Below are 144179 nucleotides of genomic sequence, written 5' to 3' on the forward strand. Positions count from 1 at the left end.
TGCTCGCTTTGTAGCTTTGGGTGAATTGGTAGTGTAAAGCTCTCTATACATCCATTTCAAAACTTTTTAATTCTGGCTGTATCAGGTCCGAAGAGCTACACACATTGCTATAAGGAATCTAATATTTTTGCATGATGTAGGAGGCCAAAGTCTAAACGCACCGCTTGATGAGATGTCATTAATGAAATAAAAAAAGGAGTCATCAGTTTTACGTACGTGGAAGGAGGATACTGATGTAGCTTGGGCACGATCAGAACATGTGTATATTTATGTTGTCCTGCCGCAAAACAGAAAACGGGATCATTCAAAACAGGAGCGAAAATAAAAAAGAGAGAGAATAAAAATAGGGTGTTTTCGTGGAAACTATAAAGACATTTAAAAATTCACCAAAGTAATGGTTTGAACGAGTTGTAAATGCTGCCATTCAAACTAAAAGTCCGATATTAGTCTTTACCTGACCTGGCTAATATCGCCGCTTCTGGCAACACTTCGCGCTCCGATTCTGTGGCGTCTTAAAACACCCAAAGATCTGAGCAACAGTATGGACAATAACATAACACTCCGGGAATAAAACGTGCCAAACCCGAACGAACTGTGTTTTATATATTTATTGGGCGTAACTATATATGTGACCCCTTAGTACATCACCTTTTGGCATCAATGCGTCACTGGTCATTTAAAAATATTTAATCGATGTTCGTTAATTGCGGTATCAGACGAAAGCTGATCTCCCGCTGATGTGATGCTGCACTCATCAATTAGTTTGTTTTATGCATTCATTGAAATATTGCCATATGTGGTGTTCATAATGTATACGTGTGGCTTGTGAGGGGTGTTTGAGTGTCGACACCCAGGGGCCAGTAGAGGTCTTAATACGGTCTTGCTGGTGGTGTAAGTCAGTAATTCTAACCACAATGTCACCATGCCGTTGTAAATTGTGTTTAAAATGTAATCGAATTAAGGTTAACTGCACTGCGCAAAATATCATTTTACTGCAAGGCAAGCACTTGATTGGTAACGTGAAAAAGCTCACATTTCATGCCTCCAGATGAGACAGATAAGTGAAAAATAATCCATCCATCCATTTTCAAAACCCGCATAAACATATTAGAGGGGCGCGGAGACCGGAGCTTATATAAATAAAAGCGACCTAAATATCTTATTGTATACCTTTTTTTCTAATTTTCTGAATCAGTTTTACCAAGACAAGACCGCGACCATTCGAAACATATCGGCCAGTCAGAAATGCAACTTCTCACTGATAAACCGCCTCCTGCACACACTCGCACTCCTTGCCAATTTGAAGCAGCGTGCTTACACCCATCCACCTATCCATCCATTACTGAACCTGCTTAATTTATGTGGGGTGTGCAGGAACGCATCTCGGTGGTGTCGAGCGCAAATCAATCGCAAGGCTCGCACTCTGCTACGTGGCCAGCTTAGAGTAGCTTTAACACACACACGTCCGAATAAAGTGAGAAGAAGGCTGCTGAGAAATTAACGTACAAACACCACATTGATAGTGCCCGGGTCAGGATTCGCAAATGAGGCACCACCACTGCGCAACCATACCGGAATAAGGCTTTATTTAACAAGCAGATATGAATGAATTTCAGTAACATTGTCAAAACGAACAATTAAGAAAACGAAATGCCTTTGTAATGTAAAACATCGATCTATCCTGTTACTCGGTCTTTTGTCCTGAGGACGTGTATATGGCATTCTGAATTACTTAAAAGGTATATTTGTTCCATTTCATCGCCTTACTTCAATAACCAATTCTATTAATCTATCCCGAAAGCTTCAATAGATATGACAGATATTTTTAAGTATTTATTCATCCCTATAAACGCTATTTAGAGAAAGTGTTAAATATGTGTAAATCAGAAGTTAATTAGCATCATTTAAAGAATCAGCAGGAATAAAAGGCAGAAGAGGCAGTTGTTTCTCGAGGGCTCGCTAGTAATCGCACAGTTTATTGTTTTACTGAAGCACCCTTAACGACAACCCCATCTTCACAGCGAGATCCCGATGGCTGAGAGAATTAATTAAAAGCCCGACACCCTGCCGTGCGGAAGTGTTGCATTTTCTTTTGGAAAATTTGGCCGACACGCCACAGTAAATGCGAGGGATAAACAAACTCATCAGCTGCGACAAACAAAGAAAACAGAAATACTCCTCATTTACAATGCGAATCCCGGAAAATGTAGCTCTCTTAATTTTGCCCGACGCAAGTTTGTGACTGTAGGTTCACTGAAGCGTTAATTCAATGGGTACCGCTGTGCCTTTATATTGGAAGGGTGACATTTAAAAAAAGGAGAAAAAAAAAAGACTGCAGGGATTTTTTGAAAGTTTAAAATCTAATGCATCACATTAACTTGAAGAAAGTTACCGTGCTCTTCGAATTTGGGTATAAAGAAGTGTGGCAGCTGCGCATTTCGAAAATAAAGTAACGCTTTCGCATCCGGAAGGGCTTTTTGTTTTCTTTGAAGAATCCCGGGGATAAGTAGTTTGGGAAATGGGCAAATAATGTCTCATGGCTTCATGCCCAGCTGTAGGCACCATTTGGAGTGAAACATAAATTTGCGAGGTTTTACTTCTCCGCGCCCTAGTTTAAAAAAAAAAAAAACGTGCATTGCACCTATTGCCTGATGTTAACTGAAGCTTAACGGCTGGGCGCTGTAGCACTGTCAACAAGAACAAAACTATCAGGAAATGCCGTTAACGCAGTGCCAGCATACAGACGCGATTTTTCCAATCAACTTTTGATGCCAGGAATGGAATCAGGTCGATGAACGCTGATGCTGGGATATGAACGATAAAAATCACGTATCCCTGATCAGATGGGCGAAGAAGCAATTCGCTTAAGTGCGAAAACAGTTTAAAACTATTGTTTGCAGTTCAAGCAAAAGAAAAAAGCAATGCAGCTTAAGTAAAGATTCAGTCTCTCTTCGGGGAGCCAGGTAATTCATTTGGCCAGATTGAGGTGGAGGCAGGGTGGGCGGGCCTATGAACCAGTGCCCCGCCCTCCTCCACTGCGATTGGTGTTGGGGGTGGCGATTGGCATGCAAGTTGTAAAAGGGGAGAGAAGCGATGTGATTGGATGCAGCTCTGCTCCACATTCCTCTTTCAGAGTAAGAGAGGGCATTCTCAGAAATGCTACCTACAGAGATGGTGTTGAGATCTTTGAGAAAGTAGAAGCTGCAGCGGTGCCTTTGAAAGAGTGGAAGTTTAAAGGCAGACGTCTCAAGACCAGAGTGGACACAGGATCACTGCAACATACGCACACAGCTGCACAGGCTCACCTCAACTTGTTCTTTAACTGGTTACAACAGAACCCTAGTTTAATTTATTTTTTTATTTTTCCAATTTTTCTGTAAGCAGAATGAAGAGCATATATTACTTTACTTCAAACCTTCTGTGGAGCTGCATGTCATCACTTCTGGTGCTCTCCTTTACCGTCCTATCCTTCTCCAGGGCATCTGAATATGAGTATCTCAGCTGGCCAGCAGATTTTTCCCCTTCATCCCCGGGCCATGGTAGGCGGTATCAGTGTATGGAAATTCCAGATGACCTAAAGCTCTGCCAAGGGGTAGGATACAAGGTGATGGTCCTACCTAACTTGTTGGATCACGAGACTATGTCTGAGACCAAGCAGCAGGCCAGCAGCTGGGTCCCACTGGTCCACAAGAACTGCCACCCGGGCACACAAGTTTTTCTCTGCTCCCTGTTTGCACCCGTCTGCCTTGAGCGACCGATCTACCCTTGCCGTTGGCTGTGTGAAGCTGTCCGGGATGGCTGCACACCCATCATGCAGGCATTTGGTTTCCCATGGCCTGAGATGCTGGCTTGTGATCAGTTCCCTCAAGATGATGTCTGCATTGCCATGAGTCCCACAAATTCCACTGAGAATACAAAGGTGCAAGGTAATCAAGTTTCTTTCTTTTTGTCTTAATAGGACATCCCAGAAGGGTTGACACAGGATATTATTTCTTGCATTGAGGTAAAATGAATATGTATAATGAGAGAGGAGATGTAAGATATGGCTTGAATTTGAACAACTGAGAAGGATCAAGATTATTCTGTGTAAATTCTACTTAGTCTAAAGTTTTTAAGTGCCTTTTTATGTCTATGAAAATGAATCATTTCTTGCTTTATCTTGCAAGTTAAAGAGCAGGGTGTTAATTTCTACATTTTCTTCATCAAGCAAGCAGTAAAAATTAAATTCCTCTAGAGCAGGAAAACTTGCCACATTCTTTTGCAGAAAAAAAATGGAATGCATTACAGAGCTGGATTACCTAGCAGAAATATGAAGTTGGTTTATCTCCAGTACAAACAACAAAATATGGAGATGTAGTTACCAGCAATCAGCCTGGCTGCTGCAAGTTTAAACCTGATTAGGGTGATGAGACTTTCAGGTCCAGAGACAAGCTGATGGTATACAAGTGATGCAGCAGTGTTCAAGCCCTCTGTCCCCTAACTGACATTTGGTGGGGACTGACACTGAATTGATAATTGACACTGAAAAGCTTTATTTGGCAGGAGTATTCATATCAGTATATATAAAAAAGGCTAAGACCACCAACAGTGAGCCATTAGATGATAAATGGGGCCTAAATTTGGTTTATGATGCAAAGACTCTTCTTGCTAGTGATGCTCCTTTGAGTACCCACACAAGTAGGCAACGACATTGGACCATCTGCTAAAAGGGGCCTGGAAAGCTGGTTATTTGTGAGAGTCACTCACTGGGGGGCTCAAGTAGGATGTAGTTTGAATTAAAGTTATGCCTTTTGCCACCTATTCAGTCCTTTTCCTTTTAAACACCTTGAGGTACATCTTCTTTTTGGCTACTCCTGGTACGGGTTGCCACAGCGGATCATCTTTTTCCATATCTTACTGTCCTTAGTATCTTGCTCTGTCACCTTGAGCTACATAAATGTATTATTGTTATTATTAAGGAGAGTTATGAGTAAACTTTTTCAGGCTTTTAGATCTGCCTTGTCTAAATCCAGAGTTGTATTTGCCCTTTGGCCACAGCTTATACATGTGATATTACTTTACTTATTTGATACGGGTATTTGACCCATTGCTTTATTCTTTTATAGGGTAATGTTGTTTTGGTGTGTGGGTGGCATGATGGCACAATGGTTAGTGATGCTGCCTCACAGTATTAAGGATCTGGGTTCAGTTCCTGCTTCTGTCATATTCTGTCTGAAGTCCGCATTATCTGCACTTCTAGGATATTCTAGGCTCCTTTCAAAACTGCACAAAGTTGCGTATTAGAGCAGTTAACATAGCATTCTTTAGCCTGCTTAATCAAATTCAGGATGGTGAGCTGCAGGAGCCTAACCCTATAGGTTTGGGTGCAAGGGTGCAACCAGTCTATCACAGATGCTAGATTAGTTATCAACTCTGAATTAGCCTGGTGTAAATAAGTGTGTATTGGATTTAAGTGGCTCCCTGCTTTGGTGTCTGAAGCTGATACTTAAGATTCTGGCTTTCTTTGATTATGTGATGGAAAAAGTGGATTCATAAAGTACTATTATTGTCTACATTTCATTTGCCGTCTGTGAAAGGTGCAATATCAAAACAATTCTAAATGGTAAGAAAAATAAAAAAAGTAACAGACCACAAGCCCTAACATCATGTTACAGCCTAACAGCAAAATCTAACCAAATATTCAGAAATAGCTGAAATGAACTTGCTATTCAAATCGAAATCTTTTCTTGTTTTTGACCTTTGTCTGCACATCACTTAGTGAATCGGTCTGTGCTTTTCATTGTCTCTGAAGTCTGGTCTGTGCCTCGTCCACTATCATGATGCTAGTTCAGTCTGTTGGGTGACCTTTTGGAGTGTCCTCAGAAATGATGAAACAAGGCGTTTCACTGTTTGACACAAGTTGAGATGTGTCTTATAAAGCCAGAGGCCATTAGCAAGTGGCAACACAATGCAAAGCCTTCAAAAAATGTTCCACCAGCAGGTTTGTTGTAAAGCAATTTGTTACCTTTCAAAAGAGTATTCAAAATAGTATAATGTAAGGGTGCAGAGTTTCAATGTCATATTAACCCTGCTAAATTAAGAAGTCTACATGTTGGAGCCAGTAACTGCTTCCATTTTTCTTGTATACAAATTAGCAAATTAAAAAATCAAATAACAGGTGTGTAATTAAAAATATTTAAAATGTATAGTTTTTGGATTCTTTCAAAATGATGACCACTTTTTGCACTTGGGTGCATTTGTAAGTAACAGGGACAATGAAAATAATGCCAGTTTTTATCAAATGGCCACCACTAACCACCCTGTAAGCAATTTATTGTGCCTAAAACCTGTCAGATTATTACTTTATCAGAGCATTTGGGCAGTACAGTTGAATCTGTGGTGCCTTTCAACAGAGTAAAGAATCTCAGGATTCTTTATGGTATAAGAAAAGTAACAATCTCTGGTTACATGATTAGCTCAGAGTGACTGGTGTTCACTGGCAATATTTTGTGGCTGTGCTGCATGAACGGTTGAGTTTTACATCATCGGTCCATTTTCTGAATATGATCATCTGGTTAGTTTCACTGATTGACTGTGCAGCATCAGGCACAAGGTAGGTGTCAGTATTGTAAAAGGCCCAGTAGGGGCTGAGTGTCTTGGTGCCTTTTTAAATTATAACTAGCTGTAGACCTCCCCACAGATATTTATGTTCTCCAATAATACTGTTGAATGGAGTTTTCTTTTTTCTTCCTCTCTTCCATTGACAACTGGCTGTATCATTTACTTACTCAATATTTTTAAAAATTTTAAAGTGATATCGTTTATTTCCATTAATCATTAAAATCTGGCAGATTTCAGGGTAATGTGTGTGTCTGTGTGTCTAAATTTTATGATAGTTTAGCAAATTGCTATTGATACATTATACTTTAATGCATATGTTTAATGCAGCACTCGCCTGGATTGCAGATCTATTAATAATATAGTCACTCACCCATAACACATTAATTTACAGTTACCAGTCAACCCAAGAATGACTTTGGATTGTCTGGGAAAACTTGTGTCCTTAGAGGAAACCCACGATCACAGTTAAATCGTGGCAATTCCCACCAGAAAGGGTATGGACTTTGTGAGATGTTAAGGCTATTTTCTGCATGGCTGTGCCCCTCCGATCTAATTCTAACTGGCTCTTATTATTTCCTTTATCTTATGTTTGACCCAATTTATTATCAAGGATGGGGGGATTCCACCCAGATAAGAATAAGGGATATTAGTGTATTGCTGGGCACAATAAGACAACATATTGATAATGTCTGAGCCAACGCCATGACTGAATTCAAATAAATGAAAGGAGATCATTAGTGGGAAGTAACATCCTTCACATCTTCTATAACTCTGTGATAGCCAGTGTGATTTTCTATCCTGTGGTGTGCTGGGCTGGTAACATCATTTCAAGAGGGGCCCACCGAATCAACAAGCTAATTAGAAGGGCAGGATCAGTTTAAGGATGCACTCTGGACCCCCAGGAGGTAGAGGAGATAATTAAAACAAAACTGAGTGCCATTATGAAGAATGCTGCACATCCTCTTCATGACACACTAATGCTTAGGACTTTCATTCAACAAATCATTCAGCAGAAGTTTGTCAATTAACGCTACTTGGGCTCCTTTATACCAACAGCAATATAACGTAACAGTTATCTGCATAATGCCTCACTGTGACTGTGACAGTCAAGTCAGAACTTTTTCTTGCTTTATAGTCATTCTGGTGTGTGTTCAGACCAAAGTGTGTGTGTATATTTATTTATAGACTTTATGTTAGTACATATTTACTTATCTAATTATTTATGTATCTATTTATTTAAAAAGCCTCTGTGAAAAGTCACATTTCCCCCAGGGAACAAGTAAAGTTCTATCAATTAATCAAAAGACATTGAAACCAAACTTAGAGCACAAGGTTTATGAGGTGATAATAATTATATTTGTGTTGCCACAAAGCAGCAAATCTTAAATCTATACACAGAGTTAGTAGTTTGTTGGGCACAACCCACCATTACACATATTCTCCATTCCAACATATCTTATGTCATTTGATACCAGTGTGTGGTATGAATCAGGCAGAACGGAGTTTCTAGAGATAGAAGTTCAATTAATCAAACACTGAAATAGATAAAAGGGGCCACCTTAGTGACTTTGAATGTGACATAATAACTAGTGCTTGGTGTCCCAATGCAGATGTTATCATGGGCTTTTTACATACAACTGTTTCAAAGATTTTCTGAGATTGTGGTGAAAAGTAAAAAACAAAACAACTGCTGGTGATGGACAATCTTGGGTATGAAAACAGCTAACGGATCAGAAGAGCCAAAGAAGAATGGCGAAAATCGTAGAAGCAGGAAAATCACAACTGAATTCAACGGTGGTGTGCAGAATATTTTCCCGGAATGCAAAACTTATTGGACTTTGTAATAAGTGGGTTATTCAAGAGCTGCTATTGTCAGCAATAAACAAGAAAGTGTCTCTAGTGAACACAGGAGCAAACTGGATTGTTAATTAGTGCAAAATGTTGCTTGATTGGACAAATTCAGGTCCATTTTGCATTATGTTGATTAAATAATTAGAATGTGGCACAGGTAACATGAGTCCATGGTGACACCCTGTTTGGTGTCAACAGTAAAGGCCAGATGTGGCAGTGTAACAGTATGAGGAATGTTTAGATGGCACACATTAGGGTCTTGATGACCATTTAAGAATGTCTGAACAGTAATGTGTATCTGAACATCTTTGCTAACCAAGTTTATCTGTTTGTGGCAATGCACTTGGATGGACACTCCTAGCATGATAAATGTGCCATGTCACTCGTATACATCATCAATAAACGAGTCTATAAACATAATAATAGGTTTCTGTTATTTCAGAGACCTACATAGTCCCCATATCTCAACCCCATCAGTCATCTTTGGTTTGAGATGAAAAAGGTCTGTTCATACGAGGACGGGAGGAGATAGTCAGTTTGAAGAAACTGTGCAATGAAGTTATCTTCACAATGTAGAACATTCCAAAAACAATGCATTTGGCATCTTCTAGAATACAAGCCCTGAAAAATGTCTGCTATTCTAAAGATCATAGGAGACACAACACAAATCTAGATAGGTGTATGTAATAAACTGTATGCAACTGTTTTAATGGCAAACACGGTCACAAGACATTGAACAAGACACCTTTTAGAGATACATATTGAAGAAAAATTAGTGCCTTACTTCTTCAGTTTAGTCTTGTGACTAAGCTGATAATGCAACCATTTTGTTATTTTTTTACTTCATTTGTAAAATTGTGAAAAAGTGTTCCATACAGCACACTCTATAAAAAGATTGTCAGCATAATTTTTCATTTATTTTTCCTGGTGAGGGCTGCAGTAGGAGCACAATTATTTCTATACCACATTTTCATCCACAGAATATAGCGTAAAGAGCTTTACCATATGTCACAGACACAGTTACAAGAACAGAAAAATAAATTAGGTAAAAATAATAATGAACAAGTAATAAAAAATCAATACAAGCTTAATAACAAAGATATATATTTTTTTTTAGCAAAGTCCAGTCTAATATATAATATTGTATTTCAAGTCTTCTAAGATGAGACCAATCTATGCTCAAATGATTGGAGGTCAGAAAAAAACAAAAAATCACAAAAAAAACTCCAGTTAATCTGGAGAGGAAAAAACAATCTGCAGGGATGCCAAGGGCAAAAGACCACCCAGCCTCCACTGGGAATTCTACGTAACATAGATGTGATTAAGTAATTTCTCATTGTTTCCAGGCTTTATCCCAGAGCATTCACTGCAGTGGACAGCTCAGGGATCTGCCTTCATTTGAGCATTACAGGTGACTGCACAGTGCTTCGATCAGGTAGGGGCGGTTGAAAACGCCACCGCAGAGAAAAGTAGTGATTAATAATGATTGCAAATCCCTGAAAAATATGATAATTCTATGAATGCATATATTCTGAGTAAAACTAAAATATAGCTACTGTATGCAAAACCCAACCTAAAAAATAAATACTTGCTCCAGGACTTCCTGAGGAATACCAAGATGATCCCAGGACAATCAAGTGACATGATCTCTTCCAAGTATCCTGGGTCTGCCTCTCTGTATTTTCCCAATAGCCTTTGCCTTGTACACCTCCTGTGTAAAGTGCTTGGGGAGCATCCTAACTACGTGTCCACACCACCTCCACTAGCTCCTCTCGGGAGAAGTAGCAGTTGTACTCTGAGGTTTTTCCATATAGGCAGGTGCTTTATGAATTCCATCCATTATCCATCCCGCTATATCATTACAGGGTCACAGGGGTCTGCTGGAGTCAATCCCAGCCAACACAGGGCACAAGACAGGAAACAAACCCTGGGCAGGCCACCAGCCCACCGCAGGCTATATGAAATATTTTTTTTTTAAATCAAGAAAAAATGTAAACTTTGATCAGAGGATTATGTATCTGGATTCTATCATTTTTAGGCTAAATTCTCACAAATAAGAGGCTGATAGGTTCACTGTAGGGCTGGTATGGTGGTACATTGATTAGCACTGCTACACCACTAAAAGCCTGCTTTGTAATCCCTGATTTACCCCAATTGAGAATTACTGGGAACTGCAAAGGAGGTCTCATGGCCTGCAAGGCTAGAAACATCCCTTTATGGGTTGCACATTTAACCAAATTCACTCATATCTGAAGGAAAACCTTCAAGCAAAACACAACCAGGGGCAGCTGCGGTCTTACTCATTGTCAAAATGAACATTGTTATTCATGATAATACTTTTCTACTGTTGCATGGCCAGTGCAATTTGTGACAACTCACAGAGAAGCATCGCGGAAAAATAAAGGTTTGTATATGGTGTTATTGATTTGGAGAAAACTTATGATTGAATGCCATGCCTGGTGGTGCATGAGAGAGAAAGAAGTACTAGAGAATTATGGAAGGATTGTCCAGGATATATATAATTGAGTGAGTACTCGGGTTGAAAACAGTGTTGGGGTAACAGATAAGATCCCAGTTACAGTAGGTCTGCCCCAGGGACCTTCTTTAAGTCCTTACCTCTTTGATATTATCAAGGATGTGCTGAATCACGTGATAAAAGAGCAATTCCCCCTGGTACCAGCTTTTTGCTGATGACATTGTGTTGTGTAGCACCAGAAAAGAGAATCTGGAGTTAGAAATTGGAAGAATGGAAAAGAGCTTTGGAAGATAGAGGACTGAAGATAAATAGGAAGAATACCAAATATATGAGGTTTAATGATGATCAGGACTCGAAACTTAGCCTGAAGGGAGAGCTACTGAAAAGAATAGATACATTTAAATTTTTAGGACCAGTGGTAGCCCAAGGTGGAAAATTAGATGCAGAGATAACCCATAGAGTCCAATGAGAATAGAATAATTGGAAGAAGGTATTAGGAGTATTGTGTGATAGGAGAATTAAGGCGAAAGTTTAAGGCATGTTTTTTAAGAAAGTGGTAATGATGTATGAGCTGAGACAGGGGCAGTAAATGGAGTGTAGGACAAGAAGTTAGGCATGGCAGAAATGAGAATATTGAGATGAATGTGTGGAGTTACAAAAAAGTTCAGAATTGGAAACAAAAACAACGGTACAAAAAAAGTGGGAGAGCTATCTAAGAAAGTATAGGAAAGCAGGTTGAAATGGTATGGACATGTCATGAGGAGAGACAATGAATATGTGGGCAAAAGAGTGTTGGTAAGTGGGGAAGAGAAAGCGAGGGAGGCCAAAGAGGAGGTGGATTGATAAAATAAAGGAAGATCTGAAGGAAAAGTGCAGGACCAAGCCGTATGGAAAAGGTTGATCAAGCACGTTGATCCCACATAGAAGTGAGAAAAGATGAAGAGGAAGAAGTAAAGGTTGTATGGTCAGTACAATGAGATTTAATATCTTAGCTATTTGGAGTATAAATCAGACGACTGCTGGTTCAGCTTCACTGTGACTGATCTCTGGTAGTCACATTTTCTGTCACTCTTCAGAATGTAGAAATATGCAAAATGCAAAATGTGCCATATAAATAATGGACTAATAGTAACTCACTACTTAATTCAAGGTAAAATATGATGTTACAGGGGAATCTTTTGAATTGAAGCAAAATGCCAAAGTAAGGAAATGTTAGTGTCCAAGTGACCTACTCTGTGCAAGAACATGAGTTAAGTTATTTTGTTTTCTATATCCCTATAGTAGGGTATGGCAACCTTTGGATATATTGATATGTATTCCTAATTTTTACATAAATAATATTGGCATTTATTAATATTACCCAAAATACAAAAGGTTTACAAAAAATACTTTTATATGATGTGTACATTTTCACCTAAAAATGAAGACAATAGTCTCCATTTTTACCTTTTGTCCACTCTATTTTTTAGACTTTTGAAAACCTTCTCCAGAGTCATATACTTCTTTAAAATAAAAAATAAAAAAAGCCTCAACATTGTAATGTGGATGGGAGAAAACGCAGACTCTAATCATGTTCTGATTGGCTTGTGCTTATATCATAGCCCTTCCCTGATTGGATCCTGCTAATTACTAATGGTAACGCTTCACGGAAGAAATCCATATTCCAACAGAGCAGGCGCAGAACAGTTTCTTTCCATGGCACTTGATTTGTTGTTTACTTGTATGCATTTAAATTCTGTTTTGTACAGTATGAATGCAGCATACATGCACAAAAAGACAAACAATTTACCGGTCACTGCAATTTTGTGATAAATTTCATGGCCGGTGGTGTCACACCCTTTCAAGAATTTTTATAATGATGCATGCACGCCCAGTGTAGGTAAACATCTACAGTATGTCATATGCATTTTCAGTCGTGTTAGTATGGGCAGTGACACTTTTGTAAATGGGGATGATGATCATTTGTTTATAAAACAAACACAATCTGCCAGCTTAGGTAAAGTTTGGAGTTTGCATTGCTCTATGTGTTGTACTTGTGTCAATGTAAATAATCAAATCAAATAATCAAATTAACTTTCAGTGAGTGCATAGTCTGAGCTATTTCTGAAAAATAATTTATCCATTTCTTAATTTCCCTAATTCTTCCATTACTCATCTTGGGTCATATCTGTGTTCACTGTAAAGAGAAATCCTTGCAGGGTTTGTGTGGAGAAGGCACAATTTTACATGACCAAGGATGTGAGTTGTAAGTGCGACCGCCTTGTGGCCTTTTGTAAGTCTGGGTCACTGGGTAAGCCCTGATTTAGTTGGTGGCCTTGAGCCACTCACTGAATCTGCTAGTGTTCCACTTGTATACATGGGAAAATAATTTTAGTTGTATTTTTTTTTCTATGAGCATGAATAAAAGTATTGGCTAAACATAAAATGGGTCTTGATCTCCATGAGCACACCCAAATGTCTAAGTGTGCAGACACATAATTTGAAATAGTGCACTGCTAAAGTGGGTCACATTAAGTGCAAGATGTTTCACTTTACTTGCAAACCTTTCTGTAGTTTATAGTAAACTTTCCCAGTGTGGTAGCATTATTTTCAAGTTTGTTTTTTTTTTCTTCAAAAAGGATGGGTAACTGACTTGCTCAAGGACTCACAGTGAAAAAGTGGTGGAGACTGAAACGGAAACCTTGTGGTTTGGAGTCCAACACCTCAGCCACTAGGCCACACTGTCTGCAGTTTAAACAGCAGACTGGCTGAATTTAAAGAGGAGCTTTCTAGAGGATTTACTCACAGGGCTTGCGTTGTTAAGTAGTTTTATTTTTTTTTTTCCTCTTCAAAACAAGATGCAACACAGATTACATGCCCTGCCTATCAAATGCTAACGAGCCGTTTTCAATTTGCTGCAGCACCGAGAGCCAAGTATACAACATCTCCTTTGTAACATGTGAGTGAGCTGGTTTGGTATAAATTCAGATGATTACATTACGCTGCCAACTCCTTTCAGATGCTCGGGGCTGCAGTAATTGTATCTGCTCTTCTGTCTGAAATAATATCTCAGATTCTGCTGACCTAATTAACCTCTTGTGAACCTAGCGGTAATAATGCATTCTCTTCAGAATTAAGATCTTGGTTTTAATTTTGGCTCTATTCTCACAGGTGGGTTTTGGGATTGAAATCGGAGTCCTATTTGAATGTATTCCAGTGTGGCATTACATTCCACATTCAGAACTCTAGAATTATTTCAGAAGGCTTCTAATTTAATGAGTGTTCATCTTAGTAAGCTGCCTAGGCCACAAGAAGAGACACACAATTTTTTGTGCAAGCAGCTCATTGTCTATGCTAAATGTGCATGGGATATAATTGTACCTTGTGTGTTGTGTGTGCAAGTACAAAGAACAGCCAATGATTCCCAATTGATGCTTTGAAGATGCTGGTTTACCAAGTTTACACTGGTAGGGTGTTTAGACCAGATATGCTGGCATGTCACAGTTTTCAACAATAGAGTACATTTTCAAGGTTTTGTAGTGTGCCTTCATTTTGAATCAGACCTGAGCCAGTTTAAAACATTTTGTGAACCACCGGGGGCGCATACAGCTGCCCTAACCCCGACACAGAGAGGCAGGACACTTATTGGCACATAGCACACACTTTTATTCTTCTGTGGGGAAGTGCATTTTAATTTTGCTCCCCACTTCTCAGCACAATACAAATAATGCAAAGAGCTATAGCACAGTTCTTCTGCCTCCAGTCTTCCACACAGGCTTTGTCCTTCTTCCTCCCAACTCTGGCCGATGAATACCGGCAGCTAGCCCCCTTTAATAGGACACCTGAAAGGAGTCCAGGTGTCCAACAACCTTATTCCGGCAGCACTTCCTGATGTGCCAAGCCAAGGGAGCTGCCTTCTATCGGTCCAGGGGAGAAAATGTCCTGAAAAAGCTCTCTTCTCCGGTCCTTTCATTGTCAGGGTGTCCCAGCTGAGTAAGGGGTTCAGGCCGTCCGGCACAATGTTCAGGCTTTCATTGTAGGGTTTGAAGACCGAATGAATTCAAACATGTTCAGTGTTTTCACTGGAGGTTGAAAAGTGAGATATTTAGAGGTTTGTATGTTTAGGTTCAAAGGCTTAACATGTGATAAGACCTTCTAGACTTCTGCAATGGAAGCTATAAATCAGACACAGGATGACCATCAAATGTGAGAACATTAGACTATAGGTTGTGTAGATCAGAACCACACTTACACGTTAAGGTCCAGTATAATACAAGGTTCCTTATTTGGGGTTTGTACAAATACACAGTGTTGAGATGTTCCAGATTGCTGCTTGGGGTTTGAACACCAAATCTTGAAGAACCATCTAATGTTTTGAATTCTCAATAATGGTTTATAAACTAGGCCTATAGTTTACCTTACAGTACAGCTACAGCATAGCTTCTGAGCATCTCACTATGGAGTTTTCAGAACAGAATAACAGAATATTAAGAGTTGCTATTGAGGGGCTGTATCAGATGTGTAGACCTGGCCTATCCTGAGAGATGTTTACAGCTACAATTATGCATTCAACATAAGAAGTCCAACATAAGCTAATAATGAAGCTGCTTTAGCATCCCACTGTAGGTTATGTAGACATTTCTACTGTGGCAAGTTCAGTGTTCCAATTAAGCTGAAAGAATTCTGTTCTGGTATTTGTTGACTTGAACTGTATTGAGCTATTTTGGGTTTCTGTTGTGAGGTCTGTACACCACACCTGGGCCAATAGACTCCCTTTATGCATTCAACTGATAACCCATTATTGAGTTTAAAGAACAGAACCATATTGATAAGTTCTACTATGAGTCCAGTTTTGAGATGTTTAAGGTTACCATTTTGTATTTACTGGAATGAAGCCCAGCATAAAATGGTTACGGGAATATTCTACAGTCAATCAGAGCCATTTTGAGATTTTCTGGGTATCTTTTTTTACTGTTTCAATAAGTTGTCTTAGATAAAGGAGTCCACAAAATAATACTAATAATAATAATAATAATAATAATAATAATGATGATGCAGACTCAGGCCAACTGAAATTTGTGTAAAGGCAGTATAATGAGGTTCACAGAGCAGAACAGTTATGAGTTGTTCATGACTTGCCCTCTGATTGTTTGTGAACCACTCATAAAGAAATATTTCAAGCTTGAAACTCATAGTGACATATTTAAGGTTTTCCTTTTTGATTTGAACACCATAACTTTATCTTGACTGTATAATAAATATATTTACTTACAGTATATAGTCCATGTTTAGTGCAAAGAAAATGTCCAAAATTATTGGAATCTTTAGAGCAGATAACTCTGCCTATGTGGAGCTTAGTACTTCATGACTGACCATTTATGTAATGAACCATGTAAAGACTGCAGAAGATGTCATTCAGCCTGGTGTGCTGAAACTCCAGTGTTCTGTGGTTGGAGAAGCCTCAATTCACAATATGTTCAGAAAATGTTTCAAATATGGAAGTACTAGCAATTCCCTACTTCAAGATTTTTCACTCATCTCTTGGTTCATTAGTTGCCTAAAGACCAAATCAAGTTTTATGTGCGGATGGTGGGGGGGGCTTTAAAAGCTTCTGATCCCATTTTTATGTTTTGTTTTTGAATCACTGGTGGCAGGGTGATGGCTAAATTTAAATCTGAGGCTGAAGAATAGGCTATAAAGATAAACAATATGTAACATTAGAGGTTAAGGTGTAAATATTAAAAAGTGTTGTCTGGGCAGAAGATGTAATGATGAATGTTCCTGCAAAATGTTACACTTTGAAATGCCACAAACTGAAAAGTTTTGTTTGCGTTGTTTGATCATAGTTTCAACCACCCTTATATAAAGCATATTCTTTTCAGGGTTCAGTTAAAGGGAGACGTTTTCAGGTAAAGGGTTTTTTTTTTTCCCTTCTGGACAGCATTATTTCAGGCGGTGTGCTTTAATTGAATGATTTGCTTGTTTAAAGCCAAAAATGCCATTACGGCTGGAATTGACCCTCAGGTCTCAAAGGACAGCATGATGTGCAATTTGGCTATTTCTCACATAACAGTAAAGGTAATTCAACCACCACCACCACCACCCCCCACGCCCACCCCGAAAAAAAGAAGAATAAAAGTAACATTGAGAGGGTTAAGTGTGCAGGGTCATGATGTGGAATGTTGGGTTCTGGACGGAAATCAACAACATTTTTAATTTTTAATGCAGTGTGGTTAGTAATGAACAGAAGAAGATAAGACAAGCTACTTTGTCCTTTTGGTTTTGTCATTCTGATGTAAATTGGTCTCACTCTGGTGGCTGGTTGTCTGTCTTTAGAATATGTGTGCATTTGCTAAGGATGTCGGACAAATCCTAGTATAGGTTATGTTTCTAAGCTTAGCTGGAGATTTCAGTCTGTCTGAGCACGGCTCATTCTTTTCGGTTTCTCTAAACTTAGACAGCCTTCATTTTAAGCTTGGCAAAATCTTCCACCAGTCTGTGTATTCCCAGACTATGCATACCTGCTGAAGGTTTCTGTCTGGCTGGCTATCAGTTGTGTTTTTCTTTTATCCCTTAGTCTCTTTATGTTTACCTCTTCTCTGAGGTCTTTTTAATGGTGTGATTGTGTGGTTTTTGTTTTGCCCAGCCCATGTGTATCTGTGCCAGTCTGTCTCTCTGTGCCTGCTTGACTTGTTAAGGGCGTTTCACTTTTTTGCTACTTGCAGTGTTCATGGTATTGTTGCTTTTCCCGAGTGCCATTCCAAGTATGATGATAGTGAAGTGGTGTTTAAAGAACATGTAATGGCCAGTTGGGCAGCAGCTTCCTCACTGCTATAGCCAGATTTCACAAGAATGCACTGAAAGAAAAGTAAATGGTGAAGAAAGCACATGGATGCAACTGATCAGGCTGCATCTTCAGTAAGAATTTTCTTTAAACTATCATACTCTGGGGTTAGACAGCTATCTGAAATTCAGCAGTGGAGCTGATTATATTCCTTTGGGTTTTCTCAAAACAACAAGACTGACATGTTGATCTGCTGAGACTGAAGGCTGGAAGCTAGAAAAACTTCCTTTGCGGCTCAGGGACAGTTCACACCTATGACTCAAACTGCCACTTCCAGGTGTGCCTTGCCAAAATGCATTGTGCATGTGTGAAGTTATCATGTCAGCTATGAAAATCTCAGGAACCACCAAAATCTCAAGTGAGATGATTTTCAAAGCAGACAAGTGCTGTTTGGATCTTATTACACCTGCTAAGACATCTGAAAACAGAAGCCCCATGCTAGTTTTGGTGGGTGGTTGGTGTGACTTTAATGCCTGTAAAAGGAAAGGTTAGGCCACTGATGTAGAATATCTAACTTATCTTAAAATATAGCAGCCAAATAAATTGTTACTTTTTAAACAGTGGCATGTTTTTAATTTCACAGGATGTAAAGATTTATGGAGTGGCAATATATCTAAAAGTTTATTGCTTGTGCTCTTTGAAAAGGTGGATTAATGACGAGAAATCAAGGCTGTTATGTCCATTCAGGTCAAATATATGAATATTGTGAAGTCCATTCAATTTCTATTTCTGTCTTCATAGTATCTGCCAGAATCGCTTCATAAGAAAGTTGGCAAACAAGAGACCAGTCAGTCCATCAAGCCCTTTTGTTTAGCTAATTGCTAAGATGTACCAATAGTTCATCCAAATTTTTCTTAAAGGTTGTCAAGGTTTCTGCTTCAACTAAATGACTCAAATGTTCCATGTTGCATGTCCCAGATTCCCACAAGTCTTTGTGTAAAAAAAAAAAAACCAAAATGTGCTTCCTGGCTTCAGTTTTAAATGCACTTCACCTTAATTTCCACTGATGCCTTTGAGTACATGATTCACCGTTAAGATGAAAGAATTTTGCTCAATCTACTTTATCATTGCCTCTGAGGATTTTAAATACCTGGATTAGGTCCCCACACAGTCTCCTCTGCTCGAGACTAAACAGGTTTAATTTTCTGAATCTGTCAGAGTAGGACATGTTTTGAAGTCTTGGCATGCACTTGATAGAAGCCCTTGAAGCTGTGAAGAGGAGAGCAATGTCTTGCTTATACTGTGGTGACCAGAACTGCACACAATACTCCAGATGCATTCTTATTAGTGCATTATATAGTTTGAGCATAGCCTCCCCTGACTTAAAGTCAACAGTTTTTATGATGAAACAAAATTTTAATTGCTTCTGTTCATTGATTAGTCAATGAAAATGTGTTGCATCAACATATACCTCTAAATCTTTTTCTGAGGTTGCTTTCTGTATGATGGTGTCTGCCATTTTCCAGGTGTTTGTCCAGGTCTTTTTGCTGCCTCCTCAGTGCCTTCAATCCCTCCAATTTTAGAGTCAACTGTGAATTTGACAAGTTTTAACTATACCAGAATGAATGTCAATATAATAAATAAGAAAAAGTAATGGACCAAGGACAGACCCCTGAAGGACTCCACTGATGACCTTGCTCCATGTGGTGCATTCTCGTCTTATCTGTACTCTCTGTCTCCTGCCAGTCAACCAATTTGAGATCTTGGTAGCAGGTTTGACACCCAGAAGGGGTACCTCCTGTGTGGAATGTGTGTGCTCCCCCTGTGTTTGGGTGACATTCCAATAACAGTCTAAAGACATGCTGCCAATTAGGCTGGTGAAGTGGAAGTAAATAATGTGGACCACCATACCCTTCAACTTTACACCTACTACTGGCAGGATTGACTTTAGCCTTTATGTATCTCTGGACTGGATAAATTAGATTTAAACAATGAATTGGTAATATTTTAAACTAATTCAAGTGGAAGGTGAGAGTGGGATGCTTTATATTTCTGGATTAAATCTATTGCTTTTGTGCTCACAGTTACTCTCACATGATTCATTTTAGAGAATTTATTAGTAAGGTATATATTAAAACGTCATATAAAATTAAAATAAAAAGAGCATAAGCAGCTATAGTCATGGACATTTCCATAAGAGCACTGTAAACTTTGAGTATAATAATTAAACAGCAACCATAACCATAAGGATTATAAAAAACAATGAGGGCTGTCAGCTCATCCAACAAACTTGTGTGCTAAGACCATGTTGAATTAGAAAGTTCTGTCTTGCCTTTTTTTTTCTGAAGTTGAACAACATTTCATTGCCATTAGCATTATATGTGCACTATTGAAAATTATGTTTATAGTTGTGAATGACCAGTATTTTCTCTTTTACAAACATCTTACTTAGTGTCTTCTCTCTGAAGTTCTCACACACGATCGTGAACAGTCCTCTTTGTCAGGGATTATCTGTTATTTATGAAAAACATGTAGTTATTCTGCAGGGCACATATTCTTTTTCATTCTTATAGCAACATTTGACATAAGTAAGAGATCTGAGCAGGTCCTGAACTTGCCTGCTAATGCTGTTGAAGGACATCTGATGGAGACATGGTAATACACATATGTAAGAACGTAAGAAATTTGACAAACAAGAAGAGACCATTCAGTCCATCAAGCCAGTTTATTTAGCTAATTGCTAATATTTCATCCAGATTTTTCTTAAAGTTTGTCATGGTTTCTTCTTCAACTACATGTCTTGGTAGTTTGTTCCAGAGTTGTACAACCCTTTACGTAAAGAAGTTCTAACCGGCTTCAGTCTTCTGATGTCCTCCGATAGTTGATTCACCCTTTAGCTGAAAGAATGCTGCTAGACCTGCTTTATCAATTACTTTGATCATTTTTAAATACCTGGATTCAGTCCTCATGCAGTCTCCAGACTAAACAGGTTAAAAGCAGAAGAAATTGCATGAGGACCAAATCCAGGTATTTCAGATCCTGGTGATACAGTAGGTGTTCAGCCTGACAGATGAGGTAGACTATTGGAACATTGTTGTAGGTCACGTGGAGCAGGCCAAGGTGATCAGAATGCTGCACTTTCTTGATGCTTAAAGATTCTTCTCAGAGGCTTGTGAGAGCTCACTGGTCACTGGAAGTTAGCATTGTAGGTTCAGATGTTGCCCATTTCAGTACACCATTAAAAAATCTGCCGATTTCACAACTGGCTCAGCCACATATGGTATTAGGTCTCTGAGCTTGGCTATGTCTGCAATTTATTCATGGGTAGATATAAACAGCACTACCTTATGGGTACTGGTCTCTTGTCTTTGTGTTTAATGCAGTTTCTTTGTGTGTTCAAATGTTGTATGGTTCATAATTTACTGTTAATACACATATTTATAATTATAAAGTAAGTGCTCTTGCATTGAGCCTGTACATAATAAAGAGCATTGTAAAAAAACAAAATAGAATTGAAACTTGCTTAGTTTGGATGTGTTCACTAATGAGTTAATACCTTGCTTGACTCTAAGAATGATCTTAGTGGAAAGAAAAACATGGTTAAACTACTAAAGGCCTTTGGGATGTTCCTTGATATAAATAAAGATAGTTTAACATGGGCTGAAATATTTTACATAGCTTCTTTTGCTTTAATATTAAATCACAATGCTTTACAGAATGCTAATTACATGGACCTTACTGCTAAAACAGAGTTAACATGAATGAACCACCTTTCGGATTTTAACATTACGCTATTTACAGGTAGTGTAAAATAAGAGATGGCCCGGGAGTGTTAGACCTGTGCATTCACATACCCTCCAGGTTTTTTTCCGCCATCTTCTGATGTTGGTAGGATAGACCATGGTCCCCTACATCCTTGAGTGGATTTGACAATGAATAGAAGGATCTAAGATTTCTGTTTTGGAAATTGGTTTCTGTAAATGCAAAAATGATTATCAGACTTGACAGCTCTATGACACACACAAAAGATTTTCTATCAATTACATTTTTTAGCAGATTTAAAGTGAATAGTATGGTGTGCTAATAAGACTTCAGTATAACTGTACAAGCTACAGATGACTGAAGCAATTGTGTAACCATGCTTGAGATATAATAACAAAGTATTATTGAAATAAAGATTAAGCTATGTAGCAAGCTGTTCAGATACTTAGTAGTTGCTGCTTTGGTTCAGTATTGGCACTCCAGTGTACTGATATTATTTTAATAGTGTTTAACATTTAAGGTCAACCTGTTTTGAGTCTGAACGGAGTATCTCTGGAAATTTGTACAGTGGAGTACTTAAACGATGAGATGGGTTCTTTATGTTCTATTCCGTTTCCATTTCCATAGTCAAAGTTTTCCATTCATTCCTCCTTCCTTCCTTTTTTCATTTGCAGCACAGACCTTCTCTCAGGGGATGTGAAACTTTGTCTTTTTGCCCAATTACTGACGTGTACTCTGTGTAACTTTGCTGTCTCTTCAGCCTCTTCTGTTAAGCTCATTTCTGCTTCTGCTATGTAAGTCCTTCAGCGTGATTCTGATAGGGTGGCTCTAGCTATAATGTGGAAATGGGCATCTTACCTTCCTTCATCTGATTCTATAGTATCTGCTGGCATGCTGTTTTTAAAAATGTTAAGCATGTCTGGAAAAAATTACCACCAGCTCATATACAATTTTTATCACGGGATTTTTTTCACTCCTAGATTGCATTTTTCACAAGGTCTAGATTCTGATCCACTTTGCAGAATTTGCTCACTTAACACTTGGGGAACTTTCTTCCATATGTTTCTGGGTTGTCCTCCTGTAGCAGCTAACTGGTCATCCATTTCCTCTTATGCTGAAGCTATTCTGTTCCTTGGTCCCCTCAATTACTGCCTGTAGGATTTATCTGATTTTTTGTTTTTGTCCTTTTCATTAGCAAGATATTTCTTTGTGTTCAATTGCTGCCAAAATCTGTCTGGTCTCTAGGTGGAACAATCCGGCTAGTACCACTTTCTAAAGCTTGGAAGTGTTCCTTTTTTTAACTTAATTATGCTAGAGTTATCAGCATGATTCTTCTGATATTATGGTTTCAAATTGGGAACATATTGCTTCATTGGTTAAAGAATACAATAAAGTAGGATTTCTTTCCCTCTATTCTGGATGAGGGCGCTTCAGAAGCAGTGTGTGCTGTGATGCCTTACCTATTACTTTTTGTTTAGGATGAGTGGGAGGGGAGGGAGTTGGCAGGTTATAATTCTGTTGTATGGTTGATCTTTTTCTTGATGTCATGTTATCTTTCCTATATCTATTAACTAGCTGTCCCTCACAGCTCCACCTGCGTAGTAGTGAAACAGGACAGTTAGGAGGGCTCTGCCTGGCTCCCAACTCCTGACTCTTCCCCCTCCCCACAGTCTCTGTCTCGGATTAGTGCGAATATGTTGCTCCTGCAAGTGAACTATGATTCTTAGCATGATAAGATAATTTGCAGAATGTTCAAGCAAATTATAGAAAAAAAAAAACCTAATCTAAATCCATTAAGTAGTTCTCTCATGAAAAGCGGACAGATAGACTGACGCTGGATGTTATATATACATATATATATATAGAGAGAGGTGATTGGCTATCTTTTTTATTCATTTAATTAATCACTGCTTTTGGATTAATTAGATACAGACAAAAAAAATGTGTCTCACCCATAATTGGTCATTTTGTTGCCTGCCTCCATATATTCATTTGTTATTAAACCCAGTTAATCCACTCAGTGTTGCAAGGGCCAGAGCCTAACCCAGCTTTGGGTGTAAAACAGGAATCAACCATGAACAGGGTGCCAGTCCATAACAGAGCACACACATCCTGAGTAGTTAAGGATCATCCATTAGCCTAACACACAAGGGTTTGGAATATAGCAAGAAAAGTGGAGTAACTGGGAACAAATATAGAAACTCTTAACTCTGCAGAATCAGTAAATACTGCAAGTCGGGAATGTAAATCACAATTCTGAATGAAAGGACCAGCACCACTAACCACTATGTCATTTGTGTCAAGCTGCATGTTGACATTCTTTGCTGTCAACACCCACAAAATGATCAGACCACCATGAGTAAAATGAGTGAGATTCAGAGACAGGGATAAGGATGACAGTCGTTTAATGGTCAGTATCACACAAGCGATAGAAAGCACATCTTGAACAGATCATCATAAACACTGTATATGAAACAAGTTACACAGCAGTGTAGGGGTAGTCCTACTTTGGGCACCTTCAGATTTTAACAATATTGTGCAAAAGTTAAATGAATTGGGATTGACATGCAGTTTTAGGTTCAATGGCTTGTTCTCATCTAAATTGTTCTTAACTTCTCATGGTTTTTAAATAAGAGATGCAAAAATAATACATTCCAACAGTTTCATTTTAAGAACAGGAAGTGTTTTCATTTCCAATACCCTAGATACTGTGGAAAGTATATCTGGAGAGTGATTAGCTCTACTACCTATAGAGGAAGGGATTTGGGTTGGTTCTCGGCCCAGTCACGCTTAAAGTAGAGTCTATTCATCCTCTGGAGATCCCCGTGGGCTTTCTAAGAGTTTTCAGCTTTTCTTCATTCTTAAGATGTGATTTGAGTAGGTGTAATACACTATTTAATCACACTTCTCTACTTTTCACTGTTGGGGTGTAATGAAGATTCAGTAAACAAAATGTAAATAACATAAAACACTTCCAGACCTAATTTACAGCTGTGACACATGTGCATGTGACAAAAACTGGAGGAAATCGAGGTACTGTTAAGAAAAGGTAATAACAGTGAGCTAATCACAGGATATGGTAAAAAAGCAGTGCAAATGATTTGCAGGCTTTAATGTCCATTGACTTATAAGTCACAGATCATTTTACTTAGAAAAATCGTACATTTATGTAAATATTTATTAAACCATGCAGGTTTTATAAAAAAGACAATTCAAGACAAACATTAAATATGTTGAGATCTAAGTACAGATCACTGAAAGTGGCAGCTCTTCTGCAGGCATTTCAATAAAGACGCAAGCTAGATGCTAAAAAAAGAGTGTTTTGCACGCACAGACTTCAGAGGATAATCTTTTCTTTAGTGTATGCTCAGTCACACTCCCCTTTAATCAACCAGAAATATTAGTCATTTAAGGCAAAGATAGGGATTAGGAAGTACCTGCAGTGCTGTTTTTCAGATAATTCTGTGGCATTTGATTCTTGGGAAACCTCAAAAGCTGGTTTTTAGCATATTAGGCAAAAATTCAACAATTATTTTAAACATTTGTTTTCTTCTGTTTATACTGGACAAAGGGGTATAGCAGTTAGCACTTCATGAGACCGGTTTTGAATCCTGGAAAGGGTCTGTATGGAATTTACCTGGCACTTCAATAAGTTGTGATTTGTTTAATGATTTCATTTTTTAAGATTTTTGTGAAAGTGGTAGCAATGCAAAGCAGTGTGTATATAAAAGATTGTTCTCAATTCATGTTTATAAAGGTTTATTTTGTGAGGACTAGTGCCATGGCGGCTATGGCTCTAGTGAAATGCAGTTCTGTAAATTAATGAATGGTTTGGTTTGTCCTAAACTAATCTATGTTTCAGTTTGATTCCATAATTTCTGAACATAAGAAATTTGACAAATGAGAGCAGATAATATGGTCCATCAACCTCATCTGTTTTGCTAGTAGCTATAGGTGAAAGGTTGTCAAGGTTTCTGCTTCAACTACATGTCTCAGTAGTGTGTTCCAGATTTCCACAACCTTCAGTTTGAAGAAGTGCATTCTGGCTTCATCTTTAAGTTTGAAAAATATTGTTGGATCTACTATATCGATGCCTTTGAGAATTTTAACGACATATATCATGCCCCCACACAGTCATTTCTGCTCAAGGCAAAACGGGTTTAATTCTCCGAGTCTGTCAGAGCAGGACATGTCCATAAGTCCTGGGATGGACTCAATTGCTGTCCTCTGCACAGCTTCAAGTGCTGCTGTGTTTTTCTTGTAGTGTGCTGAATTGGGCCTCATAGGGCGAGGAGATGAGTTCAAAACCATTCCTACTGACTGTATGGAATTTGCATGTTTTCTTCTTTCATCCAAAAGATATGCAAGTTAAGTTGATTTGTGAATCTTATTCGGCCCATTGGGCATAAAAGTGAGTTCTGTAATGGGCTGGTACCTGGTGATCAGTTATACACATCTTTTGATGTATTTTTGAGATATTTTGTTCACAAGCATGTCAATTTTTTGCACTGGATTAAATGATATAGTGTTATCATAGTGAATGCTGTATTTGTGTTGTTAAATAATATAAATAATTTTCCTAAATGAAAACATAGATCAATTACTAATATGCTTTATGTATATAAAGGGTCTTTTCCTTACATTCAGAGATGTTTATTGAGGCTCTATGTGGGTTTTTTGTCTAAGTGAGCATGGGGCCCCATTGAATAAAACAGTTGCATTTGGCCTAGGCCATCCCTAAAAATGACACTCAAAAACATACATGCTATAAACAAATATTCACCATCTCTCAGGATAGGTAATACTGTAGCAATGTTGTCCCATTACCTTATCAAGTCGTTTTTGTTGAAGACAACACTAGACTAGTTTGTTCTGGAATCTCTCAACATTATACAGGTATATGAAGTTGTCTTTCCTCACTTTCCATCATAAATACAGTTTTCGTCAATTTCTACCAAGTGTCCTCAAATATGTTTTTCACTGTTTAACTGAAAACTCAGTAAACTTTATTGATATCTTTGACAATTTTGAGGACCGGGTATGACTTGAGCAGACATGGCTACACAAAGGCATAAAATGGTTTAATTCCCATGGCTAGGTGGATGCTTTTGAATCTTGCGATGTTCCTGAACAAACCAGGTCATCTGGTCAGATGTCTTCCCCTTAAATTTCAGTCTCGTAAAATGCACAGAGAGTGCCACCCTCTGTCATTGTCCTTATTGGAGGCTATACAAATTCAAATTAAATCATTATTTTATAATGTCTTTCTTGGATGTTGGCTGTCTTCTGGTCCTTCGGGTGCAGTCTGTGTTGTATGTACAATACATGTAAATGTATGTAAAGTTGATAATCTTGGTACTTCCAGCCCCCTTTTGTATGCATTAGTACTGTACAGGGTCAGAGTGTGGGTACATATGCCATTCTGTAATTGTGAGGGTGACTGGCATTTTCAGAGACATTTATAATACAACCGTTCATTTATGAATGATCAAATACACTTTTATCCGTTTGGTCACAAGGATTCAAGCCCATGACAACAGCAATGAGCAAAAGGTAGGAGACAAACCTAAATTGAGCAGCAGTCCATCAAAGAGACGTTGATATTGCTGTTTTATTTTTATATGTCATGTTCAGTTTTGCAAAATGACAGCAGATTCTTTGTTACTAGACAATAATTTTCAATAATTACAACCATGTTTTTTTTTTTGTTTTTTTTGCAGATTCTGGTATCTGTCCACCATGTGACAATGAAATGAATACTGAGGTGATCCTTGACCATATGTGTGCCAGCGAATTTGGTAAGCCTAGAAGACAGTTGAACCCAGTATTGGAAATCTACTCATTACTGGCCACATTCTTAGCTTTTTGAATTAAATGAAGACACTGGCTGAGAGTATGTATATTTTTTAAGGGATAGCATTAAGTGCTCCATATATAGTACAGTACATGTCTGGAGCTTTTTTCCTGTTTCTTTCTAATGACTTTTTCGGAAAGGTGACGTTTTTGATCGTGACGTTTTAAGACCACCTTGAATTATATTAATTACTTTAAACAGAATTTATACTAACCACATAAGATAATTTAATTTGGGCTTCACTGGCAGTGGGAACAGAGGGAAGCTGGGATTGCTTGGGAGAGACCCAAGCTAAAAATCTGTGCTTAAACAAAGCTGGCAAACACAATGACTGTCAGAGTGTCCTTGTGGAGTTACTTTCACTTCTAACATTTCCTTTCGAACATTAGAACAACCTAGATGAGAGCAGGCCATTGAGCCCAACAAAGCTCACCTGTCCTATTCACTTAACTTCTCCAAGTCATTTTTGAATGTCCCTAAAGTTCTATTATGTACCACACTACTAAATTAAATTACTGAAATAATAAATTATTCCATGTGTCTATGACACCCTGTGTGGAGAAAAACTCCCTAATATTTGTGCAAAATTAGTTCTTAACAAGTTCCCAACTGTGTCCCTAGCACTGACCTCTGCCCAATCACACTTGATATATAATGGGATAATATTTGCCATTATTTTTTAGTCCTTTGGAATTTCTCCAGTGTGGAGTGATCCTTGATCATAAATGTGTTTCTGCCTTTGGACTATATATATATATTTTTTAATCATACATTTCTGTCTACACTCACACCATGCAGAATTTGAAACATCAGTGTTAGCTTATATTTATAAGAAATTTTAGAATATTCTAAAAATTATCAGTCAACTAAAGACAATTATTTCCATCATTTAATTTTTTATTTTAAAAACATTTTAGAATTCCTAATTAAAACATGTAGGTAAAGTTAACAATAAAAGCACAGCTTTTTATCATTTTGAGCTTCCGATACATGCTAAAAGTAATTTCGGCACACATTGTTTACTTCTGTTTCGATTTTAAACCTTTTTTTTTTTTTGTCAATTGCGGTTCATTGTTGTGTCACCATTTTACGTACATTTTGGTTAATCTTCACAAGCAGCACTTTTCGTTTTTGCTTGGTCACAGGTAACTATGCCTGTTGCAGGTCACGTGATGCAAGGGTCACTAAATGTATTATGTCATTGATCCTCAGATATATAAGATGGCATCACATTACTTGTCGGTGTCTAAGTTTAGAGGCATTTCAAAAGACAGTGTAGACTGTTTAAAATCTGTATCTAATGTTTAAAGAATTTAAAATCTACTACACAAAGCTAGTGTCTAAAATCCTTCTTGGGAGCTAATCATTTTTCACGTATTTTGGCATTAATGTATTGTGCTTTAATGAAATGATCTTTTGACTTTCCACATTTTGACATCTTGATATGGAATTTCATTTTGTCATCTCCTGTTTTTTGTGATTTCTCATTTTCCACTTCCTTGGCAGAACATGCATCATCATAAGTATAAGGATGTTTTGTATATTTAAAAAGAAAGAAAGAAGAGATCAAAATCTCTATAAAGATGTATTTAAAATGGATGAATGGTGGGCAGGGGAAGATTAATATAAAAGTGCACTATATGCTTCAAGATCCATTAACTGAACAATAAGTTGATTTTATTTTGTAGAGAAATTAAACACATTCAGATGGGCATCTCCAAAGTGACAGACACTGTAAACAAAGAGTTTAAATGAAGGCAGGAGGACTCTGATTAAGATGTAGTTTAAAATAAAAAATAATAGCCTCAGGATGCATCAGAGGCCAGCTTCTGAACTGTTACAAACACCACAAGTGATTTAGAGTATGCCGAGTTATTGTAGAATTACTATTGAGATAAAAAAGCAGAACAAAATGGAATAATCTGGTCTAGTCTGAATCAAACTTCTGAAAAGTGGATCTCATTAATATGAGTTGCAGTAGACATTTGTAGTCCTATAGTGATGGACTGGACTGCCCCCCACACTAGAAGGCAATACGGAGTCACCGGCCCCATTTTGTTGCAAGGAATTATTAGTATTCTTGTTTTTTTGTTTTTATTTGTTTGTTGTTTTTAATCTTATAATGGTGAAATTAGCATATCACCATTTTGCTGAAGGTTTCTTGCTTCAGTGCCACCACTTTGTATACACAGTTGCCATCATGTTACTGTATTTACAGAAATGTCCACTATTGCTAGTCTAAGATTTAAATGCATCTTTATGGTATTCTGACCCATTTCTATGCTTCGGATTGTGACCTTTTCTCACTCCCTTTCTGACTCCTTTATCTCCTGGTTTTCTTTTCTTTATTGAGCATGTTTTACCAAACTCCTTGATGACAGGATGCAATGCAGGAAATATCAGTGAAAGTTCATGTCTTAATCTGTAGGGAACCATTATAAGGCTTCTACAAAGCAATCCTATTTCATATGCATACTTGTAATATTGTAAGAATATGGAGTAGCTGACAGTGCTGTGTTGAAAATAGAAGTTGGGTACTGTACATTGAGCTGTGAGATGGGAGCAAGCATAATAATATTTGAGACACAGTTACAAGACAAAATAATAATGTTCAGCACTGAAGACAAAAGTCAATGATACCATGCACATAATTTTAAAAATGTATTTTGAAACCACTTTCTGTTTATTATGAGACATATGAAAAACATTTGGAAATATTGTGACAACCTTTTCATGTCAATATTTAAAGTATTTTGGAATCAGCAGGAAGACGCTTGTATTTGTAGGCTGTTTTCTTGGGATGTGATTTTTCTGATTGAACATGGGGCTATTTATTTTGCTAAGATGTGTTTAAGATACCTTACAATGCATTTTAGTAATTATTTTAAAATATAATCTTTCTCTGATCCTGGCTGCCAGACTGGATGATTCCACACCCAACCAAGTACTTTTTGAAATGAGCTTTCCTGGGAGGCATTATTTTAGGCTACATACTGTACAGGTACAATTGCGTAACATTTTTCTTGTCTTTGTATTTTTAATGCTAATTTTTCTGCGTGCAATCTTTATGGAATTAGCTTTAATCAAAAGAGTGAAAAACAGAGCAAATTAACAGAGATAACTAAGTGTTGTAAACCATTCATTACGAACGTTTTCAAATAGATCGTCTTGGTTACGACAGATCTATGGGCAAGTGGAATGAAAACCAATCAGTTGTCATTAATTGTGCTTAACACTTGTGGCCTCCAGATCCCCAAACCCAACACAAACAGACACAAGGCACACATACAGCAGCACACAGGTTTTTAATTTGTTTTTGAAATCTTTTCCCTAAGCGTTTCCCACCTACACACAGCACAGTACGAACAAAGCAGTACACAGCACTTTGTTTTCTCTCTCGGCCCTTCTCTTCATCTCCCACAATGGGGAGCACTTCCAGTGTCCTGTTAGTGTGGTTTGAAGCACTTCCAGGTGATGCGAAAGATTGATAAAGTAGGGCTCTGCAGTCCTTGCAGCACCAACAGCGTCCAATAGGGCTGTGCCAAAATACAACTCCTATGAAGCCCTGTGGGAATCTGAGACACCACTGCAACCCCTGAGGGCTTCCATCTAGCACTATGGGGGAAATAATGCCCTGCGCATGCTCTCTTCCCCAGTACTTCCTGGAAAGGGTCTCGCCGTCCACCACACACTACAATATCAGATTTAGATTAAATTGTAACAGTAATATTTAATAGCATTTGATCCAGACAGGAATATTGTAGGAAAACTTGGTAACCATGTCAAAACGTTTGTTAAGAAGAGGTTAAGTGAATCAAAATTAGTCAAGCTTTTCTCTCAAATGCCAGTGTACAAACAGTGCCCTTGCATGCCTTAAAAACCTTCAGGTTTAGGTGCCGCCTTGCAAATATAATAAAGTCTGGCATGCAGTGTATGGAGTCAGATTTTAAATATGTAATTATCAGAAATGGACACAATTATGTATTGTGAACATTTATTGGCCCATTGGCCAAACAAGACTCAAGACCAGAGATTTATGTTGCGGCCCATTCATGCCGATCTCTTTTTGTTTTCTAGTCCCCAGTTAGCACAATGGGTCAGAACCCTTAGAGATTGCTGCATCTGTAGTTATGTATTGTCCCCTTTTGGTGCAAAGCAGAGGTCAGTCTTGGAATGACAAACTGCTATGTCTATGGTCTATCTGGTTGTCTTTTGTATCCTCTTTGTATGTGGTTCACACCACCAGAAAGGGCACCGTTTCTCTGGTTTGATGGGGTTAATGTTGCCTCCGCTGGGTGTCTGGTCTCTCTTTAGGACAGTATTCCTGATGATATGGTTTTGGCCTCGGTTCTCAAAGAAAACACGACAAGCAATGCTATTGTTGACCAACTGTAACCAAGTGCTCTGCCAATGAATGATGGAGTTTCACCTCTCTGACCATTTTATTATTTCTATTTTATTTTCAATGGTGATGGTTTTTCTCTTCTTTACTGTATCACCAGCACTTGCATTAGATTTGTGTTTCAGAGACATTATTGAAGGGTGAAGACAAAAGATTAAGATGAGCTATTCTGCACAGTACTGTCCACACTATCACAGCAGGAAGGCACCTGTCGTCAACACGCCTGATGTACTGACATGAGACAACTTCCTGCTATGTGCGTTACAGTACAAGCAGGCTTGCTATTGAGAATGATTGGGGGCATCAACAGGTGGTTCATCACCAGCCCACCTCACAGCGTCACCTGCCTGCAGTGTCCACCCACCGAGAACGAACACGGTGCGGACAAAGGCAGGTAGTGAATCGCCCCCATTCAATAGGCAGCCATCCAATGCACACTACAATGCTACCCCCGACCGCCCCATTCACCCTCAATGGCCTCCGTTCAGCCACAACCGGGTCAACACTCGCAGCATTACCAGCCGCCCATTGAGAATGAACAGGGCAGATGTGTGTAGCAGGCGGGCAGTGAAACCACTTGCCACCGGGAACCACCTGAGGGACACTACACTGCACGAGCAGCAAAATTGTACCCCTCCAGCCTCCATCCAGCCACCACTTGCAGCATTACCAGCTGCCCACCAAGAACAAATGAGGCAGTCGTGTGTGGTGGGTGGGCAGTGAAACCACTTGTCGCCGGGAGTCACCCGAGGGACATTAAACTGCGTGGGCAGCGAAATCGCCCCCCTCCAGCCTCCGTCAAGCCACCGCTTGCAGTGTCCCCAGGCCGAAGATGACGGAGCGGCAGTTACTGAGGTGCATGCGTCGCAGCTGCAGCCCCATTCGTAAGCCATAGGTCGGATGTCCGTAACCTGGGGACTACCTGTACAGGCAAGTCAAATCATATTTGACTAGAAAGAGCCAGTGTTCTTATTACTTTTTGTCTTCTTGCTCCAGAAAAAAATGGAAATTAGACAGATGTGTCTGTTTGCATTTATTGTTTTAAACCGAAACAAACTCATTTACATACCATATCAGGCTTATCTTACCACATGCACTATGTACAATAGAAAAAGACATAATACTGCGTGTGAGACCAAAACACTTAAAGAAAATGAAGCAGTTATAAGATGGAGTAGGTTTAATGTCAATTTTCATGCATCATAAATTAAAAGTAGAACAGTGAAGGTAAATAAAATGTCGGAAGATTTAATAAAAGTCTTCAAGTGGAGTTTTCATGCTGGCTCATTATATGGGGTGTGGAAATATTTCAGCTTTGCTGCCAGGCTTCCATTCAGGGTGTTAGGGTGTAAAGGGTGATGTCTTTGTCCCATGTCAAAAAATTGTCATTTTGCTGCATTTGTGCCAAACTTTTGTGGTTCCCCCCGCCCCACACATACACACTCCACCCCCTGTGTGTAAGAAACGTGGGAAGCGCCAGCCTATTTTCTAAGGGCTAATGTGCAGATGTCTTTTCTCTTTACTTTCTTGTCTCTTTTTTGGGTGAGCGTGAGGAGAAGGGGGTGCTTAGCTTTCCTTAAATACAAGGGCAGACTTATTCTTTACAATAAATGGGATCCTTGTGTCTGCATGGGCATGTCAGCACAGCTTGGGCGGATTTGCCTAGTGGGGCCCCATGATTGTCTTATTGTGTTTACGCTCCATTGTCCCTGGAGGGGCTCTTGCAGGTCAGTGGCCTTCACCTTGCTGACCTCCTGATGTCCAAAAGTCATTTGTGAGAGGCCATCTTACAAAAAAAGAAAGAAAAAAGGACTGAAATCCAAATTGACTGCAAAGTAAGGGTGCTTGTGTGTCATTTTATCTTAGCAGTTGATTGCTTACTGCTTGTTTTCTTTTTTATTGCCTTCTATCTGATAAGATATTGTGCAGATTAAAGGAATAAATAACTCGGAACAGAATGTGAGTTTTTTCATCTTAGCAGTGCTACTCGAGTATTGGCAGGTCTCTTATATCTTTCCGCTTATTGTGCTGTCTTCTTCAGGGCAGCCCGGTGAAAAGTTTCCATATACTAGATATGTCTACACATGGATGCTTCAGGAAACTTCCTGTTCAGGTAGCTGGACCCCCAGGAACATGCAAGCAGAGCTAATTATGCAATCAAAATGATGCTGTGTCACATGAGACCTACTGCACAATGACGGTCTGCCTCAAGACTTTTGTTGGGAGGATTTCTACAATCCTCTTCAATGGTGAGTGAAATGAAGGGTGTAGTGAAACAGAAAATAAGAACATTAGAACAATTTTGACAATAACAGGCCATTCTGCTCAACAAGCTTGCCAATCCCATTTGCCTGGATACTCCAAAATCAAGTGAACTACTACAGACATTTCCTCAAGGAACAGTAGCACTGAACAGATTTATCTTTCACTTCTGCTGGGGCCCAAGAGAGGCCTGTTTGACCCACAGAGCAGCAACTTTGGCTCCTACGCTTGAGTGAGGATTTAAGTACCAAACCATGTAGTATTACATACAGGACACCTGAAGTCCATCAAATTCAAGCCCTGCTGCTCAGTAAATTGGTAAACACTACTTAGCGGGAATGTGGAATATTGCAGTTGATCAGGTTTGAAGTGCTAGAATACCATAGTCTGTAGTAGAGCTATATCCCGATTCGATTTGTGGTTATGGTTAAAGGTCTCAGACACAACCAGGGGTTAGGCCAGCTTGTTTACTGTGGTTGCCACAGCCTGGCACCACCAGAAGCTGAAGGCCATGAAGGATAGAGTGAGTGAGTATTGTGCCCTGAAGAACTCAACATTCAGTATCACAATAGCCTTATAAGAGTTGGAAAGGAGCTGCAGACATTTGGCGAATTTTTGATGGCAGACTGCAAGGTGTTATATTGGAGGGACCCTTAGGTAGGTTTTGTAGCCTTTACTCAGATTTCTGAACTAACTGGTTTTGAAGTTGATTGCATCAAACTAGTGTCTAGGTTTGGCACCTATGGCCTGCTCCTAACTCCTCTGAATTCTTTACTGAAAGTGATCCATCTATCAGTTATTTCCCCCAAGACAATTTTTAGGTTTAGAGAGAGAAAAGTCCAAGCAAAAATGGGCTCAAGGCAGGCACCAACTCTGGATGGGACAAAGCAGCTAGTAACTAGGGAATCTATTCCCAGGCTCCTGATTACCGGGAGCCCAGGATTCCCGGACATTTTTCATTCCCGGGAATGAAACTTCTGTAATTCCCGGGAAACCGGGAACAGCCAAGCTTGCATATATAGCGTGTAAAATTGTAAAAATCGATCAAGAAATAACAGAGTTATAGTTGAAAATAATTAAGTGGCACGGTTTTTTGGCCCACGATGTAGTGTGTTGCAGATTAATTCAGTCAACCAGCAGCAGTCGTCAGTCTCCAGGCTCCGACTAAGACTGAGTACAGTGGACTGGGAGGAGTCTGCACTTGGCAGCTCACGAATGCTGGGACAGGGCAGACTTCATTGATGTCTTTCAGACAACAGCTTTGAACAGCAACTTGAAATTGCAATGCGTCAGCACCCCTCAACTAGATACATATACTTATATCACAGCATGAACTGCTTGTAGATAAGGTTAGTCTTTTATTGGTGTCAACATTGCAGTAGTTTTATTAAAAATAGGTGTCGGTTGTTCTAAAACCATTCACATGTGAGATGCCCATGCACTGTGTCATCCCCGGGAGCCCGGGATTCCTGGGAATGACATGCGGGATTCCTGAATTCCCAGGAATGGATTCCCTACTAGTAACATAATTTGGATATACTGTATGTGGAATATTGATCATAGTTACTTTTTAGACCTATGGGCTATAATTCTTTCAAATATATGGATTTAACTATTCATATACATTTATATGTCCAATTTAAACAAAAACACAGCTTTTGGCATTTTCATGTATTGATTTTTTGTATTGCCCTATGTGAGATTGTGTGCTTTCAGCTTTAAATTTCTCCACAGTGGGAGCAAATGATTCTGTATAATTGAGTGGGGACATTTTAGATGTGAGTCACTTTATAGCCTGGATTATACTGGTTTATAATCCACACTGTGATCATGGATCAATTAGAGAATAATAATCAGCGTGGCAGTCAAATGAAGGGCACAACCACAGACAATGGTAAGCAGATAAAATAATAACCAAGGCTTAAGTGTGACCACTTCTTATTACCCTGGTGGAGTAGGTCAGGAGTGAGTGTAGAAACAGAATTAATTGTCATTGCTCTTTTAAAAATCATTGCTTTCCTGGAGCTCCTTGTATAAAAAACTTTATAGCTCAGTGGTAAGTGCCACCAGAATGGGGATCTCTCTCAAAGGAGCCTTTGTTCTGAAAAAGCATGTCATCTGGCACTCTTAACTGCTGTTTTATTCTGTAATTGTATGTCTCCAAGATGACCAAGATATTTCCCTTTTTTCACAATTTGTTTCTTTAAGCACTATGCTAGTTTAACCCAGGAGTCTTCAATACTCCTGATATCCCTGTGGCCGTCAGCCAAATCCTTTATTGGTGGCTTCTTGCTTCAGTCAGGGGTTTCCCAGTTTCATTCGACAGTTATTTTCGACTTCCAAAATGAAGGGGGTGTTAGTGATCTTTTGTGTATAGTAACAAAAAGTTATTAACATCAACTTAAACCAAACAGCGCTCCTGTCAATGTTGCCCACAACATTCTATGCATGAATATTCAGTCATTTTTCATTTGAAGATTAGGTTCAAGATCTTGTCAAGTTTGCATTTCAGGAATAATACAGAGTTGAAGTGCTAAAAATTGAACTCCTCTAGTGGCTGTCTTGTTATACTTAATCGAGGCTTTGTCAGCTGCCACTGTTCACATCAATTCAGTCCATCATGGTAGCGGTTTGACTGCAGGATCATCTGCTGTATAAGATGATGTACCTTCAGAATATTTCATTGTAAAATTTTGAGTTAATTATTAACAACACCAATAATTTCTTAACCACCATATGTTTTTAGAGTCAGTTAATTAAAAACTTGAAAGTTGTGGATTTGTGTGGTCTTTATAACGTACATACTGTAGCTCTCAGGCTGTGGATATTTGCAAAACTGAATTTGTTTAACATTTCCAGCTTCTCTTAGCTCCTGTTTTATAGTAAGACGTTTTTTAGAACCCCTGAGGGTTACTCCTGTTGCTTCAACTTTTCATTTACAAGGTCTCAGAACAAAAGCTTTTTCTTTTAATGGGGTAGATGAAACGTCTAGAGGTTTGTTAGCTTTTGTTCAAAAGCTTTGCTTCAAAACGTGTCTCTTCATTAATTTTTATGCCTACACATTATTGTAATGTAGCCATTTGGAATAAAGACAGCGGCATCTTTATTCAAAATGTTGTCATGCCCTAAAGCTTCAGCATATTCAGGCAAGTTTAATGCTTTTATTATCTGATGTTTAATTTAGCATTTGATGTGAAAGTAGCCTGCATGGAGAGGAATGATGGCAGATGAGCCGAGCATTTCCGGTTGTAGAATTTTGGGGAATTACTGAGTTCTGAAGAAATGGGTTGAAGCATGTCAGAGATTTAATCCTGGGCACTTTCTTTTACCATTTGAGAAGATTTAGAACATGCCAGGGCTGCCACAATGTCATAAAAGGAGTACATTCAGCCCATCTTGCGTTTAAGGTTACCGTATTCCCAGGTTTTTATCCAGTTATTTCCTAAATGATAGTGGGCTGTTCAATAGAAAAAAACTGCTCAGTTTTTATGAATCCAAAGGACTGGTTATTTGTTTCTGTGCTTGAGCCAATAATTGATCACTTCAGCTTTCAATGGAGATTTCGATTCCCCTGTATAAGAATTTTCTCATTTTGAGGTTTCCGACAAAACATCTGGGTGTCCATCCCATTCTTTGCCTCCATAACTTATAATGTTTGTCTTTATGCAATTCTCCTTATTTTCCTCCAGAATTCCTGAAAGTTTATTTCATTATTTAGCTGAATGAATGTTGCCTCATTAGTAGTGATACTGCCTTTGAGGCTTTTGAAGGTCTTGCTGATGTTTCCACACGGTTTTATCTACTTGACATTGAAGAACAAAATCGGCTTGTGTTGTAGCACATAAAGATTGATCACTATGCTGTTTTTAGAAGACAAAAATCATTTTATGTGGTGGTGTCAACCTGGTGCAGCATAGGTGATCTTTAAAATAAAGTTTAATTGTCAAGAGCTGGAAAATAGGTTGCAGTTGCTTGAGATTGCAGTTGCAAAATGACATAATCCTATGATGCAGACCGCATTCATCTTTGAATATCATTAAAATTTCTTACTTTTGTAAAAGAGTCTGGAGTTTTCCTAATGTTTCCTAAGCTATAGCAGGGCATGCTGTGTGGTCAATATAACACCCCAGATTGTTGTTCCACAGACAACTTCCAGTGGTCCTATTTATGTAATAAGGCAGTTGGAACTTTTTGTTTTATGTTGTTTAAATTCATTCTGAACTGGGCCTCATAGGTCCAGGAGACATGGTTCATGTTGCTGTTCAGTCATGGCCTTTGTGGAGTTTCTGCAGTCTCTTCAAGTCTGTTACTGTTTTTGTTAAGTCCAGGTACTCGGGTTTGCCCCCCACATTGCAGGGATGGGCAAGTGTGACTAACTGAGCCATTTTAGTGTTGCTAATGTTAGTGAGAGTCCCTTGTGCAAGGCCTGTCTCAGTCTTTCAGTTCAGTCCTGCCTCAGACCTGAAAGTGCTGGAGTAGGTTCTGGGCCTCGAAGAAGATGCTGTTGGCGTAAGTGATTTTACATTGTAAATTAATGGATGATTTCCTACCGAGTTGGACAAATTTAAAGCGCCCAAAGTGAAAGCAGCCTTATTAATGTCTCCATCTACCATGAAGCTATCAAACTGAGATTCTTCCTACTGTACTTTTATCTGTTGGGAATACTGACTTACTGTGGTTTAATAAACAAGGATGACAGAATATGACATGCTTTAGATTATACTCTGTGCCTTTCAGAAGGAAAGACTTGAATGTAGATCAGAGCAGCTTGGCATATTTAAAGCCTGGAAAAACACACAGTCTGTACTGGATATTGAGAAAGTAAATGAATGAGGTGGTGATGGAGTGCAGAAGAGCTTGACAATGGAGCATTATTACTGTAGCAGGGGGTTTTGGACAGCCTGGAAAGGAGAAAGTCGAAAGATGGTTGAGAAGGTCACCTGGTGGTGTTTTTTTTTGTTTTTCTCTTGGTCTTTTAGATTTCATCCATCCATCCATTTTCTAACCCGCTGAATCCGAATACAGGGTCACGGGGGTCTGCTGGAGCCAATCCCAGCCAACACAGGGCACAAGGCAGGAACCAATCCTGGGCAGGGTGCCAACCCACCGCAGGACACACACAAACACACCCACACACCAAGCACACACTAGGGCCAATTTAGAATCGCCAATCCACCTAACCTGCATGTCTTTGGATTGTGGGAGGAAACCGGAGTGCCCGGAGGAAACCCACGCAGACACGGGGACAACATGCAAACTCCACGCAGGGAGGACCCGGGAAGCGAACCCGGGTCTCTTTTAGATTTCATATTTCATTTGCTTTTGTATTAATTAAGATAGCAGTTAGTTAATAAGAAAACAAATGCTTATAAAAATTGGCAGCTTGAAGAGAGGTTAATGTACCATCATTGCTGAAGTGAGATACAGATGAACGTTGGATTTAACAGGTGCTGCAATAACATAGCTCATACTAAGGAACCTTGTTTCTAAAATACATAATATCCAATTATACATCAACATAAGACCATCTCAAGCAGAAATCATGAAAGTATAAAATAAAACATCTTCTCATATTTCTAGGCTTGCAACCAAGGAAGCATGGAGGTGCCATTATTATTCACACTGTTTGTGTGAAGTTGGCATGCTACCTCCATTTTCACTTGGGTTTTTTTTTCCTATTTCTAAGGTTTTTCCTGAATATGCTAAAGAGATGTTAGATTAAGGATGCACTCTAAACTATGAATATGCTCTTGTTAGTTCTAACAACTTGTCCAGGGTCATGCTGTTTGTTGCAGGGATGGGCTTCAGCTCCAGTGACCCTCGCCCAAAACTAAACTTAAAGTTGGTAAAAAAGTAACCCTGATGTTAAGTCACTAATTACGTAAAATAATTTTAAAACGACTGCAATCTCTGTTATGCCTAATGTTAAATTTTATCTAATAGTGTATCCCTAATTTTAAATGAAATAGCTGGATTTTTGCCCTGATGTTAAATAGTAAAGGGCATCTATCTATAGAAACCCCACTTTTCTATCTTTTGATCCCAATTTAGAATTATAGATATTACCCTATTTAATATAATTTATTGATATGGACTATAGTTTGACCTAATTTTAAAGTTAGTTTTATTATGAGTCCTAAAAGGGTCTGTTGAAAGAAATTTTGGTATAGAGAGTTCAATAATTAAATATTGGGTTTGGAGGTTTTTAAGCAAATGCTTAATTTCTGTCATAGCAAGAACAAGCTGTATGCATTGTGGCATAAATTAAAATCTGTTATCGTAAATTTTCTGAATCACACGGATAATGTATTAGCTTATTTTTGCTTGTCTCCATACTCTAATAGCATTGGGTTCTTTTTCTTAATTGTGGAGCCTTTACAGTTTTTGGAAGACCTGCTGATATGAATCTGAATGGCCTAGGGGCAAACCAAAATCTTTCTTAAGGAGCTCTAGTGGCTATTTGGGTAAGAAATACACTTGTTCACGTCACACTTACTGGAAGTATGTCACTTGCTTTAGTTTGCATGGTTTTAGAAACTTGGAAACAATACTGGAGAACCTGGACAAAAATGTGTGAAAACAAAAAATATTTATATACAGTAGGGTGGTCCAGATCTAATTATGCAATTTTCATTACGCTATTACTTATTAAGTTTATTACAAAGAGAATTTTAAAAAAATCACTTTATAAAACATACGTTTATTCACCATAAAATCCACACAGTGCTCTCAGCACCAATTACCCTTAACACGGGCCTTTCTCTCAATGTCCGTGGGCCGCCTCTCTTCCTCCTGTCCCGGGAGCTTCGTCCTGCTCTAGCTCCCTGACTGTAGGAAGGCGGCCCCTTTTATTTCCACCCAGATGTGCTCCAGGTGCTTGATGACTTTCTTCCAGCAGCACTTCTTGGTGTGGCAGAAGTGCAGCACTTGCACCCGGAAGCACTCCGGGCATCCCTGGAAGGTCCTTCCTTCACCTTCCCAGGTGTGGCGGAAGTGTCGATTTCCTGGCCACCATAACGCTCGGGGCGCCCCCTGGGCTCTCAATGTGCTTGAGCCTCCATGCTCTGTCCCCATGGTCCCCTCATCATCCAGGGCGGTTGCCCCCTCATGGCCTGGGGAACATATAGACCACCTCCCGGTCCTCCCAGGCGTCCCAGCTAGGTCTGACCTCCAGCCTCTTGTGACTCTATATATATATATATATATATATATATATATATATATATATACTCATTCGTATTTATTTGGTTAAATCTTTGGGCATCAAAGTAAACAACACATTAAGATCACAGGGCCACTTTCTCAATTAATAGCATAAGTTTGTTTATCACAGGCCTAGCATGCTTATTCTGTAAATATTTTAATAAATTATTGGCAAATTTTAAAAGAGGTTGGGGCATATCCCCTTAAAGGGTTGATGTTTTTGCTAATTTGAGGTGATAATAGATCTCCATTTACCCACTGAGTAGTTATAGACGGTAGGTTGGGATTTGCCAGTTATTAAGTTTGTATGCTAGTAGTGTGGCGTAGGCCACAACAATTGATTTTTCTCTATGCACTTTAATACTGGCGGCAGAACACCATATATGACTGTTATCATCAGTGGTTTTTAAAATGAACTAGGCCTAGAACCCCTGCAGATTTTATTTTTTCTCTCCAGCCATCTGGAGTTTTTTTGTTTTGTTTTTTCTGTCCTCCCTAGCCATCGGACTTTACTCTTATTCTATGTTAATCAGTGTTGTCTTATTCTAATTCTTACTTTATCTTTTATTTCTCTTTTCTTCATCATGTAAAGCACTTTGAGCTACATTATTTGTATGAAAATGTGCTATATAAATAAATGTTGCTGTTGTTATTTGGTTATATACTAATCCCTCCTCGATCGCGGGGGTTGCGTTCCAGAACCTCCCACGATAGGTAAAAATCCGCAAAGTAGAAACCATATGTTTGTATGGTTATTTTTATATATATTTTATATATTTTAAGCCCTTATAAACTTTCCCACGCTGTTTATAAATATTCCCCGCACAGTTATACAGCATAAACCTTTTGTATTCTCTTAGATATTAGGTAAGATTCATTGAAACTATGTATTTTAAACACATTTTTTATATACAGTGAAACCTAAATATTATTTTAAAGATATCAGGCGTCTCCGATATCACATACGTATGTTACAGCCATTATGACAGACAGGCCACCGGCAATAAATACGTACAATGCAAGAAAAATTGTATACAGTAAATGAGTGTACAGTGACACTAAATGTACGCACATGTACTAAGTACTGTAAGTACAAAATTAATTATGGTTACTCACCAACAATGACATAACGACTTGTCCGATAATAATGAGTTTAATTTTACTGCACAACAAAGGAGAGTGTTACAGCTCTACTAAAGGAGCCACTTCAGGCGATTGTGTAGCACTGCCGTTGTTTTTCTTCCGGCAGTCTTCAATCCAAATCCCTAAAGCAGATTCCATCCGGACTACTGCCTTATTATGTCCACTTACAACTCGTTTTGCGCCCTGATTAAAAGGACACTGTGGCCGTAGATCTTATATTCTTTTCCTCCTTTTTAAATAAAAAGAATCGTGGCCTCATTGATGCCGTAATGGCGTCCTACAGCGGTGTAGCTTTTCCCTTCCTTCAACATATCCAAAACTTTTACCTTTTCGGTAATCGTTAGCATCTTCCGTTGGCGCTTGGGCACGGCCCCTGAAGCAGTAGCAGGAGCAGATCGTTTTGGAGCCATAATGAAGGGCTGGACTACGCACAAAGATAAACACAAAAGAGTACAAAAGTTAACTCTTTACACAGCGAAACACGTTGATGCTGAATGAGCGAGACGAGACTTCCTGGTTAATGCCGCGGAATCGAATTTGGTGCTCTGTCGCTGAGCCAGTCAGCACACAGGAACTTAACTGCATGCTCTGATTGGTTAGCTTCTCAGCCATCCGCCAATAGCGTCCCTTGTATGAAGCCAACTGGGCAAACCAACTGAGGAAGCATGTACCGGAAATAAAAAGACCCATTGTTCGCAGAACCCGCAAAGTAGCGAAAAATCTGTGTTCTATATTTAGATATGCTTACATATAAAATCCGCGATAGAGTGAAGCTGCGAAAGTTGAAGCGCGATATAGCGAGGGATTACTGTACTACTAACTGTTCAGCTTTGTTTAATTGTTTTTCATGTAATTTTCATAAGATGGTGATCTTTTCTTTTGTTTCCTAGGATTTAAAATGCTCAGAACATATTATGACATCACACTTTAGGCTTGATCACATGTAGCAATATTTGTTTTTCCAGTGGCCATTTTCACTATAAAGGGAGGCAGCGGGACACCATTATAAATATATATATAAGTCTGATTTTTGATACCCTATTTTGTCTTGGTATGTTTTAGACAAATTCTTCTTGATTTTGTACATTTTCATTTACAGGAAATATTCCTTGTTCTTTTTTTTCTTTGGCCCCATATCTGTGGTATTTGTGCTGGTTAGGAGCTAAATAAATAAATAAGTTGGCACTTGCATTTGATTACATAGAGTCAAGAGAGGAAATCCTTGGTTTTTAGCTTCTTTTTTGTCTATTAGTAGTAATTGTAAATTACTTTTAGCATCATGTGCTGTTTCCATTTAAAATCTTAATGATTCGCCAGCATATTTTGAGCCTGCTGTATATTTTCCTTCATTGTTTTTTATGTTTTTAAACAAAGAGCTCAAAGAGCAAGAAGATATTGGATGGAATGGTCTTTTTTATCGAGAGCAAATACACAGTGACTGTGGGCTATTTTAATAATGTTGGTCTACAGTAATGTTCTATCGTCTCATTGTGTGCTTCTGCGGTGTTTGGAAGAGGAACATGTCAACTTCATACTTTCTCTGCATCAGTGTCTAGGCTACAAGGGGAAACAGCAAGATAGATCTCTTCTGCTCTTATCCGTATCCTGTTTTCTTTCAATTGTCATTGAAAACTGTGTCCATAACTCTGCTGCTTCATTACACTCTTGACACTTTTTTCTTGCCAACCCGGTCATAATAACAAAAGCATGCAGTCCCTACTGATTTTTGTGTCAAAAAGATATTTTTTTCAATGTTTCAGCACCAACACATGAGCATATGAGCACTTAATGAATAAAAAAGTCAATGTATAACTATCAAAGTACTTTCCCAACAGGAACATATTGATCCTATTAGAAACTACTTTTAGTCAACCAGGTATTTAATTAGTTTCTTCTAATATTTATGTCATTACTTCCCCATGTCCCAAAGAAACTGAATAAAAAGGTATATCATTGCACCATGAAGACATACATATCATGGTCAGCATTACTTACCCTGCTGAAGTTCACCAAACAATGATGACAATACATTTGCAGTAACTGGAGGCTGATCTTCTATATTTTTCTGCATTCCTCTTGCATTGTTGAACGGTGGGTCAAATGCGATTGTCTTATGACATTACTACTTCTGTAGGTACTAAATGTTCTGTAATATATCCATGATGTCCCCCTAGACCCCACTTTATCCCTCTGCTCACACAGATGTAAATCGCTAACAGTACTGAACTCTAGATTAGCCTCTTTGATCTCAACGCTAAAGGAGCTTATGAATGGTAGTATTTCTGCATTAAGGCCCAGTGAGGCACATCAGATGATATGCAAAATAAGTAATAAGCTTCTCTCAATAATTTAACTTATTAAACAACCATCAAATTTGTCGTCTTGGGTGCTGCAAGTCTGTATCTGTCTCATAGGACCCATTGGACCAGCAGTTTTCTCTATACCCTTGGGCCTGTACATTCAGAATACAGTAATCCCTTGCTATATCGCGCTTTGACTTTCGCGGTTTCACTCTATCGCGGATTTTAAATGTAAGCACATCTAAATATATATCACAGATTTTTCGCTGGTTCGCGGATTTCTGCAGACAGTGGGTCTTTTAATTTATGCTACACGTTTCCTCAGTTTGTTTGCCCTGTTGATTTCATACATGGGACGCTATTGGCGGATGGCTTAGAAGCTACCCAATCAGAGCATGTATTACATATTAACTAAAACTCCTCAATGCTATAAGATATGCATCCCGCACGGAGCTTGATTGTTTGCTTGTCTCTGCCTCTTTCGCACCCTCTCTGACATTCTCTGCGCCTGACGGAGGGGGTGTGAGCAGAGGTGCTGTTTGCTTAAAAGATACTGACGCTCCTCTAAAAAAATGCTGCTTTATTGCGGTGCTTGGCATATTTAAAATCACAAAAGCACACGTATTGATTTTTTGATTGTTGCTTTAATCTCGCTCACTCTCTCTGACGTTCTCTGCGCCTGACGAGGAGATGTGAGCAGAGGGGCTGTTTGCACAGAGGCTGTTTGCTTAGAAGATACTAACGCTCCTCTAAAATGCGCGCAAACTTAAAAGCACACGTATTGATTTTTTGATTGTTTGCTTTTCTTTGCGAGCGCTCTCTCTCCCTCTGAAATTCTCTGCTCCTGAAGAGAAGAAGATCTATTTGCATTCTTTTAATTGTGAGAAAGAACTATCATCTCTGTCTTGTCATGGAGGACAGTTTAAACTTTTGACTAAAGGGTGTTATTTCATGTCTAGAGGGCTCTAATAATGTTAACAGTGTGGGAGAGTTTATAAGGGCTTAAAATATATAAAAATAACTACACAAACATATGGTTTCTACTTCGCGGATTTTCGTCTATCGCGGGGGGTTCTGGAATGCAACCCCCACGACCGAGGAGGGATTACTGTATGTCCCTTAAAGCTTTAGCCCCTTGTTTCTGGCATTAACATGATGACAACTTTTTTTTAACCTTTTCCAGCCAAATGTCGTTAGGCAAACCAGCCAAGCAGTACAGAAAGTCCAGTACCTTTTGCTTTTCTGATGGTATTTTTTGAAAAAGACACCAAGAAAGCCTTTGTGCGCTCCTTCCACTTTGTGGAAAAGAAGCCTACGGTATAATGCCCCTGTTTCAAAGAAGTGCTGGGTTCTGGTACGGAAATGGCAGGTATATAGAAAATAATTTTTTCAGTTGTTTACCAGCTTCACACTGTCCAGCAAACACCTGGCCACGAAGTAGCTAGCTCTGCTACCAGACAGCTTCAGGGTCTTGTGATTGCGTTGTGCAGTGCGTATAGTCTGCTTATTCTATCCATATTATTGGAGCTTGTCCTTTCCTTTCAGTGGGTGATTACAAGACTCTCAGTTTACATCTAAGGCTATACTATGGTATTTCATCAGGTGATGATGATGGGAATTACAATGTTCTGATGCCAGTCGAGACATACCAGGCACCAAAACCCATTGCTTATTTGATTTTGTTATGCAAATATTGCATTGACTTACACATCTTGCTAGTCATTAGCAAAACAGGGACAAATGTTGTTAGTTACTGTAGATAAATGAATGTTAGAGAAGCCTGCACATATACAGGAACATTCTTGTACAGGCCCACTAGAATTTTCTTGCCAAAAATGGTGCTACTCGTGAACCATTTCAGCTGAACAGCACTGCCCATTCCCTCAAAGTTTAGCAGTGTTTTGATTTTGTGTTCTTGAAACTCCACAAATCATTTTAAAATGCCAAATAGACCCTTGTTTTCAATTAACTTCTGGAAGAAACAAGAAAGCCACATCTTGCACACATTTAAGGTTTGAAAAACTCTTCTTTGAATAGCCTAGAATATTAAGTTGAACTTTAATATAGCATGTAGTGATATACATTTGTAGAATATAATGTTGCTGTACCTTGGGGGTGGTGAAGCTGGCTGATGCAGTCAGAATAAAATTTGGTGTGCGCACCAGGCATTCTGCTTCACTTTGCTCCCACATTTTATATGTTTATTTAACCCACCAACAGTACAGCTATATGGCCGATAAAAGAGAATAGTGATCACAGCATGCACTAGACAGAACTTACTATCCACTTTCCCCAGAGGGCACCCCCATGCCTTCTGTTCGGAGTGGATTGTTCAGACAACCCAGGTTATTTAAGCGGAGACTGGCCTTCATCAAAAGCAAGCAGTGTGGCCTAGTGGCTACAGGGGTTGGACTAAAAACCAAAGGATTACATTTCAGTCTCCAAGTCTGAGTCATTAGGTAACTCTGAGTAAATTAGTTTTAACTGCCAGTGCATTGCCTGAATAAATTAGGAAGCCAGGGGTATTAATCTCCTCTAGGAATTTGTATATCATTTTGGATTAGAAACGGGCTGTGTCGTCATATCTTGTCACAGCATGTTTCTGTACCAGTGAAAGAAATAAGAAATACTCTTTATTGTACTGTAAGGTATAATGACATTATATTGAAGCATATTAAATTAAATATTAAAGCTGTATTATACTGTATATGAGTGAAAATGCCATAAAAAACAGTTTGATGTTATGGTCTTAGCTACCTTAACCCATGTTGGCATGTCCAACGCCTTACAGCTTTCATTGCTCTGTGTGGAGTTTGCCCTGTTAATCCATGTTTGTGTTGGTTCTTCCCTTAGTACTTGTTTTTTCCCCAAATCCTTAAAGCATAAGTTCTGTATTTTTCCAAGTCGAAGTTATTTCTTCACAAACATTGTATATATGCATTTGCCATGTGAAATTGTGTTCTAAGGTAAAGCATATTTAAAAAAAGATGTTGCCCTCATTACATAGTAGGATATGAGGCCCAGGACACTACCGTAAAGCAAAAACTTAAAAAAAAAACAAATTGCAGAAGAAAGTATGAAAGGTTTTGATATACAAAAACATGCCTTCCGTGTTTCTGTATATTTATGACAACAAAAGGGATCTGGAAATACTGATTTTATTGCGTATTTTTCTCAAGCTAAGGATATGTTTTCTATTTGCTTGAGTGAGTTCTCACATAATTATGGAAGTAAATAAGAATAAAACCAATTATGTGACATGAAAAGTTTACATTGACTCGGTCTATTGAGAGGGAACCACTTTCTTGGGTGGGGAGTGAAAGTTTGCTGCACAGAAAGACTAAGTGCTGAGCTGTCACACACAGCTGATTTTCTTTTAAAAATGACTGAATTTCATAATATTGGTGTTTTTGTGCAAACATGACACATATAAACACATATAAACTACAATGTAGTTTATACATAATGTGTGTGTAATTATAAGGTGCGGATCAATATTTGACAACTGTCTTGGTTTGAATAATGAACATATTTAGTAATTTTTTATGCTTTCCTCAGTACCCCATTGCCTCCATTGTAAAGTGTCAGTGTGGGCAAGGTATTGTTTTCAATTTATACGAAACACTTGACTTTAGAACAGAATTTCACATTGTAAGTGCATATATACCATGTTTGTGATGAAATAACCAAACTTATCCATTAGAGTCATTAATGAACTTAATATACATTTCTTAAATAGTCCAGTTTTTGCTCTACATTAGATTGCCTCCTCTCAGGCTGGTTTTAGCCTTAATGTCTGTGTTTTCAGGATGGGCTGCAGTCCCTGCGACCCTGTAGTACAATTTAATGAAGTCGACATTGGTCATTTGAAACAAAAAGCAGTATATAAAAATGTGCGATAATAAATATAAATTAAATATGCAGTATGTATAAAGCAGTATATATTATATGATATATCTTCATTTGGAAATACAATATTATAAATGCTTATTTTTAATACAGTACCTGCCTCCCTTTCATCAAATCTGGTGTCCTTTAACACATCAGATATGTAAAAAAAAATCATATTCAAACATAGCAGACCTAGCAGAGTTGCTTTCCATTCATTATGCTTGTTGTGTTGCTTACCTGTATGGATCAAAATAGATTTTTTTACAGTTTGAATACTGCCTAGATGCACAAAATGCAAATAATTTACTGGTCAGTACAGTTTTATGACAAATTCCATGGCCAGTGGCATTACCATTCCTTTAAGGAATTTTCCACGGGTGCATGTATGCTTAGTGTAGGCAAATGTCCAACTCCGCTCCTGGTGCGCCGCAGTGGCTGCAGGTTTTCATTGTAACCATCTTCTTAATTAGTGAGCTGTTTTTGCTGCAGTTTTAATTGACGTGACTCAGATCCATTAGTTGTTTCTTTTTTCTTAATGATCAGCCAAACAACGAGACACAAAATAAGCCACCACATGACCAGCTAACCTGAAAATAAAGAAAGGTGAAGGTCTTGGTCATGTTGGTCTGCTCAGGTCGCCCAAACATCTTGACGGTGGTCTTAGATAAAACAGAAAATAAACAGTAGCAACAAGTCATGATATTCAATAACGGCTTCAATTAACAGCATGAATTGGCTTCTCATTAAGAAAATGGTTGGAGTGAAATTGGCTGGAGTCTGATGTTCCAATTTAGCTGGTCATCTGTTGGCTCGTTTCATTTCAGTTTGGCTGCCATTTAATGAAAAAACGAATCAATTCAGAGGACTGAATCCTTAAAACAGGGCTATTAAAGTGAAGGGAAAAGGAGTTAATTACCAGTGAAAGCTGCTTGCTGATTAGGAAAAGGGTTATAATGAAAACCTGCAGCCACTGCGGCCCACCAAGAACGGAGTTGGACACCCCTGATCTACATCATAGTTTGGACAGAAGTACTTTTGTAAACAATGGGAAATTGCTTTTGTGAATGGAGATTTTTTTCTATTTTAAAATGCTTTCTTAAAGAAAAATGTAGTAATGTACACATAGCTTTAGTATGATCACAAGTCTCTCATGTCACCTTATGAAAAGCTTTCTGAAAATCAACTTCAATACTTCATATACTTTTGCTAATTCCTCATAGATTCACAATATGTTAGTAAAACACAATGTGCCCTAGTACAAATGTTGTACAAGCTTTTCTTTAAAATCTGCTTTCAGAAATTTCCCCATCATGCACGTAAAGCCTCCTGTAGTTGCTTGGATTGGCTCAGCCACCTTTTTTATATAATGGAACATCATTAGCTATTTCCCAGTGTGGAGGAATTTCTCTTATGCACAGTAATTTTTAAAAAAATGCATTGCAAAGGTTTATGTACTCACAATCCGCACTCTAGGATAAATGTTCCTGGGTCCTGGCAACTGGTTTGATTTCAGCCTTTTTAATGTAAGCAGCACTTCTGTCTGTTTCCATCTCTCGCTCTCCAATTTCCAAATCACTAAGTACTCCCTTGGCAGTCCCCGTTTCTGCTAGGAGGTTATGCACTTCTTTACACATGAATGCCACATGAAAATGCAAACTTGGAGCATTTGCTGCTTTTACCATCTGTATATTTTAGTTCACTTTTACTGATCCTAATATACTTCACCTCTTCCCAGACAAGTCTTTTAACTACTAAAATGCTGAAAGAATCTTTTTGGGTCATCTTTTACAATATTTATCTATCATTTGCAATTCTACTTTTTATATACCTTTTGGTTCTTCTAATATCCTTATTAGGCCTTGGTGTCCTGCTCTCATAAGCACTACTGTTAGTGCTTGAGTTGTTTGTCTTGTATGCCTTATGCAACTTTTTATTTTTTATTTGAAAAATCTCTTTTGATCTGTTTGATTACTTACTGATCCATCCATCCATTTTCCAACCCGCTGAACCTGAACACAGGGTCACGGGGGTCTGCTGGAGCCAATCCCAGCCAACACAGGGCGCAATGCAGGAACCAATCCCAGGCAGGGCGCCAATCCACCGCAGTTTATTTACTGATTCTAAATTTTAAATTCTTCAGCATTGCACATAAAATTATTTTACCTACTCCTCAACTGTTTGTGTTAAACAGTGTGTGCGTCAAACTGCTGTGTATGTGGCATCAAGTCCTAATCCCTGATAAGAAGGATGAAGCAGACCAGAATTAATGTACAAAGACTTAATTAACTGCTGAATGTTACAAAGGAAGGATTCGTTGCAATGTCTTTGTAGACCTAAATATTTATTTGCAGATAAATGTGTTTGTGGTTTCTAAAACAGAACAAATGCAATAACATTAAATAACTGTCACAAAAAATAAAAGCTCACAGAATAATTAAAACAGATAATACCCAAAAAGGTCAGTAGATGGTGGCAGGAATTAACAGAGCGCTATGGCATGCCGTCATTGGCAAAGGCACTGAATAAAAGTTACCAAATGCGTTAGCACTGTACATACTCAAACAAATTGCTACTTAAACAGCCATTATGAAGTCTGTTTTATAGACGCTCTTATATATTAACTAGCTGTGTAAGCCCGTGCTGTTAAAAGCCCAGGTTGCTAGAAACTATTGAAATTGTCAGGAAAAAAAATTGAAATGTAGACATGTCAGGTAATTAAAAGGAACTACTCTGGGCATCTCTCTCCTAGGAGGTTTCGTTTTGCCGACGTGCTTGCATTGTTTGTGCATTAGCAGCTAAGCAACTGTCTTTCTTCAGAGGTTTCGTTTTGCCGACGTGCTCCCCTTGCTTCTGTATTAGCGGCAGGAGGAGAAGTTAAAGGGATACCATTTTGCTGATGTGCTCGCCTCGCTTCTGTATTAGCGGCTAAGCAAGTGACTTCCTTTGGAGGTTTCATTTTGCCGACATGCTCACCTCGCTTACGTATCCTTGGAGGTGGAGGCTTTACCCCGATTCCACCTCTCACTTCCGGGCCAGTCAGACACACACACTTTCATGCGTAGACGTTTATATACAAGATAAAGAAACAACATTTCTGAACATACTTTATACAGTTTTAAATGTTAAACTGAGCACACTTTAACATAAAGGGTTTCCTGAACACGTTAGTAAAACATCGTTAAGAGCTTTATCATTACTTGCAAAAAAAATGTTCTTTCTGATAAAATTAACAACAAAGCAGATCACTTACATCAAACGGATACACACAAAGTCAACAAATAATCGAACAAGTGTAGCAACATGCAGACTCCTGGAAGCACAGCGTTTCTGCATATCAGGTACAGAAATAACACGTGCGCATGCTCACGCATAACCTGTGAGTGTGATGACGCAACAGACAGCGTGCTCAGACTTTTGTACAGTTTGTAATCTTAAATGTTTGACCTAGTTTACCTTTTTTAGACTATAGACTTTGCTTCAGTTGTCCTTTGTTAAATGTAATGGTTTTAGTTTGGGAATTAGCACTCTGTCAAACCCCTGACATTCTCTGCATTGTGGGAATTTATAAAACACTCACAGGTTTCCATCGCTAAGGTTTTCCAGTTGTATCTGAATATCCTCAGTAAGGTTTGGCTTATCATCCATTTAAAGCATACAGTGAATGCGTTACATTTTTCTTTTACATTGTGACCAATAGGGAGAGTGACAGCACCCCAAACCCCAGACACAACAACATAGATACAAGTCTCTGGTTCAAAAGATCTTTTATTTAAAAGAAAACCCTGAACAGGCTTCATCTTCAAAGTTACAAACAACCCCACAGGTGTACAGTCCTTTTCCTGTACTTTCCTGACCAGCAAGCCTCATCCACCACCTCCCAGATCTGACTGTCTGAGGGAGGTGAGATGCCTCCTTTTATGTTGGATCCAGGGGGTACTTCTGGTGCTATGATATTACCTTGTGGAAGCACTTCCAGGTCATATGGAATTTGGACAAAAACTGGGAGGTCCTTAGCCGGGCTACTCTTTGGAACTACAAGTTTCAGGCAATGCTGCCAAACTCTCCAAACTCTGAAGTTGGAAAAAAAAAATTACCTGACACCTTGCTTGTTTTCAGTCTTTCCATTACGGCCTCTCCCAGACTGGGATCAAAACTGGGAGGCATCCTGGCTGGGTGAGGCATTGCACTCCATCCTAGTCAGGATGCCTGTTCATCCAATGTGACATCTATAGCATATATGGCTACTTCTCCATCTTTTTTGATTTTGCCCATCTCTCTTCAATAATGTGTAACCATCTTAGGTCATACAAGTCACTCTTATTTAGCCAGGATTCTGTTATTAGGATACAATCATAATTATGTGCAGCTATATAACCTCAAGTTATTTGGTTTATTCTCCAGGCAACCATTTTATTTTAGTTTATTAACTGTGGGCAGTGGTGCACTATTATAAAAACAAATAAACCACAAGAGAGAGATAACCGAATGGAAAGATCAAAGTAAAAGTAGATCAACAAAGACAAGACAAATCCCTAGCTGCCTGTCTGAGCTTAGTTATCAACAAAGCATTCTACTTTTTCACCTCCTTTCTCCAATGCCTCTCCCTTTGTCTTTCTCTATCTTGCATTATTCTGGCCTTCCCTTCTCATCAGTGAACCTTTGCCTTCTCACTATTGACTCAATAAAACCTCTGGTACAAGTGACTTTATACCTACAAAACAAGCCCTGATTTTTTTTCTGAGGTGAGGGTTAGCAATTATTAGGCCAAAGCTCCCTCTAAAAGCCTCTAGTATCCCTTAAAACATTGGGTGTCCTCAGCTGTCCATACTTCTTAAAGGAACAGCAACTTTACAGCCCCAATCTTCTAAGTCAGGGACCACATGCTATCTCTGAGGGGCTGGGCAGGTGAATAATGGTAATCTTACATGATGTCACTATTTAATGGTCAATCTGGTCCTAGGTTTTCATCTGGGGAGACTGTGTTGGCCTGGTTTTGAGGCATCTTGCCATCTTGGGAGGCAGTCGGCGGTCCTTTCCATAAAAACTGGTCATCTAATGTGATATGCCCAGTAACTCACTCCAACTAGTCTGTGAATTACTACTATAAAATCATACAGGTTTGGTAATTGTAGAGGTGGGCCTTGTGCATGAGAACTGGTAAGTACAATGACTGAGAAGTACAATGTATATAATGCAGCCACAAAAAATAAGGAACATAGCTGTTTTGGACCTCACAAACAGAAGAGAGGCTCATTTGTCTGAAGTCTTATATTTTTTGTACCATGACAGAATGGAAAAAAGAAAAAGTCCATAGACTGCTGCTGAACTTGCCGTAGCTCCTGTAAGGTCAGTACTTAGTCTGTGAATATGACCTGGCCAGTAATTATTAGTAGTTTAACTTGACATGGTCCAACAGTAAAATCAATGATTGGAGTTGGCAAATCTGACACACTCCATGACCAGAAGTCACTTAATGTGGCATTGCTTAAGTCTAGCATTCGTCGGTTTGACTGCTACATAGTATCCTGTGGGACAATCGCATGTTTCTACCCAGACTATCACATTCATTAGTGCCACTAACTTTGACTTTTTCAGAGTACTACCCCAAAGTGCCCCCTGAGTTCCCACACTGTTACACCAAGTTTCCTTTGCTGTCAGCTATTGTGAATCTTTTTTATGTGATCTGTTGTGCGAATCTCCAGTGCCTTGTTGCGTCAAAGTGCTGTATCCTGGAATATTTTATGAACCACCAGTAAAGATTTTTATTTGGCCTTCAAGTGAATTTTAGATTTAAAGCCATGATCACAGCAAATTTAGATTATGATTGAAGGATAGGAAAGGTTTTCTGATAGCAGGCCTTTCAACCAAAATTGCTTAGCCTAGAGGGTGATTATAACACTGTGAATTCAACACTGATAAGGTCTTGAGGTTCATTCAGCTATGCTAGTCAATGAGATCCATCCACCCATATTTTTGACTACTTTTACTTAGGGATGTCATAGATGCCTGTTGAACAGGGCAGACTAGATTTCCTTTATCATTAGATGCCACCTATGGGATGTAATCATTTCAGTGAGCTTTGAGATTTGCTCTGGTCTTTTCCTGGTGTGTTGTATATGGTACCTTTAGACAGATATCTTTAACAAACACCCAAATGACCACAGCTGGTCTCTCTTTGTTTGGATTAGTTTAACTACACTGTAGAAGTCCTTACCACTAGTGACTTAATTATTTTAGCAAAAATGAAATTTTAAAAATACTTAATTTATTATGGTGGATGAACTCTGGACTGGACTAAAACATTTTCATGCTGTAAAAATGATTTAAAAATCATGGCGTTCTCATAACACAGAATGTGTAATAATGTCTGTCATCTATAGTAATTAATAGCCTGGAGCAGCCAAAGGAACTGCCTTAATTCAGCAATCAAGGAGGAGTGCCATCTAGCACTGATCTATGTTTTATTGTAGTAGGTCTCTTATGATAAGTTGGAGCCTTTCATTAACACTTGAGATCCTTTAAAGGTACGCTGGGCGCAAAGTTCATTTTATTCAAAGTGTATGATATAGTCAATGACTGTGGTATAGCGAAAAGTGTTAACTTTTTTTAAGCTGGCTTTATTGAACTTTTCCAAGATCTCCTATTCAGCAGCCAACTGAACCCAAATTAATAAATGCCAAAAGCACAAAAGCCTGAGGCTATAAAGGATTAGGTCTCTGCGGAGTCATTACATGAACAAGAAGGAGACTTAAGATGTTTAAAATCTTGAGCAGTTCCTCCGGACTACTTGCAGTAGCCAAGAATTTGGTCTAATTCTTTGTGCCATAAATTGGAATTGTGACAATAATTCATAAATACATTCTTTAAATAATGCAAATTATTTCTGTTCATATAGCAATGTTCATCTATGAATCTCAAAGAGCTTTACACCTGGATAATTTCTGTCAGATGTTTGTACCACATCCTCACAAAAAAAAAAAATTAAAAAAACAAAACCAGCTGTTTGTTAGAAAAACAGGGATTTGGCAATGAGATGGAGATTATTTTTTGGCTAGTTTAATTCCTTCCTGGTGTCCGGCATCATGCCGCCCTAACACTTGAACTTGACAACCAAGCTAATGTGTAACATCTGCCACTGCCGTTTTTAATTTTTATTTATTAAATTGTTTTTGAGGTGGCACTTCAGATGGGTCCTCTTTCCATATAAGTTTTGCAATAGAGTGATTGCCTTTATGTTCAATAGACACAAATGTTACAAATTAAAGGCAGCAGAAAAGCACAAATAGATGAAAAATACAAGAAATGCATATAAATATATAAAAAGCAACTATTTCAGGGCCTTGTTATCGAACCTTTCCAGAATAATGCAGGACTAGGCCAAGAAAAAGTGTGGCAAGTTCATTGTAGGACATTTAAATAAAACTGACAAAAGAGTCTGGACACACTAGGGAGCAATCTGCAAGATATTCTATCTATCTATCTATCTATCTATCTATCTATCTATCTATCTATCTATCTATCTATCTATCTATCTATCTATCTATCTATCTATCTATCGATCGATCGATCGATCGGATGGTCCAGATCTAATTATGCAATTTTCATTACGTTATAACTTATTAAGTTTATTACATAGAAAATCACCTGAAAAATCCCAGACCATCGAGAAGCGTGCAAACTGACGACATGAAGAATCGTCTTTGTGCCGAGCTGGAATTGTCCCTGCATAAATCAGTCATCCAGACGATTTGGATCTGCATAATTAGATCTGGACCACTCTGTATCTAATAATTATTGACCATGTAGCTTGAGAAAATGCAAATAATCTATACAAAATGTATTTTCTGAAGTCTGTTATATATTACATGGTCACGAGGAGTCAGGACATCAAACAGTTTTCAACTTATATTCCACATCGAATAATTAAGGTAACCTTCAATTTTTTTCCTTCTGAAATCCGTCTTTTTACTTTTTTTGTCATGAGTCTCGGGCACATTTGATGACCAGGCTTAGTTTCAACTTCCTTTCCATTTTTTGCTGCCTTATATCTTTTTTAAAGGATTGTTTTTGTGCCTGCTCCAAATTCTCCTTTACCTAATTTAACAGTCTTAATAAATCATTACATTTTTTCATGTGGTGCTTGAAGAGCAAAATGGTCACCAGGAGTATTATTACTACCTCTGCTTTTCATGCCTGGTCTCCTAAGTAATTGCTCTTGTTATGTGCTCAGTTGGTCACTTTCAATTTTCTTTTGTGCTCTTGATTGATGCTTCCCATTAAGAGTCCTGCTGAGGTGTCGCAAATTAAGTCTCTGATAGGAAAGGCACCAGGGGAGGATGTTTTAGGATTAATTTTATAAGGGTTACAGAGTCAGGTTTTTGAGAAAATTTTCAAACTAAGAAAGAAAGATGCTATTAGATACTTAAAAATGGTGCCTTTAAATGTAATAGAGATTAATATGTGGTGAACACATTTTACCTGTTTTAGAGTGTAGTTTGAATGGACTAAGCAGAAACATTTCTTCCACCAACCTTATCATCAGTACTTCACAACAGATAATCCACTTGAAACTAAGCATGGTCGATTCTTGCCAGTATCTGGACGGTGAAGCATCTTGGAAATGCTTGGGTTACTGCTGGAGGAGGTGTTGGTGAGGCCATCAGGGTGTGCTAACCCTGTGGTCTGTGTGTAGATTCCAATGCCCCAAGGTAGTGATGAGGACTCTTTACTTTAAAATGGCAACATCCTTCAGATGAGATATAAAACTGAGGTCCTGACTCTTTGGTTATAAAAGATCACTGGGCCTCTTTTGAAAAGAGTAGGACAGGGGGTCTCCAACTCCAGTCCTGGAGTGCTACTGTGGCTGCAGGTTTTCATTCTAACCCTTAATTTGTGACTAGATTTTGCTGCTAATTAACTCTATTAAAATTAATTTTAATTGATGCACATCTTAAGACTCAAGTCCTTTAATTATTTCTGTTTTCCTTAATTTAGCAACCAAACAATATTAAGACACAAAATGTTCCAACACATAAACAACAACCACCTGCGTCCATTACAATAACTGAAAGTAAAGGAAGGCCTCAGTAATGTTGATCTGCTCAGGTTCTGCAAAACATTTTGAAAGCCTCTTAAAAAAGAAAATCAGCAGTTTTGGAAATGAGCGCCATGGAATTAAATAACGGGTTTAATTAGCAACGAGAATTGCCATCAAATTAAGAAGCTGAATGAAGTAAAGTTAGTTGGAGTTTGAGGTCCCAACTTAGTTGGTCATCTGTTGGCTCACTTCACATCAAATTTATATTTAGGAGCCATTTAAGGAAAAAAGAATCAATTCAGCAGTCAGAGTCTCAAAAAACATCAATTAAAATAAAAGGAAATAGTTAATTAGCAGCAAAACTGGTCACTAATTAAGAATAGAGTTAGAATGAAAACTTGCTGCCACAGTAGCTCTCCAGGACTGGAGTTGGAGACTCCTGGAGGAGGATGTATACCGATGTCCTGGTTAAATTGTCCATCATGGCCTAGTCATTCTGACCCCCTGCTCACACCTTGTGCCTATTTGACTTACTATCTTTAACCCCTTCACCACAGAATAGCTAATATGTGGTGAGCATACTTGCGCAAAAATGGATGCTTGAACATCAATCGGGTGTGTGCTACACATTGGTGGTGGGTGAAGTGGCTCCCCACTCTCTATGTAAAGCACTTTGAGTAGTAAACAAGGCATTGTATAGATGTCATCATCATCTTCTTCTTCCGACTACTGGCTGCTAAAATGAAAGTAGACCCTGAAAATACTAAAATAGCTTTCTGTTATTAGAAGGACATTAGCTAGGGTTTGATATATGGGATTATTATATTTCTTACCAGTATTTGTGGCACTGCCCCCCACACTGTTTTAAAATGCATTACTGGCATTTTCCAAAATTTCGGTTTCCCTTCTGAAATGTTAATCGTCATAATTACATGAAATAAGATATATCATAGTATTAAATTTTAATGATTAAAAAAAATTTAGTGCCTTAATGATACAACTATATTGCATCTTGCTTGGCTTAATTAGGGGATTTGACAGCATCCCTTCTATTAGTCTTCAACACAAAGTGCAGATCAGTGGTGTGCTGTGTGAACTCAGGTTCCTGACCTCCATAATGCGGGCACATTTTAAAATTACACATTGGTAATTTAGGTACACAACTGAAAACTACTGAAAATGTTATAACAGAAGAATGCACCAACTGGCTTTTCACAAAGATGGTTGCAGCCTTGTGAAGGAGTGACATATGTTTACAAGGTAAATAAGAAGGATTTTAACGATGAGTGAGTTTTTATGGAACGAGGGGAGGAGGCTTAAGCTTATTAAGACACATCATTTTGTAGAAGCAACAGTGTGCAGAAGCTATTAAAAAGGTAAATAAAATGTTAAGTTACATTGTTAAAAACTGTTTAATATAACAACAACATGTATTTATATAGCACATTTTTCTAGAAACAATGTGGCCCAAAGTGCTTTACAAGATGACAAAGATAAAGTTACAAGAGAAAAAAAAAAGATTAGGAAATAACATTAAAGAATAAGTAACAAAGAAGAAAAAACAAATCTATGCAATCTTAAAAAACAGACATATATCAAGTAGAAGAGCAGCGTCCTAATATATAATGTCATGATGTACTGTAAGTCTCTAAAGATGAGTCCGGTGATTAGATGGCTGGGAGGACAGAAAAAAAAAAAAAAAACTCCATTTAGTCTGGAGAAAAAATAAATCAAGGGATGTTATGCTCAGGCTGTATAATGCAGTTGTGAGACCTGAGCTGGAGTATTGTGTGTAGTTCTGGTCATCATTCTACAAGAAAGGCATAGCAGCACTTAAACTTGTACAGAGGAGAACAACCCAATGCATCCCAGTACTGAAGGTCACATTCAACTGTAATACAGAGAATGAAGCCTGCTTAGTTTTCAACAGAGAAGACTGTGCTGGGGCCTAATCCAGGTCTTCAGAATCATCAAATGCATTTTTTTACACACTTGAGGACACCAGTGGGAATATATATATATATATATATATATATATATATATATATATATATATATATATATATATATATATATATATATATAAATAAGCCAAATATTATAAAAAGCCAAATATTACTGACTCACACATCAAGAAATCTCCTGAACGATGAGGACTTGAAATTTGGAATGTAGGTTACCCTTGGCCCACAGGTGCGCACTAAGAAAAGCTTTTAAAAATTTTGTGGTCCATGTGTGCTCTGTCTGTATGTCTGTCCTCTTTTCACGAGAGAATTACTTAACGGATTTAGATCTGGTTGTTTTCTATAATTTGCTTCAACTTTCCGGCTGATTTTGCGACTTCACTCATAGCACTAAGTACCATAGTTCACTTGCAGTACAGATGTATTTATGCAAATCCAACAGAGTGGCTGTGGGCCTGAGATCAGGGGGGCGGGGCCTTCCTCTTTCACTCGCCAGTATCTGTTCGAGTTGGTCTATGTCTCGCCACAGGTTGGAGTGCACCTTGCCTATATGGGTGAAGCCACAGGGCACAGCTAGTTACAGAATGAAGACAGGAAACATTTCTTATCTCAAATCATTGTTGGGATCAGGAACAACCCACCGAGACATATAGTTGAAGCAGAAACCTGGAGAACCTTTAAGAAGTCTGTGGATGACATACTCAGACAAGTTAACTATTCGCTCTAGCAAATGGGCCCGATGGACGGATCAGTCTTCTCTCATTTGTCAAATTTCTTATACTCTTATGTTCAAAAGATACTAAAGAGGTTGTAGGGTTTTGATATACTGTAAACCCAAGTAAGTGTTTTAATGAGACCACATATCAAAAAGAAAGAATTTCCCCTTTCATACTGTGAAACTGATCAGTGAGGCAACTAAATTCAAGGTGCTCATTCTGCCCAGTCACATTAGTAGCAAATGCAGATTTATCAGATGCCGTGGTTAACTCGGTGAGTTCATGAACAGTATAGATGACTAACATCACTTTCATTTTATTGACCAGTTTTGTGAAATGATGTTTGCTCTGTGAGGCTATATACAGCCTTTATTTTATTTTTTCTTTCTTTCTGCTATGTCGCTCTTCAGGATAGTCTGAATGTTTAGGAGACTTAATTACTTGTGGCTGATGCCTGCTTGGATAGACTCTAGTTTTTCCATGACCCTGCTCATGATAAGTGTGTTTGGAAAATAGATGGATAGATGGGACATATTATACTGCATATCAATACTGGTGAAATATTTCAAATTATTAAGGTTGGATTGCTTGAGTAAGGCTGCCTATTTTCCGTATTTGAAGCCACTATTCTTCATAACTGGTTTGTGATGCTGCACATAGTTTTGATCAATAGAGTTATAAAAGATCAATAACGTGTATTAAAAATAACTTCTTGTAAAACTTTTATCAGGATTGTCTATTCAAGTAAAACATTCATTCATTCCATCCACTTACTGAACCTACAGGGTTACCTGGGATTACGAGGGTTTTTTTTTCTTTTTCCAAAAAGCATAGGGTCCAAGGATGCTCAAAATAGAACACTAGTCCATCTTGGGTCATATTCATATGCACATATACATACATACACACAGTTACTTATAAACATTTAGTCAGAGTCCTCAGTCTATGTAACTTGTGTGTCTCTGAGCTATGGGAGAAATCCATGTGGCCTTATGGGGAATGTGGAAAGTCTGCATAGACAATGCCCTAGCTAGAAATTGACTGGAAGGCTCTAAAGCTCCGAGGCATCAGCATTAACAACTGCACCACTATACCACCTCATCAGGCGTGCATTTGTTTGAATGACTTTCTAAGATATTATTTTCGAATGAAACCTATGAATTTTTATAATCCCTTAGAATGTAACATTTTAATTTACCCAGTATATGTGTTCTTCATATTAAAAGAACGAAATTCAATAGCGGTAAAAAATGGAGCACCAGCCAATTCATTTTCATGTTATAAGCACAAATCTGTGTTATTCGTTACAGTGGTCCTGTTCAGACTATTTAGAGCAGGAGTTGTAATCCAGAGGAGAACAACTAGCAACAAGAAAATGACATTTATAATCCAAATCAACCTTTTAACATCTCCACTGTCCCGTGAAACACATTTAATGAACTTGGATTCCAATGTCATTTTCAGACAGGGCCTATTATGAAGTCCAATTTGGCTTTATTAAACCTGTAATCCTAGCTTGAGGTTTCAGGTAACTCTGTCTGGGAGAACAAAGTGACATCCCATCCAGATCCTGGGCTCTTGGAATCCACTGCAAGGCAGCTCACAAGCCCACCTTGAATTCCAAGGATGACGCCAGTGGCTATCGTCTCTCCAGACACACATTTCTGAGAGTGCGTTTGACTTTTCAGTGATTGAAGGAGGCCGCCGTGGGGCACCACCTGTGCTTCTTGTCCACTCAGAGACACGTCTAGACTTGTGTGGGAGCCCTTCTTTAGCTCAGGTGTTTTCCCTGACTTTTGGTTCTGTCGTTTGGCAGTACAATTGCTCCATTCTTCTCAAAGAGTAGCCCAATGCTTACATATGGACTCCAGGCAGCATGTTGTAAGACTACGATTAATTGCGGGGTTTTTTTGGTGCAATGTGTAATACAATACATTTTAGAAGAAACAATATTATCAGCCCCATACAAATAAGTAAAAATATACAAGCAGACAAAAATATATAACTAACAGTAACTTAAGAGGTTTTATGATAGATTTTAGAATGCATCGTGTCTGATTAATGTATTGAGCTCATTAAAGTTAGCTTATAGACACCAATGGCAACTTCACCCTAAAAGAAGGGCTGGGAGACACTGACCTAACAAGCTAATGACACAGTAAGGAACCAGGCTTGTGTTGGTTTGGAGAAGATCTTTGATGTTCTGTCTCGTTTAATGGAAACAAAAATAATGATGGGGATGGATCTGAGAAAGGTACAATGCTACCATGAGAGGACAAATGACTGGATTTGTTTATGGTGTGGGTGGTGGGACAATGAAAGTATTGCGTTCTATACAGAGAACGTGAAACATTGTATACTTAGGATAATTTCTTTACTAGATTCCTTTAAAGCGATTGACAAATGATATTAATTGCATTTTTTAAAAAAAAATACTTCTATAGCCACAGTACCGGCAGGTTTAGTGGTTTCCGTCTATGTAGTCAAAAAAGTATGGCAGCCAACACCGAAACCCTGTGGTTTTCTCTCTAAAGCCTTAGTCACTTAAACACTCACAGACAATGGACTCCATAAAAAAGGTTGAAATCATATTATAAGAGCTCTTTCTACTTTAAGGCTACATGCATACTACTAAGCTTTAAATTAAAAATGGTATTTTAAAATGAAAACAAGATCTGCCCACACTACAATTTTTTCATCATTTACAGAAGTACCATACTAAAACAACTGAGAACCAATATGGAATAGATGTTTGCTTATACGGGGAATGTGAGCTTCAGCAGAAAAATCCTGGATGGAACGGTAACGCAATTTAGATGCACACAGGTAAAGCAACAAAACAAGTGCCGTAGAAAGTAACTCTTCTATGTCCGCCACGTTGAAATATAGTTATCTTTTGTGAAGGGTAAACAATCAGTGAATGAGATCTTGTAATGAGCAGATTTCAATCAGGGAATGGCAATATAATAAATACACACAAATCATCCATCCATCCATCCTCTTCCGCTTATCCGAGGTCGGGTCGCTGGGGCAGCAGCTTAAGCAGAGAGGCCCAGACTTCCCCTCACCCGACCACTTCTTTCAGCTCTTCCGGGAAAATCCCAAGGCGTTCCCAGGCCAGCCAGGAGACATAGTCCCTCCAGCGTGTCCTGGGTCTTCCCCGGGGCCTCCTCCCGGTTGGACGTGCCCAGAACACCTCACTATCTTTAAGGGAAAGCCCAGACACCCTGCGGAGGAAACTCATTTCAGCCGCTTGTATTCGCGATCTCGTTCTTTCGGTCACTACCCATAGCTCATGACCAGAGGTGAGGGTAGGAACGTAGATCGACTGGTAAACTGAGAGCTTTGCCTTACGGCTCAGCTCCTTTTTCACCATGACAGACTGATGCAGAGCCCGCATCACTGCGGATGCCGCACCAATCCGCCTGTCGATCTCATGCTCCATTCTTCCCTCACTCGTGAACAAGACCCCGAGATACTTGAACTCCTCCACTTGGGGCAGGATCTCTCCCCCAACCCTGAGAGGGCACTCCACCCTTTTCCGGCTGAGGACCATGATCTCGGATTTGGAGGTGCTGATTCTCATCCCAGCCGCTTCACACTCAGCTGCGAACCGATCCAGAGAGAGCTGAAGATCACGGCCTGATGAAGCAAACAGGACAACTGCAAAAAGCAGTGTCCCAATCCTGAGTCCACCAAACCAGACCCCTTCAAAACCTTGGCTGTGCCTAGAAATTCTGTCCATAAAAGTTATGAACAGAATCGGTGACAAAGGGCAGCCCTGGCGTAGTCCAACTCTCCCTGGAAACAGGCTCGACTTACTGCCGGCAATACGGACCAGGCTCTGACATCAGTTGTACAGAGACCGAACAGCTCTTATCAGGGGGTCCGGTACCCCATACTCCCGGACAACCCCCCACAGGATTCTCCGAGGGACACGGTCGAATGCCTTTTCCAAGTCCACAAAACACATGTAGACTGGTTGGGCAAACTCCCATGCACCCTCCAGGACTCTGCTAAGGGTGGAAAAAATCAGAGTGACTGTATTTTTAAAGATCTGTGTTTTCACCTGTCCACATCACAGCGCAGAGGCTTCATTTTCAGAAGTATACAGCTCTGGAGAGTGTTTTCAAAAGTCTTAGTTTCCAGGGGTTGAAAAACTCCATGACCGTGTGAACGAAAGGCAAAATTGTAGACTAATGTCTGTGTTTTTAGATTAAAAATGTAGTAGGGCAGAGTGTCATTATTACAGTGTTCAACCCTACTGTAGAAATTAAGGTTATAACCACCAAAGAAAGAAGGAATTAACTAAACCTTTTTAGCCAAGGTAAATAAATATTAAGTCCCTAGATGTACTTCAAAAACCCCAACCACCCTGGGTGAAGCTGTATGGTCCACAACTGACTGAAAGCTTTTGAGGCTGTCTCTGATTGCTCCATCCTCCTTACCAGAAAGCCGTTACATAAATCATGACAACAGAGAAATATGATAACATCATTGGCATCCTCTTCCAATCTGCGTCACCATAAAATGATTGTGACCAGAATGTTTCATCTTGTTTAACTTTTTTGATACAGACCATTTATTGACATTTGCTTTTCCATATAAAACTACACATTGTTGACACAATGTTATAATTGTTAGTGCTACTCCCTCACAATTCCAGAGTCCTGAGTTTAAATTCTGACCTTGTTATTATGTGTGGAGTTTACAGCTTTTTTCCACCAGGATGTCCTCTGGTTATTCCAGTTTAATGCCACATCCCAATAGTATGTTGAATTGATCCAGTGCGTATGAACATGATTATAACTTGACATGCGTCTGGTTGATTCCTGTCTTACACTCAGGGCTTCTGGGATAGAAAATAAATAAATGTATTTTAACAATCTGGGGATGGAAGAGACAGAGGAATGGAATTAGCACTGGCAAAACTTTTGGTAGCTTACCCTTAGGCTAAGGCCAGACCCACTACCATATTCATCAGCCACTCCTCAGCAACACTCAGGTCTTCTGCAGTTCCACACACACCCGGTTGCTTCGTCCCTGTGTTGTCACCTTCAGTTCACTTAAGGCAATCCATTGGACTTACATTCCCAAATCTCTGTGAGCTGAATCAAGACAGAGTCCAAATGCGAGGCTCAATCATGACCATGCACCTAGGGCAAAGGTCTTTATCAGTAAAGAGACCCACCTGAACAGCTACTCTTGAAGCACTGTATCTCTACTTCGTTCCAGGACACTGCTTTTATGTCAAGATTCTCCAGGTAGCCCCACCCGTTCTGATAGTCCTTGGCCACCTGAGGAACCTGTTCTTCTCAAGTTCAAAGGACACTACAGTATGAAAGATTTTCTCTGATCACAGCACTGGACAGGAGCCTTTGGAGCATTTATTTTATCAATTTTATTTTATTTCGTAAGTGTTTAGTGAGCTGAAAATGACAAGCTATGCTGGATTGCATGGTATATCATAATGAGCTTTCTCCTTATGCTCTTAATCAGTAGGCAGGCTGAAGGACTCAATAGTGAGCATTAGTTAGTAACAGTTCAATAGTACATCAGTTTCAGGGATGAGAATTTTGGTTTTAAATGTGAGTTATGGTGTGGTTTTGTGACCATTGGGACAAACCATGAGACCAAATCCCTGATGAGATCATTAAGTCAGAATCATTCTAGCCTATGTATTGGTCTTTTGACCTCCCAGCTTTACACCCTCTGGAGTGCTTGGACTAGTTCATCCCCCAAAGTAAAGGTGGGCAAACTGGGTGGGTTAGTCTTAGTCCTTCTGTTTTCATTTGTACTGCTTAGACATGACTTGTTGCTTGCAGTTGAAGAATAGAGTTTGACTGGAGTAAACTAAGCAAATTCTGATAGAGGGGTTTGTGCAAAGTGTAAGATTTTAGTTTTCACAGTCACATAGCCAAAAGAGAATAAGCCTCCCCTTACATTTTCTCAGAGCTTAAATATTTTAGAGGAATTGTATTCCATGGTACATCCAGCTCTTTGGCAGCCTTGCTTTAGCAGATCAGATTTAATCACGATAAAAAGGGCAAAATCAGACTTCTGTTTTTCTCAGCCTGCTTAATTAGGTTAAATTCCTTGTAGCTGGTAAATGTAGATGGTAAAAGGGGTCATCGGCGGGACTTCAGTGGAAAAAAGCTCACCTCCTGGGGATCAAAGTACTTTCATTGCAGGAAAATAATAAGATGAAAACGAAGTGTATGAAGTAAAACTGAAGACGTGGCGGGCCGGACTGCAATGAGGGGGTGAGGGGAATGGGGCTGTTTTCATTGCCAGTTGCATTGAGGGCCCTTGTGTTTTTGTTTCTTAAACTACCAATAGAAAGTGATTATTGAGCATCAGTGTGTTTGATTCCTGGACTTCTCACAATATGTGTGTAGTTTATATGTTGTCACTATGCTCAGGGATGTTCCAGTTTTCTTACACATGCCAGAGGCATCCAAGATATGTGTAATGGAGTCTGAAATTTGGCCTGATGTTGCCACCATAGGCTCCAGCATACCCACAATGCTGCTCAGGATTAAGTAGGCTTGAAAGATGGATTGATGGATGGATGAGAGAGAGTGGATATGTTTGGAGGCTCCTATGCTACAATGAATTGAAGCTCTGTTACAGGGTTAGATTATATGGCCAACAGTTTGTTGACACCTAATCACCACACTTATATGAACTTGTTGGACATGCTATTTCAAAGCCATGGGCATTAATGTGTAGTTGTGTCCCCACCAAACCCCACCTCTTTGCAGCTATAACAGCCTTCCCTTTTCTGGGGTGGTTTTCCACCAGATTTTGTAGTGTAATCGCGGGAATTTGTGCCCATTTTGTCAAAGGAGCATTTGTGAGGCCAGTTACTGATGTTGGACAAGAAGACCTAATCTCACAACCAACATTTTAGGTCATGCCTAAGGTATTCATTAGGGCAGCAAGGGCTTTTTGCAGACCACTCAAGTTCCTCCATGTCTTTATGGGGCCTGGCTTTGTGCACCGGGGCACAGTCATGCTGGAACAGATAATGTGTGTTCTCAAAATGGATGTGCACAATTGTCTAAAATGTCTGTGCACCCTTCGGTGGAACCAAGGACCTAGCCCAAACCATGAAAAACAGACCCAGACCATCATCCCTCTTCTTGCTCCTAATGATTCAGTAGGCACTATGCAGTCCAGAAAGTAGTCCTGTTCTGGCATCTGCTAACCCAGGTTCATCCATCACACTGCCAGATAGTGATTCATCACTCCAGTAAATATGTTTCCACTACTCCAAAGTCCAATGATGGCATGGTTTACGTTACTACAGCTGCTTGTCCAAGAAAATCCATTTCATGAAGTTTCTGATGCAAAGTTCTTGTGTTTATGTTGCTTCTAGAGGGGGTTGTTCCATGTGCATTTGTATGTGGCCACCTCACTCTGTGAACTAGTGTGGTCTATGACTTTGTGGCTGAGCTGTTTTTGCTCCTAGATGCTTCCACTTCATAATAATAACACTTACAGGTGACCAGGGCAGAAGTTTCACATACTGACTTTTGTGACTAAGCTCTTCAGTATGACCCATTTGATTGCCAATGTCTGTCTAGGGAGATTGTATAGCTATTTGCTTGACCGTATGCATCCTTTGACATTAGCTGTGGCTGAAGCGCCTGAACTCAATCATTTGAAGTGGTGACCACGTACTTTGGCCATACAGTGTGGTTCCTACCTTGTATCTAGTATGACAGGATAGGCAGTTAGTGTGTGTGTGTTCCTAAAATGAAAATATTCCTAAAGTGGATGGAAAGATATGAGTAGCAGCATGCTAAGTAAAGGCACCAAATAAAGAAAATTATTAGTCTTGTGCTGTGCACATATAAATCCATTTGAGTTTTATTGTCACTATTAAATATATCATACTTTTCTATTGCTCTGTTAGCTCTATCTGCTCACCGTCATAACTGAGCTCTGTAAAGAAGCTCTTTTAGAAATAAAACAAACAATCTCTGTTCCCATTTCATCTTAAAAAGGCACGGATGACATGACAATTTTCACAAAACAAAATGTCTATCCAACCATTTGTCCATTACTAAACTCGTTTCATCTAGTTCAGGGTCACAGAGCCTATTCTTTCATAATTACTCATAAGCTGGGAAACATATTGTGGAAGCACCAGGACCTGCGCATGGGTCAATGGCCTGTTGGTGAGCACACTAAAACAGAAACACTCACAAACATGTACTGGAAAAATCAGTGTCACAAAAAAAATACATCAATTAATGCACATTGTTTTCTGCAACAATCTATTTTGTGACTCTATCGATGTACATCATAATATTCTCAGCCCAATTCATGGTTATGGGGCACCAGAGCCTATCCTGACAACAGGAAAATCAAGTCAAGTGCCAGCTCATCACACACTCACACAGGGCCAGCATAGATCCACTATGCCACCTTACATCATACAGGATCAGATTTAGAGGCGCCAGTTAACATAACAAGCACATCTCTGGGATGTCGGAGGGAACCTACAAAACTTGAGCTGACACAGAGAAGATGTTCAAGGTTACATAGTCAGTGAACTTTCATACACTCATCTCACAGCTTTGGTTGTGCCCATGTCATTTGCCTTTGTTCTGTACCTGGAGATGCGTGGCTTTTACTTTTTCTCTCTGTGTGGTGTTGAATTTCTTGTTTGCTGCTCTTCTCCATGGCACTTCACCTTCTCATTTGTGGCTCTTCCTTTAACAGACATGGTGGACTAGTGGCCAGGGACTTAAATTTGAAGGTTGTCGAGCCCATACTTAAAGTGCTAAGATGCATGAACCCACTTATATGTTCTATATTATTAAAAAGTACTTGAAAAATGCATTAAAAGTGTGTTTGCTGGTTAAAGGCACAATACAAAAATTGAAAGGAATTATGTGTTTTCGACTTATGTTTTGTCTTCTGACCTGTTATTCTGCAGTTGTGACCTGCTATTTACTACCTCTTGGCAGAGCTGTGTGTGTCACACATTCTGTGTTTCTATAGTGTAATGTTATCCCTTCTGTTTTTTGCTACAGTATGGCATGATCCCCTATATTCTCTTTGTTTTGGTGTAGTGTGTAACCCCATCCTCTAACTCTTACGAGATATATATATATATATATATATATATATATATATATATATATATATATAGTGGCAGTAGGGGGCGCTAGTGCTCCCTTGAACCCTCAGGTATAACTCCAGACACCAGGTAAAAGTCCAAGACTTTTTATTGTCTTTCACAGTGCACCAAGCACCCTCCACACTACTCATATATTAAATACAATAACAATCCTCCTCCTCACCCAGACACTTGCTCCTCTACCTCCCAGCTCAGCTCAGTGTCTGGACTGAGGCACCGTCCTTTTATAGCCCCTGACCTGGAAGTGTTCCTGTCCCAGCAGTCCACAGTTCCTTATTCCTTCCGGGTCAGGGCAATCAGTCTTTTACTTCACCCCGGGAGCACGCCATTCCTTCCCGTCACGTGACCGTGACATACTCCCGGGTCATAATGCACAACAGAGCCCACAAGTCCCCCCACAGCGACTCCTGGTGGTCCCCAAGGTATCCAGCAGGGCAGTGTATAAACACTACAGAGTCCATAAGGCCCTGCTGGACCTCGGGGCACGATCCTGCTGCCGGGAGAGCTCCTCCTGGCGGCCTGGGGGTGAGGACCAGCATGGGAAGCCGGCAGTCCTCCACAATATATATATATTTGTTCTTTATTTTGCCTTATACAATTTCTTGTATTAGGAATTAGTTAGTTTTCTCATACCCCTTGGGGTCAGAGTGCAGGGTCAGCCATTGTACAGCGCCCCTGGAGCAATTGAAGGTTAAGGGCCTTGCTCAAGGGCACAGCAGAGTAGGATCTCTTTTGGCAGTAATGGGGATTCGAGCCTCAGAGATATTATCACCACACCTACTGTGTTGCTGTAAGTAGCTCTACACTCTATGTGAGGAATACTCTAGCGCTCTGTAAAATGTGTTCATCAATTCTTTTTCTACTTTTGTGTGATTCTACCCAGTACATTCTGGGCCAGTGTGCCCCTACTCTCTTTTTGTTCCTGTAGTGTGACCCCACTGTATTGATGTTGTAGACGTGTTGTCAGTGAAAATCATTCTAGTTATTGCATGTTGCTTTAAGAGTAAACAAAACTTCATATTTTGCCCTCACCTATTCATGCTAGGGCTTCTTTGTTACTTACTGTTTTTATATCTTACCCACCATTTTTACAGACTTACCTTTGTGCTATGAATTTATCAATAGTGTTTCTAATATATGCTACAACATAATTATGGTAGGCAGGGGTCTGTTCCGGTACTAATGTTCTTTCTCTTAAGAAGTCAGAGTTGTGTGCCGTTTTACGGAAATGGATGAGGAAAGTTCAACAGTATGTGTAGTCTAGGGTAGACTAGCCTACAATAAGAATTTCTTAGAATTTTCCTGTTGGAAATCATGCTCTGTGTGTATGAAATTGAAGTCAAGTACAAAAAAGCCCATTAGCTGTGTTTTTGGAATGCAGCTTATTCAGTATCGAGTACACTACATCAGGCAATCGCATCAGCTTTGTCAGACCAAGTAAATCAGAGGATGAACACTTGCACCTGGCATGTCTGGAGAATACAATGATGGTCTGGAAGTAACATCTAGGCAAGTGGTTTCCAATCGCAGTCCGAGTTGACATCAAAAATTTCAAAACTTTGATCTGTTAAATTTTTATTAGAATGTAGGAAGCCCTCATGTAGGTTACATGCTGATAATTTAGTTTTTTATCTTTATTTTTAAGATTTTCATCATTGTCATTATCATTATGATTTTCATTCTGCTTTTTCAGGTGTTCTGGTTATTTAGGCTAACAAACACATTAGTGGATCTGACACTGAAGTAGCTACAACCTTTCAACACTCATGAGTTTGCTCTTGGTGTTGACTCTGCTTGTTATTATTAAGATACAATTAAGGGAGAAAACTCTTGAGAAAAAGGTAAATTAATAGGAAAATGACAAGTGGGAGTCAAGAACTTAAAACTATTGCGAAAAATTCAAACATTTCTAGATTTCTTTTGAATGTAAATCTCACATTACTTCTAATTGAAGAATGAAAGAAGAACAAAAAAAGTGAATTAAACAATGAAATCAATTATAGCTAAAATAACTCACTGACTGAGAAACAGGCTTGAACAAAAAACCTGTAGCTACAGGGGTCCCTCAGGACTGAACCTAGAAACCACTAATTCTGTAGTTGTGTAAATGTGTAATTGCCTAAGCCACTAGAGGGCAACAACACATTTATTTGTCAAAAGCTGAATGTGTGCTGCTGGGGAAACTTGGCCAGTGGGAGTGTAACGGCTGTTGGGTACAGAGAATAATGAATTTGAATGGCTATAGTAACCAACTTAATAAGAAGCAAGCTCATTGACTGTAATTTTTTTAACATCCATGTTGAAATAACATTTTAAACCCACTTTTCTCCAGCGTCTGGGATCCTGAAATTGATATATCCACAAAGCAAGAAGCAACTCTACACAGGCCACAGCCATTTACACGCACAACCACATCCACATGGGGCCAGTTTAGAGATGCCAATTAACCTAACCCAGATGTTAAGGAAAACCAGAACATTTAGAGGAAAGTATATGCAGATAGTGAGAGAATGCACAAATTTGGCGTGGACAATGACCTGGCACAGAATTCAAGCCTATGTTGCAGGATCTGTGAGGCATTAGTGCTAATCAAAGTTCTGAAATGTATGTTTTAAGTTCTGTTATACACAGTATGTAGTGTCTTAGGATAACAAGACCCCGTACAGGAAGATGAAGCTGATGCCATCCTGCTAATCCGCCTGATAAGTAGTTATTTAGACAGCAGTTTGGACTTCATACCCTGAGGTTGTGGGTTCATATCCCGCTACTGTCACTGTGTGACCATGAGCAAGCCACTTGGCCCGCCTGTGCTCCAATTGGAAAAAAAATAAAAGAAATGGAACCAATCCTTCTATAAAGAAGTGGTCGGGATTGTCCTTCCATCCTGTGAGTGCTACGCAGGCACGGAGTTTCACACACGCCCCGTCCATTTTGCAATGCACGATGGGATTTGTAGTTTCGTTTTTCCAGGTAAAAGATGATTTTCTACTCCAGACTGTGCGATATCTTCTTCTTCTTTCTTACTATATAAAAGCGGTCGGGATTGTCCTTCTGTCCCGTGAGTGGAAAGCGTAGCGGTATTCCGCTTATCACAGACTTACTACTTGCAGCTTGCGGTACGAAGCGACATGATGTGAGCAGAGTTCTGGTGCTCCTATAGTTCCTTTGCTTTTGTGCGCGATGCGCTGGAAAAATAGACAAAATTATGTCTCTGGAAATAATTAATGTTGATGGAGTACAAATGCCTCACCGTGTAGTAAATATCAGGGGTTCAAAAGGCGACCTCAATATAGAAAAAAGTTTAAATTTCATCACAAAAATAACAGAAACTACAAGTATTAAAGTAATACCGCTCAAATGCAATATAACCAAATTAATGAGTTTGTATAAAATATCAAATTGATCTACATATTGAATTGCCTTAAGAAGTGGTCAACTTAAAAGTCGGTCGCCTTAAAAGGCAGGTCAGCCTAGTTGTATCATAAATGTTGTAAGTTGCCTTGGATAAAGACATCGGACAAATAAATGTAATGTAAATGTAAACAGCAAGCACCTACGAAAGTCAACGGAAGAACAAGGAGAACTCCCAAGTGATATAAGCAGGAGAAGCTCCACTAATTGTGTTGCAGGCAGACCTTTTCTAAAAAGTCCTTTTCATGTTGTACGCCAGGTGCTTGATAAGATGACTGAGGGATGCTCCATTAAAACACACAAAAAATTAATATGTTTATTTAAGCCTGGCCAGCTATTTGAAATAATTTACTTATTTGAAAGACACCATATACAGCAAAGGTTAGGATTCCACATTTTGCACTACTCAGCACTTTTTTTTTGTTTTTTTTGCGTCAAGTCCCACTTTGGCACATAATACAGCTTTTCAGTAGATTAGCCATTTTGGGTGGGGGGGGGGCCGACTTTGTGAGCTGTCACTCAAGGGCTCACTGCAGCCGTCAAAGAGCTGCTTGTGAAAGGCACGACGCTGGGCAACTGAATGCAGTCTGAACCTCTGGAACAGGCACTGGAGTGAAGGAGGCTGACAGCCGACCCTTCTTCACTCAAGACGTGCCTACAATGGAGGTTTTGTGGCCAGGCAAGAGAGTATATTTAAGTGATGGGCTGGGGGGTTTAAGAATTTGCCATTTTGCTGCAATGGGTGTGTGTTCTGAAAGTCATCAGTGATAAAGACTAAAACAGACATAGAATCTGATCTGTCTTAACTGTCTCAAGGGTTTTCCAAAACAGAAGCCTTCATTTTAGAAGTTGCTGAGCTATTATTTTTTTCAGAAAAGGTAACAAAAAACAAAACAAAATAGTCTTTAAGGAGATCAGAGGTCCAATTTGTGTTTAAACAGAGGCTGAAACTGCTCCAGAAGAAACAATCAAATAATGAATAAAACAACCACTTCTGATAGCATTTTCATAAACCATATATATTTATATATATATTTATATATATATATATATTTATATATCTTTTACAGCACGCCTGAATGTTTGTTCATACTGTGAGTAGAAACTTAATACCCATTCATATAATTAGGCACATATGCACATTAATTCTTGTCCTTATTACTGCAAATAAGATGTTCTATAAGCAAATTGCTTGGAGAAGTCTTGGAAATGGATTTTTCTAAATAAGCCATTTACTGCTTTTAATTCACCCCTGCCCCACACATCTGCTTTTATAAATTCTTTACACTGTATGTAGAGTTAAATCACGTTAAACATAGAAAACAAGGAGTTGGGATCAAGGGAGGTTTTTCAGAATTCAGCGTTACTGTTCATAAATCAGTATTGGGATGGCTTCTCTTTTTAATTTTTATAATTCAACCTGATAAAAATACAAACAATAACTGGTTAGGTTTGCAGATGACACTAAACTTGTGGAGGGGCATACATCCTAGGGCAGAGGTACTAAAAATCCAGTCCTGGAGGTCCATAGTGTATGCAGGTTTCGTAATGAGAATCCAAGCCTAGCAGATAATGAAAATTGGTATTTAATTATATGGTTTATTAGCGCTTTTATTTGTCTATGACAAATTTTTTATCATATTGTTGATTTTTTTGTTTTCTCTAAACATTATCCATATGTTTTTGTTCAGCATACTATATAAATGGTTGGAGAGCTGGTTATAAGTCAGCACAGTTGTTGAAGTGAGGAGTGTCTGTACGAGTATTTGTTGAAATAGAAAACACTGGAAATGTATTGTCATAGAATAATTTATTAAGCAGTGTAGTAGGTACTAACACTCTGGGGCTTTAATCAAGTTAAGATGAATAAAGATTTGTGATGGACTGAATTGCCTGTTCTCATTAAACCTTATAGTGTGTTCTTCTTATATAATATAGCTTTATAGAATCACTAGCCAAAGTACCTGGAATAGCCTGGGAATAAATAAGTGGAGAAAAATTTCTTTTGGAAAATATAACCTGCAATGCGATAAAAAGACATACAACTAAACAAATGTCATAATCCAGTGAGACAATAAAATAGTCATCCAAATTAGTCGAGAAAAACATGCTATACTTACATGCTGTGGTTTTTTAATGAGATGGTCACTACAAAACTTTGTTCATGCTGAAGGCACTCTCCCATCAGCCCCAGCCCACTCCTACTGCCTGATAGGAATTGTAGTCCCCATGTTGGTGCTGGTTTTTGGGTTGACCCCCTCTCTCTGATATGACATATAGTCTGTATTTTGAGTTGGACCAGCAGCAACACACATGTAAAATTATGTGAAAATCAGTTTTTCTATTTTTGCATGAGCAGTTTTTCACATATCTCAAACCGGTCTATTTATATCTTGAGTTATTTGTTGTGTTGTGAAAATAGGTTTAGCCATTTTTGCATGCACAAAGTTTTTCCTCGTATCTTGAACCGATCTGTTTACACCTCGAGTTATTTGTGGTATTGTGTACTAAAAGGTTTACCCATATAAGGCAACATGGCAGAAAATAAAATTGACACCAAGTATAGGTATGACACAGCTATTGCTGTCTCCAAAGATCCATCACATTTTTAGAAAAAGTGGATAACATGCTAAGTTGCAATTCATAAAAAGAACAGGACTTTACACTACTCGGCAAAATGACCCTTCTAATTTGACACCATGCGTGAGCATGCGTTTGACTATCTAGTTTTTAAAACTTGCACCTTTTTAATTTTTCCAACTCTTTTGCACTTATTCTACTTACAAATGTCAATTACCCTTTGTCTGGAATCAGCTTTGATGCCAAAGACTTTCTGTGTGATTTCTCCATCCATAAATGATATCATCCAACAGTAGGCCATCCTGATACTGACTTCACATCGCCCTTCGTAAATTTTTTTCCTTGTCCTTAATAACATAATGGAATCTTTCACCTTGATCTTCATTCACTGATTCAAGATTTTCAGGAAAAAATTCCAAATGCAAATATAAAAAGTGCTGCAACCCAATTCATTAAACTTAAGTAATAATTTATTCAGTTTTTTTTTTTATTTTTTATAGTGTGCTTCTTTATTGTTACCTAACCTAAACCTAAAACTTAGAAACTACTTCTTCTTCAAGTTTCTCATTCCAGGTTGTTCATTTCACCAAGACATTCTGAGTCAGAAATACAGTTTTCTAATAACAGATCCAGCAAAAATGCCCTATTTCAATTTAGACTCGGACAAATCTGGAAACTTTCAACACAAATACATTACACAGGCTCCATCTTTTGACAGGGCTTTGACAAACTTCTTCATTAAACGAAGCTTAATATGAAGTGTTGGTAGCAGCACTTTAGGTCTGATGATGTTTTTGGCACCAAACTGTAGCCTTTTTCTTCCTGTCTGGCCATTCCTTCTGTACCCAATGGGAATTCTTGGCTCTGCTGTCCCACTCACAGAGAAAACATTGGCATCTTGTATGCCATGACTGCTGAGCCAGTAAGATGTGAAGAACTTTCAGTTCCTCACAATTGAAACAACAGTGCTAATTGTACTTAATAACTGTTCCAGATTTTGATTTTAATATTAGAAAAAATGAAATTCAAACAAATTATCATTACTAATGTTCAATTATAGCGTGAAAACAATAAAAACCTTCAACTGACGGCTAATAAATGTTTTACAAAAAAACTTTCGTGATGAGGAAAAATGGTTTTCAATTTTGACATCAACACAGCTCTATCAAAATATACTTGTGTTGTTAATGGTTCTTTTTATGTTTTTTTTGAAATTCAAACAAATTATTACTGATGTTTAACTATAGCGTGAAAACAATAAAACCTACCTGACGGCTAATAAATGTTTTACAAAAAAAGTTACGTGATGGAGAAAAATGGTTTTCAATTTTGAATAATCAGCACAGTTCTTTCAGAATATACCTGTGTTGTTAATGGTTTTTTTTATGTTTTTTTTTTTTTGTTTGCTTAGCCATCAAAACGAAGATCAAGGAGGTGAAGCGGGAAAATATGGATCGCAGGGTTGTCTTGCAAAAGAGGAAGAAACTCCTGAAGGTGGGCCCAGTGAAAAAGAAGGACCTCAAGAAGCTAGTCCTTCACCTGAAAAATGGAGCTGAATGTCCATGTCAGCAGCTGGAAAACCTGAGTAGCACCTACCTCATCATGGGGCGCAAAGCAGATAAGCAGTATCTTATAACTGGGATCCACAAATGGGACAAGGGCAGCAGGGAGTTCAAAAAAGCCTTGAAGAAGATGAAAAGCTACAGGTGTCCTGCGTTTGACCCTGTTTTCAAGTGATTGGTAAAACTGACTGTTGATTCCTAGACCTATGACAGTACATGCTTCCCTCCCACCTCCCCATAACACTTTGTATGCACACCATGTGCTGGAAATCAGACTGCTTTATTTTTCTAAGCCCCACTTCAAAATTAAACCAATCACACTTTAGTTTACAAAGTGATTTCTTACTTACTAATTATGCTACCAGTCACCTTGTCCTAAAATGCATGTCTGATTTTTAGTTAAACGTTACAGGGTTTGTTTGCTGTTTTTAATCTTTCTATAATTCATATTTAAAGTTTTCAAAATGTACAAATTTCAGATTGTTATTCAATTTCTTTTTGTACTAAAGCTGAATGATTGTTAGAAAAATAGGAAAACTGGGTTGGGGGGTAATTGTTGATAAATGCTCCTTTTAGATAACCATTGCATCCTGTTGGGCGTAGATAGTAACTGCAGAATTTCTGGATTGCTTCATAATTTGGCATTGAGTTAGACATTTCACCATGCAAAATGAATACACACCTGTACATATGAGATGTCTTACTGTTGTTTGTTTAGATTATGGGAGCTGAAATCATTGATTTTTTTGACAGAATGGTTTAAATGAGGCATATCCTGTTAGTCGTGGCTTTAAATTTTAGAGCAGATTTTCTATTAATCAAATTTTTTATTTTCGTTTCCAGTATCATGTATTTTTAATGATGAATTAATAGCATTCTCAGATTCATTTTGCTTTTTCTTAAAAAAAAAATTACATATTTTAAATCAGAAAAAAACAATATAATAAGTTATTCTAAAGATGTTTAAAGCAGAATATAAAATGCCATTGCTTACTGTGTAACACTTCTGGCTTCATTTCTCAGTTTGTGTGTTTTTTCCCCAATTTATCTTTATTTTTCTTGGCCATGATTTAAACACATCCAAGCTGTAACTCCCTTTTTTTTTTAAAAAATACTGCTTTTGGGGTTCCTTTCAAGCCTTTCAGAGCTTGAAAGTAAAATAAGGACCATTATCATTTAAGATGCCCCAAAGCAAGCAGCAGCACTTGGTTTTGGGGGGTAAGGGTGAGGAGGATGCGCTTTTGAACATGGCAGAAAATCCAGGCATGAAATAGTGAGCAAAACTGCATAAAAATAGTCCAAATATATACAGGAAAAGAAAAATGAAAGCCGTTACTCCCTTCTTAGCAAAGTTGGTTACTTTGATAGTTGTATGCAATTCTATTTTAAACCATTCATGGTAACAAAATGTATACAAATGACTGACACAGAATGCATCCAATCAGTGCTGAAGGTGTCTGTTTTCGGCAGTGCCATCCATCCTGTTCACCACCTCCCTTTGCCGTATGCACCCATAAGCTGATTGCTCTTCTGATTTGTTACTTACTTGTTGCTTTCTGTGTTGTTGTTTTTTTTTTCCTTCTTTGATTGACTGCATGCAACGGGTTAGTATGAAGGCTGCCCAGTTATATATCTCTCTGTCATGTCTTTCTGTGCAGGAGAGGTTTTGAAAACTGGGACATTCCCATATTTGTGGGAATTAAAATAGGTTATTAGTTATGTTTAGCAAATGGCAAGATGTGTGAAAAGTGCCATCGCATTAAAGTCATTGGGGTAACCTTAACTTCAGGTGAAGGGCTTTGTTCCATAGTTCTTTTGTCTTGCTATATACTTTTTTCTGTTACGCAAAACTGTTAAACAAAAAATTTATATTTGGGTGCAGTAGTTATGTTTCACAGTAGTATTACATGTATTGCATTTAATATTCAAACAGTTTATTAAAAGAAAGAAAGAGGAACTACCTTGGCATGTTTGTTGCATCCTTTAATTCAACGTTTCAATATTTAGGGTTCAATAATAAAAAAACAAAATCTCACTGGTGTTTGTCTTAGGACCTTCATTGTAATTCTGCTGATGTTTTATTAATTTTCTTAATATACTCTGTCAACACTTAGCAAATATTCCATTTCTATATTAACAAAAGTGATTTCAGGCATATACGTTGCTAAATATTTTCTGTGTCTTTATTTGCAAAGTAGACAAAACAATTGTGTTTCGGGAGCATGTTTTACTTCATTTATGAGAATAGCGGGGCATTGATGTTTACCCAACCAACTCCCCCTCCATTCTTTACGACTGGCTCGCGATGTGAAATTTATGGTGAGGGGGATAAAGCATCAGACCAGCTTGGCAATGGCGACTGGGCAAGCCATTCACTGCAGGAAGGCCATAAACTGACTAAACAAAGCAACTGGGGGATGAGTTGTATCTGAGTGCTTTCATTGGTAACTGGTTAGGAAAGGACTGGAAATTTAATTCTGTTGGTCTAAAGTGTGGCCTTTTATGATTTTACATCAGAGGCCATTCTGTATGGCAATGCCCTATTGGTTTAAAAATGGTATAAAGTTGGTCACCTTGCCTTTACATCTCTCTCTCCCACCATCTGACCATGAAGAGAGGACCATGATGAAGACAACTCTATTTTAGCAGTCATATTGAGACTGGTATGTGGCCTGTTTCAATACTTAAAGGGTATGTGATAACAAAGCAAGCGAGACTGAAGAAATGCCGAGAGCCACCTATGAACACAAGATGCACTGCTACTTAGGCTGTAAGGTTATGGTTTGGTATTCATATAGTATTCCGCTTCCCCATTTTGGGACATTTTTGTCAATAATACATAATTACTGGAAATGTATAACTTAACTCCTGTCTGATTTTTTACTCTGTCTAATTGCCTGAGGATACATATGTAAGAGGGAAGGGGGAAGAAGTGAAAAAGTACCTAATCACAGACTGGTAAGTGTATGAGATTTTAGACATTTTGTTAAGGTCTACACCAGTGGTCTCCAACTCCAGTCCTGGGGCCTCATGTATAAACGGTGCGTACGCACAAAAATGTTGCCTAACAACTTTTCTACGTTCAAATAGCGATGTATAAAACCTACACTTGGCGTAAAGCCAGGTACTTTTCCACGGTACCTCATACCCTGTTGTACGCAAGTTCTCCGCTCAGTTTTGCAGACTGGCAGCACCCAGTGTCAAAGCAGTGCTACTGTTCCTGTGTGGTTAACCTATTCTTAGATCCACATCCACGATGGCGGCTTTATCAAATACACTGAAATTAACTGCATATCGTTCATAAATTTAAGGCACCTGATTGTACTCAACATGTAACAATATAATGGTGCACAGAATGGCCAAACTATTCCATTGGCTTGGCTGCTTTACCGTTGCTAGAGGACCTCGCAAATGGAAGGATTATAAGAGAACGCATATTCTGAGATCATACTGATTTCTTGGCACGTGATGATGACTGGCTTCTAAGTCGGTTTAGATTTCCAAGAGCGATCCTCTTAGAGCTGTGTGCTGAACTGGTGCCGGCTTTACAAAGGCAGACTTTGAGGAATTCTGCTCCTTTGCAAGTTTTGTCCACTCTTGTGTTTTTAGCCACAGGAGCTTTTCAACGTGAACTGGCTGACCGATCCGGTAATTCTCAGTCATCACTGAGTCGTGCCATGCCAGCTGTATGGGCTGGTATTATCCACTTGTCAAGCAGATACATAAGATATCTGTACACTACGGTTGAACAGGCAAACATCAAAGTGCAATTTGCAGCAATGTCCGGTTTTCCCAATGTAATCAGAGTGGTCGATTGCACACACATTGCCATAAAGGCACCTTCACAGAATGAATTTGTTTATGTAAATAGAAAGCATTTTCACTCTATTAATGTGCAAATCATCAGTGATGTGTAAATGTGCCTAACTAATGTTGCGAGACGGCCTGGCTCAACTCATGATTCATTCAGCCTGAGACATAGTAGTGTGGGGAACAAACTTGAAAATGGTGCTGTGCGTGATGGCTGGCTTCTCAGTAAGACATTTATTACCTTTTTGGTTACAGTTGTACGTTATCTGTATGATGTAACCATATAATACGATTATTCAAGTGACAGTTGGTGCTTCCTGGATAAGACTGGTGGAATGCTGCTCTATAGTCCACAGAAAGTGTGTCGCATCATGCAAGCATGTAGCATTCTACATAATATGGCACTCATTCGTAACTTGCTGGTACCTGAAGAGATGCAGTATGATGAACCTGATCCTGGACCACCAAATGATCAGCCACACCAGACAGCATTACAATGTCGAATGAATGTAATTAACAGAATGTAAAAACAGGTAAGCAGATGCATCATTTATTTTTTCACAAATTCATTTAATTTTTGGTTAATGTCACACAATACTGCCTTGATATTTCGTAGTTCATTGGCTACATCTCTCACCGCATCCACCAATGCATTTTGAGATTCTAGAGCTGCATCAGTCAGCACATGGCCAGATTATCGGCCACCAGTTTCTGAGGCAGGAGTGTGTGAGCAGCCAGCGCCCAAAAACGTGGTTGGCACAGAAGCAGTACCATCATCGCCCAGAACCATGTCCTCAGCGTTGCAGTCAGCTTTTGTACTATTGTCTAGAAGTAAATAAACAGTAATTAATACCTGGTTGATTGTCTTATTACTCATGCAAATTATTTACACAAGTATGGATCATGGTAATCAAAAAAAGAAATAAAAACTCACTGGCACCTGCAGTGATGTCAGAATCTCCCCTCCCCCCCCGTGGTAAAATGGCAGAAATGAGTGTGTCGCCAATACTTGCTGCAACTCGCTGCTCAAACGGCATGAGCTCTGGGAGTTCAGTACCTCCTCCAGTGGAGCTAACATTCAGACGATGAGCTGCAACTCTCCTTTTCACAGCAACTGTGATGTTAGACCACTTCTTTTTTAATTCGGTCACAGTTTAATTTTCTGCACCAGCACTCTTGACTGCGTCCGCCGCGCTATGCCACTCCATCAATTTCCTTTTGTTGCTAATGCCACTTCCTAAGTTACCAAATAAAACATTTTTCCTGGGCTCTATTTCACATTCGCTGAAGTTTTGTTTTTTTTTTGTTTTTTCCCGTGCTTTCGCCATTGTCTTTCTGAAGTGCTGAAAAAAGTACATAAAAAGAAATTACAAGTGATAAAGATAAGAAAAAAATTATTAAAAATGTAAATAAGTGTTCCTAACAAAATTAAGCATATATTAAGTTTCAGTTATCTGTAGGTAGTTTTTAAGTCTCTAATAATTACAGCGGCAAAGGTTAGAGTGCAATTTCATTGGACAACAAATACTTTCAAATTTTTGCTTCCTGAAAAATATTTGTGATTTATGATAGAAACCTTCAAGCTGAACAGCAATATCATTTCAGATTCACTGTATCACATAGAAAGTTGAAGAAACATGAAATTCACTCCTTTTGATGTAATGTGTTTAATTACTCAATGATGCTGAAACATTAGTACAGCTGAGCTGAAAATGTTTTGCTTCTGATTTTCATTTGTTCTTAACATATGAATGTTTAGCGCTTCAGTGTCCAATAATACTTGACTAGCATCGTTGCATTCCACTTGTCCTGATGCAGCTTTTTTATTGTTGCAATGTCCTGTTGAAACCTTTCATCATGTTCATCAGTGACTGCACCAAGATTAGCAGGAAAGATGTCCAGGTATGAATGCAGAAAATTCATTTTTAGTTACATGTTGCACTTTGCACTCTGTTTTGTATGCCAGAAGCATAACGTCAGCCAGCTGGGTGTGCTCTGTAGTTACCACGAAAATTCTCAGCAACATCCTTGAATGGCTACTTTGCGATTTCCTCTGGCATGACTAGCAGGTCTTCGAACTGCTTATTATTGATGACGTGTCTGATTTGTGGGCCAACAAAAATGTCTTCCTTAATCTTATGTGGCACCAGCAGGGGGTGTACCAGCCACCCAACCCGTCACAGACAGATGCAGGAGGCACACTTTTGAAAACACACTGGTTTTATTTTCTTTTTCCCCCTTGTGGGCAACACCTTCCCCATTCCCACAACTCAAACACAGTCCCAAGGACAGTTCAATAAGGCACAATACCACACAACCTCTTCTTCTCTCCCCATACTCCTCCACTCCTTCTCAGCAAGCTTTGTCTCCCTTCTCCTGACTCTGGGTCACTGCGTAGTGTCAGCTGGCCCCTTATATAAGGCACCCGGAAGTGCTCCAGGTGTTTAATGATCTACTTCCGGCAGCACTTCCGGGTGTGGTGGAAGAACTGCCCATGAGGGCTCAGCAGTTGCTGCAGCACCCCCTAGCGGTGCCCACGGACCCCAAAAGACTCCCATGGAGGCCAGCGGGAGTCCTAGGCACCGCTGCAACCCAAGAGGGCTAACATCTAGCACTCCAGGGAAGGTACCGTATATACTCACTGATAAGTTATCCTGCGGATAAGTTGGGACTTTATTTTTCCATATAATTTCTGGTATTTTATAATGTCGGATGTATTAGTCGAATGCGGAAAACTTACACTGTTAGTCCAAGAGAATATGATATGCTAACGCCCACCTGAGAGAGTAACCATGGAGCACAATTCCTTTTTCTTCTATGTATTGTGCCCACGTGACCACACGGTAATACCCAAATTATTCCGAAGCGACATTTGCACTTTTGTGTTTTTTGTATCTCACACCCTCATACACCTTTATCATAAGAGCATCCCTTATCTATGATGGAGCGTTCGATCAGAAGAAAATATGAAGCTGGTTTTAAATTAAACGTTGTTGAAGGGGCGAAAGAAATTGGTAACTGCGTTGCTGCAACAAAATTTGATGCATCTGAGAAACTGATGCGAGATTGGAGGAAGCAAGAAGATGTAAAAGAAAAAAAAATTAACTGTCGTATTTTTGAACGGGCGTATAAGTTGGGGTCTGATTTTATGATCGATTTTTTGGATTTCAATACCCAACTTATAAGTGAGTATATATGGTAACTCTCTGGCCATGCATGCTCCATTGGTCCTCCCAGTGTGGAGGTGTCCTGGCAGTCCACCACACTTGGAATAAGTTATTCATTTAAACATCTGTTTTAGATGTCAAAATCATTCACCTTTCTTGTTTATCACTTTCACAACATTTTCCTTCAGTTTAAGTTTTATATGAAGAGTAGGTAAAATTATCTTTGTTTGGTTGACAAGTGGTTTACAGTAATCCCTCGTTTATCGCGGGAGATAGGTTCCAAGGCCGGCCGCAATAACTGAATTTCCGCGAATTAGGGACACCATATTTATTTAATAATTTAACGTGTATTTGGACGTTTTTAAACCCTCCCTGTACTGTTTACAACCCACCCTTTACTCTATTAATAACAGGGACAACTGTTAAGCAATCTGAAATTGGTAGATAAGTTTACATTTACTGTATAGCGAAGTACACGTACCTATATATGACGTGATGATGGTGATGAATATGCTGTGCAGTAAAAATGATGACGATAAAGGTGATGATGACTTTTACTGCGCAGCCGATGACTGTATTTTACGTTTCTTCAGACGGCGGTGCCATTTCCTGGGGCACCTCTTCCACGGTTTCCGTAGTAGTAGTAGTAGGAACTGGCTCTTTTGTGCGAGGCTGCAAAAACATTGTGATCGGCAGCTGCTGCCGCTGCTCCTTTTTCCGGTCGAAGAGCAGCTTGTAGGCGGTCATGACGTCGTCGACCTTGTTGCAAAATTGGATCGATCGAACCATATCATCGTCCCATTCCTGTGACCGCTCTTGCAGATCCTTAGCCAGTCTGCACCCACAGCCGCGAACATTCTCCCTTTCTTCAACATATCCAGAAGTTTCACCTTCTCAGCGATCGTCATCATTCTTCGTTGGCGTTTAGGCTCAGCACCAGCCTTGGAAGAAGGAGCACGTTTGGAAGCCATTGCAGGGGGTGAAAATTGAAGCGAAGTTCAACACAAAGAAACCACAAAAAAATCACACCAGTACAGTGTAAAGTAAACCGCTCGGCAAGAAAGCTTGAAGCAAAATGGCCCCGACAGAGAGACAAGGGGAGGTGCTTTGGGATCTGGGCATCAGTCAAAGCACCAATCACGGGCCTGATTAGAAAGTGGGAAGCTGTGATTTGTCGTCTCCCTCTCATGTACCAATCACAACAACAACAACAACAACATTTATTTATATAGCACATTTTCATACAAACAGTAGCTCAAATTGCTTTACATAATAAAGAATAGAAAAATAAAAGAGACAATAAGAAAACAAAATAAGTCAACATTAATTAACATAGAATAAGAGTAAGGTCCAATGGCCAGGGGGCACCAAAAAAACAAAAAAAAACTCCAGACGGCTGGAGAAAAAAATAAAATCTGTAGGGATTCCAGACCATGAGACCGCCCAGTCCCCTCTGGGCATTCTACCTAACATAAATGAAACAGTGCTCTTTGGATTTAGGGTTCTCACGGAAGGACTTGATGATGATGGTCACGTAGACTTCTGCCTTTTAATCCATCCATCATTGTTGGAGCATCATGAAGCTTTGAGTAGGTGGAGGTGGCGCAGGCAAAGAAACAGAAGAGAGAGTAGGGGTCAGTACGAAATTTTAGAGCCACCATGAATAGTTATTATGAAGAATTGAACATACAGAGTATCAGGATTGTAATTACAGTGAAGTTATAAAAAGGCCATGTTAAAGTAATGTGTTTTCAGCAGTGTTTTAAATTGCTCTACTGTATCAGCCTGGCGAATTCCTATTGGCAGGCTATTCCAGATTTTAGGTGCATAGCAGCAGAAGGCCACCTCACCACTTCTTTTAAGGTTTGTTCTTGGAATTCTAAGGAGACACTCATTTGAGGATCTGAGGTTACGATTTGGAATATAAGGTGTCAGACATTCTGATATATAAGATGGAGCGAGATTATTTAAGGCTTTATAAACCATAAGCAGAATTTTAAAGTCAATCCTGAATGACACAGGTAACCAGTGTAGTGACATCAAAACTGGAGAGATGTGTTCGGATTTTCTTTTCCTAGTTAGGATTCTAGCAGCTGCATTCTGCACTAGTTGCAAACGATTTATGTCTTTTTTGGGTAGTCCTGAGAGGAGTGCGTTACAGTAATCTAGTCGACTGAAAACAAATGCGTGAACTAATTTCTCAGCATCTTTCAAAGATATAAGAGGTCACAGCCCGTGTTACAATGCACTTAGTCACCGAATGTGTTTTATTGTTCTTAGACTAGGAAATACCACTACTATATTTAAAAACCCGCAAAGTCGTGAATCCACGAAAAGTGAACCGCGAAGTCGTGAATCCACGAAAAGTGAACCGCGAAGTAGCGAGGGATTACTGTATGTGCCGCATTTTTTACTTACAGAGTTGCTGGATCTTTTTAATGTAATGAAGAGATGTACCATTCACAGGACTTTGTCTATCTAAGCTGCATTCCTGGTAGCACAGTGCTACTACTTTAGATTACTATAGGTGTTCCAGATGTAATTATTGTACTGTATATGCATACTTCTGAAACAAGAGGAAATCACAAAAATATGTGTGTGCAAAAAACAGTATGTGATAGGAAAATTTAAAAACAATTTTTGTGATCAGCAGGACAAAACCCATAAGATACAGATTAAAGGGCTCGGGAAGCAAAATCTTTGTTGTCCAGTGTGTTATGGTCAGATGGCCAGGAAACAGACAATAAAAAAAAAAATCCGCCGGTGTGATACTGGAGAAAACAAATCGGCCCAGCCAAACACACTACAAGCATTCAACATTCAACAAATGGGACAGAGCTTTTCATTTTTATTAGGATGCACTGTCTTGGAACATTTAATGCAACAAGACTAGAAGGCTGCAGAGTACTTTGGCCAGCAGGCAGTAACTCAGGGTGGCCACACATTTGACAGGAACACAAAAATTAAGTGTCAATAATTAGGTCTGACAGATTGTTTCTGTAACAGTGCACTGAACTGAGGATTATCGGCAAGTGCTTGAGGAGAGCTTTTTTACAAAGATTCTAAAACAGATGAGGGGAATATGGTACAAATTATACATATAAAGTGCTGTTGAAAGGCTGAAAATACTTTTCTGTTATTTTACAAACATTATTGTAATGATACTGAATTATGCATGTTTTTCAAGCAATTGGTTAAGTTTTATTTATTTTTTTTTTTCAAATTTCATCTTTTGCGAAACCATTTTGCTGATCCCTGAATTGTACCTGAATCCTCCCAAAATGAAAGTAATCATGATACCACCTCAGTATGGCTGTATTAACCATCGTTTTAAATATCGGTTTCCTTTCGGAACCACTTGATGACACTAATTGAATGCTGAACAGAGAATGATGTGGAAAAAAATCATTTGCAATACAAAAATCTGATCTGAGCACATAGTTTCCAAACTGGGTGGCTTCATGCCCAGATGTAAAACTTTGGCTTGGATGGGATCCCTTATTTTGTGATTTTTTTTTTCCTAAACTCTACAGATCTTTTTTTTTTTATTGAATTTATTAAAAACAAGTAACATTCCATACAATAAAGTCAAACTTATCAAAACTAAATTAAATTCAGCCCCCACCTAAACTCTACAAATCTTTTCAAAAGTAAAAAAAGCAGATATGAGTTTTCATACCATTGTAAAGCTGCAGCTTGAATACCTTTAGCTTTTATAAATTTTGGTGCTTTGGTAGGCACTGTCCATCATAGCCCTGAATTAGGTTATGCAGTTTTGAGAATGTTATGTTACAATTTTAATAAAGAGTACTAAGACAAAAGGGTTGTAACACTTTGAAATTTTGTTTTTAAGAATAATAATTGTATAAATGCCTTTCATTGTACTGTATAGTTCAAAACCTCTGTCGAAGTTTACAATACTATTTTTGTAGACTGTAATGCTTTTGTTGCTAAACATGAAAGGAATACTCCCCCCAGAATTGTTTTTTATTTACTTACTCCATGTGGTTTGTAACGGTGGCCAACATGAGATTTTTTTCATGAAAATTTTTGGTATTGTTTCCAGTTTTGCAGAGTTTTTTAGCATAGATTTCCATTCTATCAGAAACGTTGTTATTTTCATTCTCCATGAAAACATGAGATTGAATTTTTTTTTTGGCCATCACTACAACCACTTGGAGTAAGTAGCATATAAAAAAATCATTTTTGGTTCACGTTTTCCTTTACTGATTTAAAGAAACTCACCCACAGATCAGTAGATGTTAATGCAAATTGAACAATGGCATGGCTACAGTTTATAGTATCCTCAATCATCTGCTGATCTGCTTTCAACATTACATTATATACTGTCTGAACTGCTGTCTACACTGAGATTTGTATGCTATCCTTGTATCCGTTTGGTGGTTTTCTCCAGGTTCTCTAATTTCCTAATACACCTCAAGACCTGCTTGCTAGCTAGCTAGACTTTTGACTGTAAATTGGCCTCAAGTGGAAGAGTGTGGGTGTGTGATTTAACACACAGCTTCTCCATTGGTTCCTGCCTTGTACTTTATGCTGTTGCACCAGGCCTACACTCCCTACAATCCTACAGTATATTGAATAAAATGCGTCTCGAATATGGATGCTTAAAGAAGACCCCATAGTGTATAGTTTTTCACACATTTTATATGAGATTTTTATGTCTAAAGATAACATAGTTCCTTCAGGATTTTTTAAAGCTCTTGGTGAAAGTGCCCAAGATGTCATATTGAATGATGAGATTGTTTGATAACTCTTCTCATTTTTTTCCTCAGGAGTAAGCTGCCTTTTATTTGTCATAATTAAAATGGTCAAACTGATTAATATGCAATATATTTAAATATGTAAAGTAAGAAAAGACTTCTATTGTTTTTGCTTGGAATGTTCTGAAAAAAGGCTCACAATGACGTCTAGTCTCTACTATGGAGTGCTTACAAACAGCATCAATAGTAAGGACTCATAAATGTTCAGTGTTAGAGGTGTTTTCATAAAATCATTTTGTGTTTGATGTCTGTCCAAATGAGTTTAACACCTTGTATTTGGGGTGCCATTTACTGTAGATCTTCCTTAAGGCATTTATAGTAATTCTTTAATGGTAGTATTTGTGGGCACTTTTATATGGCTCTTGTGTGAAACAGATTACGATAATCACAGGTTTTACTTTAAAGCATGTATGGTTTGTTTATTATTCTAGGTCAGGGTATTCAAAAATGCCAGGACAGGGTCAGGATTTCGCTTGTCTCTGTCCATTTCAAAGAATGATTCTAATTCTTTATCAGCCTGAACTTTGGAATCCAGTTTAGGCTCCGTACTTTTTTGTTTAAATGGCTTGCATGACTATTAGCCAGTAAAACAGGAGACTTTCAAACATCAACAAGGAGAAAGCATTTCTGTAATTGGTAACCTGTAGATAAATAATAAATACAAGTAAATGGTTTCACAAGTAGCTGCCTCGTGAATGTAAAAACTCAGGATTTTTCTGTCCATGTCTTCCTGATGCCGCAGGAAGGATTTTAAATGTCTGATGCACTCTATACTGCCTTTTAAACAGACATGGAGCAGGATCATATTTAAACAAATATCGGGAGTCTTTCCAAAATAATTAGGTATGCAACTGGTATGTCTGCAAATTGTACAGACTCGTTCACATTCCATAATGGAATTGCAAACCAGTGAACCAGTGAAACCATTTATCTGAAAAGACATAAAACCAGTTCTGTATATCCGTTCAGAGGAGCACAGAGATCATAGTTATAATCACTTAATCAGCTTATCATTATCTTTCTCATCATCTGATTCTTTGGCAGCCAACTAAAGCAGAAAGTGGGAACTGGGGAGAGAGTGAAACATCATGTGAAGGATGAAGTGCAGAAGACAGCTAACAAGATGGAGTCCTGGCTTCTGCATTTTCTTTGAAACTCTTGGACCTGTTCATCCCTTTTAAGACAGATAGGGTTCTGTTTTACATTATGCACATATATATTGTGAAGGACGGAACAAGAAGAATAGAGGAACGCAGGCTTTTCTGGATACTGCCTCCCCGGGACGCTAGGTGGCAGCTCCCCTGGACGGCAATGGTTCCCCGGATTCCCTCAGGGCATCCTGGGACATGGAGTCCGCTTCCTCAGCCCTGTTGGGGGCTGTGGGTGCCGCCAGGGGGAACTCACAAAGAACCTGGGGACTTATATTGTTACTACAACCCAGAAGTACTTCAGAGTCACAAGGACGGAAGCCCACAGTGGGCATGTGAGGATGTGGCATTGACCCGGAAGAAGAGAAGGAGTACTTCCGGGTCATGGCCTATTTAAAGGACTGGTCAAGACCCAGCAAAGAGAGCCGGAGTTGGGAGGTTGGGTGATGAAGCTGCTGGGAGTGGAGGATTGTTTATTATTATTGTATTATTGATTATTATTGGAGAACTGTGGAGTGTGCGGTGCTTTTTGCACTTTATTTGAGGAAAAATATTGAAGAAATCTTCTTGGTGCTTTTACACGTGTGTCCTGGACATCTGTTTGGTGGGTTTAACGGGGCAACAGCGCCTCTAGCGTCCACAATATGCAGTAGCTTTTTCTGGTTTCAGATGTGGGTCATATTATATTGCTGTTACTTTCTGCATTCTGAACTCTGCATAAATCATAAGTGCAGCTGCTAACTACTTTACACACTGTCAGACATCAAGTGCGCAGTGCTAAAAGAAAAATATATGCTGTAAAGGGTACGCCACACAGAGAGAGCAACACTTGCTTTCAGAAAATGATGGCACCTTTTACCATCTGTTGTGAGGCCAATATTGGTAGCAAGAGATTGCTTGGCAAAAGACAAAAGTGGTGGCAGAAAAAAAATACAGTTACTTATATTTATATATTATTTATTTATAGTGTATTCAGACCTCTTCCATTTTTTCATATTTTATGTTTCAGCCTTATGCTAAAATTACTTAAATTCATGTTTTCTCTACATCAGGCAACACTCACTACCCCTGAATTACAAAGTGAAAATATCCATCCATTTTCTAACCCGCTGAATTCAAATACAGGGTCACGGGGGTCTGCTGGAGCCAATCACAGCCAACACAGGGCACAAGGCAGGAACCAATCCTGGGCAGGGTGCCAACCCACCGCAGGACACACACAAACACAATTTAGAATCGCCAATCCACCTAACCAGCATGTCTTTGGACTGTGGGAGGAAACCGGAGTGCCCGGAGGAAACCCACGCAGACACGGGGAGAACATGCAAACTCCACGCAGGGAGGACCGGGGAAGCGAACCCGGGTCTCCTAACTGCGAGGCAGCAGCGCTACCACTGCGCCACCGTGCCACCCAAGTGAAAATATGATTTTTAGAATTTTTTGCAAATTAAAATTACCAACTGAACTATCACATTGACACAAGTATTCAGACCCTTTGCTGTGACACTTGAAATTTCGCTCATGTGCATCTCATTGTGTAGACGTTCATCTGATTTCCAAAATATCTGTAGCTCCTGCTTTCTCATGGGGTTCAGGTACTGAGTATGACTAGTAGATATGTATGCATGCAAATAAATCCATAGTTCAAGTGTTGTCATTTTAAAAGTTTTACTAAAAAAATCAAAGAAATATTTATAACCAGTAACGACACACTGCATGATAACGTGCAGTGAATACACTTGACTTGAGCATTCCTAGTTTTCATCCTCTTTTTCTGTACCTTTAGCATTTGTTTGCGCAGAGGTTGATGTGCTTGCTGCTTCCTGAGCAGCTCTTTTTTTCCTCCACCCTAGCAGCCTGCTTCTTCTTTTCTTTCATCAGCATCTTTTTACGTTAAAAACGATTAACGTAACTTGGTATGTTTTCCTTAATTTTTCACTTAAGCTGGCACTTAAGTTTTCAATCTGCCTCAAGAATGATTTAAGATATGAAGAGGTAGGGGGAGTGACGGTGTTAGGGATGACAACAGCGCCTGTACGCATACGCCGCACGGCCGCCCTGCTGGCCGCTGCCAAGAGTTGATTCTACAATAAAATAAAATAAAAACATAAAGAGTAATAACCTTGGAAGTCAATCATCACCATGAAAGTGGACAGTAGATGTCACATAGTATATGTGTACCAAATTTCAGGTCAATAGGTCAAACGGTTTGCAAGCTACAGGTGATTTAAAATCCCGGACAGACAAACAGACAGCCACAGTAGTGTTTTATATATAAAAACTAGCAAAATACCCGCGTTTAGCAGCGGAGAATTAAGAAACATGATTGTCAATGTAATTGTCATAGGCTTATTTTAGTATTTGATGATTGTAAAGAGTTAAATTTATGATTGTAAATGTTGTGTATGAGAAATGCACATTTTTAGGATGTAAGGATCTCTTTGTAAACAACGTTTGCAGTTCTGCCCTCGGGCTGTAAAATGACCAAGCTGTCTTCTGAGCTTACTCTTGAGCATGCAAAGTTGCTCAAGTTGGCCATGTGAGAAGCAACCACGTACTTGGTGCACATAAGGAATGAAACCTCCAAAAGGAGAGGTCAGTTTCGAAAGTTCCCTATGGCATAATGGTGAGAACCGCCAAAAAGAAGACAATAATAATAATACATTTTATTTATATAGTGCCTTTCCTATGCTCAAGACGTTATTTTCGAAAGTTCGTTATGGGGCACGGCGCAAAATTAAACATACTTAACGTTTGCAAGTACAGTATAAAGGATGAGCATGGGAAATTTGGGCTTTCTACGTATACTGGAAGTCACAGAAATAGTGAGGAGGGGTTTCCCCTATTTATATATACAATTTAGGGGGTACACCCGTTTCCCCCCCTTGGGTGTTAAAATAGGACATGAAACATACCTAACGTTTGTAAGTACACTGCAAGGAATGAGCATGAGAAGTTTCAGCTTCCCACCTATATGGAAAGTAGGAGAATAAGTGATGAGTCAGTAAGGGCTTTGCCTTTTATATGTATAGATACAAAGAAAAGTTCATATAAATGTTTCTGTTCCAGGCTTATATACATCGTTGTGTTACTTTGAGTTTCTCTTATAACAAGCAGGCATGAAACATGAACGGTCAGAATACTGCATGCCGTCATTAACCCACTGAAAACACGTCAGATTAAACATTTATGTTTCTAGCTAAGCTGAGATTGACTAAAATTCTATAATGGCAGTTCCACTAAAGCTGAGCGATAAGTAAGTTCTGTTATAAGTTAGCTTTAGGGGTTAAACAAAATCTTCCATTATCAACTGTATGTAGCTATGAGAAACTCACATTCTAAAGAAATTAAGCAAACACTTTCAGCATTAACATTAAACGTTCAATTATTGGCTCTACCACATTTTATTGATTATCAATGAGACATTTTGTTTAGAGTCCACCTGTGGTGAAGTCAATTGATTGGACATGATTAAGAAATTCACACACCTGTCCATAGAATCTCTCACAGTTGACAATGTGAATCGGAGCAAAAGCCAAGCCATAAGGCTGAAGGAAATGCTTAGAGACAGGATTTTGTTGAGGCACAGATCTGCAGAAGACTATAAAAACATTTCTGCAGCACTGAACGTTCTCAAGAGCATAGTGGCCTCCATAATTCTTTAATGGAATACATTTGAAACAACCATTATTCTGGTCAAACTGAGCAATATCAGGAGAAGAGCCTTGGTAAGAGAGGCGACCAAGATCCTGGTGATTACTGTGGCTGAGCTCCAGAGAACTTATGTGGAGATGAGGAGAAAGTTCCAGAAGGGCAACCAATACTGCAGCACTACATCACTTTGTTCTTTATGACAGATTGGTAAGACAGTAAAATATGCATGAAAGCCCACTTACAATTTACAAAGAGGCACCTAAAGGAATCAGACTGGGAGAAAAAAGATTCTCTAGTCTGGTGAAACCAAGATTAGCATCAGGTCTGGGATTAAACCAGGCACTGCTCATTACCTGTGTTACACCATTCTTACAGTGAAACATGGTTGTGGCAGCATTATACTATGCTGTAGGGTTGTTTTTCAGCAGCAGGGACTCAGAGACTAGTCAGGGCTGAGGGAAAGCTGAACAGAGCAAAGTACAGAGATATCATTAATGAAATCCTGTCCCAGAGTACCTCAGACCTCAGACTAGGCTGAAGGCACAATGACAGTAAGCAAAATGCAAGGGCAATGCCTTTGTGTGGCCTAGCCAGAGCCCAGAGACAATCTCTGGAAAGACCTGAAAATATCTGTCCACTTATGGTCTCCATCTATCCTGACAGACCTTGACAGGATCTGCAGAGAATAATGGTAGAAAAATCCGTAAATCCAGGCGTGCAAAGCTTGTTGTGCAAACCCATGAAGACTCCAGGCTGGAATTATTGCCTCAACTAAGTAATAAGTAAAGGCTCTGAATGCTTGCTTCAATGGGATATTTCGGTTCCGAATTTTTAATGGATCTGAAAAAATTCTAAAATGTTCTTTTCCTTTTTTTTTTTATATATTTATTTATTAATTTTATTACAATCAATACATAGCAATCAAGTTTTTACAAAAAAAAGAATTATGCTAAGAACAGATCCATCCCCACCCTTGAGAGAGAGAGCAAGCCAAACGGTGTAAAATTTAAGGCTTTTAAAAATACCTAAATCAACAAATTCTCTGTGCTTTATAAAATCATTTCAAAATATTACTGATTAGATCCTGCCATGTTTTGAAAAAAGTCTGCACAGATCCTCTAACTGAGTATTTGATTTTCTCCAATTTCAAATAGTATAACACATCAGTTTCCCACTGACTTAAAAGAGGAGAGTTTGGGTTCTTCCAGTTTATCAGAATAAGTCTGCGTGCCAACAGTGTAGTGAATGCAATCACAATTTGTTTGTCCTTCTCCACTTTAAGACCCTCTGGAAGAACCCCAAACACAGCTGTTAATGGGTTAGGAGGGATTGTGAGTCCAAGACTGTCTGAGAGGTAATTAAAAATTTTTGTCCAGAGTAATGTTAATTTGGAGCAGGCCCAGAACATGTGACCTAGTGAGGCTGGGGCTTGGTTGCAACGTTCGCAGGTTGGATCATGCCCTGGAAACATTTTGAGAGTTTTAGTCGAGACAGATGTGCTCGATATATAATTTTGAGTTGTATAATTGTATGCTTTGCGCATATGGAGCTTGAGTGAATTCTCTGCATTGCTACTTTCCACTCCTTTTCTGATATATTAATTGAGAGGTCATTTTCCCAGTGTCCTCTTGGATCTTTGTAAGGAAGGGATTGTAAAAGGATTTTATATATTGTAGAGATGGAGTCTAACTCCTTGAAATTGAGCAATAATTTTTCCAGCGTGGATGAGGGTGCAAGATGAGGAAAATCTGGAAGGTTCTGTTTAACAAAGTTCCTGATTTGAAGATAGTGAAAGAAATTTGTAGCTGGAATGTTAAATTTGGAATGTAATTGTTCATAGGATGCAAAGACGTTGTCTATATAAAGATCTCTAAGCAAGTTAATTCCAAATTTTTTCCAGATATTAAAACTGCATATGTTTGTGAGGGTTGAAAGAGGTGGTTCTTTTGCAGGGGTGCCACAGAAAGAAGCTTCTCCGTCTTAAAATGCTTTCTACATTGGTTCCAGATTCTAAGTGAGTGGAGCACAATTTGGTTATTAGTGTATTGCCGATAACATGTGTTTATTGGAGCACAAAGCAAGGAATACAAAGAAGTACTGCAGGATTTTACTTCTATTGCGGTCCATGCCTGTGTATGTTCTTCTATTTGTGTCCAGGTTCTTATCGACTGTATATTTGCCGCCCAGTAATAAAACTGGAAGTTAGGTAGAGCCATGCCACCTTCTGCCTTTTGTCTTTGTAGGGTCGCTCTTTTGATGCGTGGATGTTTAGAATTCCAAATAAATGAGGTTATTGTTGAATCTAATTGCTTAAAGAACGATTTATTAATGTATATTGGTATGTTTTGAAATAAAAAAAGGAGCTTAGGAAGAATATTCATCTTAACAGTGTTAATTCTTCCAGCTAGTGTGAGATGAAGGGTTGACCATCTATGCAAGTTTTGTTTAATTTTTTCCATACAGACGACGAAATTTTGTTGATAAAGAGCTTTATGTTTACTGGTGATGTTTACCCCGAGGTATTTAAACTGTTCTGCAATGATAAAATGTTCTTTTCCTTTGTCATCCTGGGGTATTGAGTGTTGCTTGATGTGAGGAAACAAGAATTTAAATGATTTCAGCATAAAGGTGCAACATAAGAAATTGTGTAAAAGTGAAGGGGTCTGAATACTTTCTAAAGGTACTGTATATAATAAACTATCAGGGGAATGTGATGCTGCCTAAGATTGAATAAAGTGCAGGTGTAGTCAATAAATTAATTCCCCAGGAGGAAAAATGTTGATCCCAAACTAAAATTTCAGTAATCCAAATTGTCTTCCAGGGGGCATTTCCCATAATAAAACACAGGTGTGGTCACTAAATAAAGCTCCCGAAAGACAAACATTTCAGTACAAAACATACCCTCTGGTACTCCCCTGCACACACGAGGAATCTGTACAGAAATTTGGCAGAGATTGGTTCAACAGTGTAGAGCTGCATATCAGACAAACCCACAAACAGACATTCTGCTTTATATATTAGATTTTCTTGCAGAAGTGTAGCTCAAAGTATAACAATAGATAAATTACAATCAAAACAAAAAAGTCTCCAATATTTGTCAAAAGTCAGTGTCTTATTTGAAAATATATGCTATGATCAAATGGCCAGAGAATGAAGGAAAACAATGACTCCATTCAGCACAAATGCTGGAAAAAAACACCCTTCTAAGGCTTTATTTAAAAGCCAAAGGATTCACAGTCCCACGGGTATTCTACAGTACTTGAATGTCAAAGTTATTACTAATATTATTGATAATATCTAGATATGATTCAATAGCTATCATCATGGTGGTATCATCCTTAACAACACCAAAGTTGGCTGCAGAGTACCGCAGGCGGAAGCGGCACATGGCACCATCACAGAAAGTAGTTATTAGTGATGGGAAATAAAAATGTGAATTAGTAAAACTGCTTAATAATTCTACTCACTGAAAACAGCCATGCGCAGTACTATGAGCAAACAGAGAGATAAAAATATGTGATCATGCAGGATTAATCCATAGGACTTGTGAGAGTTAAAAGGATATTATGAGTACCAAGAGGTAATTAATGAGAAATATTATGAAAAAGGTAAAAGGTGGCCCCAAAAGAATCTTTCTTTATGTTAGTAGTAAAACAGCTGTCAAGTAGGAGGTGAAGTATATCAGGAACAGCGAAGGAAATAGCCAAATAGTTAATGCTCTAAATCAGGGGTTCTCAAAGTCAGTCCTGGGGCAACACTGTGACTTCAGGTTTTTGTTTCAACCAGACTCACAATCAGTGACAAAAACTGATAACAATGATCTCAATTAATTAGCTGGTATTGTTTTCTCTCTTCTCTTAATTCTACATTCAGAAAAGCACAGCAGCATGATTTTTATGTTAATAAAACATTTACAAGCATTCCTATTTTTGCTGTATATTTAAATACTTAACTTCAATATAATGCTTAACTTGCAGAGCAGACACCCAGGCAAACAAGGCTGTTTCATGAAAGGTTGCAACTACTTTAGCATGAGACCCACTAATTAATAAATAATGGAATAATTAAACAATAGAACAACTGGAAAAGTAGAATAAAGATCTAGATGAAAATATTCTTAAAAATAAAATTCCCATATATCTGCTAGTACATTTTAATAACATTTTTCTTTTACCAGACTTAGTTTTTTAATTTACATATTTTTCCCACAACACAGAATCTGGGAAATAACAGTTCACTTAATTAGTTCAGGAGTCCAATTAAAAACAGAAGCTGGTTGGAACAAAAACCTGCAGCCACGGTGGATCCCCAGGACAGGGTTTGAGAACCCCTGCTCTAAATCTAAAAAGTTTGTATTTAATGACTTGGAAATTATAAAGCGGGGCGGTACGGTGGCGCAGTTGTAGCGCTGCTGCCTCGCAGTTAGGAGAGCTGAGTTCAATTCCCAGGTCCCCCCTGCATGGAGTTTGCATGTTCTTCCTGTGTCTGCGTGGGTTTCCTCCCACAGTCCAAAGATATAGTAGTTAGGATATAGCGGGTTGGATAATGGATGGATGGAAATTATAAAGAGAGAGAAGTGCTGTTTAGATTAAAAGGACTGGGACCAGATAACATTTTTTTTTAAAAATCACTGCACAAAGGGGAAATTTCTAAAGAATGGATTAGAAGTTATTCCATCCATCCAATCCATGATCCTAACTACAGGGTCACGGGGGTCTGCTGGAGCCAATCTCAGCCAACACAGGGCACAAGGCAGGAAACAAACCCAGGGCATATATATATTGTGGCGGACAGCCGGGGCCCATGCTCAGTCGAGACATCCCTTCTATATATGGTCTGAGGGAAAAGACATTGGCTGCACAATACCTACCCTGGGTCGCTGGATGGCAGGGGGGTTGAGTGGGTGCCTCGGACTCCTGCAGGGCTTCACAGGAGTTGGAGTTGGTTACGGCCCTGTTGGGATACAAGGGTGCCACCAGGGAGTGCTGCAACAACTGCTAAGCCCTCATGGGTGAGTTTTCTGCCACACCCGGAAGTGCTGCCGGAAGTAGGTCAACAAGCACCTGGAGCACTTCTGGGGGTGTTATAAAAGGAGCCAGCAGTCGTTACTCTGGGAGACAGGAGACAAAAGACAATGGACAATGCTTGCTGAGGAGAAGGAGAAGGAGAAGGAGAAGAGGCGAGTGTGAGTGTGAGTGCTTGTGGGACTGTGTTGTGCCTGCAGGACACAGGAAAGATGTGCCCCACAGGTAAAGAAAATAAAAGTTTATTTCTTTTACACGTGTTTCTCCTGTGTCGGCGCAGGTGAAGCGCTTTTGTCTATATATATATATATATATATATATATAAAATCCAACGTCTGTCTGCTTTTCACAAGAGAACTACTTAATGGATTTAGATCGTGTTTTTTTTTTAATTTGCTTTTGTGACTTCTCTCATCATGCTTAGTATCATAGTTGGCTTGTGGCAACGATTTATTTATGCGATCCGAGAGAATTGCTGGGGGCCGGGACCCTCACTCATGCATCAGCCTCCGTTCGAGGTGCTCTACCTCTCACTACGTGTTGGTGCCTACCTTGCCTCCACTTAACTAGCAATACCTGTTCAATAGACATTTTCATTTACAGATTGTTAAGGAGTAACATTTGATGTTTTTGAGAGAGAGAGACCAGAGCTACGTGTGTTTTAGAGTATAGCCGCTGATTGGCAGAGATATCAAGGGCACGTACTTTTATTTCCCCATGTGGGGAGCTGAACATGATCAGATACAGTGCCAACATTTGACATTAGAGCGTACCCCTTCTGCTTGGCCAGAATGAATTTTTTTTTTGATTGATTTTTAAAGTTTGTCTGTTTCACTACTACGTGGGCTGAGCCGCAGGGGACAGCTAGTATATAATAAAGGTGATCAGGCTAATTGAAGTAACTATAGGCTGGTAAGGCTAACATGCATCATGAGTAAATTAATGAAAAGATCAAGCAGCACACTGCAATAGCAGGAACATTAGTGAATAATCAGCATGCGCTCAGATGATGGAGATCATGTTTCACTAATATGATGGATTTCAGTGAGCAAGCAACAAAAGCATGCAATAAGAGGGGTGCGTATGATATTATGTATCCTGATTTTCGGGAAGCCTTTGATGAGATCCCAAATGAGACTAAAACTAGTGGAGATGAAGTGTGAAACAAAGGTTTATGGTGTGAGGAAAATGTTCTAATTAAGTTGATATGAAAAGTGGTGTTTCCTGGTGTTCAGTTTCCTGGCCAATGTTTTTTTTAATACATAAAAGATCTTAATAGGAATATAAATACCAAGTTGGTTAATTCTGCAGATGATACAAAATTAGGTGGAAAGACAGATAATGTAGTGTCAGAGACAGATCACTACAGAGGGACCTAGGCTGAATGCATGCTTGGATAGATTTGTGGCAAATAAAATTTAATGTAAATAAAATGTAATTCAAGTAAGAAATAAAAATTTAGATGCATAATACATAATGGGAGATTTGAAACTAGAAAGTACAACTTACGAGAAGGACCTTGGAGACATATTGGACCAGCAGTTTAAAGAAGCGATTTAGAAGGCTAACAGGACTGTCAGGTTAATATACAGTGTATCCCATTGTGTAAAAGTTAAGGAAGGTTATCATTAAGATACACAAAACAATCGTGTGGTCCTACCTGGGGTACTGTATGCAGCCCTGCTCCCCATATTAAAAAAAAGACTTTTTTGGCACTAGGCAAAAACAGTGGCTAAGCTGATTACAGGACTGTGAGGTATGAGCTATGAGGATTTATTGAAGGAGTTGACACTTTTTAGTATATGCAAATGGAGATTAAGATGTGACATGATTCCATTGTTTAAAATTATGATTGGAATCAGTGATTCTGGCCTGTTACTTTAAAATTCATTCTTCACCAAGAACACAGGAACACCAGTGGAAACTGCTTGTTAAGGGTAGATATTGCACAAACATTAGATATTTTTTCTTTACACACAGAATCATAGACACATGGAATAAACTGTCTATTAGTAAGGTGGAGAGTAGAGTTTGGTGACACCGAGAACTCAACCTGATGTACTTTTGGAGAAACTGTTTAAACAGGATTGACAGATCGCTACATGTTCCTATCAAAAGAGATCGGATTCTAATTTTATGAATTAATGTGCTATAAATAATTTACAAAAAAGGCCAAATTAGAGAAATGTATTTTCATTAGTTTTTTGAAGTGTTCAATGGTACTAGTCTGATATATCTCTGTCAATTAAGTATTCCAAATCTTTGCTGTAAAAAAAGAAAAAACCTGACGCACTTATAATTTTTAAATATTGAAAAAGCCAGGGTTCAAAGATGTGAGGTTACATTCATTCAATTTAGACTGTTTTAAATCAACAGGATAGTAATACCAGTAATAGTTATTATAAATGTTGCTTTAAGTAATATGAATATACTCATTAAATGTGATGATGCATTAACTCCATTAGGTGGTAGATACCTCATGGTCTCTGTCTCTGAGCTTTCTAAGTTAACCACCCCACCACCGGGACTCTTTAATCTATCAGGCTGAGATCATTAAGCATCAGTACTAATTAGAAACATACTTGTACCCTACACAGAGTTACCTATTTTTTTGTTTTTCTCATCATGTGAGCCCATGTTAAGGATATGGCTGAAATGAACACCTGCAGAAACAAGTTGGCAGCATTGATTTAGGTTAACCAATATCATTTTTCATTGAGACTCCAACATGACAAGGGCTGGAGAAGCTAGTAATAGAATTGATACAGCAGTGAGCCTTCTTAAAAGCCCAGCCTTCCAAATGTCCAGACCAACTGTTAAGCTTTATCCCAAGTTCTAGTTTTATTAAAGTTTGTTTTTTTTTTGTCAACTCAAAAAGCTGTTTTGTTAAATGCTGAATGTTACCAGTTACTTCTACCGGTGTCTAAGATATTTCAACGGCAAGAGTGATCAATTGACTAAGGAGATAGATTCCCAGTCAAGATTCACTATTTGACTGTTGGCATTATCTATATTTCAGTTGATTATTTCAGAAAGTTGTAATAAGCTATTTTGCTAATAGATGTTTTTGGCACTGTTCATTACCAAAAAAAAAGTTTTTCCATCCATGGGTCTGTCAATCCATTGATCTGTATTCTCAATGCATACACAGGACTTTAAATCTTATTGCAAAATTGTAAGGCAAGGTTTAATCCTTGAAGAGGTTAGCAGTCCATTATATGCCATACTAACGCATACCTGCATGCTTACTCAAGTGGAGCCAACGTGGAGAACCTGATCAGTCTTAAACATGTTCAGGATGTGCAGAGAAGTGAGTACCTGAAGAAAACCACCACCTAGAGAAGAGGAAAATGGTGCATAGACAGTGATACCAGAGGTACATGCAGCTGTGTAGCATCAGCACTACTCGCTGTGTCCCTTTACTGTCTATTAAAGTTGCTACAATAAATATTAATTAAGATTTATATAAGGTTCTAAAAAGGGTCTTGAGAAAAGAAAAATATTGAGGAGGAATCCAATGCAGGTAGTTCTTGGCTTTCTTGATAGTACCATCAATGAGTGCAAAATGTTGTTTAAAAAATAGATATAAAACATAGACTTGAACAGAAGTTCCTTATGGTTTGATGATTTCAAAGATTAACTGACACAAAGTGATCACATTTAAATGATGGGATTTGGGTTATTGTTAGTCTATAATAAAAGTTTGCTAACGACACTGCTATCGTGGGCTGCATCAGAGGTGGGCAGGAGGAGTATAGGAACCTAATCAAGGACTTTGTTAAATGGTGCGACTCAAACCACTTACACCTGAACACCGGAAAAACCAAGGAGCTGGTGGTGGATTTTAGGAGGCCAAGGCCCCTCATGGACCCTGTGATTATCAGAGGCGACTGTGTGCAGAGGGTGCAGACATATAAATACATGGTAGTACAGCTGGATGATAAATTGGACTGGATTGCCAATACTGATGCTCTGTGCAAGAGAGAACAGAGCCAACTATACTTCCTTAGAAGGCTGGCGTCCTTCAACATCTGCAATAAGATGCTGCAGATGTTCTACCAAACAGTTGTGGCAAGTGCCCTCTTCTATGCGGGGGTGTGCTGGGGAGGCAGCATAAAAAAGGACGCCTCACACCTGGACAAACTGGTGAGAAAGGCAGGCTCTATTGTAGGAATGAAGCTGGACAGTTTTACATCCGTGGCACAGAGAACGGAACTGAGCAGGCTCCTGTCAATCATGGAGAATCCACTGAACAGTATTATCTCCAGACAGAGGAGCAGCTTCAGTGACAGACTGCTGTCACCATCCTGCTCCACTCACAGACTGAGGAGATCGTTCCTCCCCCTACACTATGCGACTCTTCAATTCCATCAGGGGGGTAAACGTTAACATTGTACAAAGTTATTGTCTGTTTTTAATGCTTTAATTTAATATTGTTTTTTATCAGTATGCTGCAGCTAGAGTATGTGAATTTCCCCTTGGGATTAATAAAGTATCTATCTATCTAGTCTAAAATATGTTATATAAATGTGCCACATTAAAATAAAGCTTACTGTTTGTTATAATAAATTGCGTATGATGTATGCCATCAAGACCAATTTCTGTGAAGTACGGGTGATTATAAAATAAAGATTGATTTTATTCTTTGGAATGCTGGTATCCTTAGAGTTTTATATTAAGAAAAATTGTCTGAGATGAATTGTACTTCATGGGTACATTTAATCAGAATACTGTTAAAAATGAAACGACTAATAAGAGATATGCCAGATGTTTCTTGGGAAGTAAATGAGCCCTTTTGAACTCAGTTCAGTTCAGTTACAGAAGGAGCCAAGCCAAGGTTACCTACGGTACCTACAGCAAAGCAGCTTTCAGAAACAGACTAATGAACATGTAAACTTTTAGACCAAAACAGAATGTAGTACAACAAAAAAATAAATATTGCAATAACATGGATTTGAATAATGGATAAGATCAAAGTCTTTCAAGTTCTTTGCTTCAGGGCTGAGCTACTCCACCAAGAAGTTAGGAACAAAATTATATTTTTGTCCTGCGCAGTTTGGGCTGCCAAAGCAATTCTCATTGGCTAGATGGCTGCATTTAGTAAGGCAGGTAAAATACCATGATCTTAAACTTTTGCTGCTCCTGTACATGCTACTGTTTTTTATTCAGTTTCCACAATGCACTGCATGTGGACAAATGCATATTGTTTTTATCCAAAACCCTTTTCTGGTACAGTTATTTTCATTAGGAGATCACAGAGTCACAGCCTATTCCTGTAGTAATAAGTGCAAGGCAGGAGACAGCCTTGTAAGAAGCACTAGTCTGCTATATTTCATGCACACACAGGTCCTCACTCTCTTATACCAGGATAATTTAGAGTTACTATGTTAACCTTATAATGAACATGTTTGGGAAGTGGAATGGAACTCCTTTACCCAAGCTAAAAATGTACAAACATGAAGGAAATGATAAATCTCAGCACAAACGGAGACTGGGCCACTGCGCCACCGTACCACTTCTATACAAAAACCAATGAAAATATTTGAAATATCAGATTATTTTTGTTTTTTTACCCAGACAGCTGTTTTGTACAATCCTTTTGTTTTTTTTTGTCATGGTTGTTTGTCTGTTATTTGACAGCTGAATGTCTTCCAAAAAGCATTGTACCAACCTCAGGCAAACCACAAGCCAGGGTCAGTGATTTGCAATCTGCGTTCCTGTCTATGTTGTTTTGTATCATATCAATTAGGGGCTTTTTTGAGTTGTTTTGTGCATGTTTTGACCAACTTATAAGCTCTTTGAAAACTCTGAAACCCCTCTCTTTCAAAATGAGCATATATTCTCAAATAGATCTAAATGCCCATGCCCATCTGTCTGTCAGATATTTATGAACAGCTGTAACTTTGTCATTTTCACTTTAACTAAATTTAAGACTTAGACTAACATTTCTGTATAAAAACACATGAATGTTTCTTTTACTAGGAGGGGTACATGCACATTATTTTGAAATTCAGTACATCTTGACATGTACATTTTTTTAGCTTTAAATAAGTGATACTGCTAGGTGAAGTTGTGTAGATTGAGTCTGTTAAATATTATACAAATATATATGACGTCAGGTCGTCTACAACCGGTTCAGTTTAATTTTATGTATATTTTAGTTTTCTGTGTTGCTATGATGGTATGTGGTAGATAAGTTGGTGCATGGAAAATATCAATTGAGGTATGATGACAAAACAGCTTTTATCACTTATAAAATGAAGCCTGGGGATACAGTTTGGATCATCTGCTCTTTTGCTCTTTTTTGATTTGTTTGGAAATAGGTTTGTTATGTTAAAATGTTCATTGCCTGAGGTTTTGAACCTTGAATTTTTAACACTGATTTGCTATTTGTGAAGCATATGATTCCTTTCTTTCAGGACTGTGATGGTCCTATGCTGCTTATTAGCCAGAACTGACTTTGCTGTTGTGCTGCAAGAGGATGTGAGCTTGAAGTCAGTTGAAAATCAGAGTAGGATGAGGAAATGAAAATGTTAGTCACAAACAAGGCAGGATGATTATCAGAAAGACACAATCAATGCATAACTTCAAAAAGAAGTTAAGAAACCCCTAGCCAAAAAGTAACACACCAGAATCTTAAAAAGAATAGCACTCGCAAAGCATTTCTGAAATAATATCTACAAACTTGAATGAAGATGCAAACACATAGCCGGCTTAAATATCATTGTGCTAATGATGTTGCACAACAAGGCTTCCAGGCTTCTTCCTCTCATAATAAGCCATCACCGCACAGTTACAGAAATGCAGAATGGTGGCACCCTCTAAAAACAATATGGTATTGTGGTAAATGTAAAATATATTGATAAAATAAAATAATTATTCCAAAAACATATACATGCAAATAAAACGAATAATGAAAGAGACACTTAAATTCTGCAAAATCCAAATGAAAACATAAAAATACCAAAAGAAAAACCTCAGGAAAAAAATAAGTGCTGACGTTTCATAAAATAGCCCTCCCTCTTGTTATTCTGGTCCCACAAAACAGCAAAGGGATGAGGCCTCTAAAAATCCTACAGGCAAGCCTGACCCAGGAAAGCAGGAAGCTCAAGACCCAACTAGGCCTCAAACTGGACATTGACTTTAAAATTAAAATAGAAAAAAGCAAACCTCTTAAACATCCTAACAGGAGGAAAAACTGTACCGACTCTGGCCAGAGTGAGGGACAAGTCCACATTAATCCTTATAAAATTAAATATTTATTAACAGAAAAGATTAATAAAAAAACAAAAGCTCAAAAGAGCAGAAAGAGTCAAAAAGGCATTGCCTAAAATAGGCAATCCAAGGCAACCAAATAATAATACATAAACTGCAAGAGATAATCCTTAAACAGAGCAAAAATTTTAGTAAACTCAAAGAGAAAGAGAAAGAGTAGCAGTAGCAGTAGCAGGGAAGTAACTCACCAAACCACCAGCACATACAGAATGTGCAACAAGGGGACTGCAAATCCCATGAGCCTTTATAAGACTGAGAAGTATTCCCTCAATAGTGATTGACAGTTGGCCCCACCTCTAGTGTAACCACCCACAAAATACATGAAACATAAAGGCATTTAAAGTAATGGTACATACATTCTTTTAAACACCACAAAATCATTAAAACTTTAAAATATTGACTAATTAATAAATGCACAGAGCAATATTACAAAAAAATATTAATAAATAATGCAAATTGAGAAAGAAAATTAATATAAAGTGAGGTAAGGAACATTGGCTAAAACATAACATCTCCAAGGCTTGGGCTCCTGATGTGCTCATCAGGCTTCCCAGGATGGAGAAAATGAAAAAACTTAACAGTCCCAGAGCATGAACATTACAATAAGAGCACCAAAGAACTTTCTGGGACCAATGAACAAGATAATACAGTATATCATAGAATCCCTATGGTGAGAATCCCAAAACACGCAAATGTTCACATTGTCATTCTCAATTTACATTAACAGGAGAAGGAGGAGAGATTGATTATAAGTATAAATATAAGCAGTTTTAGACTGGAAACATGAAACATAATTGAATCCTGAAATTAATCGGGACAGGACCAACACACTTTGTTATGGAATAATAGCCAAAACATCACCGAGGCAATTTGTGAGTTGGATCCCTCAATAGGAGCCACGCCTTCTGCCTGACCCAAAAATTCTTGGGGCCTTACAATGTCTGTGCTCCACTAACCACTTAGCAAAGCTTTACACCATCTTCAGGGTCTCTTGAACAATCTTTAACTTTATATCAACATTTATTTATATAGCACATATTCATACAAAGTGCTTTACAAAATGAATAGAAAAATAGAAGACACAATAAAAAATAAACATAAGTCAACATTAATTAACATAGAATAAGTAAGGTCCGATGGCCAGGGTGGACAAAAAAAACAAAAAAAAAAAACTCCAAGAGCTGGAGAAAAAAATAAAATCTGTAGGGGTTCCAGACCACGAGACCGCATAGTCCCCTCTGGGCAATCTACCTAAAATAAGTCAAACAGTCCTCTTTGTATTTAGGGTTTTCATGGAAGGACCTGATGATGATGGTCACGTAGACTTCTGGCTTTCAGTCCATCAATGTTGGTGCATCATGATGCTTTGTGTAGGTGGTGGTAAGTATATAAGTGAAAGTGGGTTTGTGTACGAGTGGGCCCCATTATGGATGGGTTCCTTGTCCAGGATTGGTTCGTACATTGCATTCAGTGTTGCTGGCATCCATGACTCTGAACTGAATTAAGCAGGTTTAAGAATATTATGTTATCTAATTAACCTAACATGCACGTCCTTATAATATGGGTGAGGAAAGCTGGTTTCGAGGGCGTATTCCTAACAATATGGAAATTCCACTCAGATAGTAACCAGACCCGTAAATGAAACAAATACATTAAAACTCCTCCTGGCTCCTTGAGGACCTACAGTAACTTTCAGAATTTAGCCTTTTAACATAATAATGTGATATCATATTATTCAACAATCACCTACTTCCTACATCTCACTTAGGCTTTATTTCCTTCCCAGCAACAGGCATTTTCTTCAACTCACCTCCAGACTCTACATTCAAGGTGCCACAGGAGCAGCAATTTATCATTTTTATTGAGTACTTGCAGGGCAGGGTATGTTTCACAAAGTCTTGTAGCTATTGTAACTCAACAGTGTGTGTTCTTTTGGTCATAGAATCCCACGCAGCTCTGATCCTTGACCATGAATCAAGCTCCCATATATGTTATATTCACAACATTTAGGAGGGGATGCCAAAAGTATGACCAATTGGTGTGTGAATAAAACTGTTAAGATGAGAAGAAACACATTTTTATGCTTTATTCTGCAGAATCTGGAGAGCAATCCATCCACATTTGGAAACAACATTTGTAATTATATGGGCAGTAAGAGGCAGAGCAAATTAACCAGTGCTAAACTGAAGGCAGTCCATTTCATAGCCCATACTCATGCACATACCTATACTTACCCAAATCGAAAAAATTTAAAGGAATGTGTGAGGAAAACTAAGCCACAGAGAACCATAACTTTTACCAGCATCACTGGGTATAAGACATGAAACAGTGCTGAGGTGGATGTCTGTCCATTGCAGAGACTTCACTGTGGTGAAATGTATCCAGGATCCATTATGGATCAGAGCAGATAGTTTTAAAAAGAGTGCAGCTCAGACATTGTGAGTGTAGGTGAGAACAGTAGCGATGAGCGGCCACGAAGCAGTTAATTGTAGAATGGACTGTTTAGGCATTCACATGCAAAAGACCGATTGGCTCAGCCATCCCCCATTGAGGCTAAGCAGATCTCTTAGTGCACCCACACTAATAGTGAGTATAAGGTCAGAAGAGAGAGAAGTGAAAAGAAAGGAAAGGGGAAAAACAGACAAGGAAGAAAATCAAGTGAAAGGAAGATGAGAAGAAAGCCGAATCTGGTAGGAGTTTCAATGCAAGCTGAAGGAGTCAAAGCGGCCATGATGCCCCATAAGGGAGCTCCAGGAATGGCACTCAAGGGTTGGGCAATTCCTGTTTAGCATAGGAGCAGGAGTGGCTGGAGTGCTACAAAGGTTATCACTGTGAATGCAGAGGTATGGTGGCAGAGTGAAGGAGTAGTGCTCCCAGCATCCCTTGCAGGTACTGTTGGAGGTGGCTGGGATAAGAGTTGGTTTATGGATAGCGTGTGCTGATGTCTTTGCCCTGAAGAATATACCTGTCTGGTGAGCAGGATGAGACTGAGAGCAATAGAGAGAGAAATAGAATGAGAGGACTCTGACTGTGATTTTATACTTGATTTTAACTTGATTACGGGTGTTATTTATTGAACTTCCTCACAAGTTTATTTATTTATTGAATATTATTGTTTATTATTATTATTATTATTGTATATTATTATTATTGTTATTTATTGAACTTCCTCAACATGTTTTATGAAATATGTTTTAAGGATCATTTTTGCACTGCACCTTGGATGCTGTTTGCATTTGTGTAACCTGTTGTTTGTGTCCTCACTGTCCTAATCCATCTGGTTATCCCTATCAATCCTGTAAAAAGGAAGAGGCTCAAGGTTACAAGCACATGGAGCATCTCATACACTTATGCACATACCCATACTGTGCTTGCTCAGCATATACAGTATACAACAATCAGCCACAGCACTAAAACCACCTGTCTAAAATTGTGCTGGTCCCCCTTGTGCCAGCAAAACAGCTCTGACCTGTAAAAGCGTGGACCTTTAAAGGTGTCTTGTTTGATCTGGCACCAAGATGTTAGCAGCAGCTCCTTTAAGTCCTGTAGATTTGCGAGGTGGGGCCTACATGGACTGTGCTTCTTCTTCCACCACATTCCACAAATGCTTGATCGATTTGAGATCTGGGAAATTTGGAGGTCCTGTCAACACCTGGATTTCTTTGTCATGTTCCTCAAACCTTTCCTGAACAATTTTTGTAATATGGCAGGGCTCATTAATCTGCTGAAAGAGGCCTTTGCCAGCAAGGAATACCATTGTTACCATTGAATAAATGCTAGAACCCAAGGTTTCCCCAGGTTAAATAATGCACATGCACTTGACCATCCACATCTCTCTATTATATAAACAAATCCTGGGATGAGACAAAACTTTTTTAAGAGATTTTTTCAAGTCACATGAGTTGAGACTTTGGCCATGAAATTTTTTTCAAGTCACACCCTGCTCTCAACCATATTCAACCACACACATGGTACTCTCACTTCCCATTCATGTGAATGCTTTTCACAGACGCAGTTCCTGCTCTCTCAGCTCTTATAAATTTTAATGTTTTCCTCAGTTTAAGTTCCCAATTAAAGAAGACGTGTTATGTCCAAATCTTATTGAAGAATTTCATCACTGAAGGTTATCAACAGAAACAATAAGTACATGGGCAATCCTAGCACAGAGAAACAATGAAGTCAAATGAATTAACACCAAAAATGTTGATTGGTTACACAGCAAATTGGTTAAACGGGTATCAATAAACTATGCTGAAATAGTTGGTGGTGATCGTGCGGAACATGAAAACATCAGCTTACAACATCCTGAAGAATATCTACAACTGTTAACACCATCCGGTCTTCCACCACACAAATTACTGTAGAAAGAAGTATGTATCCAAGACAGGTAATTTAGTAAATCTTCAGCGGATAACATTAGACAACAAAGGAGCTCTTGATTTGCCATTCGTCTTAAAATGTTAACAGTTTCCTGTTAGAATAGCTTTTCCAAAGACAATTAACAAATCTCAGAGCCAAACATTTGAAAAAGTCATTTTATTTAATTTGCGTGTTAATTTCAAAGCCAAACAGAATGAAATTGTATTACACAACGAATAACTCTAGCACAACATGAAACATAATTTACTTTCAAATTATTACATTTTAATATTTTTAAATATGGTTAATTACTCACTGTAATTTAAAATACTTAGTTCTATTATGCATATGTAACATGAAAATAAAAATCTGTATCCCCATACGTGAGTGGCAGAGCCGCAAAGAGGCTAGCACGTAGCGCAGGGGTTGGCAAGCGAAGCAAGTAGGAAAAGCTCCCTAGTAGTCTAAAAGAAAATGTAATTGGTCAGACCAGACTGCCTTCTTCCATTGCTCCATGGCCCAGTTCTGACGCTCACGTGACTATTATAGGTACTTTCGCCGGTGGACAGGAGTCAGCATGGGCACTCTGACTGGTCTGTGGCTATGCAGACCCATCCATAGCAAACAGTGTGTTCTGAGACCTTTCTCTCATGTCCAGCATTAAGTTTTTCGGCAATTTGTGCTATAGTAGCTCTTCTGTGGGGTTGGACCAGACAAGCTACCCTTTGCTAGCCATCGCTTCCCATGTGTATCAATGAGCCTTGGGCACCCATGGCCCTGGTGCTAGTTCACGATTTGTCCCTCCTTGCGTCACTTTTGGTAGGCACTAATCACTGCATAATGGGAACACCCAGCAAAACATGTCGTTTTGGTGATGCTCTGACCCAGTTGTCTGTGACCCAGTCATCATTGTTTGACCCTTGCCATTCACTTAGGTCGTTACTCATCCCCATTTTTCCTACTTTGAACACACCAACTCCAAGAAATGACTTTTCACTTGTTGTTATATCTAATTAATTCCACCTCTTGACTAGTGCCAGTGGCCAGTAAAAGGTATATGCATAAGATAATCAATAATATTCACTACACCGCACAGTGGTTTTAATGCCATGGCTGATTGGTGTGTATTGTAAATAGGGAATGTGATAGGAAATCTAAGGTACAGTGAGCCATCACTTATACTGAAAGCAGTGGGCACAAGACATGAACCAATGCCAAACCTATGGCAGCATGTGCTTATATGGGAAATTTAGATGTAGGGGGGAAAACTGGAGAACATAGAGCAGAACAACATAGGCACAAGCAGTGTGTTCAAACCTCACATATACCGGTTCAAGAACCAAACTCGTGTTCTTGGAGCTATTCACCATCAGTGTTACTTACTTTGTCAACATACCACTCATAGAGAAAGGTAAAAAAATGAAAAAGAAGTTTAATAAGAGAAAATGTATTACCTGTAATGACAAGAATTAACAGCTAATTTACAATTAAAGGGTTGGGCACCAAATGGGTTCCCCATTTAATAAAAAAAGAAGTTTAAATACAAATTGCGTATGTCTCATGTTCTCTGCACATTATGCCTACTGTATCTTTGTGACTTTGTCTCCAGTCAATTGATTTGTTATCTGTAGAGCTCCACACTCATTAGATGCCCCTAACTGAATGTAAACTTCTAGCATCATCATTGTTTAAATAGTTCCTGAGCCAGACGAGACAAGGTCCTCAGACCAAAACCAGAAGTGACATCATAATTCATCAGTGAATTCGTATGTCTCAGGGCATTAGAAACCATGGACCCTAAGGTGCTTGAAGAAGCGGGCTTACCTTGCTACACCCTGTAGTCACTCCCCTATGATAAAGCGCATGACACAGCTTTAAGAAGAATGACATCGTTCACGTAGATAAGCCTTTCAAAGACTCACATTTCTGCCTTTTTCTAACATGTCCTGTGACAATTTTTAATATCAGAATACACCAAGTGTGAAAAGCCAGAGCACCAAAGGTTGCACACACATGAGCACAAGTCAATTGTTTGAATGTTTTATAGAATTTACTGCAGAATATTTGTTTTTGTTGTCTATCCAAGCAGACATCATTGAGATGTGTCTTACCTTTTCTGCTCCTGATCAAAATACTCAGCTGTTGAGATCCCAGTTGTTTGCTCTTTATTAGAAACCATACTCTTTTCCAAGAATGTCTTTTTTGGCTTCTGATTGAAAGGCTTGACAAGTATTCTTTCCAATTCTGAGAAACCTGCAAAATAAACACATCTGGCCTGGGACTGCTATACACACATGCATTCACACACACATTTCCACTGTTGTCCCTGTTACTCTCCTAAGGACTTGGCACACCTGCATCTCGGCCCCACAGGTGGGCTTTGGCTTCAGAGTAAAATGATCTTAGACATAGAGAAGGGGCAGCCAAAAAATCTAGAAGCCAGATGTTCCACAAAATAAAAATGATTCTTAATGAGGTATTTTTCAACTCTTTCTAAATTATATTATTTTTGTTTAGTTTTTGTTTAAAACGCTGTAATAGGATTAATATAAAGTCACAGTTTTCCAATGGAGGTTTCCCATCTCATATTATTTATAAAAAAAAAAATTAATTGTGAGAAAACACATCCAGTAGCTGTAAAATCTGTAATTTTTTCACTTTGTTTCTTGTTGTATGTGCAGAATAAGACACCTGCCTTGTGACAAGGTGGTAGACTTTCATAAAAGTAGTCTGAAACACTTAGGAATTTTCAACTTTCTTAATTTAGAGGACTAGACTTTTTGCAATTTGTTTTTCAGCAAAGTTATCTTCTTTTCTTATTGTTTGTGTTTTTTCTTAAATAAATGTTATTTCTTTTTTGTTACGTGCTGGAGATTTTTTTTTGTTAAGGAGAATCTAGTTTGAGAGCTTTTGAGCTATATTTTATTTATTTGGACAAAGTTTAATTGTTTTCTTGGCCTTAACATCTTTTGTCTATGCAACAAGGAGTTATGTATTACGTGATTGTGAGTGGGAATTAGAGGCTATAAATTCATCAGCTCTGTAAAACAGCTTTATTCTATCTAAACCCTTTCTTCATCAAGTTTATTCATCAAGTAGGTACACCATTAATTTTGTTTCATTTTTTTGACTTCCTTCTCTTCCTGAAATCCCTTTTGATTTGCTCTATGTATTTTGTTTGCTGATTATTTACCATCTGTTGTGTTCTGATCTTTACTTGTTCCTCATTGCCAGTCTGACTGATGTGACATTTCCTGGTTTATTTGCACCTGACAATCATTTTTTGTTTTTACACTTTTTATAGTGTTCTTTTAAGCCATCCATGGACTAGTTGCATAGAGGAAATACTCATTGTGAGTGAAGCAAGTACTTGCGGGCTTTTCAATAAGGTGAGCAATTCAGCTCCATTTTGTTAAGGTCAAGTCTCTTTGTCGTTGCTTCAAATAAAAGCAAGATCATACTACACCACTTTCACAATCCCATACATTGCTATACTGTTAAAACTACACAATATTCGTTCTTGTGATCAGTTCCAGTTATGATGCACACACTGTACAATCAAGCTAAAATAAAGTTTATATCTTTAGATATTTTTCAGTCTCAGAGTTTGTTCAGTAAATACAGTATACATATTTTTTTACTTTCCTGTCAGCAGAGTCTTGACACTTGAATATAGGTATGATGACTCCTCCTTAATTCTAAACAGCTACACTCTTCCTAACCTACCATATAGTTTCAAATCTCATTGTTTTTCTTTCTACTTTCTTGGCGGTAAGCCTTTATATAATTCCTAATTTTAGATGCAATTACTTTCAGAATAGGAGACACCATTATACACCACACTCAGGTAATTTCAGAGACCTGCATGGAAACTTAACTAAAGTAGGCCGAGTAGAAGATCCACAAATGTTTGAGGTAAAGCAGGTCAAAGTGCCAGCTGGTGTCCCTTCAGACTTATGACTCGCCTCTAAATCCTAGCTTTATCTTTGAAAGCCAGTTATCAGGCTAGGCTTAGTCTCTGACTTGGGCAGCAGAGACCTATCGTAGGCAGGACACTTCTTTTATATCATTCTAAAGTAATTATAGATTAAAAACAGTAAATGACTGCCCATCTCTAAGCCATTCTATGGCATTTTATGCACTGATTGGCACATTGCTTCCAATGATCCAGGAAGGCTGCTGTATCAAGATATTCCGGGGTGTGATCATGTGACTCATTGAGCAAGGATGCATTGCAAATATGCAACATTACTAGGCATAAGTGCATGGACTTTGGAAACATTTTGTAATGCTATAAAAGGAGATTTGGAACCACAGTCAAATTATCTGACTTTTTTACTGTTATTTTTCCAGTAATTTTTATAGCATTATTTCCATCTGTGATTGTAACATAAGTTGTAGCCCAAGATGAATAATAGGATGCAGTAGTAACCCACAGAGTGCAGTGTGGATGGAGCAATTGAAAGAAGGTATCAGATGCATTGTGGGGTTTGGAGAAGGTTGGTCAGGCACATTGATGAAGAGGAAGAAAACGGTGTTTTATCTTTTAGGAGTTAGTTAAGTAGGCATGAATGATAAATGAATATTACAGGGAAAAGAGAACTAATATGGAGTTAGGACAAAAGAAAATGCCCAAATTATTGAATATCCCCTAACTATTGTAAATCATATTAGAAAGAATTGTTACAAGTGTGGCACAATCAGTACTACATAGAATCACCAAAATGTGAGTGTCTGAGACTGTAAATATCAGTCAGGAAGATCACCAAAATGCCCAATGCTCGATTACAGGAATTAAATTCTTTCTCATTTGATAAAATATACAGTATGTATAACATATAAGGTTTCATGGTGTACAGCTTTTTCATATGATCAACAGTAAAAAAAAAATTTCATTAAATTTTTTTTGGACTTCCAGCAGTTTTTGAGGCTCAGGGACTGTGTGGTCAATACTGGAGCACCAGAAGGAACAGTCCTGTAATTTTTTCCGTTCACCCGGTACACCTTGGACTAAAAATATAACGCGTAGAACTCGCACTATAACATAGCGTAAGCACAAAAGCCGAAATGTGCTTACGCACAGAAAAATCCAGATGCAGGAATCTGTGCGTACTTCAACTTCCACGTTCTTTCGTTACATAAATCCCGATCAGCGTGAAAACTAACGCTGTGCCGCCGCATTTTGTAACGCCCCAAATCCTCCCAGAATTACGCCTATTTGAATATGCAAATCAATATAAATCGCCCTTAAGCGCAGCCTTCTGTGAAAAGACAATGGGAAAAGCACGGGGAAAATATAAGAATTTCAGTGAATACCAAGTGGAGGCAAAGGAAAAACATACTATTCGTTCAAATAAACCGTGGTATAATCAACAAAATGAAGTTGATCGAGTGACATAGCGTGTTGGAGAAACTTGAAAGCTCACATTCACAAAATCGCACAGTGCCGGAAATAAAAAAGAAGTCACATATCAAAGTTGCCGTGAAAAGAAGAGTTGTAGCCCACTGTCTAAGTGTCATATGAAAGTTTATTAGGGTACAGAGAAAAAAGGCACAAAAGCACGAAATGTCAACTTTAATCTCGAATTTTCCACTTTAATCACGTAGTTTATTTTGTCATTTAGTAGAACATTATAAACTTCATCTTAAAATCGTTTAATTAACCAGTTTCTCAAAATTACATCATAATTAAAGTAGCACGTTAAATGCTTTGTTTTGTATTTGATCTTCTACTCGTATGTGATCTATGTGTGTGAATCACTACTTGCTTCTTAAACTGGCTCTCTTCCTCCAACTGGACACAAAATCCATTACATTTGTGATATTACAGCTCTCTGAATAACTAAAATACTGAGATGTATACGTGATGTCATTTTCATGATGATAGGAGTTAAAGCACATTATTAAACGTGTGTTTCATGAGCCTCGTGCTCATGACAAGCATTTATTTTTTGTCGAAATTTGTCGCTCCGTTTTTAGCTGTGTTGTTATTTTCTCTTTCTGTTTTATATTCAATATATATTGGTAGCGCCAAGAGTCCTTGCTTTTCTTTCCCCAAGTAACCGATCGCCACACAATCAGCTCTGTAATAGAAGTTAAGCCATCTGTAAGCTTAGAGTGCCGATTCTTCAAAACGTTTAAAGAACATTGAAATATCTTCGTAGTACATGTTTAATTATTCTATCCTTCACGACACTCCCAGTGAAGAATATAGATTATTTAAATGAAGTTAAAGTTTTATGTGTATAATTTAACAAACATATTTTGCTGCATTTCACCTTAAAAATGATATCGTCATCATATGTAAATACGCTTTATAAAGTGGCCCAGGTTGTGAGATATTATAACTGTAGTGCAAGTTTACAGTGGGGTGATTGTACTTATAAGTACAAACCGTTCTACAAGGAGCAATTGATTGAGTGCATTTAAAGTTCTTGGGATTAAACTGTTTCTGAACCGTGAGGTCCGTACAGGAAAGGCTTTAAAACATTTTGCAGTGGCTGAGGTAGCGTGTCCTTAAAGCTGTATACCGATAATTCTCTTTCCGATCAGCTGCTGCTGTGATTCACACTCAGATACAGTGATATAAATACTCCGAGTCGTGCAGTGAGAGTAATATGGAAAAAGATGATCCGCTGTGGCAACTCCTAACGGGAGGAGCTGAAAGAAGAAGAAGAAGAAGAAGAAGTGAGAGTAACAACGCTAAAGCAGTTATGGTATTTGGAATACTATGGCTGTTCCCTGGACCATTATATTGTTACGAGTTAATTACAATCAGATGCATTACACTAATAAACAATATCCGGTTAGTTTCTGTGTACTGTATTTATAAAGCCGCGTCATGAAAATAATGAGTAATCACACAAGAACAGTACCATTGCTTTGACGCTGGGTGCCGCCAGTTTGCAAAACCGAGCGGAGAACTTGCGTACGACAAGGCATGAGGTACCGTGGAAAAGTGTGTGGCTTTACGCCAAGTGTAGGTTTTATACATCGCGATTTGAACGTGGAAAAGTTCTTACGCAACATTTCTGTGCGTACACACCGTTTATACATGAGGCCCCTGGAATGGTCTTGTAACACAGAGGGACTTTATAAGAAAGAGCCGAGCAGACTCTCTTCTTTTTAACAAATGACACTAATTTAATATGGGTAGTTAACATCTTTTGCATGTTCTTCAACTCCGTGATGGCCACAGAGATTTTCAGCACAGTGGTATGCTGGGCCAGTAACATCACTTCAAGAATGGACTATCAAATCAAAAAGCTAATTAAGAAGGCAGGCTCAATTATGTGATGAAATAGTACACAAGGAGAGAATGAAGACAAAGCTGATGGCCATTATGAACAATGCTGGTCATCCTCCCTCTTACACACCAGCATTTAGAACTTTTAGACAACAAATAATACAACAGAAGTGTGTCAAGAAAAAAACACTGAGGCTCCTTTATACATACAACAATATGGCTTTAAAATACCACTCTCTGAGGGGGAATTGTTGTTGTTCGTTATAATATTTCTTAATGCTTCTGTAAAAACCTACATTTTCACCTTTGGAGAAATAAAGATCTATCTATCTGTCTTGTTCACGCTATTTTTTAGAATTTTGTGTATTGATTTCTTATGGTTTATTTATTATATGATTAGTTTGCTGATTCTATTTTTTTAATTCTGTTTTTGGATAGTTACTGCTGTTATAATTTTGCATTTATGAAAATGTTATTTATTACTCTTTATTTTTTTTCTCATCACTATTGTGGATTTATCCTCTCCTGCCATTTTATGAGCTTTTTACATTTGCATGGCAACTTTGTTTTGCCACTGCCATGGCCATTGCTGGTCACTTGGTGTAAAAAAATTTCTTAAAGTTGTAATGTAAATGTAAGTTAAATTTAGTCATCATTGCATAAATTTTTCTTTACCATAGACATTTAAAGACTAAATTCAACTTCCATTCCTACCAAAGATATTTCTGGTGACTAAATAGAACCTACTTATATCCAAATTCGAGCTATTGAGCTGTCGCCTGCCTGCCTGATTAAGTCACCCTCGCTTCGCTCTTACTTTTTTACCGTTCATTTAATCATGGCTAGTCGCGGAAAAATTATAAAATGGAAGGAGGATTACAGTGAGTATGGCTTTACCAAAACAATTATTGATGGCGAATAAAGTATCCATTATTCATAAAGCTTCAATTGGTGATCTGTTTTTCTGTGTTAACCTCATATTCTTTCATACTTCTTCTCAAACCAAGGGGGTGCAAGGGTAAAATGAATCGGGAAGCACTGATATATATATTTCAAATAATGCAAACAGTACGCGGCACGTGTTTCGCCCTAATTCTGGGCTCATCAGGCATACACACTCACTGCACTCTCATGTTGCGCCACGGCGATGGTTCATTTATTTGAGAGTATGTAGATCGGGGTGTGTGTATATATATATCAAAAATACCCGCAAAATACCCGCGCTTCGCAGCGGAGAAGTAGTGTGTTAAAGAAGCAATGAAAAAGAAAAGGAAACATTTTGAAAATAACGTAACATGATTGTGAATATAATTGTTTTGTCACTGTTGTGAGTGATGAGTGTTGTTGTCATATATATATATATATATATTTACACACACACACATAAACATATATATATACATATCTATACATATACACATATATAAACATATATACATACATATATATCTACATATATACACATACATATGCATACACACATACATACATACACACACATATATACATACACACACACATATATAAACATATATATACATATACATACATATCTACATATATACACACACAGCTATTTCGTATCAGTGCAAAACGCTGCTTGTTAAAACGGATAACTCCCGCTCTTACGTGCAAGTCTGCGTGGATATTATGAACTATCGTATTTGTTCAAGTTCTATTTAAATTTTAAATAGAAGGAATTTTTATTTAGTCGACAGAAATATCTTTGGTAGGAATGGTAAAACAGACAGGAATATTATTCGTGAATAAATCAACTCAAAACTTAAACAACTTATAATATTTTGTTCTCCATAAAAATATATCCTGTCTAAATTATACAAGTTAGAAATAAAGTAAACATTAAAAGAACAAACATTCAAATTTCTTTACTCTTATGTAATTTTATATAAAAAATAAACTTAGATTTTAAATATCCCAAAAGATTTTGCTCTCCATAAAAATATATCCTGTCAAAATTATACAAATTCAAATATGAACATGCTGCATAACAAAACCTGGAAATATAAATAAAATGTGTTCCTTTCAGCAATAACAAATCAAATCATTCAGTTGTCTTTGCTCATATGTCATTTTAGAGCTGGACGCCTGGCATCTTTTTTGGCACAGGTTCGTTTCTGTTTGCTGTGAGGTTCTGTGTTGTGGAGATTCTCAGGATGGACTGCAGGTGCTCATCAGTGAGGTGACACCTGTGTGCTGTTTTGTTAGTCTTTATCACTGAGAAGAGCTTCTCACACAGATATGTGCTACCAAACATGCACAAGGTTCGAGCCGCATGTAGACGGACTTTTTGTTCTTCAAAGTCACCAAAGCGCCGTGCAAACTCAGTGCGCAGCGCTCAGTTTATCAGCAAAGTGCGATTTGGGAACACCGTAGTGACGACTTGGTTTAACATTACTTGGCAACAGGGAAAGTGGGGCAAGGTGCACTGGTGCATTTGTGTCTCCCATAAAAGCAGCTTCACTTGAAATCACTTTGTGATTGTGCAGGGTAAAGCGTCCGCTGAAGTGTCAGATTCTTATTTAATTATTCTGCTTTCTGTATCTTCTGCATTGCATTCAGGTTACCCTGATGTTTTGTCTCATAGTGCCGTCTTAGATTAAATTCTGTAATTACAGCCACATTAGCTCCACAAATGAGACACACGGGTTCAGTAAACATATACTCAGCCTCCCATCGGTTTTAAAGGCTCTATTTTCAGAATCAACTTTTCTCTTCAGCATCGTGTGAGCTAGCCGCAATAACTTGCAGCATCATAAGGTAGACTTGATTACGCGGTAAGTGTTGGCAAGGCAGCTGAAGCGCTGCATTATGGGATCTGTAGTTTATTGTGTTACCAGCGCTTCATATACCGGGCCATTAATAACAATAATACAGTATATAAAATGATCTCGGGCCGGATATAATTACGCCGGGCGGATGTGGCCCGCGCCCTTGAGTTTGACACATATGGACTAAATAGAACTTGAAAAGATATATTTTTCAAATGTGATCGCAATTCAGATAGAGTTGACGCACTACAGCCTGCATGCCTCAATAAGTCATCCTCCCTCGCTCTTACTTTTTACCGTTCATCTAATGAATACACTGAGTATGGCTTTACCAAAACAATCATTGATGGCGAATAAAGTATCCATTATTCGAGTATGTAGATCGGGATATATATATATACATATATATATACCAGCGTATCATAGGAGAAGTAGTGTGTTAAAAAGCTAGAAAAGAAAAGGGAACATTTTAAAAATAACGTAACATGACTGTCAATATACAGTATTTGTTTTGTGAGTGTTACTGAGTGTTGCTGTCATCAAGGATTTGATTATCATTATTTCTTTCAATCAGGTTCGTATTTGTAGGATGTGTTGTGTTCAAGTTACATTCCGTGTTTGTCAATCGTTGTAAAGATGACAGGTTTCATTCATCGATTCGTTTCTTACTGCATCAATAAACAGCTCGTCTTCTTCTTTATCTGAGACCTGACACACTGCATGCACGGGTTTTTTTTACACTGTCTTCCTTTAGCGGGACATTGACTTTTTCCAACGTGTGCTTTGTTTCCGCAGTAGCTGGATTTATGAATATGCTTGTATGTATCAGGCGCTTCATATTTTTGCTGCCTTTTCAATTGTGTAATTGGTTTTGTTCAGCTCTTTGGAACTGTTGCTTTTATCTGTGCACTGCGTCAGTTCCGTGAGCGCTTCGGTGTACATGCATCGAAGGTTCCCAGCTGTGCTGGTGCCATCTCGTGCTATGTCCATGGCTGTATTTAATGTTACCTTAGTCCTGGCACTTAAAACTTTCTCTCGCAGTTTCGCTGAGTTTGTGTCAAACACCACCCTGACCATCTCATCTTCCTCTCCATAAGCACAGTCCTTCACCCGTGAATATTTAGTGGAGTTTGCTATTGGATTGCCACTGACGGACGGCCTTATATGGGCAGGCACTAAATTACAAACGCCAGCGCAGCCTGTCTATGAACTTAATTTAAAGTGTAGGTTTACATCGTGCTTTGTTTCAAGTAGCAGAACTCATGAATATGGTTGTATATGTCACTCGCTCGCTTCTTATTGTTTAGCTGCCTTCTCAATTATATAATGCATGTTTTCTTCAGCGCTTTTGAGGTCTTCCTGGTTTTCTATGTACTGCGTGATTACGTGGGAGGCGTGATGATGTCACACGAAACTCCGCCCCCCACGGCGTTCAAGCTCAACTCCATTACAGTAAATGGAAAAACAGCTTCCAGTTATGACCATTACGTAGAATTTCGATATAAAACCTGCCCAACTTTTGTAAGGAAGCTGTAAGGAATGAACCTGCCAAATTTCAGCCTTCCACCACACGGGAAGTTGGAGAATTAGTGATGAGTCAGTGAGTGAGTGAGTGAGTGAGTGAGGGCTTTGCCTTTTATTAGTATAGATATATATATATATATATATATATATATATATATATATATATATATATATATATATACTGCTCAAAAGAATTAAAGGAACACTTTTTAATCAGAGTATAGCATAAAGTCAATGAAACTTATGGGATATTAATCTGGTCAGTTAAGTAGCAGAGGGGTTGTTAATCAGTTTCAGCTGCTGTGGTGTTAATGAAATTAACAACAGATGCACTAGAGGGGCAACAATGAGATGACCCCCAAAACATGAATGGTTTAACAGGTGGAGACCACTGACATTTTTCCCTCCTCATCTTTTCTGACTGTTTCTTCACTAGTTTTGCATTTGGCTACAGTCAGTGTCACTACTGGTAGCATGAGGCGATACCTGGACCCTACAGAGGTTGCACAGGTAGTCCAACTTCTCCAGGATGGTACATCAATACGTGTCATTGCCAGAAGGTTTGCTGTGTCTCCTGCACAGTCTCAAGGGCATGGAGGAGATTCTAGGAGACAAGCAGTTACTCTAGGAGAGCTGGAGAGGGCCATAGAAGGTCCATAACCCATCAGCAGGACCAGTATCTGCTCCTTTGGGCAAGGAGGAACAGGATTAGCACTGCCAGAGCCCTACAAAATGACCTCCAGCAGGCCACTGGTGTGAATGTCTCTGACCAAACAACCAGAAAGACTTCATGAGGGTGACCCAAGGGCCCCATGTCCTCTAATGGGCCCTGAGCTCACTGCCCAGCAGCATGCAGCTCGATTGGCATTCGCCATAGAATACCAGAATTGGCAGATGCACCACTGGTGCCCTGTGCTTTTTACAGGTGAGAGCAGGTTCACCCTGAGCATGTGACAGAAGTGAAAGGGTCTGGAGAACCCATGGAGAATATTATGCTGCCTGTAACATCATTCAGCATGAGCAGTTTGGTGGTGGGTTAATGATTGTCTGGGGAGGCATATCCATGGAGGGTCACACAGACCGCTACAGGCTTGACAAAGGCACCTTGGCTGCCATTAGGTATCAGGATGAAATCCTTGGACCCATTGTCAGACCCTATGCTGGTACAGTGGCTCCTGGTGCACGACAATTCCTGGCCTCATGTGGTGAGAGTATGCAGGCAGTTCCTGGAGGATGAAGGAATTGATACCATTGACTGGCCACCACACTTTCCTGACCTAAATCCAATAGAACACCTCTGGGACATTATGTTTTGGTCCATCCAATGCCACCAGGTTGCACCTCAGACTGTCCAGGAGCTCAGTGATGCCCTGGTCCAGATCTGGGAGGAGATCCCCCACAACACCATCTGTCATCTCATTAGAAGCATGCACCAATGTTGTCAGGCATGTATACAAGAACACAGGGGCCATACAAAGTGCTGCGTACAATTTTGAGTTGCTGCGATTAAATTTTGGCAAAATGGACTAGCCTGCCACATAATTTTTTCACTCTGATTTTTGGGGCGTCTTTGAATTCAAGGCTCTGTAGGTTGATCATTTTCATTTCCATCAAACGATGTGGCATCCTTTCGTTCCTAACACATTACCCAGTCTATATCAGTATAGATATTCAGGAGGATTTCTTTTTCCCATTGAGATCTGATGTGTTTTCAAAGTGTTCCCTTAATTTTTTTGAGCAGTTTATATATATATATATATATATATACAGTAGCCACAATAAATGCATTTATATTCCTGTAGCCACAATAAATGCATTTATTGAATAGACAAACCAGGGATGAACAAGTTCCTTTCTACTGCAGCCACAGCCGTGACACACATAAAAAACATCAATAATAACTCATATTGCAATCACAATCACTTGCAATATTATTTAGGAAAGCCACATTTTACTCACCAAAAATTCAGATTATTTGTAAACAAAATCCATCATCCTCTCTTTCCTCAAAAACAGTTCAATTACTCTGTCGTACAGATTATCCGTGCGCTTCAGTTCCATCAAAACCTCACTTTCTATCGCCATCGAAGCTAATGCTGAAAGCGAACGCCCTATGGTATTTCTGGCATAAGTTTCAATTTGCTTTAGGGCTGAAAATGTCCGCTCGACAGAAGCAGTGTACACGGGAATGGTCACCGCCAAATATACCAATGTGAACAGCTGCCCCATGCTCTCATTCAGATTTTTCTGCTGAAGGAAGTCAAGGAGATCAGTGGGAGATTTTCCTGCAAAATCATCCATGGCATACATTACAGTCAGTTCTGTTTTTAGTCGAGACAGATCAAAAAGCGCTCCGTGGCTCTTGTGTTAAAGTGGAGAAGGCTGCATGCGTGAAATTTTTCTTGTATTCCCGAAACTTCTGGGGCTCGAGGAGCATGACAAACATCAGGTTTTTGTGGTCTTGAAATCTGGTCTGTGTCTGGCAAATAATATTGTCCAGAATCCTGCCATGGAGTTGGCCGTAGTGCACGCGACGATCTTTCGCTCGGAGCGTTTGCGGTGCGTTCAGTGGCCTCGGAGAGTTCCTCATATCGGCTTCTATCCAATCAATTAGTCTGAATACGGTGACGTTGCCGTACGCCTGCTAGAGGGCCCTACTGACACCAACTCAAAATCTGATTGGTTGAAGAAACAGGTTAATCAACATTTATTCTGTGTTAGAGTGCCTCCACAACAGATTGTGAAAGCCTCTCTGCCTGGCAACAAATGATGGCTGAAATGTAATTGGTTAAATGCTTTAATACAAAACTCTGCCTCCCATGGCTATCGAGATGCAGTCTATTCTCTCTGCCTTGCAACAAATGATGGCTGAAATGTGATTGGTTAAATATTTTAATGCGAAACTCCGCCTCCCACGGCTATCGAGCTGCATTCTATTACAGTATATGGACAAAAATACGTTCCCGTTATGGCCATTAAGCGTAGAATTTCGAAATGAAATGACCTGCCCAACTTTTGTAAGTAAGCTGTAAGGAATGAGCCTGCAAAATTTCAGCCTTCTACCTACACGGGAAGTTGGAGAATTAGTGATGAGTGAGTGAGTGAGTCAGTGAGGGCTTTGCCTTTTATTAGTATACAGTAGATTAATTAGTGCTCCCTAATTTTAATTATTTATTTTCTTTTTTCTCTTTCTTCATCATGTAAAGCACTTTGAGCTACATTGTATGAAAATGTGCTATAGAAATAAATGTTGTTCTCATTATGTTATTGAATTTTGCTTTTGTTTCCTTTTTTATTTCTATTTTATTATAACTTAGTGATTACTGTCATTTATGAATTATTTTGCATTATTGTCTTATGTTGATTTTGTTTTTATTAATCATTTTTTATGTTCCTTGTGTTCTGTAAGATGGCGGATCGCCCTAACACTGCAGCTGTCCCTTTATAAATCTCAGTTCTTTGGTGAGGCATTAGATAATTTTTCTTTTGTTGTTCAGCTTCACTTTATTATATAATTTTTGTAAGTACTTATTTTGACATGGTTTGCTGATTACTGATCTCTCTGTGGGAGTAACAAATAAAAGAAAAAAAAACAAGAGTGGGAACTGCTGAAAGGGCAAAGCTATAGTAATGTCCCATCACTCAGGGCCCAGAGTGCCGCCAGTATGCAATATGAATTGACGAACTACAAGATAGTAATAACATTCTTTTTCACATACTGTACATGTCAATGTAATACATGCAAGTATCTGTACATTCGAAGTACAACATCCAAGCATGTTTAAATTGCTATTGCGTTGATGTCTTGAGGGGCAGGGTGTGCATCATCCATGCCCTCATATTGACTTATCTCTAGTGGCAGACGCAATCCATGTTTCTGCGTTATGTTGTGCTGTACCACACAAGCCATCTGAAAGTGACAGAGTGCCACCCAACGAGTCCAAACACCACTATCAACCTTTTAAAGAATCAATGGTCCATTCTATTATTATAATTTATTTAGTAGTCACCTTTATCAAAAGTGGCTTACAAAGCAAGTTATAATATACAGTATAATCTATACTAATAAAAGGCAAAGCCCTCACACATATCTATACTAATAAAAGGCAAAGCCCTCACTGACTGACTCACTCACTCACTCACTCACTGACTCATCACTAATTCTCCAACTTCCCGTATAGATAGAAGGCTGAAATTTGCCGGGTTTATTCCTTACAGCTTACTTACAAAAGTTAAGCAGGTTTAATTTCGAAATTTTACACGTAACGGTCATAACGGTCGACAAGGTCCGCCATGTTGAACTTTCTTATTTATGGCCCCAACTTCACGAAATTTGGTAGTTGGCTTCCATGCGCTAACCGAAACCGATGTACATACTTATTTCGGTGGTATGACACCACTGTTGGCCACCATATTGAACTTTCCAACGTCACTAATTCTTCAACTTCCCGTGTAGGTAGAAGGCTGAAATTTGGCAGGCTCATTCCTCACAGCTTACTTATAACAGTTAAGCAGGTTTCATTTCAAAATTCTATGCGTAACGGCCATAACGGTCGACAAGGTCCGCCATGTTGAACTTTCTTATTTATGGCCCCATCTTCACGAAATTTGGTAGGCGGCTTCCCTGTGCTAACCGAAACCAATGTACATACTTATTTCGGTGGTATGATGCCACTGTCGGCCACCATATTGAACTTTTCAACAGTTTGTTACTTATGGGCCCATCTTCAAGAAATTTGGTTCGCGGGTTCCCAACGCTACTTACGTACATATATACATCCATAGCCTGCAGCTCGGTTACCATGTGAGGCAGCGTTTGGTCCCCCATCCCAACGCCTCCCACATTGTTGGCTGCCTGCCTATATAAGGCCGTCCGTCGCTCCAGTCTCTACATTCCCTTCCTTGCTTCTCCACGGGATTCACATCTCCCTGCTGTAACTATAGCCTTTTTATTTAATACACGGATTCTCCACTGTTTTATTGTTCGTTTATTATGATTATAGTTATTGTGTAGGTATTTTAGACTTACTTTACATTGTTCAGGTACCCATTTCCTTTATCATTCCAACCGTACCTCGATTAACATGTCTATCGAGGTGATCACCATCGATCAAAGAACTGTCACTTACCGAGTGGTTTCCATGCCCGGAGATGGCACCTGCCTTTTCCATTCTCTTTGTTACATATTGCACGGCCATATCAGGCTCACTCTTGATATCCGGAGGAACATTGTGTCTTATGTATTGAATGACTGGGACAGATGACGGTACAGAAGATAATTATACTACACAGGAGCACTATAAGAGTGAAATGCTTAAGCCCTTCACCTATGGTTCTGCATGTGAGTTGATGGCTGCCGCTGAATTGTTCGGTTGTCGCCTTCAAGTGTACCGAAATGGCCAAATATTTTACACCTTTCGACAACCGCCAATGCCTCTTAAACATCTTAGATTCACAAGTGACGATTTCAGTAGTGGACACTTTGATGTTTATGGATGTTTAAACTCTCAAAAGCTGGATGTGAAGTTATCGATGAAACCGGTTGTATGCTTAGCGCTTGACAGATGCCGAATGTCACTTCAACACAAGTCCTGCAAATACTGTCGTAATTGAAACAAACCATGAAACTCAAACCGATTATGACAGCAGCAATCCAAGCTGTGAGATTTGAGACAAGATTACTTTTCGCATGGCTAACTGTACATTGCATGTTCAAGAGTAAGCTTAGCGCACAGCTTGGTCATATTACAACCGGAGGGCCAAACTGACAATGAGGTATACAAAGAGATCCTTAACAAATAATTATTGGTATATTTTCCCTCAGTTTAAAAAAATTTAATTTTCTTCTTAATAAAAATTTTAAGGCAGTATTTCGCCGCTGTGAAGCGTGGGTATTTTGCTAGTCTACATATATACTGTATATACACATATATACAAATCTACATATATATATATGTACATATATATATTAGGGGTGGGACTCGATTAAAAAAATTAATCCAATTAATTAGAGGCTGTGTAATAATTAATCTTGATTAATCGTATGTAATCACACATGAAAATTTGCCCCAAATCGCAAATGTTTTTTTAATTTAAAAGGGTTTTCAGAATGGTATTGTCTTTAAATAATAATAACCAAAATTTCAACATATAGTGCAGTTTTTCTTCTTAAAAAAATAAGTCGGAAACATAAAAGGTAATTTGACCAACTTAATCTTTAAACTCTGAGTAACCTTAGCCAAAATTATTTTGTACATTAGGCTAAAACAGTGTGATCATTGAACATTTTGTAATTAGATGTAATTAGAATTACTAACGGTCACGGAAGTCCGATGATCCCCAGTAGGAGCCACAAAGTCCGCTTTCTGTAATGCGTCTAATTTTGCTTGCTTTTCAGTGTGCACAAAACCATGCTTTTATCAAGGCTTCGGTCGGGTAGTCTTTTGAAACGAAATTTTCCACCGATCAGTCGTAGGAACGCGCTTTATTCCGACTCTAACATTTTTGTACCAGGAAATCATGCATTGACAAAAGTTCCCCTTTGCTTGGAACTGAAAGTGTGATTAAATGCGTTATTTTTTTTAATGCGTTATGGAGTACATGCATTGAAGCTTCTCAGCTGTGCTTGTGCTAAGAAAAGGAAACATTTTAAAATAGCGTAACATGATTCTGCGTTAACCGCATATTTTTTCATACGTTCCAAACCAAGGAGATGCGAGGGTCAAATGAATCAGAAAGTGCGCACATATACTAAGTACATCCATTCTCGGGAATCGAACCTTGGATGTCGGCGATAGAGGCAAAGTCTCTACAATTGCACCATGGCGTGTGGCTTGTCTATTTGAGAGTATGTAGATCGGGGTATATATATATACCCGCGTATCGCAGCGGAGAAGTAGTGTGTTAAAGAAGTTATGAAAAAGAAAAGGGAACATTTTAAAAATAACGTAACATGATTGTCAATATACAGTAATTGTTTTGTGAGTGTTATTGAGTGTTGCTGTCATCAAGGATTTGATTATCATTATTTCTTTCAATCAGGGTCGTATTTGTACGATGTGTTGTGTTGAAGTTACATTCCGTGTTTGGCAATCGTTGTAAAGATAAGAGGTTTCATTCATCGATTCATTTCTTACTGCATCAATAAACAGCTCGTCTTCCTCTTTATCTGAGATTTGACACACTGCATGCACAGGTTTTTTTTTTACACTGCCTTCCTTTAGCGGGATATTGACTTTTTCCACCGTGTGCTTTGTTTCCGCAGTAGCTGCACTTATGAATATGCTTGTATGTATCAGACGCTTCATATTTTTTTGCTGCCGTCTCAATTGTGTAATTCGGTTTTTGTACAGCACTCTTTGGAACCGTTGCTTTTTGTCTGTGCACTGCGTCAGTTCACGTGAGCCGCTTGGTGTTCATGCATCGAAGGTTCCCAGCTGTGCTGGTGCCATCTCGTGTGATGTCCACGGCTGTATGTAATGTTAGCTAAGACCCGGCACTTAAAAATTTCTCTCGCAGTTTCCTGGTGTGGCGGAAGTGCTGGGCTCCAGGGCTGTTCAGGCAGCGGGGCGCCGCCTGGCGGTGACCACGGAGCCCTACAGGGCTGGGCTTCCATGCCCTCTACCCGAGACCACCAGCGTAACCAGGACAAACGCCCCCTCGCGGTCTGGAGGAGGTACAAGCCCTCCTCTGGTCCTCCTGGGCGTCCCGGCCGGGGCGGGGTGCCACAATATAAATAAAAATCTCAGTTCTATAAGTGATCGATTGCTGGATTGACTTTCATTATATTTCCTTTCTTGTGGTGTACTCACTATCTGCTGAAAGAATTACAAAAGCTGTTTTTAATCTACTAAACTTAATTGCAGTCCGATCAATTAAACTTACTTTCCAAGAAGTCAACCATCATCTACTGCATGGCTCTGAAATCCACTTCTCATACTACTATTTGATAAAATAATGGAACCGTGGCTTGAGCAGAGTTACCTCAGAACAATGAACAGCTTTGAGCATCACATAATAGTTGTACAAGTATATTCATTGAATAAAATTGTGTTCTGTATACACAAGCAAATTCATTCTGTTAACATGCTAACATGTTAAGCCAATTTTCACACAAAGTTCATGTCTTATAAATGCCAGTTTTTGTTGTTATGAAATGGCTTATTGGTTTACAAGCATTTTTATACAAGTTTAAGCATGTTTTATACATGAGGCCCCTGTTGATTTTTAATATATTATATTCTCATCCAGACAGACTAGCCAAAATTTTGGGACAATGTTTCCAATATTCCAATATTTCAGGCATATTGTTTATAGCCACTATTCCTGTTCACAGTCATGTAGCCTCTGTGTTATTATATTCCACTTATAAATGATGGTAGCACACAGACTCTCTTATCCAAATACTGAAACCCTTCTGAAAGCAAGATTTACGGTAGTTGTAGCAAAAGGAAAGAAGCCCAAGACAGTTGATAGGGTAACTGTTGATTGTTAGCAATGAATTTGTCTTTTTCTTATGATGCATTTCATCTGCCACTTTTCTCTATGCTTGTTGATAAAGAGTGGATCAATGTGTCCTTGCCATGACAGAAAAGACAGAAAGACACTGGGAGAATGTGCAAACCTGTCAAAAACAGTTACAAGGCTTATATTTGAACCCAGTCTCCTGATGATGGGGAGCAAAAGTATTAAACATTAAGCAATTTTTCAGCCCTAATGTCCAAGTATATTTAAATTCATACTGCAACAATATAAAATGAAAATTTCCTGCATATGATTTCATGAGACCAGAAACATACATCCCTTAGTTCGAGTACTATGATCTATAAGAAATTGAGATATATGCAGTTTGCATACCCCATTTTTTTGTATTTAGTTGCCAGAAGTAAAACAGTTTAGCCTGACCAACATTTAAGCATGTCTCTTTTATCATGCTTTTAAAAGGTATACTCTGTTTTTTTCACAGAGACATTCATCAGGCCTATTGAGCTTTCCATTTACATAGTGATAGTTTCTTGTTTTTCTGAAACCAGATGAGAGCAGCCATAGGCCATATGCTCCCCCTTGTGGGAATGCAACAGATTTCGAGTGTGCCCCTCAGAAAGACAGAGGTGTGCTTTAATGCATACAATTATCTTCAGTTTGACAGTGTGCGCAGTGCTCTTACATAATTAAACTAGACTAGCACTATATCAGAATAAACATAATAAAAGCAGATAGGAAAGTAATCAGACTGTTAGTCTATTTTATCATCCTGTTCAGTATATAACCTTGATCTTTGTACCATTTAACAAAAAACAGTGTTTAGTTCAGAGTTTTATATCTTTTGCAGTATGATTTAGTGTATATCTGCAAAATATTTTGCTATGTTAACATCCTGAATTTAATGTTAATAACAGAAAGTTTGTTGGGAGTATACTGAGGTAACTTCTGGAAACAGTTCAAAAAGGCCAGAGTAAAACACAAAATTACTATTTAGTAGTGTGAGATGTGTGTGCCACTTCTCTTATCCAGGTGGTCCATCTATTTGTTCAAGAGTCCCCATTTCATTGTCCATCATTGTATCTTTTTTTTTTTACTTACCTGCCTGTCAGTCTATGTCTTTGTTCATTATTCAGTCTTTCTGTCTATTCCCTTTGTCCAAATATTGTGTTTCTTGCTTAGCTGTGTGTTTCTCCTCTGTCCATTTTTCACGTCCATATCTGTACCTTTCAATATCATATATGTCAGCCATTTTGTTTGCTGTTTGTTGGGCACTTTGTCATTCTCACTCTCTGTCTGTGTACTGTATTCCTGTTGGTTAGACAGTAGATGACCCAGGTTGCACTGGAATGTAATAAAGTAATTTTAATATTTTAAACTTAAATCTGAGTGTTGTGATACTGCTTTGTCAGTGTTATTTTACAAATCATAAATAAGCTGAAAAAATGCAAGCCAATGAGGCTTCTTGAGCACAAAAGCGGTACAAATATACTGTAGACAGTATATACAAGTGTGTTTTCTTTGGCTGCATTTCCTTTAAGTAATAAAGCTTAATGGAATTTATGCATCATTTAAGAGAAACACTATTATGTTTTACTTTATGTGAAAAAATAATTTCTTTCTTTATTTAATTCTTCCCCTAAAACATGCTGAAATCCACCTTGTGAACTGGATCACTTCCTGCTGTGCTTGTTTGTGCTTCTGAGTGCCCCACTAAATATTTTACAGAGGGAAGGCACTATTAAAAAGTAAAGGAGAATTACAAGAGCTGTGCTCTCTTCACAGGCCATGTGTTTTAAAATCCCGGCGCTTTCGGCTCTGTGTATTTCCATAAAGACGCATAAGCTGTACACACATACACCCAACAGAAGCTTCAGGGTCCGAGCTCAAAGCTCAACTGCCGGGAAAATATGTTTTCATTTCTTCAAACCTTTAAGCATTGAATACTTCAGTACAAAAAAATGCACCAAAAAAAAAGGGCAAAGTTGGTTCTGATTAAACCGTCACCTTCTGGGAAGTCATAATCACACAATCGACAGAAATAAGTCATTGCTGAAAAATGAACAAGCCCCGTGTTCTTCAGGGGAAGGGAAAAGGTCGAAGGGTTCTGCGGAGTCGAACGGTTTTCCACAAGATGTAAACCATTAACATCTGTGTTTGCTGTTGCTATTGGACTGTGTTATTAGGGAAATGCAAGCTGCATATTCCATCAAAAAAGGCAACTTGCCTGTCAAGAAAATATCTGGCACCCCTTCAAATCCGATGCCGACTTGAACTCATCTTGTGGGCAGTTCAGCATCTCCTCTAAGAAGAAATCCGTGAGTAACGGCTCAATCCATCTGGAAGCAACATCACAATAATTTGTGGGGGTGGGGGCTTACAAATTAAAAACCATTAGAATTGAGCAAGCATGTGTACCCTGGGGTCTCATTTCCAGTCTTATTTGATGCACAGTTGCTCCTGGACCTCAGCTATGTAGAAGAGACCTCTTCACCTTTTGCTCCTCAGGGAGCCAAGTTACATATTTGATCATTTTGTATGCATTTTTTTAAATATCAAACAGCTCCATTCTTCTGGAAATTTTCTGTTAAAACAGGACATGGCTACTAACACATTGCCTTAATTTTCAAAAGCCATGGACTACAATAAAGTGCTGATTACAAACATAATGTTTTAATAGAAGTAGAAAAGTAATTCTGCATCGGTGGAATGAAGAGGAGGTGAATCCACTGGAAGCATGATCAAGGTCCACTAGTCTTTGTTTATTGCATTTACCCCAATTTTTGACACCCATTGCATGCCCAAACTATCAGGAAGAGCGTCTCTCTCTCTCTAAATTACCTTTCCCAAAAGTTTTTTTTTGTATTCTTAGGAAGTCAAGGTTGGGGGGCTGTCAAAAAACAGGACCCATTAAAGCCCATTGAGATATTCAGTGTGTTTTTTGGGCTATACAAGATATAAATTGTTGTTGTTGTTTCTGGGGTCTAAGAGCTCTGAGGCATAAAACACATCACAGCTTACTTAATTATCTGTTCTTAGGGAAAAAAATAAGAAAAATTGATGTTAAATAATTATCCACCAATAGAAAATGTATACCATTTAATACATATTTTGACTAGAGCTGAAAATCCTAATAAATGAATAGATAATCTATTTTCAGGCTTACCGAAAGTTGGAACATATACCAGCCACACTGTACTCAAAGTAGGAAATGTAATCACACGTGACTACTAAGTAACCCAAAATGCATGTGTTTGGGATGTGGTAGGAATATACCCAACATATAAACAGTATGAATGTGCAAACTCCACAGAGAAAATGACCAAGGGCTTCATGTATAACGGCGAGCGGAAAATTCACACTAAAACATGGCATACGGAGAAAAGTGGAAATGTGCGTATGTGCAAAAAATTCAGATGCACAAAAACATGAGTAAGTCATCTTCCACATACTTCAGCTCCATAAATCCCAGTCAGCATGAACATTAATACACATGCACGTGCCTGCTGCCCCACTCAAACTCCTCCCTGTTAATTCAGTGTATGCGAAGTGGAGGCAAGGAATAACATACTATTTTTTGGCTTAAGCAGTGTTATAAGCAACAAAAAAGGAAGTAATGGAGTGATGCAGTGTGTCAGAGAATCTCCAAAGTTCAAGTTCAGAAAGTCGCACAGTGCCCGAAATAAAAAAGGAGTGGTCAGATGTCAAGGTCAAGGTGAAAAGGCGAGTCGTAGCCCACCATCAGAGTGTCATATAGAAGTGTATAAGGACACAGAGAAGAGAAAAAAAATTAGGGACACTGTTGTGATGTAGGATTTTGCATATAACTTGATAAATGTTTTGTATGTCTTTATTTATAATTTAGGCAAACCAAGTGGTGAGAGGTATTCATGTTTGCCTTCCCCCATCCCCCTTTTTACGACTGTCTCTTTGTAATTTTACGACAGGATTTGGGGGGGATGTGTCTTAAACCAGTTTGATCTCCCACACAAAGCCAGGTTAGCTTAACATATGGTCTTGGGGGGGGTTGAGGTGTTAAATGTACTATTTCTCCCATTGGTCTGAGATATGGCTGTTTGGAATTGGCTTGTCTCAGAGGCCTTTAAGTACCATGATGTCCTATTGGTTCTAGGAATTGGAGAGAACATCTATAAATTTGCTTGCTCAACCACATTCTCTCTCTCTCACTAACATATGATGAAGAAGCATCTCTCTTGCTAACCTGTGATGATGAAGACAACACAATGAAGAGCACAGCTCAGCAGCCATATTGAACAGACATGTGGCTGAAAGCTGAGCACCAACGATGCCTTAACTAGAGACATTTTAAGTAACTGCAAGTCTGTGTGCCACCTGAATTACACATCACCATTTTATCAGGTTGTATGGTTGCCAATATTCAAATGTACTTTGCATTTTGTTATTATTTATGAATATTATCAGTAATACATTATTTTATGTGTAACTTAACTCCTGCTTGTCTTTTTACTACATCTAATTGCCTGAGGTTATAGATATAGAAGGGAAGGTGGGGATAAGTTATATACAGTGGTAAGTCTGTGAGATTAGGTATTCTAAGGCTACATATTAATAATACAATAGGGACAGTAGAGCAATATATATTACTCTACCAAGATAAAACAATTGGCGTAGTCGGCAGGATTTTGGGGTAACCATGTTTTGCACCCTGTTTGCAAATACTGTTTTGATGTATGTGTTTGTTTATGTATGTGAATTTTAGGGCACCCAGTGTACAAATGCGGTGGAAGTAAAACATTGTTTGGTTGCTGAATGGAATATAACCAACAAAGTGTAGAGACTTCATGTGTGTCACAAGGACACCCGCATGTTTGTTAGTACTGGTGGTAGTGAGTCCCTAATTAAAGTGCTAGGGAGTGGTGAAAGATGCATGCGTCATTCATACGGCATTTAAGTGGTTAAAGTGCTAGGGAGTGATGGGACATGCATTCATTATTCATACGGTACTTATTCGTTTAGAATCTTTGTGTATGTATGTGTATGTTTGCTTACAGGGGCAAAAGTAGGCCAACCCATAACGAATTTGGCAAATTGTATTAGAGAAATTGTAGACTTAGAAATGCCTAAGTTCATTTTAAAGTCAGCCATCTTCCAGTGGAGTGGCAGAGGAAGCAGGCTAAAGCTAAGAAACCTGTAGTTCAGGTAGAGAAAGCAGAAGCTGAGCTGAGTGTGCCACAAAATGGAAGGGGACTGGAAGGATTAAAAGCAAGAAAACAGAGATCAGGTTTAAAGAAGACAGCTGCTGTTATAAGAGGTTTACTAGCTTGTATTATTGGTAATAAGGAAGATCATGATAAGGAAGAAAATAGCAAAGTGAAATGAAAGTTATGGAATGTTGAGTGAGAGTTTTGAAAGATGTAACAGTTGGTGTGATAATTGTGAAGTGTTAGCATGTAGAACATCCGCTGCTAAAGTAGAAAGCAGTGAAAGAAGTGGAAAAAAAGAGAAAACCACCCATGGTAAAAGTTAGGGCAACAGTAACCAGATCGGACTGGAACCCTAAAACATGGGTGGGTGACTTACATGAGACAGATGAGTGCTCAGATAAAGAGTGGGAATGTGAGTGTGAGGAAAAGGAGAGAGATGAAAGGAAGGAAAACAGCAAGGGTGTTTTCTTCCTTTATTCTCCACTGCACCACAATCTCCAAGTAATTCTGAGGCCTGTCCAGTATTTAAAGAGCATGCTACACTGATAGATATTTCACCACTGTTAGGAAAGGTAACCAGTGCTGCATTGAAATTTGATTTAGGACAAAGAGATCAGATAGAAGGCAGAGGAGCTGGTGAGTGTGAATGGCAATTGTTGACTAGAGGGCATGAACTGGATATTGGCATATTGGTACTGAGTAAAGAAAGTGTGGAATTAAAACAAAGAACAATGGAAATGAAAGGAATTCAAGTGCTTGTGTGTGAAAGGTCTGAATGTGCTAGTGCAAGAATGGCTGAGTTGGAAAGAAAGTGCACCAGTTTAGGAGTTGGTTTGAATGAAACAGGACAAGCCAAAGAACAAAGGATGGGGATGGTGCAGCAGGAAGTTTTCAGCTCAGCAGGAAGCCAGGAATGCACAGGGGTGTGAAGGTCCTAACAGCTGTGCTAGGGCCAGCAGTAATTAAAAGCACACACACTTAGGTTCAGTAATTGAAACCTGACTGACCAGTTGTTCAAAAAGACAGCCTATGACTCTCCATGCAATAAAATGGAGAAAAGTGAGCTGGTCTTTAGTAAAGAACACAGGTCAGTTTTAGAGATGCTGGATTTAGAACTTGGGTTCTGGAGAGGCTTCAGCCCACACTTTCAGGTAGCAGTTACCATACAATAAAAAAAGGACACACAGGCAATGAAAAAAAATAGAAGGGTAGCGCAGGAAGACAGGAAAGGAAAAATAGTTATTTCTGTTTCAATTTTCTGGCCTTTTGCAATAGTGCTACTTCTATTGTAAGGTTTTTATGGACTTTGGTTTGGTGCAGGTAATAAATAGTGAAGGCAATTAGCAGAGTAAAATCCATGCAGGAGATCGGGTTACCATTGGCACATTGAGTGGCGTGGCACTAGTGCCAAGCTGTTCCAATGAATGCCTGGAAGCAAAGTTTGAGTTTTGGCACCAGGTCGACAGCCAAGAAAATGAGATGGACAGAAACTGCTTTGTCACCTTCCATTTTGCAGACCTGCCTACATAGCAGAATGAAGAAAAGACAACAGCAAAGACCAAAGACAAAGACATGAAGAAGAACTGAAGAGACAGCAAGAAAAGACACTTACTGGGGTTTAAGTGAGTAACAAGTCCACAAGTCATGCAATAATAAGGACTAGTCACAATAGCTATAGTTTAAAAGGAAAGGTTTGTTCATTACTGCAGCAAATTTATATTCCAAGGGGTGGAAACTGAACAAACCAGTTAGGAATGCCAAAATAAGGGGATTCATTTTGGGCTCATAAAGTATACATTCTGGGTATTAATTAATTAAGAGGGATAATTAATATAAGAAAAGGTATACTAAGAAATTGGTGAACTTTTCAGGAAAGCAGGTGCAGCTGATACATTTGCAAGACATATGGGCTCCGATGTTCAGGTATAGTCTAATTGGGAAAATATGGAAGCCCTGCTGAGATTGTCGGCTATGGTGCAGGCACAGGACCAGTGGGCCAATTCTGAACCGAGGTGTTTAGCACAATGAGTATGCATATGGTGAGCAAACAACTCTAGGGGTGGCCTACGGGGGGAATGATGAGAGTTGCAAAGCTTTGATGTCTCATGGTGGTGATGCCAGCCTATACTGGTAAAGGCTGATGGCAGTCAAGAGTTGCACCATGGGTAGGAAAGCACAAGAGGCAACTAAGTCAACCCCAAATGTGTGCAGAGGACCACAAATGTTGGTTTGTGAACAGTTTATGCAGTGGCACATGTGCTGTCACTTGGGCAGAAGTGGTTGTACTGGCACCTGTGGCATGTTACCTTTCAAATTTTGATGTTAATTGTACAGCTGCATATGCTTAAACAGATAGTTTGGGACAGGGGTCTAATTAGCAGTTAGACACAAAACAGATTAAAAATTCACACAATAGACTAAATTGTAGTGGGCTAGTTTAGTGGAAGGTGTGGACTTGTCTCATTTTGAACCACCAGATCTGATGACATATGAAGACTGCAGAAAGAGTTGACGCAAGCTGGAGCAGATACAAGTCATCAGGAGCGCTTCCAAGTTCTTCAGATTGTCTTTGAAATAAAGAAGATATGTAATGGACAAATGGTCACGGACAACTTTTAACACTGGGAGAGCAAATACTGCAAATCAATGCACAAGTTATGCATCAGACTCTTGAAACAATTTAAAGACATTGTGTATAAAGACACTGTACAAAACATTCATGGAGTGGAGTGTTGTGATGTAGGATTTTGCATATAACTTGATAAATGTTTTGTATGTCTTTATTTATAATTTAGGCAAACCAAGTGGTGAGAGGTATTCATGTTTGCCTTCCCCCATCCCCCTTTTTACGACTGTCTCTTTGTAATTTTATGACAGGATTTGGGGGGATGTGTCTTAAACCAGTTTGATCTCCCACACAAAGCCAGGTTAGCTTAACATATGGTCTTGGGGGGGTTGAGGTGTTAAATGTACTATTTCTCCCATTGGTCTGAGGTATGGCTGTTTGGAATTGGCTTGTCTCAGAGGCCTTCAAGTACCATGATGTCCTATTGGTTCTAGGAATTGGAGAGAACATCTATAAATGTACTTGCTCAACCACATTCGCTCTCTCTCTGACTGACTCACATATGATGAAGAAGCATCTCTCTTGCTAACCTGTGAGGATGAAGACAACACAATGAAGAGCACATCTCAGCAGCCATATTGAACAGACATGTGGCTGAAAGCTGAGCACCAACGATGCCTTAACTAGAGACATTTTAAGTAACTGCAAGTCTGTGTGCCACCTGAATTACACGTCACCATTTTATCAGGTTGTATGGTTGCCAATATTCAAATGTACTTTGCATTTTGTTATTATTTATGAATATTTTCAGTAATACATTATTTTATGTGTAACTTAACTCCTGCTTGTCTTTTTTACTACATCTAATTGCCTGAGGTTATAGATATAGAAGGGAAGGTGGGGATAAGTTATATACAGTGGTAAGTCTGTGAGATTAGGCATTCTAAGGCTACATATTAATAATACAATAGGGGAAAGTAGAGCAATACATATATTACTCTACCAAGATAAAACAGACACAATGAAGAAAAAAGGTTGAAATGAAGAAATCTTCAAATTTCCAATATAATCTTGTAGTTTATTTTGTCATTAAAGTAGACTGTCGTAAACTTAATCTTAAAATTGATGTTTAATTTACTAGAGTTTCTCAAAACCCGTCGTTACTAAAGTAGTATGTGTTCCCTGACCCAGTCATTAATCGTTACGTTTTCTTATTAAACCGGCTTTCTCTTTCGTAGATAGGAGCTCGCAGGCACTGATCGCTACACAGAATACATTACATTCATGATATTACAGCTCTCTGAACACTTTAGAATAGAATGATGTGTATTTGATATCCTTTTCATGATGAAATTCATTAAAGCATGTATTAAACATGTGGGGGCACGGTGGAGCAGCGGTAGTTATGAGCTGGCGCCCTGCCCAGGAATTGCCCCAGTCTTTCCTGTCAAAGGATTGCTCCTGTTTCCCACAAGATGTTTGCTGGGACACACGCGGCCCTGATTGGAATACAGTAATCCCTCCTTGATCGCGGGGGTTGCGTTCCAGACCCCCCGCGATAGGTGAAAATCCGCGAAGTAGAAACCATATGTTTCTATGGTTATTTTTATATATTTTAAGCCCTTATAAACTCTCCCACACTGTTTATAAATATTCCCGCAGAGTTATACAGCATAATCCCTTTGTATTCTCTTAGATATTAGGTAAGATTCATTGAAATTATGTATATAAACACACTGTTTATATACAGTAAAACCTAAATATTATTTTAAAGATATTGAGTGTCTCCGATATCACATGTTACAGCCATTACGATAGACAGGCCACCAGCAATAAATGTGTACAATGCAACAAAAATAGTATACAGTAAATGTGTGTGTACATTGACACTAAACGTACGTACATGTACTAAGTACTGTAAGTAGAAAATTAATTATGGTTACTCACCAACAATGACACAATGACTTGTCCGATAACAATGAGTTTTATTTTACTGCACAACAAATGAGAGCGTTACAGCCCTTAAAGGAGCCACTTCAGGCGATTGTGTAGCACTGCCGTTGTTCTTCTTCTGGCAGTCTTCAATCCAAATCCCTAAAGCAGATTCCATCCAGACTACTGCCTTATTACATCCACTTACAACTTGTTTTGCACCCTGGTTAAAAGGACACTGCGGCCGTAGATCTTATATTCCTTTTCTACTTTTTAAATAAAAAGAATCGTAGCCTTCAACAAATCCAAAACGTTTACCTTACGACAATCGTTAACATCTTCCGTTTGCGCTTGGGCACGGCCCTGAAGCAGTAGCAGATCGTTTTGGAGCCATAATGAAGGGCTTGACTATGCACAAAAATAAACACAAAAGAGCACAACTCTTTACACAGTGAAACACGTTGATGCTGAATGAGCGAGACGAGACTTCCTGGTTAACACTGCATTCAGCAAGCAGGAACTTAACTGCGTGCTCTGATTGGTTAGCTTCTCAGTCAGGAGAACTTAACTGCGTGCTCTGATTGGTTAGCTTCTCAGTCAGGAGAACTTAACTGCGTGGTCTGATTGGTTAGCTTCTCAGTCATCTGCCAATAGCGTCGCTTATATGAAATCAACTGGACAAACCAACTGAGGAAGCATGTACAGGAAGTAAAAAGACACATTGTCCGCAGAACCCGCGAAGCAGCGAAAATGCGCGTTATATATTTAGTTATGCTTTCATATAAAATCCGCAATAGGGCGAAATCGCAAAGTCAAAGCGCGATATAGCGAGGGATTACTGTAATTTAATGCAGCAGTACTGTCGCTGTCAAACGTACCAACCCCCAATTCCTGTCCTTCCATTTTCTTTCTCCATGTAACCAATCGCAATGAACTCAGTAATAAATTTAAAGCCAGCTGTAAGCTTAGAACACAGATCCTTTGAAACTTTTATGGAACATTGAAAAAACTTTGTTATACATGTTTAATTATTTCACCCATCCAGGGTCGCAGCAGACCTAGCAAGCATCAAGTACGAGGCAAGAGCAAGTTCAAATAGAAAGGGCAATGAGACGTTCAAATAGACTGGCATGGCTGAGTGGAATCCATGAAGGTGCAGGTGGCTTTCTTTAGGCAGTGTGTACTATAAATGTCCTTCATGACTGGAAGCTGTATCCCGATAATCTTCTGTGTTCTCAACACAACCTACCATAAAGGTTTCTGATCAACTGCTGTGCAGCTAAAGCAGCTATGGTATTTGGAATAGTTTGTTCATTCCATGCACCATTATATTGTTACAGAATGATTACAATCAAGTGAATTAAATTTGTAAACGATATGCAGTTAATTTTGATATGTTGGATGAATCCCTCATCACTGATGCAAATCTGAAAAAAAGTGAGATCACACAAAAACAGTAGCACTGCTTTGACACTGTGTGCTGCCAGTTTGCTGTTGTGAAAATGTGCGTGGCTTTAGGCCAAGTTTAGTTTTTACTGTATATGTGATGTGAGCATGGAAATGGGCATACGTAATGTTTTTGTATGTATGTACCATTTATACATGAGGCGACCACGAGTGGCATTTAAATCAGGATGCTGGATCTGTAAGCCATCATTTACTGTATTTGGGTGGATCTGGTGGTGACAAATGTCATATCCACTGGAAACAGAACAGACAGGCATGTCATTCTTATAAAGAGAGACTATGCACCCTTCTGTCTCACCTTAAAGGAATTCTTCACTCAAAAAATATTTTTTATATGTTGTTTATCTCATGTAGTTTGTAGTGATGTGTGAGAAAAATCTTTAATCGCCTTTTTATTAAGGACAGAGATAACAAGTTTTCTTGGAGTCCATGTTAAGCAATGCTGGACAACAGCAAAGACCATCAAAACCAACGAAATCTCACATTACTCTTGTGTCATATAATCTGCACGTCAGGTTATGTATTTGTATGCTCACAAAGTCCCAAATTCTTGTATTTTAACTAAAACGGTCTTATATAACCCACTTCTGTAAAGCATTCTTGTGATTAAAAATGAAATAATTTATTACATTTTATTATATTTCTATATTATTCAAAAAAGTTTTGTGTCGTGTCCATATTATTCAGCCTCCACATCACTCGTCCAATCATCACTCCTACTGCACACATGCTCTCTCCGTACCACCCTGTGATACTCTCAATGCTAAGTCACCCTTCAACACAGTTGGTTATTATACCAAGGTAGAAAAGCAAATTATCTTTTCAAGGACGTTGAATTTTAGATCTTCTTAGAAAAAGAGTGGGAAGAGTTGATAATGAATGTCAAAAAAAAAGAAAATAAACAAAATATAATAAAAATCAAAAGTCCAATGAATGAAAAAGAGAAAAATATCCCGAAACATATACGAACACAAATGCAAAAGAGCAATATTTAAATAATGTATGTTAGAGGATAAAGTAATTCATAATATTGTTTTGACAAGACATTAATGCTGTTTCATTTTTTATTTAATTTTTATTATGTTTTATTAGATTTTACTTTTGTTCTTCTACTTTTACTTTTTACTATGTTTTATTATTCATTGGTATTTAAAATAGGCAGGTGTAGTGAAATATTCAAGTTTCTGATTTTCTATCTATAATAACTAAGGACCAATCCTCCCACACCACGCATACTCTTCTATATACCATCTCTTTAAATACAGTCACTTTCTCCAATGGAGGGGCACCCAAACATCCTTCGAGCGGCTCAGCTACCAACACCTGGGGTTGGCAAGTGAAGTGAGCAGAGGCAGAGCCCCCGAGATATTATTATTTTAACAATAAAAGGAACTCAATGAAATTAAAAGGTTCTCTAGATAGATAGATAGATAGACAGATAGATAGATAGATAGATAATACATTATTAAGCATTAAGAGGAGAAATTCACATGCTCTAACAACTTATAAAGTATGGTGTACATAAAGGCAATGTAAACAGTAAAAACAAATATGCAAGGGAGTACATCAGTTCAAGACCCAGAACTTCATGCACTATATACGCATTGCACATTAAATGCATAGTGTCCCTAAAAAATATTGGCCACGTGGAACTGTATCCATAGTTAATACTGGGAAGGATGAAGATGGACACAATGAAAGGAGTCATTTTTTAGGTTAGTAGTACCTCGTAGCACACTGTGGTGGAATAAGTTCATAGCTCTGGTACGTTGTAATACAGAGAGCATGACAGCAGCATTAGTCATGCCATCGTCATCTCTCCTGACGTTATTTCCATAGCCATCATTTCTAATTACAAACTACAACAAAGCTAATGACAGCAGAGCCAATTCATGCAACAAAAAGGTTGCCTTTGACGATCATGGCAGTCAGTATAATTACATCTTATCTTCACATTTACCAGTTCTGCCATGACTGTCTCGGGGTGGACCTCTAACTTGGTCCTGAAATTGAAAATGAGATTCTGCAGGAAAAATCTATTCTTGGGCACAATTTAAAAAAAAAGTGTAAAAGGCAAAGGTTATCACTGGATTTCTTACATCAAGTTAAAAAAATGCAAAAAGAAAAGCACACTAAGACATATGTGAAAAATATCATCATCTTTTTTAAAATATCCAAGCAACTAAAAATGTGATCATTGAATAGCAATGTACAGTAATACAAGGTTACCTGAATTCTTACTCACAGATATCATGTGGTGGAACCACTATCACCAATATTTTTCCAGAATTTCTTAAAAATGCTTGATTTGGTTCTTCCTGGAAAGACTACAAGGTATTGATTACTGCAAGAGCTCTACGGATACAAAAATGTAAACCTTTGGAGTTACTCTTCATGGCATTCAGAATCATTAACTAGTAATTATCATTAACACTTTAATTAAAAGCAATGAGTTAACTAAAACAATGCGCCATACAGCAGTACAGTATTATCAGGAGGAGGATGAATGTAAACCTACTGCTTGTGGAAAAAACAGCAATTAAAAAATCTTTATAAATAGATTTATTTTTCAAAATAGGAAAATATAACAAAAGAAGAAAAATGGCAAAAGGAGCTGCCAAAAAGGCAGTATAAAGTCCCAAAACACAATCCAAGACCTGAGCATATATATGTCATATGCATAAGTGAATCCAACAATACTTACAAATGGCTTCAAACAACTTCAACACCTGACTGCTAAAAATAAATAGACAGAAGGTGGACCCAGCAGTCATGCCATCAGGGTGGCCCCGCCTCCTGGGGCTCCACCCACAGAACAGTGAATGGTCACACAGAAGAT

At 38.7% G+C, this 144179-nt stretch overlaps 1 protein-coding gene across 1 annotated transcript; it reads left to right on the forward strand.

Annotated features, from left to right (window-relative positions):
* Positions 1-2663: 2663 nt before the first annotated feature.
* LOC120538892 (secreted frizzled-related protein 1-like) lies at positions 2664-78892 on the forward strand. Its single transcript, XM_039768476.1, has 3 exons — positions 2664-3926; positions 27173-27250; positions 76781-78892. Exons 1-3 carry the CDS (start codon positions 3386-3388, stop codon positions 77104-77106), a joined length of 945 nt encoding a protein of 314 aa, XP_039624410.1. The 5' UTR covers positions 2664-3385; the 3' UTR covers positions 77107-78892.
* The last annotated feature ends 65287 nt before the right edge of the window (positions 78893-144179 follow it).

The sequence above is a fragment of the Polypterus senegalus genome, chromosome 11, assembly GCF_016835505.1.
Source record: "Polypterus senegalus isolate Bchr_013 chromosome 11, ASM1683550v1, whole genome shotgun sequence".
Taxonomy (NCBI): Eukaryota; Metazoa; Chordata; class Cladistia; order Polypteriformes; family Polypteridae; genus Polypterus; species Polypterus senegalus.

Bases quoted from the DNA above. Each gene is read 5' to 3' on its own strand.
- LOC120538892 (XM_039768476.1), top strand. From the start codon at position 3,386: ATGAAGAGCATATATTACTTTACTTCAAACCTTCTGTGGAGCTGCATG. The intron at 3,927-27,172 runs GTAATCAAGTTT...TTTTTTTTGCAG, and splicing joins TGAGAATACAAAGGTGCAAG to ATTCTGGTATCTGTCCACCA. The intron at 27,251-76,780 runs GTAAGCCTAGAA...TTGTTTGCTTAG, and splicing joins TATGTGTGCCAGCGAATTTG to CCATCAAAACGAAGATCAAG.